The sequence below is a fragment of the Psittacula echo genome (assembly GCF_963264785.1).
Source record: "Psittacula echo genome assembly, chromosome: 5".
In the NCBI taxonomy this organism is placed as follows: Eukaryota; Metazoa; Chordata; class Aves; order Psittaciformes; family Psittacidae; genus Psittacula; species Psittacula echo.
Genome location: NC_137739.1, coordinates 25,603,205 through 25,747,383, shown reverse-complemented (window position 1 = coordinate 25,747,383; position 144,179 = coordinate 25,603,205). Strand labels below are relative to the sequence as shown.

At 40.0% G+C, this 144,179-nt stretch overlaps 1 protein-coding gene across 1 annotated transcript; it reads left to right on the top strand.

Annotated features, from left to right (window-relative positions):
- Window positions 1–39,159: 39,159 nt before the first annotated feature.
- On the top strand, window positions 39,160–141,781 carry MPPED2 (metallophosphoesterase domain containing 2; the record flags this gene model as incomplete). Its single annotated transcript, XM_080619304.1, has 6 exons — window positions 39,160–39,287; window positions 71,114–71,295; window positions 90,245–90,470; window positions 136,007–136,122; window positions 137,591–137,704; window positions 140,939–141,781. The coding sequence occupies 6 exons, from the start codon at window positions 39,160–39,162 to the stop codon at window positions 141,055–141,057; spliced, it is 885 nt and encodes a 294-aa protein (XP_080475430.1). The 3' UTR covers window positions 141,058–141,781.
- Window positions 141,782–144,179: the final 2,398 nt, after the last annotated feature.

Below are 144,179 nucleotides of genomic sequence, written 5' to 3'. Positions count from 1 at the left end.
GTAGCAGTCACAAATCACTGATGCTGATTCTGCCATTCGTACATGGCTTTCTAAAATAATATCCTGGTGTGTCTGCCTTACCAGTCTTCTATTCTGTTCATAAAGTCGAATAAATCAGGTAAAGTTACAAGTGTGCAGGAGGAATTTTCAGAGAAGTTATTACTGAATGATCAGAGTGGGTGTTCTGGGTTTGTGTAGGGTTTTTTTCAGCACATTTCGTTCTTATTATCAATTTTCTCTTGCTTGTTGATTGTTTTTCTTATTCTACATGCACACACCCCTTCTGAATGATTACAGTGAACTGCAAAAATGGGTTATTAACCATGGTACTGTGTTACACTGGTGTGACTATTCTGCTCCTCGTTCTGCAGGTAGCATGCTCAGCCCTGGCTTGTGGATCTGTGTATTCTGTACTACTCAGTATAGCATAAACACTTCCAGTCTTCCCAAGCTTCTGAAAGTATTCATTCCACAGAGGTTTATCACATTGCCAAGCTCATATAACCTCCTTATCACAGCTAGTCTCACACAAGTAACATCATGAGTTATCCTTATGCTGTCCTGGCCAATATTAATGTATTCATTCCAAATAAAACAGCTTCTAATTGCCTAAGCTGTGTGTGAACTATCATTCACATGGGTACTGCTGCTGCTATTGCAAGTATTTAATGGCTTTGTAATACCACAAGTATGAAAAAACTATGTAAAAGAAACTCTGATTTATTTTACATAATGTTTCAACAACTTGCTGCAACAGCACTGTCTGCAACAGTACTAGTTGGGATTCTGATGCAACTTTGATGCATTTGCTGATGGTGCATGTTTAGCTGCATTTTACTGGGAACTGTACTGCCAGAGAAAGTACCTAAAATCACACAAACTATGTGGAAATCTTTTCATTATATACTTGTTTCATATTATATAGAGTTTTTGGTCAAAGCTGTGTTAGCAGCTAACACTTATTCAGTACATGCAGATGGGTAGCAATGCTGTTCTGGATTGCATGAATACGTGAAACCAGAGTCTTCAATATGATATTTTGAAGCAAGTCCAGAGGAGGCCACTAAGATGCTTCAAGGGATGGAGCACCTCACCTATAAATACAGGACAAGATAGCTGAGGTGACTGAGCCCGGAGAAGGCTCCAGGGATAACTTGGAGCTGCTTCAAGTGCATGAAGAGGCCAACAAGAAAGCTGGAGAGGGCCTTTTGACAAGGGCCTGTAGTGACAGGACAAGGGGGAATGGCTTTAACCTGACAGAGGGGAGATTGAGGTGAGATCTTAGGCGGAAGTTCTTCCCTGTGAGGGTGGTGAGGCGCTGGTACAGGCTGCCCAGAGAAGCTGTGGCTGCCCCATCCCTGGCAAAGTTCAAGGCCAGGCTGGCCAGGGCTCGGAGCAACCTGGTCTAGTGGAAGGTGCCTCTGCCCACAGCAGGGGTTGAAACTAAATGGTCTTTATGGTCCTTTCCAACTCAAAACCATTCATGATTCTATGATTTAGATATCTCAAATTCTTTTGTATTTTGGTTACTTGCAGGGAGTAGCGTAACAAATGACACTTAATGTATTATTGTAGAGTGGAAGCAGTATTTCATCTGGAGAACACACTCTGGGAGCTTTCATGCACATTTTGAAGAACATATCCTTTTCTCTCTGTCTACAGGTTTTACTATGTTGCCTCCCCAGCTCCCAGGGTGGAATGTTTGCATTGCATTTGTTTGCCCAGTACAGGTATTCTTCTAAATGAAAAGCAGAAGTCCAGATTTTTGCTAAAACCTTCTCTTCTCAGTGCTCTCTCTCATTCCGACAAAACGTCAACTTTTGGAAAAAGGCTATTAACAGACAAATAAAAATGTCTTCCGATTTTCCTTAAAAAATTGTTCTTTAAAAACTATGCTGATATTATCCTTGCATAAATTGCAGTAACTCTCTTGGAGTCAAGCTTCTCAAGCTTTCAAACAGTTCTCAGATGAATAGTAGAAAATAAGGCAACATTAGTGCATGGCAGGGGGATTGGAACTAGATGGTCTTAAGGTCTTTTCCAACCTAACTCTTCTACGATTCTATGATTCAATGTTCATTAAAAAAAGTTGGCTGTCCTCAGTCAGTTTAGGTTTCTTTGTGCTGAATTTTTATATTTGCAAATATAGCCATTAAAGAGGGAGACTATTATACTTAAATTAAATATTCTAATATTATTTCATTGAAATAACTTGGAAAATATCTTATTTCAAGCTGTGGGGTTTATTTTATATGTACACTAAATATTTATTTCAGAAATTCATAGTTTTTCTGTTGAGAAGAATAAAAAGTTTGATATCCTTAAGTAAAATGGCCATGGAGTATAGAAACCAAACATATATGTGACAGGTAATTTCTCTGGAATGCAGTTTGTTCTCTGAGGCTTAGGATTCTCGAAGAGGACTCACATAGACGAATGTGTGAGACACCCAATTCCTTTGCATCTGTGACCTCTTATAAGCAAATTGAACATCTCTGCTTTACCAGTCATACTTTGGTGTTTGCAATATGATGCTGCTTTGTTGGAATACCATTGTCATAAAATGTGTCAGTATCCTAAAAATGACAGTGACAGGAACTGAAGATCAGACTAAAGTGAAATTTTTCTGAACTATAACAAAACCAGCAATATGTGCTCTACGTGGTAGTCCAAGTGATCTTCTGGCCAGTTAGCATGATGCAAAGAATTTTAGGGATGCAGTCCAGAACCTGATTCTTCCTGATGGAAAAATAATCCCTTATGCTGCCTGAGAAGGGAGAGGGCAGCAAAGCATTTTAATACAGTATTTTGGGGAGGCAGCAACTTTATTTCTTCAGCATATGTTATTTGCTACAGACTATCAGTGGCAGTTTCACTCTATAGCGTCTTGGTGCCATTTGAGACATGACATCAAATGCAGTTTGGAAGACTTGCAGTGGCTTACAGATGTGATATGTCTGCATGTATAATCACACTAAGTCAGTATTACAAGGGCTTTGGCTAATATTTCAGACCGTTTGGTGTTTGGGTTTTTATTTTCCTATTGTCAGGTGGTTTCTGCTCTCCAGCTGCATTTACATGTCCTGTGCTCTTATATGACCTACCAAGCAGCCTCTATTAATGGTCAGGATTGAGAGGATTTTTCATTGTAGTGCAGAGGGAATGGTTTTACACTCAGGGTATTGCCTTATGAATAAGGCTTAAAGCTGAGCAGAGCTTTATTATCCAGAGCTATATTCTTTCTGTATTACTTAATTTCATTTTTGGGCATCTAAATAATTTTTCATTTCTCTCTGCAGTTTCAAAGAATTCTTTGTAAAACAATTCCTCTTCTAAGCTGCTGTAAGTATGAGCAATGGGTGAAATTATATCTATATGTTTTTGAAAGTGTATATAGTAATCCAGACAGAAGGCTCTGTATGAAACCAGAAATTAGTATCTAAAATCAACCTTTGGAACAGTGCAGAATTTTTAATTACTTTTAAATTAATTATCATTTTAATTACTTGTCAAATGTTACCTTAATTTTTGTCAGATAGATTTTTTGATATAGTTTTGGGTCAGGCAGAAATATAGAGGTGTCAAAACAGAAAAAAACAGGAAGCTGGCTATGTCTCTTCCTATCCTTTTCATGGGTGTAGGTTTTGTAGATAAGGATGAACACCCATCACATGGCAGAACTGTAAACACTGCAGAATATTCTCTCTTAAACCTGGAGGTTTCAAATCTATTATTTTATTTGAGAAGTTAGATGCTAAGAGGACTATGTCTTTCTAATGAGACTTCCTTTTAACACCTTTACTCATCTCCAGAAACACTAGACCCAAAGTAGCAGACCTTTTTTTTTTAAATCCAGATGTAGAACAGCTTCCTGAAAGGCACATAGCCTGCAATTAGTTCTTTTTCTTTACTTGTATTTTTTTGTGGAAGAAGCAAACTTTCTAACATATTCTTGACAGCCTGAGTCATTTGATGGGGGCCTTCAAGGTAAAATCACAGAAAAAGAAGACTTCTTCAAAAACCCTAGACCTTAACCTTCACTATAACCGCACTTTTACTTCCCAAGAAGAAACACGATGCTTCAAAATGAAATATTTCTATCATATAGTAATAAACCACTGTCAAATAGAGAAGAGATACAAAATTGCTCGTCAATTCTGTTCTTTTTTTAAACTCTGCACTGCGAAAGATGATGAGTATAAAGCCCATAACAAACATAATTTGCTTTATTTTTCTGTATCCCTTTCTTTGGTCCAGTCTCTTCTTCCCCAATCAATGTTATGAGATACTACTTGGGACTTCTATTTAAGTAATAATATTTACTAATTATTTAGTAATTAGTAAATATTATTTACTAATAAGTAAATCAGTAATCAAGAAAATTTGCAAGGCTGAACTTAATAGTACAATTATTATGATCCACCAGATGCCAACTAAACTAATAATGAAGTGTTTGATGTGAAACATCAAACCTTGCAGTAGGTCTAATGCTTAACTCTACAACTGGTAGGAGTGAAAACTTGATCCTATGCCATGAGTTGCATTGCTGTCAATGCTCAGACTCTGAGCTAATTGTTATTGGCCATATTGTCTGCTTGCTTTTCAAGCATGAGAGTGACAATTATAGAAATTGTTTAATAAAAACAGAAATTATATCAAGAAAATCTCTGTGACAACTATGGCAGCTTACCTGAGTGCACTAATATAGATATAAAGAACTTGATAATTGTGTAAAATAGCTTATCCTTTACATGGAAACTCAGGAGATGAAAAGTATACTAATCTATCATTACGAGAAAATGAACCTTCAAAAGAATTTATGACAATTCCCCTAGCTCACTGTAGCCTTGTGTCACTTGTTACGAACATTAATCAGGACAGGCATAATGGTGGCGATAACAATAGTCAGATATGTGGCAGGGTAGTTGAGAGAATTGTCTAATCTGATTAGAAAACTGGCAGATACCATGAGGAACATCTGAAATGTTTATGGGCTAAGGAATGCCAACGACCTTGACAGTAAGATGAATAGACACACTCAGTGCAGACCGGACAGCAGACACTACAGAGGGTCTAAAAACAAGGTAGGTAAGCAGTGGTGTCTGAAACATTGTCTGTTGAAGGGTATGCTTCATTTAGAAAAGACAGAAGTTAAAGTGATTGATAGGTGATTTTCTGTGCTAATGAATCTTTAAAGTGATACAAAAGAATAGAAAGGCTAAACCAAGGGGTTTGGAACTAAAATGCTTCGGTTGTTGGTTGAACAGTGACCTAAACGAAAAGTATCAGCAAGCTAAGCTTTGTTTGTAAGTAAAGAACTTTGTTACATGGTTTGACAGAGCACTGTGAGAGTTGTGTTCTGGTGAAAAGGTTTAACATTCCACATAAAAATGGGTGAAAAACTGAGAAATGGGTGGTAGGGCCCAGTTTTAGTTGCATGAGAATGATGAGGTTTTTAATCAATTTGTTACAGAAGAAATAACAGGTGATACTATGGTAAGCAGTGAGTACATAATAAGAAGCTCTTCACAGAGAAAGGCCTTTGCTTGGTTCATCCTTTGATTAATTTCAAATTGAATAGAAATATATCTCAGATTGGTTTTGAAGAAATGTCTTAAAACAAAGCAAATAGCTATTCAGTGGACTGTAGAACTAAGGATCTGGAATTCCTCTCTACTTCTGGTTTAAAAAAATATTTGAAATTTGCACCTGAAGCAAGAGGGAATAAACTTGTATGGAAGGTTTTGAAGTCCATTTTTTAGTGACATTAAGGTGAGTAACCGTCTAAAAGATTATTAAGAGTAAAAATCTTTCTAGAAGGCAGGAAAGAAGCCAGTGAACAGAGGAAGAGATCTCTCATGGGTAAGAAAACTGTCTGCTAAGTATGAAATGACAAATGCCAAAGTCAAGATGTCTTAGACTTGGGAAAGAAATCGAATGTAAATCAATTATAAGCACTTCCTTTTCTCTATTTTTAAAGAAAAGAAGGTGGTGAGAGAATGTGGGACTTGCATTTCATGTAAATGAGATGTAGACTGAGGATAATCTTGTTTTGGCCAAACCAGTAGGAACTGGGGGGGGGGGGGGGGGGGCAGGGGGGCGGTGGTGTAAAAAGCAAGATACTTCCTAATGAGAATAGAAAGTATGAAAATATAATCTTAGTAAAGCCAAAATAAAATGAAAACTTGGAAAACATAACCTCAAATTTGGGAGGAAGAAAGAAGGAGAGAAAAAAACCCAATAACTGAATAACTCTTAAAGAAAAAAAAAAAAAGGTATGTGAGGCTATGGTTCCTGTGTTCCTTTTAATTTTTAAAAGATTAGTAAAATTGTATATGGTGCCAAAATCCAGGAGAATAAAGGTTGTCCGCATGGAATTGAGGATGGTCCTAGGTAACTGTCTGTTGTGCTAGCTTTAATAATAGGACTTTAGAGAAGAAGTTAAAAGAAGATATTCAGAATAAATAAACAAAAAGTTCTGGAGATTGATTTAAACTTAATTTACCAAAGATCAATTTTACCACATCTCTTTTTGATAAATTAAATTCTCCATGTAAAGGATTATTTTGTTTAATCCTGACTTCAGTAAACTGTTCTGTACGGGTCATGTGGGAAAAACCACATGGATGGGGTAGAGGGAAATAAGAGAAAATCCGTAAAGAAGCTGAATAATTCAATAAAAATCTGGTATAAAAGTAGAAAACTTTGATTTGAAGTAGATTAAACAGACGGGTTTTTTAAAGGCTACCTTTGAATAATTGTTATAACACTGGAACGAAAAGCAGGTACAGCATAATGAAATCACTGCAAAGCCCCAAATCATGAAGTCGTTGTTATTAAGAAATGAACTTCATAAAGGAAGCATTTGGTGACTGAGGATAATTGAAATGGGAAGGCATTTAATAGTACAAAGGGTGATGCGATGCTTTTAAAAACTAGTCATAAGGATTTTTTTCTGCAAGATCTGAGCTAATCAGTTGGAAATGACAACAAAAGAAGAATAGATTAGCAAATTACAGCATGAGGGTGGGCTACCACTGTCATGTGGGTTGTTGAAAAAAGCAATAGTTTGATGCCCCTGGAGAAGTATTCCCAAAAGGGACAGCACACTGCTACAGTCATACATGTGACAGTGCTACATGTCATTTAAATTATTGCATGCTGTTCTTGCCCTTGTTTCAGTAATGTAGTTCTAATTGAAAGAGGTCTAGGAAAAGGCCACAAGGATTACCAATGGAATGGAGAACCTTCTCTGCTGAGAGAAGACTCAAATAACTTGGTTTGTTTAGCCTAGCAAAGTAAAGCTGCAAAAAGCTTGCTTGCTTGCTCTTTACAAGTTAAAGAAGCAAATACCAGATAAAACAGCTGCTTAAGAAGAGGGAAAATATTGGCACAAGAACAAATTGTGCATCACCTGGTCTTAGATGCATATATTTGGGCTGGAAATGAGGAGATCTCTAAGGACTGGAGAGGGGAGATGCCAGAAATGCTGTCTGACAGTAGAAATAGGAGATGCCAAGGTACTGTTAAGATGAAGTATGATTAATTTATAAATCCGATTGTATGATAATGTGGCTTGTGATAGCAGGCAATTAATTTTGATTTAGAAGGTTCCCTCCTGCCCTGTGTCTGGGATTCATTAAATGGTCTTTCCACCTGCTTCAGAGTGCATGTTGACTGCGACAGCATGGCACTGGGGTAACACCAGTGATGTGTAGAGGGCTGTACCAGTTGAGTTTGTTAAAGATCCTGTGACTACTTCTTGAGTTCTTTCATACTGCATATGAGCGTGTCAGCTTACGGGTTTTATGCATACCTTCTGGCTCTTGCAGTTTTGCTGTGTCACTATGGGTCAGAATATTTTGCCAATTCTAGCCTTCCTTCTAGAGCACTGAAAGGCAAGGAAGAAATCAGACTTCCTCAGCCAAGGAGTAGCTTTAAATTCTCTGACTCTGTTCAGGTTATGGGGTTGCATCCTACAACTCCACTTCTGGCACTGCAGGAATGGATGTGGGAGTCAGAGAGCGATGACTACAGTGCTCTTGAGCTTCATCAGTCAACCAAAAGTGGGGCATCCCTTTTGGCAACCACAGATGGGCAGTTCTGTGGCTCCTTCTGAGACATTCTCAGACTCAAGCCTGGTCCCAGGATCAAAAAGCTGTTGTGCTGCCAATTTCTTTTCACAGTTTTCTTCTGGCAAGCCTTCCATTTTCTGCAATCATTGGGTAGTGGGACCCTGGATAAGCATTAATTCACTTTCTTGTTGTGCATCAGTAAGCAGCGGCTGCATCCCTTTCCTGAAATATATATGCCTTAATGAATGAAATTACATTTATACATAGACTGAAAAAAGTATGAGTGAATATATCTTACACAAGTAACAACTTTTTCATTGCATTTAGTAAATTGACAATGTGTATACTTTTGGTAGGGTATTAACACAGATGCTTCAGCCTCAAATACAAAATACCCATGCAGAAATGAGGTATGAAGGTTTGGGTATTTTGGGTTTTTTTAGGAGGTCAAATATTAATCATGAGAACTGGATCTATGCCAGAATTTGTGAGGTAGGGTAAGAGATACTGCCTGCAAAACCTCACGCAGCTGGATTGTGTACCAACGTATCTTTGTAAGAAATCTCCCAAATAAGGAACCTATCCACCAGAAAGTCTTTTCATGTTTCTTTCTCTGAAATTGTCATGAAGCTTTGTCTCTAGATAAGAGAATTGTAATGAAATAAAGGAAACATTGTTTAGTTGTCAAAACAAATTTGAAGTGTGACATGTGTGGGAAGAAAGAAACCACAGAAAATTGGATACTGGCTCCTTGAAATTTATGTATGTAATGTGATGACTATGGATTGTCTAAAGGAATCTAGCACTTCGTGGTTGGTGGAATCCACTATTTTATTGACCTTTCTGTCACATTTTAAAAAGGATTAATATTATTTACACATAAGCAAATACTGCAGAAAAGCTCAAGAAGTATTGATTTGTTATCAACTTGATATTCCCTGGTTCTGCTTTGTTCAAGTATTTTTATCATATTTGCTCAAACCTAGTAAGTGAAATAGTAGATTTGAACTGCATGTTGTGGACCTCCCATGAAACAAAACACTTCTTGCATCATAAACAAAATATCAGGTTTACTTACACGTTTAAAATTCTCTTTTACACAAATAAGAACCAGTCACAAGCCCTGCCTGTGAAACAAGTATCAAATATTTTGCTGTAAGAAAGACTAATACTATTTATCCTAATTACTGCCTAATAACCACCGAAAGGCTAAATATGCAATGTTCAAGTGTAAAGGAACATACAGAAATATATCCTCTCACATAGACAGATTTTTATATGAAAAGAGTCAAATGGTGAATGAGCACATTTTAAAATATAAATACAAATTTAAGACATTGTGCTTATCTTCTTTAAGCATTTGCATCATCAAGATCATATCAACTTCACAAAAAATTAATCATGTTCATATCAACTTCACAAGCAATATATGGAATCCTTACATCAGCTTTGACAGCTATAGCACAGGTAGCTACCCCAATCTTTGGGGTTTGATATGCATTTATAGCACATACTAGAGTATGCGATAATGATAGTGCAAATGAGCTCTGTAAGTTCTCTCTGAGAACTTGTTCTCTCAATAATATTGTTCAATTCTGTGTAAACCATTAGTAAATTTTAAGTTTCCTTTGAATTAGCTGAGGCCTTTTTAAAATGGTCCAGGAATATGCATATACGTTTATGTTGACAAGGTTAAGAATCTGAACTAAGGTGGTGAGGGTCTATGTTATCATAGCACAGGGACAAAGATGGCACTGTAAAGCCTAAGACAATATTAGCTGATGCTTGAGGTTTTGCCATTTTATGCTCAAAAATTACTCTTGAAAACTAGGAACAGCAGTACTTTCCTTCACAGACACTAGTCAGAAGTACAATTTCCCTTCTCCAACAGGGCTCAGGGGAAAAATTTACACATAGCCACTGATCAATACTGGGGGGGAAGAGCTGACTAGCTGGTGATAGGCAATGTGTCACTGGTTAGAAACTGCTGGAAGCTGGTGGCACCTGAAGTAGTTATTCTCTGACAGCTGTTTGATAGTTGTGTAAACCAAGTTCACGCTTCATTCAACTCATAGCTGACAAATACCTCGAATTTCAGAAACTAGTGTGGTTGTCACCAACTGCAGTGCCTTTTTCGGTAATTTTGCACTGAAATTCAAGAATGAAAGAATTAGAGACTTAGAAATTTCTTTGCTACTAAAGTTGTAGCTGCAACTCTTTACAAGTGAAATTATCCGTATGGATTTATAAAGATGCATGGAATTTGATCCTTAGCTCTATCACACTTACGGTAGAGTCTCTCCTTTTATGCTGCTTTCTGCAATTTTCTTTCTAGTATTTTCTTAACATGGGCTTTCTGGCCAAAAGGAGATGCTCCATGAGACTCCGTGTAGATGCAGGAGCAGCACCCAAGTGAGCTATGTGTCAGGCTGACAGAAGGCCCGAGGGAGAAAGATCTTTCCCTCATGAGGGAAAATAATCTGCTGCCTCCTTAGTAATTATAGGACCCACGACACACACACCTTCTTCCCATACTATTAGGTGGCTGAAATGTTGAGGAAAAGCTTCAACTCATTTCTTTCAACCATCCCTATGACGTATCAGTGTGAGGAAATGTGAAACTGTGGCTGTAATCCCCTCTCTCCAGATATGCATTCATATGAAATGAAATGATGCTATGCAAGTGCATGGCCTCCACAGGGGAAATGCAGGAAACCAACTAGACAGACAACCCAGGGCACTCAGAAATAGCAGAGAACTTGTACTAATCCTGTGTGAAATGTTTCAGCAGCAGCAACATTTATGTTTAAACAGCAGTTTACTAAGTCAGTTTAGCAAGTCAAAACTGTATTATTTTTTGTTGAATACATGATATTTTGAGACAATGCAAACAAATTCAGAACAGAACATGTTGTCAGTGAATGAGGCTTGTGTAAGTTGGAGTTAGCCTGTGGGGGTACTTCCCCACATGGTCTGTCATACTCCTCAGTTCTCTCTTCCCTTCCACTCCCTGTGCCTGGATGCAAGAAGTGATTGGAGCCCAGGCTGTAGCAGGCAGAGGCCCTGCTTCTGCTCCTTCTAAAAGCTAAAGTAGTTCCACATACTTTAATGTCGTCAATCCTGATTTACTGTGGCACAGCTGAGCTTGTGATCTGGCTTTAGAACAATAAATTGATGCACACTTGAGAGGAAAGAGATCTTATGTAGAATCAGGAAAATGATTTTGTTAAAGAAGGACTGTAAGATTTTTACTTTTTTGTTTCATTTTTTTAATCTCTGGTAAAAAAAAAAATCTTTTTTTTTTCTCAGATTTGTCACATCAGATTGAAATAAAGAGGTTGCATGGTAAATAATCTTTTGGGCTTTGTGGAACTAAATGTAAACAGTGTGTTGTTTGTCTCAGTGAAACGCCTGTTTTTTACATGTCAGGGCACTTCTGATCCTCTTCTGTTGGCATCCTCAGACTGTGGTAGGGGGAAGTCATTTATTTATTCCCTTTTGGCATCCATAGGATTTAGAGATGAGACATTGCCCTCTGGATACATAATGCAATTCTGATGCTTTAGGTTTTTTCCAGTAAAACATCGATAATTTGATATGTTTCTATTGTCTACAGCGGTTTTGTCTTAATGAAAGACATTTTAAGTGGGCAGTGTTTCAGAGCAAAATTTCTCTTATGTAGCTTGTCATTATGTGTATAACACGTAAGTAAATCTTATCTATTAAATTAATGAGAATGTGGGGAGAAGGAAATATTTTTGATCAGTGGTAACCAAACTCTGCGAATGGGGAGGAAGAAAGATGGGCAAAAAGCTTCAAAATACAGCACCGCATTGTTTGCAAAAAGCCTGCTGTTCCTTTATGTCTAACTGATCCGTGCCAGAAGCCCTCTTGAATTTCTACAAGAATAGAGCTTCAGATCATCTGCATTCAGTGCCAGAGTCATGGCCCTGGAACCGATAATTGCCTCTGACAGGATTTAATTACCTTCTCCAGGACCTTTTCTCTGTTTGATTGGAGACCACCCCCTGCCTCCGATCAAATCAGACAGTAATAACACGCCGCGGCGCCGGAGCCAATCCCGAGCGCGGCCGCCACGGTGACCTTGCCGAGCTGGAGCCCATTGGTGGTGTCGGCCTTGGCGGCGGTGGCAGCAGCCGTCAGCGCCCGGCCACCGGGAGATAAGAGAGCAGCACTCACGCTAATGGAGCCTGTCAGCACGCCGGGCCCCGCGTAGCAGTTGGGCAGGCACAAGGGCCCTGGTGCACAGACCCACGGCTGGGGTTCAGCATGCCCTCAGCGTGACACAAGTTGTCTTCAGGAGACAGTCTTCCTCCTCTCCCCTTCCGAAACGAGTCAGGGGTGAATTTCTTGTGATGACACTGACCGGTGTTTTGTTATGTAGATGGAGAGCATCACTACTTGGTATGCATCACACAGCCCCTGTTTTTAATATTAGCTTGACACGTGCAGTCACTATATTATTTATGGCAGTTCTAACATAAAGTCTAAATGTACCCTTGGCTTTAAGAAAGAAAACTGTATTTCCAACCTAAATGATGCTATGATTCTATTACCTTAGCAGTCAGTTTTGGAGAACTAATGCAGAATTTAGAGTGCAATGGGTTTAAGCAAATATTTTCTCAGAAATTAATTCCAAATTAATTAATTTCAAATAATTTCTCAGAAATTTAGCAAAATCTTTTGCCCACACCTCATTTAGCAGCTGGATGTCTTGACAGCGTTACGGCGTTAACTGGCCAGATTTCAGCCGTAAGGTGTGCGTAGCAGCCAAGAGGCAGCAGATATCCTTTTGTTTTTGTTCAAAGTTTTATTGATCTCGGTGCAAGTAGAGGGCTTGTCCCTGCTCCAGTGAAGCCAATGGCTGAGCTGCAGGTGGAGCAGGGGTAGGTCCAGGCTTATTTCATGCTGGATTATAGCTTTATCTGCGTTCACCTTGAAGGAAGATGTAAATGCCATGGAGTGAAATGGAGGGAGGGGGTGATTTGATGTCATGGTAACTTCTCCAACTATCTGGACAGCTGTACATAGAAACCCAGTGCTGCTGGAGGCAATGCGTCTAATAGCACCTCAGATAGCAGAGGGGGGGATGCAGATGTGAGTCTTTTCCTTGCAGTTCCACTGAGAAATGCAGCAGCTACCCTGGTGAATGCCTTGCATCATGGTATTTCCCCTTCCAATTTGAAAGGCCTCCCAGTGCAAACAAGGGAAAAGGATCACAACCAGTGCTTCAGGAGCAGCACTGCTCAGAGAAGCAAAAGCACAGAAGGGGGGGGGGGGGCTATGGGGGTGAGGAGTTTGTTCAGTTCTGCATTAGATAATCTAGCCCTTGGTACAAACGCCTTGTCTTCATTTTGCCTCTTGCCCTGTTTTTCCCTTTTCCTAAGTTGCCACATAACTGAGGATCCAAGATGTTTTCCTATGTTCTAAACAGGAGTTACAGCGACATACGACTCTCTTATTTCAAGGCTGAGAAGCTTCCTTCAGGAAGCATTGTTTGGTGAAAATAAGTTGTGTTCCTACGAGGCAGCAGATAACCATTTGTGACTGTGGCCTAACCAAAGACCAATTAACTTGAGAGTTATTTCTGTGGATGGTCTACCAACACATCTCTTCCAAGATGAAGAGATGTTAGAAAGGAGAAGGTGGAGGTGTGAATTTTCTCTTTTTCTTTCAAGCTCCTGCTAGCATATAGCAAAGCATGCAGACTGCTTGTATGGGCTGTGACACTGCACAGATGCTCTTCGCTGCAGTGCAAAAGCTCTTCCCTTTTCTCAAAGAAAGATCAAATAGACAGCAAACCGTTCTGAGAGCAGGTCCCTCCAGATACATGGAGGGAAAAATCCACTAACCCTGATTTGCTAAAGGTTTTAATTTCTAGAATGGACAAAACCCCAGATTTTTTTTCTTATGTCAAGTAGTAACAGGATATAACAGTGGGGGGGGGGGGGGGGGGGGGGAAGGCAGATGGAATCTGAGGCAAGTAGTAGTTTATTTATTTTTTCATTTGCCCAGACAGATTCCACTGTGAACGTGTCATGGTGTTCACTGAGGCACTGTGTTATTTTAAGGTGAATCTGCTGACTTCAGAATGCATAATCAGTTTCATGGTTGCAATAAATTATATCACAGGCAACTCTGGTGGGGAAAATGAAAGGAAATGCACAGGACAAGAGTGCTAGGACAGTTTGCTGGTTAGGATGCTTGCCTAGAACCTGTTTCTTTGTTGTTTGTTTAAGCAAATAGTTTAAAAAGGGTCTAGGTCAATTAAAAGTTCATTTTGAAAGCACTATAGCACTAAGAATCTAAGCGTCTCTGAAAGATATTTTTGAAAATGTTGCTGCAGTTCAGTTCCATAGCTGTAAATTTGGAATCGCAGCATTTCCTGCAAAGGTGACGTGTGAATAAATAGATTTGAAAGAAATTGGAACAAAACAGAAACTGTCTGAGGACCTTGGATAGACAGGCTACACAGCCTGTGGTACTGAGAGCATTTACTCCCTAGCAGTCACAGCTGAAGCAGCTCAGGCATCTATCCCCTCCCCTGGTGGGTTGTTCCCAACTCTTGCGTCTGCTGCCACAACTGTTTGCACAGCGGCACAGTGAACTTGATCAAGGAATAGATCCAGCTGGTGAAAGATAAAATATATGCTGACTACATGGCAACACAAATGTCTGTGCCAGCCAAAACACTGGTTGGCACGTGGGGCAGAACGCAGGCCAGGAGGAAGGAGAATGTGAGCTACTTAAGCAACCTGCTGCTGAATGCAAAATCAGTCCATTCTTATTTGCCAAGTACCTTAAATGTTAACCTAGAACAGAAAAGGTGTTGTTCTCATGTGCAAAAAGGACTGACCATGGTCTAATTGAGAAAACTTGGAAATTTTTGACACTGATTTCTATCCAAGCAAAACTGGCTCCCTGATTTATTTATTAAAAAATAGAAGTAAAATAAAGCTAATTTTGTTAACAATGGCAGTAGCCCATGAAAGAGATGACTTAGGAATCATATTGTCAAGTGTTATATTTTGATTTTTCTGAAGAATTTAATAGAAAACATACAAATAGAGCGCTACCTTTAAAAAAAAATCCAGCTATAATTTTATTTTTTTTTTTACTTTACTTTGAAGCTGTTGTATGTCTGCTACAGGATTACTTTTTTAATTACCAGTGCCTAACTGTGAGATAAATCATTGTTGCATTACCATTTTGTATTTGAGATACAAACACTCATACTTCAGGTTTGTCTTTCCAGGCTTCACTGGCGGTATACTAAAGATGAATTTCATCTATTCCATGTGACACAGGTTGTTTAACAGGAAAATGTTTTTATTAGAAGAGCTGGGTTAAGGGTCCATCTGGAACCAATTGAATTCTCTAATGGCCTAACCTTCTATTTCTAGAGGGGGAGAGGAGAAAAAGCAGGGAGGAAATGCAGGCTAACAGTGTAGTTCTGTAATGTGAATACAAGAACTCTCCCCTCTGCTCCCTCCAGCCTCTTGTTCCTGCTCTCTTGCTGTTATTTGCCACGTCCTCAGCTTTGTACATACAGCTACTTCTATAGCTTGGTCTACATTAGACTGTTCAAATAACTGCTGTTAAGAGTCGTCATCCAAAAAGGATGGAGGGAGTATTTAAATAGGACAAATAAGGGAAGAGTTGTGCTATGGGAAAGAAATGAGGGCGGGTCTATGAGGGGAAGACCTGGATCTCCTCAAGACCTCATCACTTGAGCTAGTCATCACTAAAGCCCATATGTCACATAATTACAGACTCAGTCATATGACTCCAATGGTCAGCAGCCCTCTTTAGATTACCAGAGTATTGCTGTGTACCTCCTAGGATTGCATGCGGAGGCTTTAGCAATAGATGAAGTACTATAAAAATGGAAGGCTACATATTGCAGCCTGATTCAAAATCTAGTGACAATCCCAGATGTCTTTTCACTATTCCAAGTGGCTTTGGACAGAACCTGTGTGTAGCACTTCCACATCAGATGGGAGGAATTCGGCCCATTATGTGCTACGAATCGGGCTGAACTAGAAAAAAAAGAGATTTGCAGTAGCATGTCTTTAAGGGACTTTTCCATATCAAAAAGACAGCACTTGTCTTGATATTGTGTTGTTTATAGACCTAGAACTTACTGAGCTCCCCATTTTGCAAACCTATTCTCGTATTCAGGCACAATGTTAAGCAATTTCTTTCCCAAATGCAGACAACAGCAAATGATTGCTATTTGTCCAGGACAAAAAGGGCTACAGTACATACATTAATCTATGTCATGAGATTCTGAACTTTTTTGATTGCATTGCTGGTTTAGTATCAAAGTGGAGTGTAATTATGGATATATCACTGTATTTATCTCTGCTGTTTCAGCAACGTAAAAAAAGGTCTCTGCCCCAACCACCTTAAAATTTTGTTAGGAAGCAATACATAAGAAAGTTCTCCAAAAAGAAAATGCTTTTCCTATTTGAAGTTGACTATTGAAAACATTTTATTTCTAAGACACGTTGTATTATTGAGTCATATCAGGGGCAAAGTGATAGCAAAATGTAGGAAAAGAATATCATGTTGTTAATAGAAATAAAGAGCTGTGGAGTCTGAAGTGGTGAATTTTGTGTAGCTTGTATTCCTTAGCACCACATCTCTGGCAGAAACTTTATAGGGTAGAGCATAGCCAGAGGAAATTAATGTAAACAGTGTTGATTGCAAAATAGTGGTGAATGTATTTGTGGATGTGGCCGGGGAGGAGGTAACTGTGCAGTTCTCTCCTAAACCATCTGCCTAAGTGCACTGCACAGTTATTTGAAAAACCTTACAACAAAGATAAAATCCTGAGTGCAAAGAGCCTAAAAATGCATCCATATTGAGAAACTGTAGCCAATAGATTATTCAGCTGGCAAAATGGAAATTTCAAGTTGCATAGACAGCTAATTGTGGCCTGCCTCTGGAATGACAGGTCTATAATTTTTAGTTTTGTGCACATTCAAAGCCAGTCACCTTGACACTTAACAGTCCATTATCTGCCGGCCACCGACCATATGATGATATTCAAAGAGTGACAGGTCTTTTCCATTACTGAATGATAAAATGCACTGTGCTTTATTTGTATAAAGCTGTCTTCACAGACAGAACAAACCAAGTGCTTATCTGATCCTTGCATGCAACAATGACATTGGGACACCTTTTACTCCACAGGGCTCACCTTTTTTCTTGTCGTCGTTGGTCTTTTGGGATCAAAATGAGAGAAATGAGTGAAATTGGTATCCCCAGTATTGTTTTCTAGAAGAACAGGTAAGCTGGCATACGTATCTATCATTTCTTTCAGTGTTAAGTAAGATAGATGGCAGGAAGCATTGGGACCCAGGTCATGCAACTACATGAGTCATAATCTAGGGAGCAATGTTTATTTTTTTTATAAAAAGATTGTTGTGTTTTCAGCATGAATGCAAAGCAAGGTCAGGAAACATGTCCCAGGATACTTGCTATCAAATAGTAGGAAAGAAAAAACTGCCACAAATCAGGCTAAGACCTAGCATTCAATTCAGACTTAAACAAGGGGCTGTATCCAGCCAGGGACTCTGCTGCACCTTCCCTGGCTGCGAGTAAGCATGTCTGTGGCTCTGTCCCTGACCTGCATCAAGAATGCAAGACTGGTGACCACCTCTCTTTATAGGAAAAGCATAGCTTAAACTGCAGCTGGTGCTTGGAGCTGGTTCTTTAGGTTAGGACATTCCCCGTCTGGGTGTCTCTTTGAGGTGTGGGGGGATAATCCAGAGTGGGCAGAGAAGCAGTGCTTCTGTAGCAAGAGTTTAAGCCACAGCAGGCAGGAGTCTCTTGTTTGTACCTTGCTGTGCAGGGAAAGCCATTACCTTCCAACACTACAAACAGTCTGAGTGCAGGAGCTTACAGTTTTCAGGAACCTAATAGGAAATGGGCCCACATGAAAGTCATAAGCTCTGTTTTGGCCTCAGCACTATTTTCTTTGCCAAACTGTTCTCAAATAATTTAATTTATTTATTTCTAAATGTCAGGTTTTCATTGGGAGTTCTGAATGCACCTTTAGAATAACTATTTTTAAACTGTTTCTGAAATTTTAACAAGAGTCACTATTGTTTTTCTTTGCCGGCAGGGCCTGTTTCATCTGCCAGTGACATTAGCGCAAAGACACCGATTCATTGTGTGCTGTGAGTAACCGTGCAGAACTTGGCAAGAGATAAGTTTTATCAACAGTTCCTTTTGAAATGATCTTAAACTGATAAAAACCTTGTGAATTACAGATTTACAAAGCAATTTTCTGGAGCATTTAGAGTTAGCAATAGTAACCTTTGCCTCTGGAAAAGATGATTTGTGGATTTTCCAAATGATACACAGATGTCATTTCCATATTGAATATTATTTGTTTAGCTCCTTGCTTATTGAGGAGTGATGATAAATCTACCATACTTTTGTGACTTTTTTTTCCTATTAAAAATATACTTCATATGCAGAGATTCAGTCTCCTGATGTCTGATATGTACAGTGTACGTAGTTATAGCTCTAGAGAAAAGGCTAATGAAGAGAGCATACTCTGAAGAGAACAGCTGTGAGACTTCATTTGTTCCCTACATGCTGCAATAATACTAATACACCTTTTACTGTACAGAATGGCTTGTACTTGGGGAATTGTGTTTCGTCCAATTTTCTTGCAAATAATGAACAAGTTCCCCCAGGTTTATTGGCACTATCTTGTGCACACGTTTTTGGTGTAAATTATTTATTCTACTAATTTAACAGCAAACAATCCTGGATAGTCAGCTTAGTGAGGCAATTTCATACATATTGGTTGTAGGTTAATTATTTAGGGATTGAGATATCTCTGGTAATGCCAAATAAGTACAGACCTAATCAGAGAAAGCAATTGAATGCGTCGAGGTTTTCCAAATCTCAGAACATGTAACCATTATTTGATGGTCATTAAGTTTGGTGGTATATTGCAAATGAACCCAAATGTTCTTCGAGGTAACCCACAAGTTAACCCTTAGAGTTCCTGTCCTTTCCCAGGCAATCGACTCTTCGATCACTATGAGCCAGCTAACCAGAATGTTCAGATGCACCTATTCTGTTGTTCTGGAAATAGAGATGGTTAAGCTTAATGGTTTGGAGGCTGTTGAAATATGAAAGCTAAAGAATCAACAGATAAATAATATTTAGGACTAAAATAAATATCTCCTGCTGCTTGGGGTTTTTTTTGTTTTATTTAAAAGATGGTGTGCAGCCACACAGAGGAGATAGCTTAACTGTCAGAATCATCACAGCTTTATTTTCACAGAGAGGTTTTGATGCTAATCATTTGAAAAGCACGAATCAACTCAAGTCTTATGTAGCATTGCTATCCAGGGTCTATTTAATGGGAATGGATATTGTGTATTTTTAAAAATTCAATGAGGAGAATATTATACTTAATTGGTATGAGTTTTTTTCAGGTGATGTAAAATAAGCTGGTCAATTAATTGGGGAAAAGCGTAAACTCTGATTAAAGCCTGGGAAGATGACGAATGAAAAGCAGTGTGATGAGAAATCTGTGAGCAGTGCTTGGTGTGGATAAAATGTTGATGTTAAGGCATGGTTTTTACCATTCTGTTACCTTTTTTTCTTCATCAGAATTACTGACTCAATGCAGTCCTTCAGAAGGGCGAGAAACTCTTTATCCTATGTCTATATTCTAGCATCTCTTCAGCAGCAGATGGGGGGGGGGGGGGTGTTTTATTTTTGAAGATCCCCAATGGAGTAATCTGCTCTGTAGGCTGGTTGGTTTTATTTTCTCTTTATTTTGGTTTGTTTGTTTGGGGTTTTTTTGAGTTTTGTTTTTTTTTTTTTGGGGGGGGGGGTTAGGGGGGAGGGTTGTTTGTGGCTTTTTGTTTGTTGGGGTTTGGTTTGGGCATTTTAAATACACATGTGGATTCCCTTTTAATGTTAAACTTAAAGCAAGTTCCTAACATATGCCTTGAAGTTGGAGCAGGTGGTGGGGAAGATTTGAGACAATCCCTTTTTTCCTAAGGCAGTTCATTCATTCATTCCACAGTTTTAGGTCAGCCTTCATGGAAGTGCTTGCTCTCTTCCAGATGAGCCCTACCTTCTTGCCTAGGAATCTGTTCTGCTGGAGAAGTGAGTAGTTCTTGCAAAGCTTTAGGATTCACAGGTTTTCCAGTGTAGAGAGGAGATGATATAATGGTGAAGGCATGATAGCTTGTATTGTCAAAGGGATGTACTGAAGTATTCTGCACTAATTGGATTTTCTTTAGCTTGAAAGACTTTGTTCCACATGTGTTGCACTGGTAAGAGAAATTAATAACTGCAGCCAGATCATTAACAAGCAGGATAGGATGTAGTCAGTGGCAGATTGAAGGAAGCCCCGCTCATTGCCACGTACCGGCATGCTGCTAGCAAAGATCTCAAAAGTTACAACGAAATATGTTTCCCATTTCACATTCAAGCTGATCTGAGATGCGTCCTAACAATATGGTATTTTCCTCTATTTTGCTATGTAAAAATATATACAGTTCTTCAAGGATGAAAAGCTCAGATGCATCATCTGTTGTCTGGTAGGAAGACACATTCATTGGCTAAATTCTCCAGTTGCTGTGGGATTTTTGCATTGCTATGGAGAGAGCTAATAAAACTCGCATTTGTGGAAGAAGTGAACCCTGGATAGTGCTTTAGTGATGGAGTGTTTCAGGGAAGCAAAGAGGAGACCTGCGGCTACTGTCTAATGGACAGCTTCTGAAAGGAGCCCAAAAAGATGGGTGTTAAGGTCTGTCCAAGGTTCTGTGTAGCTGTGGGGTGGAATAAAGTGATACTTCCAGCCATGAGCTAAGAGATCATTCAGCAACTTGTATTTTATGGAGCCATGGAAACAAAAAATTAAACACATGAAAGGAAGACTGTAGTAGTTGGCGGAGTATCTGAGGCATCTTGGCAAAAGTATGAAATAAAACATATACAGCTGTGTTAAGAAAAATTTTTAACTCTATTTTAAATGCTGTGAGTCATTAGGCTGCGTTAAAAGGCAAAAAGCAGAACAGTATGGCTTTCCAGCAAAAATAAAGAAGGAAAGCTGCATCTCACCTTACTGTAAAATGTTTTAATTACAGGAGTATGCTGCACCTCTACTTAGGTGCAGTCCCTGTGCTCTTAAATCCATCAGCTCAGAACTGTGCAATTACATGTGGAAATGGAAACACAGATAATCAAAGGCTTCAGAGTTACGCAAAGTGAATATAAGATCTGAATGGGTTACGTGGAGGCTTTGGAGCAACTGGACAAGAGTGCTAGCTCTTGTCATTTTAGAATCTTATTTTGTTAAGACAATGTGCCAATGACAAGCAAGAAAAATGCCTTTTTCATAATTTAAGAATTCTATGACCTTGTAGGCTGACAGAAAAGAAGGAATGTCTTCATATTTGGCTTCTGTGGACTATTCACGCAGAACTGAGGAACAGTGCATCTGATTTTGTGGTACTAGTCTGGCCCCTGAGAACAATAAATGAACGGCACAAATTCATAAGACAAATGATTTTCTGACTGGGATAAAACCACTTGTTCATACAGTGTGAGGAACAAAAATGAAGAGCTATGATGGCTCAGTCTTTGAAAGCCTCCTAGTTTGGGGAAAACTTTTAAATATTTATTTTACTAACTTAGATGGGAGCACTTTAGCTAGTCCAGTATTTAAAGTTATGCCTGTATTGTACATTTTAGAGTTCTGTAAAGAGCGACCTGAAAAAGAGGTAAATGAGTAAGCCAGGTACTGGAAACAATCTGTTTTCTAACAGTAAGGAATTCAACAAGCCCTAATTTATCTCGTTTAAGAAAACACTGCTCTTGAATCCCTTGTTTTTTCTTTCCTGCTTATACATTTTAAATCACCAGGTAGGATGCAGTGAAATGAATGGGTTATTAAGGTATAATTTTGTTGGTTGTGATGCTGCTCTGGGTGAGTGTTCAGTAAGAAACCCCTGGATCCCATTCTGCCAGCTTCTTGCTTCTGCTTTGCTGATCTGAGACACGCTTGCTGTAATATGACATGAGATTCAGCACTGTATTTCTAGTGATAAACTTCAAGTTCCCCCTGCTCTTGGTGGCATTGACTTGAATTTTGCAGAGAGGATATTGCAGACAGGCACAGCAGCAAGGATTTTTAATCCTTTTCATAACAAAACTCAATGAAAACCTTCAGAAACTCCACGTACCGTGTCTGCTGGGCTTTGTGCAGTAGTCGCTTTTTTATTTCTGCTGAGAAGCAGTTTTTAAACCAAGTGCAAACCAGTGGGAATGACTGTAGAAAAGATGTGATGCTTTCCATTGTATTACTTGAGCTGTTTCCCAGTTTACTTCTTGGTGTTTCTAGTGGCATGGAGACAAAGCACACAGCATATTTACATGAAAAGGAGGAAACAGGGCTGATTTGGATCCAGCCAAATGTATGAGGGAAACTGGAAACAAGAACACCTGACAGATTCAGGGGTTTCTGGGTGGAATGTAGCCTTTAAAAGTCTCAAGAGAATAACACATTGTCTTTCAGTGACATGTCTTTCAATGAGTCCTCTCATTTTCACATTGTTCTTTAGTATGAAATGTTAAGCGGAGATTCCACCTGCCTGTTTCACAAGTAGGTCACCATTTTATAACTGCATTAAAATTGGCGTTTCCTAAATCCTCTCTGTCACTGTAATCCTTCCTGTCCCTCTCAGTTTTCCTATGTTCTAAATGCTGCATTATGGAGAAAATGTTGGGTCTTTTTTCAGATTATTTCCAAACTTTCACTCACAATGGAGCTGTTTTGGTTTTGTCTTGGATCATGTTTCTTCCCCCAAAGCTTCTGAAGATAGACAGATACAATGCCACATGGGAAAGATGAAAGATTTTTTTATGCTGTGCACAATTCTGTGTCTTTATTATTCTGGGGGGAGCAAAAAAAAAAAAAAAAAAAAAATTAAACTGTTTTGGGTTTCTGAAAGTGTCTTAAAGAATATATTCGGAATATTTAAATATATTTGATAATTTAATTCGCAAGCCTAACATCCAGTTCATTTTCAATGTGGCCTATCACTTCTGGTGTGACATTGCTGAAAACCTGATTAAAGCCAGCTCTCCTATGCATACTTTACCTCTGTGACCTATGAGTAGCTTGAAACTATTTGAACTCTGTCTAAATTGGATCCCCCTGGTTGTAAGTGTTACTGCATGTCAGTTCTATGTCAGTTGGATGGAAATCTTGCTGCAGAGGATGAAAGTTCACAGCTCAGTATTAATCTGCTGGGCAAACTACATCTAATGCCTTCAGTTTTCTTGAAATACAGCTTCTGATGACCTCTGACAGGTGAAATACAACACAGGATTTTCTAGTATTCATTTTTAGTGTGGATATTTAAAGTATAGCAAGTATCACCCTTCTGTACCATATAAACGCTATGAGACACAAATTAAGAATAGTGACAAATGGGTTATTGGACATGGAGTTAATAACACATATCTAGGTCTACTACTGCACAATTGTCTTGTTTTCAAAACAGAAAATGCAAATCCTGTCTTCAGTAAGGGAGACTGTGCACTGATGAACTGCTGGCTGGGACTGCCTTCGTATCTGTTGGATGAGACTTCTTCAAACTGGCATGTGAAGAGGAGTTTAAAAAAATTAATTCCTGCACAGCTTCTGGAGTGGGCAGCATAAATCACTGGGTGCTGGTGGAGTCTGCCTTTAGCTCACAAATAAGAACTTCAGCACCCGCTTGCTGTTTGAAGGAGAATCCGTATAGAGCTGTGCAGCTTAGATGCCACCTTTATCAACATCCTCTGTTACAAAGTGACATCTTTGCTCTGTCAGTGTTAAACTGCAAGTAAATTACATTTGGGTTTCCTTTGAAGAGACCTATTTGTACATAAAATTCCAAGCTAAAAAAAAAAAAAAAAAAGGCTGACAGGTGCAGGTTTGTAAGTCTGCGGCGTCAACTCCCTTCTGCTTAACAGGAAAACACATACCTCTTTCAATAGGAGCAAGACTGACTTTGAAATATATAGTAAATGTCTGATGGGAAAATGATCCTGTGTTCCTTGCAAATCCCGCATTGGCTCTAGAAATAGTGGGATTTGGTAGAAGGAAAGAAATCTGAGATTAAGCTCTGGTTTGCGATGGGGTGATGCTGATGCTGGGAGGGATGCTTTTTAGGCACTAACAATTAATCAAATTCCTCTTTCTTGAAACCCTGCTCCTATCCTGCTGAGAACTGGAAAAGTGTGCTTGTGCTCGGCCTGCATGGAGCCTTTGGCTCCTTGAGAAGCCTGTCCTTCAGCCCTCTATTTAAAAGAGAAACTTTAGTCTGTAGAGGGTGTACGTAGTAGATAGTATCTTTTGAGCCCTTCCAACTCCTCTTGCTCTATAATGACAGACTGTAGTTATAAAACATTGTCATTTGATAAGTCAGATAAAATATCTCACCTGGTGACTCTCATCCTGCTGTTCCTCTTAGGGAAGTACAAAACAATAGTAATAAATCAGTATTGGTATGGCCAGAGGTATTTTGACAGTGGCTATTGGATAAGTTCTTGGACAGTTTAGGAGCATATTTTCCTGTTGTTTCCATTTTTAAACCCAGACTTCTAAAATCCTGAGAATCTCTTTTTCTTGTGAGTCAAACAACTAAAATAACGTTTTTGATTACAACATGTGCAGAGCTCAGAGTCCAAAACCATGGAGTTCTCTTCCATCAGAGGCTCTAACACCTGCTATCAAGAGATAGATATAAAAAGTCAGTGGACCTCCTTGTGAGTGCAGTATTTGGGTCACGCTGATCTCTGGGAGACCACAGCTCATTCAGCTTCAATGCCAAGGAATTCTTCTATCATACACATGCTGTACGTACATGTGTACATGTACGTATAACACATATTATATTATTATTATTTAATTATACACATACTAACATAAATGTAGAATAACAGCACAAGGTCTCTTACAGCGATGCAACAAGAACAAAGTATTGGGGGGAAAAGAAAAGGAAATTAAGCAGCTTGCAGACTATGGCAATTGTGTGGCTTGTGGGCTTTAATCATTGATTTTTGCTTTGTTAATTTGTCAGTATTGAACGCTGGTAACTGTAGCATTCTGATTCACAAATATGTGAAAAAGAACAGACTGATGAAAATCCATCAAGAGATAAGTGAACACTTCAAAGTAACATGAGTGTGCATAGTCAGATTCTGAACTGAAAAAATTAAAGCTGGACTGACAGCAGTGATTTCTTCCTTTACTGTTCATTGGCTCACATTTAAGAGACTCCCAGATATGAAGAAATAATTTAGCTTTTGTAGAACTCCCCTGTGTGGTAAATTTTGGTTTTAAGCTTAGGGTGCTTTATGATAGGCTAAACTTGAAAGAATAAAAAGAAATAAGCAACAGTTGATAAGATACTATTGATTCTTTTGTTTTTCATATGAAGTATATGAAATAGCTGGCTAAAAAACATATATTTTTTTTTTTAAAAAAGCTTGTATATCAACAGCTAATGTCTCATCTTAAATATAAGGTCTAAATATAACAGTCAAGGCGGGGCAGAACACCTCCTCTTTTCAATTTCATTAATTTAGCTAGAAGTGAAGCCAAGGATTTCAGTGGGATGATGGTGATTCTGTACCTTCTGCTCTTTGACCCAACAGAAAATACAGCCTTTAGTCTGAAGCTTGGGCAGAAGCTCAAATATACATTTGTCCAGGTTTATTTTAGATTGTGACCTTCTTAAGGTTAACAGCCTGTTCTACACAGGAAGGAGTCTTTGTCAGACTATTAGTTTATCTTGCATCTGGGTAGAGACATCAACTAATCTGGGGAAGCTTTGTGAATGGGGTTCGTTTCAGAAGCTATAGAGTTTTGTAGGCTTGGTCCCATCCTGGATATACCACGGAGTTTGTGGAAAGCTGGGATCTGAACCCCTAATTTTTCCTTTGTCTTTTGCATTGTCATTTTCATATTTTTAATTTTTTTCCCTTTCCACTTCTCCTTTCTAGAGGTGAAACATCTCAGTGAATGGGTCACTGTGAAAGTGAGGGTGCTGCAAACAGACGCTGTGACTCAGCTTCTTCCAGCTACTGTCAAAGGCTGTGCTGCATGAAGATGGGAACACACAGCAGGAACCCACCCTAGGCAGACAGAAAGGTACCCTAGTTAAATTTTAACTGAGATTTATAAATGGATTTTATAAACTGGTTTTCCTTTAGAAGGCATTTTTTTACAATAAGACCACAGTTTTGAATTCACAGTAATGACATCACGAAAGATAGAACTGTGCTCAACATGTCTAGGGGAGGAGAGGGGAAACTGACAGAAGGCTCCTCACATGCATAGTTTGGGTTAACAGTAACTGACAGAGAAAATGACTTTTTAACACATAGGTTTTGAGATCATCTCCTGGGAAAAGATGGTATCAAAACCCATGGAAATCGTGCCTAGATTAGTTTAGAAACTTGAATGTATTACCAGAAAATCCTTTCAAGATTCCACTTAGTTTCTACTAAGCCCTCTATATGTGTATATTCCCTAGTAGAAAGAAGTCTTCTAGATATTTGGTAGCACAACTTTTTAATTAGACGTATTGATAATTAATCTGGATAAATCCATGTGCAGAAACTTCTCACTACCATCCTTTTAAAGAATGATATAGGACCTTTGAGAGATGTTTGTTCATAGATATTTTCCCTATCATGCTTTCTGCTATGTGCATGTCATGGTGAGACTGTGGGTACAGTTTAGTTAAATTTCCGAATCAGACTACATGTTAGAGAAACCAATGCTTGGTATCCACTGCTTCATTTTGATGATTGCTTTTCGTACAGGAAAATGTTGATGTGACTGCAATAAATGTTCAGACAGAAACACTTTCATTTACAAGAGCACGCTTTCTGTCATTTCTGGGTCTCTTTGCTCTGTTGTTTGTTTGGGTTTTTTTTATTTTTGTTACTTCCCAGTTCTTGTTCAGCTCCACAAGCCCACTGCTAAGTGGCAGGAGGAGTAACTTATAGCTTGCAGTCCCTCATCTGCATTCCCTTTGCATTAGGTGTAACACTGGCATGAAAATCAGAGACCCTGCTCCAATTTTTCCAGCTGTCTCTGCCTCCCTGTGATCTTTTTGTACAAATTTTCTGGCAAGTCTTTGAATATGCAAGCTTATATCCCTTTCTTGAGCATACAAGCACATGTTGCTCTCAGAACATGGTGCAACTGAATAGAATCATTGTTCTTTTCAGTAATTTAAGTGTGTTTACTGATGTAGGCAAACCCTCAAAACATATAGTATCTTCTGCCTTTGTCCGCTTGCTTTCAGATTTCTGTGTAAGTTTGTTTTGTTTTCATTCAAAACGTATGAATAAAGCAGTATCACGATCTTTTCACTGCCATCTTCAGGTCGTATTTATAGAGTACTTTTACAGCTTCAGGAATTGTTAACTTTTAGGCAATAAATGTCATTTTACTTCTGAGGTTACATTTATTTTCCTTAGCAATATTATTGCTTTAAAACTGTAATATGTTTTCTATGTTGGTCTTTCTCTATTGCCCCAAGGGACTTGAGCTATAACTAGGATTTGCATGGGCCACAGTGCTCTTCTTATTCTGCATATGGTCACGGGTAGACAGGCGAGAGTGCCAGGGCCAAATGTGTGGTATTCTATTGGAAGAGCTTGTGCCAAGATTTTGGCTTGAACAGTTTGGAGGAGACATGATGTCACTGTCTCCGTCAAGTGAATTTGAACAGGGAAGTTGTACTGTATTTTGTGCATGTGTTTCAAAACTAACAATTAAAAGGATATCTTGTGTGCTTCCTTAATCTGTGTATTTACTCTCTGGCTTCACAGTTCTCGCCCTGCATTTCTCGTGCCCTAGTGGTATTTCTGTTTCATTATTTTTCAAGCAGAGTTTGATGACACTGATTTAGCAGTTTCTCACAGTTCACTGCTTCAGTTTTCATCAAATTATACTTCTAGTTATACTAGACACTTTCATCATCAATTTCCATATGCCTCAAAGACATGCAGGGACCAGTTTGCCAACACTGAACACAAATGCTAGGCAATAACTGGAATACATGATTTTCTTTCCTACGGTGCCTGAGACAAAGAGTATAGAATCTCTCAGGTTTTAGCAAGTGTTTTCAGCCTGAATGAATTAAAAATCTAGACAGTAACTGCTACGGAATATTGATTTTAAAACATTCAGTCAAGGGATAAAAATTATCATTAACCAGAGATATACCATAAGACCTTATCTAGTTCTTTCCAGAAGCCTGTCTTTTATCAGACAGCACTGAATGCGAATGCAAGCTTCGCTCTTTCATCACAGAATGGGAGGATTCATAAGCATCCCAAACTGTATTTTCTGTTCATCAGAGTCTGATAACTATGACAGTTAGCACATAATAAAGATTTTGGCTTCAGACTCTAGGTTTAACTGTTCCTTCAGATCAGCAGTGTTACTGGGGACATTCAAAGTGACTGCACTCCTGAGAATGACTGTGAAAATCTTTTCCTTCCTTTAGGGAGTCTTATTCTTAACTTCATGTCAGATTGGAAAAATCTCCATGTTGGAATGCCTGACCCCTTTAAAGGCTTTCCATTTTGTTCATCCTACAATTCCCAACAGTTTTCTATAAAGGGACCACACTCCTGACTCAAAGGTAATGTGGAGTCCATAAACTGGAACTAGATGTAGATGTGCTGGAGACCATGTCAGAAGTGTGAGGTTAGTTGTGCAAGGCATGAAGTGAAGCTTTATTTGTTTAGATGTAAAGAGGTTAACTCTGAGTAACTGTTGATGACAGTCACCCTCATCAGATGAATATGCCATTAAATCTGTAGTCTTAAAAGAAAAAAATCTTCAAGATAACATAGGAGTAATATTCTCTGTACACCACCATGTAAACTGCACTGTGAGCTAAGATCTATTTCAGTTTTGCAATTTGCTTTCCATATGGAATTTTTTCCGTGCAATAGGGATCTTCTCTTAGGACCAGTGAATATTTTTTCTGTCTGCAGGAATTTCAGTTCGTGGAGTCTGCCATTTGCAGAATGCACTCAATGTGATATAAACCCACTTCACTGAATAGTCTCTCTAAAGTTGGAAGGACATGGGTAGAGGGAGAGTGTAGACAGGAAGCTGTCTGATATCACTGTGACTGCTCAAAACTCACAGGGACACAGTTCATCTTACATCCAGGAACAGAACTGTAGTGTGGACAGTGTCTGCCACAGGGTGAGATAATCTATGTGATGAAGAGGAAAGGGAGCTGTTGAATAAGTTAAAGGTCAAGAGAGGTTTGTAATACTCTTTACTGTTTCAGTAAATGCCTGTTTCCTGACAGAACTTCAAGCTTTGGACTTATTTGGTGCAATGAGCTTCCAGTGCCTGAACTGCAGCTGAATTACACTGAAGGTTTTCTCATGCACTGGCTTTGACTCGATGCAGCGTAAGCCACTTAAGTGATACAACGATCACTTGAGGAAAAAAGGCATCCACCTTCTCCTACACAGGTAAATTGATATGCAATAAATAGGATGTTTGAACTCCTCACACTACTCCCACAGGTGTGTATTCCCTGCCAGAGCTCACTGACCAGAAGGTGACCACCTTTCCTTGTAGTGTGCCCTGGCCTTCAGTATGCAGGAGGTCCTGCAGTAATGCTTTTGCAATAACCGCTGTGCACCAAACAGTACTTGCATCTTTATGTACATACAAAACTGAAGTCACTCTGTTATGAAGCAATAACATGACCCTTACATCCTTCTCAATTTTGAAAAAAGAATGTTTGATGGAATGTTCAAACCAAAACTAAATAATAGGAATGGTTTATTCTCTAGGTACCTTGACTAGCAGTTACACTGGGAAGTTTTAGAAGGACAAATGATTCACCTACAGCTTTTTTGCATCACTTTTTTATTCTTACAGAGGGCAAGTAGGAAAGTTCCAATCAAATATTTAATTTAGTTTAATAGGGGAAAGGCAGCAGACAACCATTATCCTGTGACAATGTTCTGGTCCATCGAATATAAAAAGACTGCCCAGAGGGCAACTAGTGATATTCCTTTCAGTAGTCCTATCTGATGCTCCATCAGCATTATAATGAGGTGTTCCTCTCTGTCTGCAGATTCTGGCAGAAGGCTCGTGTTCCTTTTGAGAACTGTCATTTTTCTCCAAAAGCTGGGGCACTTCCATGGAGAGGCCATGGGTTCTACTTGAAGATGGAGTGTTTCCTGGAGTGCTGAACAGGTTAGTGTATGGGCCCAGGTTTGAGAGAAGTCAGATGAAAATTCCTAATGGTAGAGATTACAAAAATCAAAAGCCAAGAGGCAGTATTTTATCCTTTTAATTCAGTTTTTAGGATTTAATAAGCTGCTAGTTCTGGTTGTAATTTTCTTAAGGGAAAGAAGCTCCAAGAGCTAAAAAATCAGTGTGTATTTTCAAAATTGGAATCCTGGTTTTCTTTTCAGTTTGTTCTTTATAGCTAATACTATGTTTTCCTGTGGTTTCTCCGTTGTTGGCCAGCATGCACACTACATGCTCTATGACTTATGGGCTACAAATTGGGGAAGAGAGCAATAGAGAACCTTTAATCTATCCAACTATATTCTGCAAATTTGGAATGTAGTATCTGCTCAGTGGGGCACGAAGCCTAAACCAGTTTTCTCCTGTTGTCTTCTGCTCCACAGTTACTGAAGAATTTCTGCTTGGATGAGGGGAATAAGCCCATTAAGATACAGTTTCTGGCAGAATCACAATGGTCTATACTGAAATATGGTGAGTCCAGTGACTTTCAGTGTGGAGTGCTACTGCCCGCTGGGTCAAACTCTACTTTCTTAAAATGTTAACAAATCAAAACAGGTATTGCCTGTACCAGCATGCCCCAGTCTCTGCAGGCTGAAATGCTGCATCCAAACTAAAAGACAGTGTGAAACACTGGCCTCGCTTTCTCTGAAATTGCTGGTCCTGGTCCCATGCTGCAGGCTGTGGCACTCACTGCTATGCCAGCATAAGCATTCAAGAGCAGACTGGGGAAGTGATATGCCTTCAAACCCTTTTTTTGCCTTTTTGGAAGGAGACTGCTTCAAAACCCTAATTTGTTCTTCCTGTGGTTTGTATCCCTGAAGTATGGAAGCAGAAGTAAGTGGCAGAGGAGTGGGGCTGGTGTGGAAACACCCTTGAAGTAGCACTGTTGATCATCTTATACAGTGAGACATGGCCTTGTAATCAGGTCTTCCCTCCTTTGGTCAGGCAATAGAATATGCTTGAGCTTATTCTGAGAGTACTCTCAACAAGCAACATGCAGCAAATTGTGGAGCACAATCATGTGCTGCATGACATGGTACATCCTGACCAGACAGGATCTGCATCAGGGCAGTACTATGACCACAGACCAATGTCATGATACACAGTTTGAAAGGGGTTTAGAGATTATTATTTTTTTAATCCCTTTTTGTGTGAAAGATCACTCAAGACCCCCCTTATTTTTTAAGGAATAAGTTCTCAGAGTGGAATTTAAATAATACTTTCTTGTATTGCTTCACAGATACTTAGGGAGACTTTTCCAAAAGTAAAGAGCAAAGCGAGATGGGTGTCCATGATCCATTCAGGACTCCCCTGCATGTGTCTCAGAAGTTGTTAGCTCTGCCTTGTGCTGGGAAGTATATTAGAGATGGTATAACAGATTGTGAAGAATCTGTATGCTTTCCATGATACTGTAGCGCTTTATAATTTTTAATGTGCATCTGCCGTGTCTGTATCTTTGATGATACTTACTTTGGATTTGTAAAAGTGAAAAAAAACCCCACAAAACCCAGCACAAACTCTGAACATGACTCAGGTTTCATGTATAACCTGCATTTTAACAGTAAGAATAGGAAGCATTAAAGTAAACAAAAGCTGCTTGTTCACTGCTTTGAATTTTGCCCAACTAGAAAAATCAGTCCTGTGACACTCACCATAAACAGCTTGTTTACTTTTTAGTTTTCAAATTTATCCCTGAGATCCTCTTGTTAAGTGTGTATTAATAAATACACATTCCAGCCAAAATAAAGACCTTTTCTCTTCCTGTACTTAGACTCGCACTTTGATGCTGCTCTTGTGAATTAGAGAAGAAGGGTAACACAATGCAACTCTCTTCCAGAGAAAAGTCTCTAATCAATTTAAGGAAAATATTTTTCCTTCTTTTATCAACCTCAGGGCTAGCACATTTCTAAAGTGGGTACGTCTTTGGAAAGCATACTGTTATGGGGGAAAAGGAAAACAAGTAGTTTGTAAAAAGGAAGAGTTTTGTTCTGTGCTCTTGGCAGAAAATGCTTCAGAGTTTGTCAAGTTATATATTAAAACCAGTGCTCCCAAATGCTGTATTACAGCTTGGTGTTGCTGCTGGACATTTAGTATTGTGACAAAGATGTGATCTGAGAATCAAGTCCAACTCTGGGTTCATATAAGCAAACACCAGGTACCCCTAACTTTCAGGCCACATACTTCACTTTATATAGGGACTAGTGAATTAGGTAAATACTTATTTCAGTACCAGGGCACCGGGACACTGGGAGTGTCTGATTTGTGTGTCACCACACAAGGTATTGGACAGAAGGTCTTTGAGCTTTCTAATTCCCAGTCCAGTCACCCATCCAGGCTTCTACCCTGCTCCTCCCTCTGTGCTAGCAGCTCGTTTTTGTAGTGCTGGGGGTTCTAGACGCGTAAGGACACCAGTAGAGGAGGCGTTCTTCCTGACCACACCAGGCTGCTTTTCCCCAGCGCTCACTGGGTCAGTTTCCCCAGTGGGGTTCCCTGTTCTCACACAAGGGCTGAATGCTGGGTTGCTTGTTTTACAGCTGTGTCAGAGTAAGTCCGCTAAACCTATTTGTGAAATTACAGCCTCAGGCTTCATTCCAGGCAAAGATTTCCCTGGAAATATTGCTTTGATTTGGTGCGGAGGACATCTCATCTGTGAGCCCTTTTGTTGAAACAGGAATTTTCCTTTGGTGGTTCACAGTGCTTGCTTCTATTGAAAGGGAAAATGGCAACAGTAAATAAAAAAAGAAACCAAAACCGGTCATGAAAGGTCTAATACCAAATTTGGAAAAACTTAAACCATTTAGTCTTTTTTGAGGTTGATTTTTCTTAGTTTGCCATGCTTCTAAATAGGACAGTCCATCCTAGTGGGTTTCTCCCTGGCAATACTGGGGATCCTTATTGTTTTCAGCAACAAAGAAAAACCTGTCTAGTTGCCATGCATAGCCTAAGGTTGGCCTGAGTCAAAATTGCTTATTTAAAATATCTGGGACACTACTACTCTTACGGGCCTCTTAGAAGCTTTTATTTTCCATCAGCCTGAGTGAATTATTTGGATTTTTTTTCCCTTTTTATTTTTTTTTCCCTCTCCATTGTGTGACTGTGGAAGTCTCCCTTCAGTTTGCTGTTTTGAAAGTAAAAGAACAAACACCCCTCATCTTTACTCTGCTACTGTTGTGGCTGTTGACACAATGATTGTGAAACAAAAACGACAAAAAGAAGTAGACACCAGCAACCTCCCCGCTTCTTCCTTTCCATATATAAAGCCCTAATTGCCCTAAGACAACGCTCAGCCTCAAAGGCTAACCTCGACAGTAGCGTTTCTTCACGTTTTTTTCTGGTTGCTGAGGTGAGGTTATCCACATAAGGAGCAGAGCACTGCGTTAGTACCTAACGGTGAAAGGTGCGGGAGACGTGAAAACCTGTTTGGAGAGTTTATTTTTCTAAATAGCTGTATTTTATTTAGTGTATTGTGTATTTTGGCAGAGAAGAGCCGAGCAGCGCTGCGCGGCGCGGAGCCGGCCGTGGGTACCGGGTGCGAGCTCGGGGATGGAGGGAGGAAGACAAGGAGGAGAAGAGGTCTCGGCCCGGCCCTCCCCGCGGCCTCGGGGCTGTGGCAGCCGGTTCCCCGCCCTGACCCCGGTTGGGCTCCCGCCGGCCTCTCCACTGAGGCTGTGCCGCACTTGGGAAATGCAGCAGCGATTCCTCCCTCCCTGCCCGGGGGGGTGAAGTGCGAGGCGGCGGGAGGAGCTGTGTGTGGTGTGCGTGTGTGTGTGAGCAGCGCTCCGTAGCCGCCGCGTTTCCTGGTGCCTGCTCCCTGACCCCAGTGGCAGCCCCGCTCACTGCACCGCGCCCGCCCTCGCCGCCGCCCCGCACCCAGACCCGGCCCCGGCCCCGCACCCAGGCCGCCGCCGGGCACCGCCGCGGGGTCGGGCTCAGGCTCTGCCCCGGCAGCCCCATGGAGCGGCCCCGCCGCCCGCGCTGAAGGCATCCCCGACCCGCCCGCCGGCGGAGGGAAGGTGAGCGGCCGAGGGTCGGTGTGGGTGAGCCGGAGGGGATCGGCGGGGGCAGCGGCGCACAAAGCGGCGGGTTAGAGGTGCCGTGTCATGGGCGAGAGCGGGGAAGGGGAGAGGCGGGCAGGAGCTCCGGCGGCGGGGCTAGCCTTCTGCAAACAATAATAAGGATAAAGCCGGCCGCCCGCTCTCCGTGACCGCCCCGAGCCTGCTGGGTCGGGTCGGGTCGGTGCGGCGGTGTCGGCGGCGCTTCCCCCCAGCCGAGGCGGCGATGTCGGCGGCGCTGAGCCTTGCCCTGCCCTCCTCCCCCCGGCCGTGCCCCGCTGCCCTCCGCCGCTGTCTCCTCGCTCCTGGGCCGGGTGGAGCGGGGGGGTTGCGGCGCTGGAAGCGTGCCGGGGGCAGGCGGTGGTGTGCGGCGGCTGGCCGGGGGTCGGGGCCAGCAGGGTAGGCCGGGCAGCTTTGTGCTGGCTGGGGCCGGCGGGCGGTCTCTGCGCCGAGCAGCCGACGGGGGACCGGGCTCCCGGCCGGGGGGACGGGGGGGTGGGGGGGAGGACGACACGCTGCCAAAGTACGGAGGTGCTGTTCCGCGGCGGAGTTCCCCCCCTCCTTCTCCTTTTCGCCGGCGGGAGGACCCGCTTTGAAACCGTGATCCCTGAGGCCTCAAGACTTGGAGACCTTCCGGGGGTTGGGGCGAGGTGCGGCGCACGGCGCGGCTGGCACCGCCGGAATAAACCCCTGCCCCGATTCCCAACCGCAGAGTTTATTGCTTCCCTCCCCCGAGCATCACACCCCCCTCCCCACCTCCCCATACCATATCGGTTGTGTAGCGATGGGGGGCTGCTATATGAAGTTTGTTCGCCGCGGCACGTACGGCATAAACCCGCCGCGCTGCCCCCGGGGGCGGGGGGGCCCGGGCCGGTTCGGGGGCTGCGGCGGAGCCATTGGCCACCCAGAGCCATCAGTCACCGGGGGGGGGGGCGAGCCCGGCGCCCCGCGGGGCCGGACTGAGCACAGGTATTGTGGGGGGGGGAGGGGGAATCGAGGTTTGCCCGCAAACTGCAGCGCGGTACGGATGGAGGACCGCGGGGTGACACGCTGTGAGACACCGGGGTGCGGGATGCGGGGGGGCTGCGGCGGGGTAGGGGGATGCGACCGGGCCGGGAAAGGGGATGTGTGCCCGGAATTAATCCTTCCCGCCAGCCTGCAGCTCCACATCCCCTTCCACAGCCCGAAGGCCAGTGTTAAATTCAGGGGAAGACGGCGATATATTGTTGGGGGGAAGAGGGGAGAAACGCTTTTTTCGCGGTTCCGTGTGTCCGTGCACACGCGTGTGTAGCGCTGGTGTGCGTAGCGCTCTGTGGAATGTGATGCCACGTTGTACAATTACTTCTCGGCGCCCGTTTTAGTGTATTTTTTTTTCGTGGCAGTGGTGCGCTGTTTTTAAATGGGCTGCGCCCAAGTTGGTGCCAGCCCTTTGGTGGAGAACACGGGTTGTACCTGTGGAACGGAGCAGTTGCGGACAGATGTGCCCTGCCTGTCTCACCGGCCGTACGCATCCACGCCGGGAAAGGTTCTCTGCTCCCAGGATAACAGCTGCGTTTGGGAATACGCAGCATGTTACAGAAATAAAAATAATCTTCGTTTAGCTTATTAATATACTCGTAATGGCTTAAAATTGCCACATAAGGCGCAGAAGATACGAAGATACTTGTGTCTGTCTTGACAGATCTGAAAAATAGTGCAACTTTTATTCTTTTGTGCTCATCTCCTGTACATAATCTTCAAAGTGTGGTTGCAGCTGGAGAAAGAACGGTAGAGATTCGAACTGTCTTTTACTTATTTTTTGAACCTTAGGCCTAAATTAAATTTGGTTTTAAAATTTTGAAGCGTTCAGTGCCTTTTTGATATCTTTCTACTGAGAAGTTCACAATAAAGCAGGTAATAATGAGGTACTTCTGGCAGGTGAGCTGTAGTACTGAGCACTAAATGGGAAATCAGAGTATTGGCACAGAAGCCAGGTTAAATTTAACTTTTTTTATTCCCCCCCGTCCCACATTTGTTGTTTAATTTCACTTTGAAAGGATGCTTTGTTGGGCTTTGTCTTAATTTAAGTAGAGATTTATTTTTAAGATTAAAGATTGGAACAATGGGAAGTAATAGCAATATAATCTTACTGAAAGTCAACTTTAAAGTACTCAATACAGCTATTCAAGTAGCCTTTTATCGTTTGGTTTATGCCAGTTGTAATTTCTTTCTGTAACATGGATTGTTATAAACCTTAAAAAATATGCTTATTATCTTTATGTATAATTCACTCTCATGAACAAATTGGATTTTTCTTCCATGAGTGAACTATAATATCAAATTTAATGTTCTGACCTTTCTTATGCTAGATTAGTGAAAATAACGTGGTTTAGCTTTTCTAAAAGCCCAAGCCTATTTTTGTTGTTTGTTTAATGTGTGATTTTATATTGTGGCTTTTAATTGCAAAAGAGAAAAGACTATAAAGTTAGACATGTAATTTTCGTACTACTTTTTAATATACGCAGATGCTGAAGTTCTTGCTGTGTAAAAGAAAAACTTAGGGCTTTTTCCCTGAGAGGTTCCATGGCTAGCATTCTGGTTAATGACAGTAATTTCTCTAACAGGAAGATGTTTTCATTTGTATTTACTTTTCAGTGCAGGGCGATTATGCTGCTCTGTGTTGCACACTCTTGGTAGTTTCTGTTTCAGAAGAATTACAGTCCTTGGAACCGGACTGCAGTTTGAAGCAGGTGTTGGGTTTTATGTTATGCAAAATAACACTAAAATATAATTGTAAGGGAAATCAAGGGAACAGCTGCAAACTTGGTATGGGAACCACTGTGTTATGATTCGTGAGCAGTTGTTGCACGCATTTTACATCAGACAGCAAAGATCTGGTTTAGTAAAGCTCACCTTGCGTAATTTTACTCCTGAAACTATTTGTGCTTATTCTTTTGAGACAGGGTTAGCATAGCACAAAGAGGAGACCACAACCTTAGTTATGGACAAGTACTGTCTCACAAGTGACTCAGTTTTTAAATGGCTTCATCTTATTTTTTTCTCCCCCAATGCTAAAGAAGATGAAGGATAGAACCCGATTACTGGAATGAAGGTTGCAAAATGTCTTAACCCTACTAACATATGGAAGCCTTCGTAGGCCTGAGGTTGTAAAATAGTAAAATAAATGGCCTATAGCAGGCCATCTGCCATTTGCAGGGCATTTTGATTGTGCTTCGTGCCAAACTGGAAATTAGTCTTTGCATTAAAAATATATTTTGAATACAAATCAAAGATTCCGAATGTTTAACATTACACATGGCAAACACATTTCTATCTGGGAGCTAAGAGAAGTCCAGGAAAATCATGCTGGAAAAATACTGCTTAGTTTGATGCTCAGGGCTCAGGTCGTTCTCTTCTCTGTCCTATCTCTCTGTCTTCCCTGCTAGCACTGCTTTACTTCTGTAAATCAGACACCAGATAGGAAATATCCACTATTGCGTGTGGCAACTGAAGGCGGGGGGGGGAGGATCAACTGATGCAAAGTGCCATGATTTCATGCAAGTTCTTGCAGCTGGGATAGCATGCCCCAGCTGAGGATCTGCCTCCTAAACTGGGCTTTTAAAGAGTTGCTTATCTTGAAAGTATTGTTCGAACATCAGCTGATCAGTTCCCATAAAGTCCCTCTGAAAGGAAGGCGGCTGAGGTATCCTCAGTTTATTGATTGAAGAAATGAAAGCTTGGATTCTGTGAAAGGAACTCAACAGAGATCAGCTTTGGGAAGTGTCTGGCTGTTGGGCTCACGCTTGTATTATAGAATACTTCCAGTCTTAATGCAAAATGTGTTTAAGAGCATTTTGAAGAAGTGAAAGAGGGCTGTATCGAGAGGGAAGAGCATATTTCTTTCATCTTCTGCAGAAATATTTATGTGTAAAATTGCACTTAATTCTATCAGATAAATCATTACTGCTTGGTGGTGAATCCAAATCAGTTGCATTGCCAGTGCACCGTAGATATTTTTTTAACATTGCCTAGATGCTAGCCTTGCGCTGGCCACAGAAATAACTTTGATTCAGAGGTGTTTGGGTGTACCTGTTGCCACTGTAAAATGTTATGCTTTGCATCAGCTTTTTTTAAGGCTTTCAGATGTAACTTATTTTGTAAAGCTGAAACAGGGCCTTGAAAACAAACTGTGCATTTGCGGAAAGCCATTTGTCCTTCAGGAAACTGGGTCCACTTGTTAACGCTCATGGTTGCAATTAGATGTTTAGAATAAAGAGTAGTAGCTTTGAACATAGATTCTATCTCCCCCTGCTCCCCTCCCCTGCTACTTCTTCTCCCCCAAGATAAAGCCTTACTTTAAGCATTCATCCTTTGGGTGCATTTAATGGTGATGGAGTTAAATGATGTAATTGGAAAAAATGAATAGTAATGCTTAGGGAGTTGGGTGATGGGTACATCAAAAATACAGAAAAAGATCTTTGAACGGAAATTGGGAAAGGATAAAGTGATATGTCTGTGTACATTTACACCTCCTTAGAGTTCATAGCAGTGTGTGCCATCTTTCCTGGCAGAGGTCTGTGGAGTTGATGAGCTGCTGGGAGTCAGGATCTGCCTGGAACACGATGCCCTACCCTGCTCCTGGCCTTGGGAAGTTGTGAGCTGCTCATGTCCATAAGGAGGAAGGATGGCTCATGGAATTCCTTCACAAGGGAAAGTTACCATAACGGTGGATGAATACAGCTCCAACCCAACGCAGGCGTTCACACACTACAACATCAACCAGAGCAGGTTCCAGCCGCCGCATGTGCATATGTGAGTATTTGTTGGTGGCATTGCCTTGGTGTGTGTGTGTCTGTGTGTGTGTCTGGGTGGAACACACTGCTGAAGGAGCAGGCTGAGAACTGGGAAAATTGGTTATCATTACATTAGCCAATAGGCGAAATGGTTATCGTATTTCTCCTGTGGCGTAATTGAGGAGCACCACTCCATCATCTCCTGGAGATAACTTACCCAACTGTGACTGGTAGGGCACATTCCCTGAAACTTGGACCTGATGTCACTTCAACTTGCCTGAGGGACCCATTGCTTGAAAATTTAAGCTCCCTTCCCCCAGCCCTTACACTCAGCTGCGAAATAGGCCTAATTGGGACTAATTGTCGTCCCCCCCCCCATCACAGAATCCTTTGTCCTCCTGGCTGCCAGTGGAACGTGTGCCGCATGCTGCATTCCACCCAATGCACCCGGCAGCACAAAGCAGTCTTTCCTCCCAAGAAATACAAATAACCTCCTTAAAACAAGGTCCCTGGCCCCAGCTTGCACGAACAAAAGCATGGGAACTGGGGGGCTGAGGGCTTCTTAGCTCACCTTGTTATTCCTGGGGATTGTGGGATCACTCTGCTGCACAGTCCATAGGCACAATGGTTTGTGTTAAGGGCTAAGTACCAGTTTTAACTCTGAATTTCCTTCCCATTGTTCAGTCAGGGTTGATCTTTATCGGTTATTTCTGTGAATGTTCTTTTTTTTTTAGCGTTAATAGAGTGAAAAGCACATGGAACTAAAACAAAGACATCTCTTGACCTCCTGCGTGCCATTGTTAGTCAGAATTGCGAAGGATGTCACTCTATTGAATTTCATAAGGATTTTGCACAATAAGGGGAGGAAAGTAGCATGGTACTTGGTTGCATTCTTGTTATGTGGAAGCCGTGCTGAAGAGTCACAATGTGGGAGTTCAGCACCTTCTAATAGGATTTCATGTGGTTGCAATCTCCCTAAAGGCAACTTTGGGAGGGATGCTGGAGAGGGCTGCCGTGCATGTGGCTTTTCAAGGTGGAAAAAGTTTTCTAATTGCATTTGATTTATTAGTAAAACGATGGTGTAACTCTTCTAGAAACATTTCAGTTTCTTGATTCACTTTCCAGAATTTCTATTTCTCGATTCACTTTTCAGACCTTTTGTCAGCTAATCTCTGTTGCACGTTTTGCGCTCCAGACTGACAATAAGTACAAATGTTTTGTAGACAATGAATTCAGAACAAACAAAAGAAATGGAGAAAGCAGCTTTAAAGAACCCCTTGTTATTGGCATTGATTTGAGTGGGAGCTGATTTTAGGACCAGCTAAGTGTGGTGCTCAACATTGTAAAAATATCTCATGCTTGTTTTCAAAACCTCACAAACATTCAGCTATTTCTGTAGCAATTTGTGTACCTCTTAAATGCAACTGACTTAACATGTCTTAAAAGATATTTTACTTGTTTGGAGAAGCTGTGTAATGCTGGTAAGTACTGAAACTATGAAGTACAGTATAGCGACAGTATTTTAATGAATTTTTAACTGAAATACTGCAGCTTTCTTAAAATCAGCCATTTGGTTTCACAGAATGATACGGTATACTAGAAAGAAGATAAAAATTTAGAAAAATCGTGAAGAGGTTAGTCTCAGATTTGCAATGGAAGCAAAGAAAAAGATGTTGCAGTGCAGGAGGTGAGTTCAGGTGTAGGTCTGGGTAGCAGATGATAGGGTTTAGAAAGCCTGTTGAGGAGAAAGTGCTGGGATCCTACCAGGTATTAAGAGTTGCGCGTAGAAGAAAGCAAGGGAATGAAGATACATCAGTGGCTGTGGGTTTGTGTGATGGTGAGAACATAGAGTTATTTCTGGGGAAGAGAGACTAGATGGTGTGGTAGCTTCAGAAAGGGACCTTATTTGTTTTCTCAATACTTTGTAAGAGAAGCATTGTGCATGTTTCTGAAGGAGGGTGCCATCAAGCTAGAAACCTCAACAGAAAATAAGTAAAAGCAGTATTAACACAGAAACCATCATCTTTTTTTACCCTGTTGTATCTTTACTAGTACCGCATTGCTGCAGCTGCTAGGATTGTTTAATTTGATTTGTTTTACAGTCAGCTATTCTTTTTTGTTATCTTAAAGTAAGGCATCTATTTACTTATTTATTGTTTGTTTGTGGATGTTTCATTCTTTTTTTAGTAAAAAACTTACTTTAAATTATATGGGATGATGGGAAATGAATAAAGCAACGCAGGAACTGAGTGTGGTGACATGTATGTAACTAGCAGGGCAATATGTTGTTACTGGGTCCTGCTGCATACCATAAATCAGTAGCTGGGTGCAGCTCAAGGACAATGTTCTTTCCTGAAGGAAATAATTTTTTCAAAAGTAATTTCCTTATGGATATGCATCTTCATGTGCAAGGGTGAGAACGGAATTCTTGGCATATACTGAGCCATTTCTGGTTCTAGCACAGCAGTTTTGTTAGTTCCTTAAGCTTTGGTATAGTATGATTTTTATATTAGTTTGTCCAATCTTGTATTTTATTTCTCTACTAGTTAATGTTTGAGCAGGTGTTCTAAAGGCAGATTTTACTGTACAATTTCTTTGGATAAAGGGATATAGTGTTAAATATTTTGTCATCTTGAAGCAGTGCTCCCACCCACAGGTTTCACTTACTTCCTGAAGATGTTACCGCATGTTTGTATTCGAATGCTTTGTACAAGTCATGTTTACGTTCAGTTTTAATTAACTGCTTCACCTCAGTTCCCTGCTTTAAAGGGCAGCTGCAAAATAATAACAATTATAATATGCCTCCCTTTGCTTCTTGATGATCATTATTCTCATACCAGTCTTTGTGCTTTCCCATTTCTTGTCAGGATTTGTGACTTCAAGAGGCAAATGCTTCTTGCCCCTTCAGTGTAGTGCTGCCAAATATTATGTTTACTCATTTACTTATTTATTAAAAGAAGGGAAAGAAAAATATTTTCAGCCTGTTCAGACCCTTGAGATGTTCTTTATGAGGTCAGTGGTGCCACCAATGCCAGTGAGCAGCAGTAGGATGCAGCTTCAGCATCCTACCACAGTGGGTCTTTAAGCCATTTTAATTAACATGAATTATTAAAGCTCTGTTTTGTGGAACCTTCTCCTCTCACCCATTTTTGTCCTCAGATCAATGGAAAAGAGCTGAGATAAAAATGTGACAAATCCAATACTTAGGTTTTAACCAGAGGGAAAAATCTTCCTGTTTGGGTACAAAACCCTGTTTACTTTTGGGGGCCGTGGGGAAAGGAAGGTTAGAGTGAAATAAACTTTGTATATCTGTCATGGAAAATGCCTATTTGGACATGCCCAGCTGATGAGGATGAGGGAGTTTTGTGGAGATGAAATAGCTGCTGCAGGCTGAGCCTTGAAGGGGAGTTCGTTAGCTTTCTTCTGATCTCACCAGAATGGCTTGGTCCTTTGTTCTTAGGATACTTGGAGTACACGTTCAAATGCTGGTATGGTTTAAATTCAGTAGCAGGGGAGTAAGAAAGATAAAGAGGTTTCTGTGCCAGGCAAAAGGCTTCTAAATGATTTTATTCATACATGGAGATACACTGAACAATCTATAACTATATAATTTTACTGCCTTTTCTGTTCTGGAGTAATTCCCCGTGTGAATATTCTTATTTTAAAACAAAGAGTATAAACAGAATTTTATATTAGTAGAAATGCCTGTGTATTGTTGAATAAAGTATTTAAATATATGAGTGTGTGTAAATGTGTATAATAATGACAGTAATATAAAAATATAGCTTTATAATCACAGAAGAAAAAACTTTCAACTGTGGCAAAGCCTTAAATTGATAAAACCCAGAGATCTTATTGTACTACTAATCTTGAGAAATAGGATCTTGCGTGTCTTTTTTTTGAGGGGAGAAACCATCCTGCATTTCATGGGCTTTATAAACTCCCACTGATATTAGCAGGAAGTCATGCATTTGATTTGTAATACTCTCAACTTTTGTTTCATATAAGGTGTGTTTGATATTTAGGAAGGAGGGGGAAAGAACTGGCATTCATAAAATATGGACTTGCTTGACATTTGCTTTCCCTCACCAGTCTGTCAGTGGCATGGGTGGCTGCTGAAGCCCAGCAGTTTACAACCCGGTGTAAAACCTAGTTACTCATTTTGCAAAAAAAAAAAATAAATCTAAGCATAAGGTGTAAACATAAATTTTACATGTAAAATGAGAGTAAAAATTTCATGAGGGTACTCTTACATTTAAAGCCTTTTGAGATGCTGGAGTGGAGAGTGCTGAAAGTGAAGTGTTCATACAGTGGGGTTATAATGGTTAGGAATCACAGTTTTGTAATTAAACCTCAGATTTAGTCGCCTTGTATTGTGCTTATGTGGCATAGTCACACTATGCTAAACTCACTTGAAAAATTCAAGCTTCTGACCTCTCTTTTTTTATCATGGTGAAAAAGAATAATACCAACCCACCTTTAAAAACGTGTTGTGATGTCCCTGGGAGGTTGATGCTGTAAAAATGGAAAGTGTCTCTATATTATTATTATTATTATTAATAATTATTATTATTATTTGTTACTATTAACAACAACAACGTAGGATGGGTTTAAACCAACTTTTTGTAACCATTACCCTATTAGTTACTGTATTTCCACATTGTCTTAAGAGGGAAGTGAGGTCTGGTTTAACTTGGTGATAAAACCCTGTATCTCTAGTGTTCTTGGGAAGAGGCTGCCAGAAATTTTCATTACATAATTTCATTCTTTCTATAAGAGCAAGTAATGATAGAACAAGGGGCAATGGCTTTAAACTGAAAGAAGGGAGATTTAGGTTAGATACTGGGGAGGAATTCTTCCCTGTGAGGGCTCTGAGGCACTGGCACAGGTTGCCCAGAGAAGCTGTGGATGCCCCATCCCTGGCAGTGTTCAAGGCCAGGTTGGACAGGGCTTGGGGCAACCCAGTCTAGTGGAAGGTGTCCCTGCCTGTGGCAGGGGGTTGAAGCTGGATGAGCTTTAAGGTCCCTTCCAAACCATTCTGTGATGCCATATTAATACCATTGCTTTGTAGTTCATTAGTGGTCAGTCATACTGAGTGACAGCTGACTTAGGGTTTCATGTCTTGGTACAATATACACCGCGTTCTTATGGGAGATGTGTGATGGGATCTGACGAAGGAACGCTTTTTGCAGCCCTGGTCCCTACTACAGTACCTTGTGCCGGAGCAAGATTGCTCACCAAGGCAGTTCTTTGCTGTGAAGTAGTTAGACTAGAAAAATGAATAAACCTTACAATCAGGTTGTTGTATTGTCACTGTAAGCTTGCAATTTCTTCATTTAAAATGCCAGGGCACTAGGGATATTGCTGTGGAAGCAGCAGACTCTTCTTGCTTTTAATGCTTGAAGCGTGAGAGTGCAGTCTGTCCTGTGAAACAACTTGTACAGCATACATTTCCAAGCAGGGAGTTAATACTTTACAAAATTTGCAGGCCCTACACTACAAATCCCATCATAGAGTTTTTGTCTCCCGGTTTTCTCCTTGTGGCAGAATGAAGCTGGTTTTCCCTGCTAGCAGTGATACCTGTGACCCATGGCTATTCCAAGGCCAAGGAAAGTGCTGCACCTTCCTACCACATATCTTGTTACTTTATTTTACACATCCTTGTTTGAATATACTGTTGGACAAATAGGCAAAAGGAAAACCCCATAAACTGTGGATTTAGATGTCTGTTGTATGTTAAAATTACTATATTCAGCTTACTTATGTTTGAATCAGGGCTATTTCAGAAGTGTTTGAGTGTTGGTGGTGATTTTCGTACTCGGTGTTTGCACAGTGACTTTGAGTTGACGTTTCGGAGGTGGTTTATTACCGAGTTGGTTGCCTCACATGGGTATCTATGGAAAAATTCAGAAATGGAAAGCCAGTGTGTTTCCTTCCCAGAAGAACACTCGAAGAGTTTTGGGTTTGAATTCTGTAAAATGTCATGGCATAACTTGAGAAAATAAACATGCTTATGCATAACAAATGCAGTGTGGCAGGGAGATTACTTTCAAACATGCATCTCTTAACAGTGAGACGTAACTTGTAAAGCTACTTTTTTGAAGATAAAGTCATTTCAGAAGGTACAAAGAGCTTGTTTGGTGGGATTTGGGAATTCAGGTCTTGCCCATTTGCTTTCAGTTTTGATGTAGGCCACTAGGATTGCAATTTTTAGGTGTTATATTGTAAAGGGCAAGTTTTGTGATACTGTGTGTGGTTTTAATTATGAGAAAACTGTAGCCAAAACATAGAGTTAGAGAATTGTTTAATTTGGAAAAGACATATGAGATTGAGTCCAACTGTTAACCCAGCACTGCCAAGTCCACCACAATATAGGCAAATACATGAACTGCAAAAAAAGAAAAATCAAATCTGCAGACTAAGATGACATAAAACAAAACTGCTAATGTGTGTGTTTAAAAACACTGAAGTCAAACCAGTTCTAGTCTGTAGTAAATGTGACTATTCTTCCTTTAACAATTTTCATTTTGATGCCTTTTTCGAATAAAAAGACAGCATATGATAATTTGGTACCCAGTAACATGCACAGTGGCTGGTAGTGTGTCCGGAGCAGTACCAAGTGGTTGGAGCAGTACACTGAAAGTCTGGATTCCAAGCAATAAACTTTAGGTACCTGGAGTTGAGTCATTTTATTTATCTCCTGAAGAGTTGACCATAAAGTTTGGTCTTAACCTCCATAAACTTGGAAATTCTCCCAGCATACCAGCTGTATGCGTCCTGCAGGATCTGCTGCGTGAAAGGCTGGCTGAGGCAAAGTGCTGGTGGATGAGCATTGCTGCTGCATGCTGCTGCTGCTGAGCTTTCAGGGGGGATGCAGAGAGGATGGCTGGAGAACAAGTTAACACATAATCCCCAAATACAGTTGTCCTCTTCATCACTCTGATGGATCAAGCCCATGTTATTACTTGTAGATCTCAATGCTGCCAAGAGTTCACCTGTGTACTCCCCACTGTTTTATAATATGCATATCTTCTGGATTTAAATCATGATGTTGAGGGGAGATGCAAATAAGAAAATCCCAACTCCCCTGTTTTTACCAAAAGATTATTTAAATGATTGTGCTGTGTGCAAGATTTGTTTTTGTGACATTAAAGATTCCCAGACCCTCTCTTCCTTGCGTGCTGCTTGACATTAGGGCTGCAGAGATTCCACTGCATGTTGACAAGGGAAAAACAGTACTGGAGGCTTCCTCGGAGCAGAGTCCCCACTTACTGTACTGAGCATTAACTTATATCCAGCACATAAGACTTAAAAGCACACAGCCATTAAGTGTAGCACTCCCTTCCCAGGAGGGCAGCAGATGGAGAGGGAATGGGGGAGGGAAGGAGAAAGGAGTATGATAGAGGGACTTCATCTGGGTGTATTTGTAAGCCAGGAAACTGGCTATTTACCACGTTTACAATTTCTCTGGTATAAGGAATTGAGTGTAGTGACTGGGAGCATCAAGGTCAGCACATTACTCCTCAATGTTTAGCTATTGTATCAGTTTATGGGAAGGAAAAGGTGCTAGTCCAGTATATCTTTCCCCATGCTCCTTTTATAAAGAGAGCACAAAGAAAAAAGTCATTACTTTTTAATTACTCCAGGCTTCTTTGTTTCTTAAAGCACATTCACTTTTGGCCAGCAGTGAGAATTACCAAAGGGTTATTTTCTTTCCTGTGAATGGTAAAATCGCAGTTTCGGGGAAAATAATTGTTCAGAATGAAAATTTAATGGGGCCCAGCATATTTAATAAATAGGAGCCATGTCCTATACTTGTTAAATACAGTGATTAGTGACTCTCTTATTGCTTCCAGTGGGACAGGACCAGTCACTCAGAGATGCCTCCTGAAGTGGTTCCCTTAATTTTAGGCTATGATTCTTTCAGGGACATCTTTTCTCTGGCTGTTAACAAGGTACATATAAAGATAATGATAATTAACATGTATTAAGAGGGAAAATTCATCTTTATGGTTTATTGATTTTGTAAATTTCAAGTCAGCCAGGCATTCACTTTTCCTCCTGGTAAAAAGGAGTGAATAAGTGAAAACTAAATAAATATATAATTATACATGAAAAAAAATTAAATCAAAGCCTCAGGTGTAATCTTTGAAATGTCTTGATATTTTTTAAATAAATTGTTTTCATTTTGATTATCTTTCTTTTGACATTAGTTTGATTTTCCCTCACTTTTGTTTGTTAAACAGGGATGTTTGCAGCTCTGCAAGGAAGGCATGTTTGCAAAAGACAGATTTTTTCTGCTAACGTTACTCTGTACCTTTAAAGTTTTCACTTAGGACACCCTGTTTGGGTTACTGAGGGAGAGTTATAACTCATTGCACCTTCTTAGGTATTTTGAGGGTATTTTGACTGTTCGCAAAAGTCCTTAAGGCAGTTTTTCTGGTAGAAACGTCAGTATAATGAGGCTGTACAGGTCAAATACTGTAATATGAGTTTCAGGCACTCTCTGAGAATTAAATGATGATGATGATGATGATAATCCTCTACAGTTGGTATATGGGTTTCTTTTCCTCTTTTTTTGTATTTCATTGTGACCTTTGATGGTCTGCTTGGCTACTTTGCATGGCTGCTCTGTGAGAGTGCTGCTGTGTTAATGGAGGATCACACATACTGTTCTTCTCAAACCTGATACATCCTCTCAGCAACAAAATTAAGGCCTTTGACTCTTGAAGTTTTTTATAATTTGTTGTTAGTTATCCATTACCATAAATACTATGCCTTCAAGAAAACAAATTGTTTTTTAAATGTATTTGAGTAGAGCCTTTATTTTCTCAGAGGCAGAGGAGAAGGGAAATCTTTGGTATTGGTTTCAAGGAATTCAAATGGTCTGTGTTTAGTAGGATTTTGTTTTCAGGCTCATTCATCTTAGGTATCATTAATATATAGAGCACATTTTCCTGAAAAGAACCCTTGCATTCAGTCTATATCCTCAAGAGGAATATGAATTTAAGTTGAAAATTATCTTTGGATCATGTGGCTTCCTTGATAGTCTGTTCATACCATCATTTAATACTGTGATATGCAAGAGTCACTGTTTTCAGTCAGTATTTCTCTTAGAAAGTTTTAAACGCATCGTTCTACTGAAAGACCTTTTATGAATCATTTTATTCAGTGCAGAATTAAAAGCTATAATCTGAAACACATAGCCCAGAAAGTTGGTAGAGGTTTTTTTTTAATCAATTAGTTAAATTAAATAAGGGTCTAAAGAAGATTTGGTACAAGAAGTAGCAGTTTTCTGGATATTTATTTATAAAGAGGCAGTGCAATTTCATTAGGGTCCAGACGCTTGTCAAATAAAATGCAAGAGGAATGGGCTAGAGGTGACTAATACAGAGTAAATGGAAGATGAGAAGTGGATAAATAATCTCAAATAGCTAGAGAGAAGATGTTGGCCTAAAGTACTTTTCTTAGCACACCTTGCACGTGCAGCTGTATTTCATTTGTTAGGATTTTACTGTCTGCATATGTGTTTAAAGGCAATCTTGCTCTAACACGAAGCGTAGCAGTAATATATAACCCATTACTGGTGCAGCCATAGTATTGGAGTCTGTCTTTCAGGTTTGTATGTGTTTTATTATTTTCCTAACAAAAGCTATTTTAGATTTTGAGCTTCCAGACTTAATGCCTTGTAGCTGTTCACAAGGGAATCCGGCAATGCTGACCAAGAGGTTGTACATTCACATACTGAGGCAAGGTCATTTGAACCTTTTAGTGCTGTGCCCAGAACCTGGCAGCCTTAAAGGCACGCTTTTTTTTTAAACTTTTTTTTAATATATATTCTTTACAATTTTTCCTCTGTTGGGCTTAGTGTGCTTGTGAGCAGTGTCAGTGCACTGGGAACACATTCTCTTTCTCCACATATGCACACAGAGCTATTGTAGTTACTGTTAGAACTTCCCTCATAAGTTTCTTACAAATGACTATCGTCTCTTACCTGTAGGGATTCACGTGGAACCAGGAGGGCAGATTAGTCTCTGCCTCTATTCAAACTAGAGTTTCTTACCAGTTGCTGTGGAGGGCTTTGTTACATGAATGTCTTTATAGGAAATAAAGCACAGTCCTTTGTGTTGGTTTTTTTTAAGGCACCAAACAGCTGTCAGGGGGTAGAATTTCTATTTGTTTAGGGTCAGATTAGACAACGAGCTCTAAATGAAAAATCAGGTATCCTGCTATCTATCCCCAGAGTCATCTAATCTTAAACAATATACTGTGCATTCATGGGGCACCACCAGTGCTGACAAGTATGTTCAAAGAGTGCATGGATTTCGTTGTCCGCTCTAGTTTCCGAGCAGAAAAAGGCAAAAAGCTAAGAATTAAAACGTTTCCCTGATGGTAAAACTTAAGTATATTATGTATCAGCTCCATGGGTGGCTGCTGGGGTTGCTATAGCCAGTGTTCTGATTTTAGTATCCTCCTGAAGGCTGTTACCCTGCAGAAGGAACAGTTGGATGGAGCATGAAAAAGTTTCCTGAACAGCCTTAATTTGTGCTTGAGTGTATTACTATAAATGAAAATCAGCTTTATTTTACTTGAATACTTCGACTGGAAACAGTGATAATCAAGAACCATGGTATAAGAGTGGCTGTATCTGGGGGAGGTACGGAAGACAGTAAAACCTAGGCTGTCCTTATTTAATTTGTTGACAAGCACGGGTCAATAGGCTAGCTTTGAGAGAGCAATGACACTTGTTAGCAGCAGTGCTCCAAGGACTCTCATGGAAAAGTTACATTAGGCAGCATTTAAACAAATGTTTTTTAGATGTTTATCTAACTTTTGCGGTGATTTTTGGTGCAGTACTATAGAAGGGCTGTGTTACTATATATATAGTTATATATAACTGTTCTCTGAGTGTGGCGGAGTTGAGGTCTGTTCTGCATGAACATTACATGTTTTCACCCACTGCCAATTTTTAGTGGTCGTACCATAATATCTCCTAGTTGTAGGAGGTGGCATGGCTATTGCATTAGTTGCGACATGAGGTTTTAGTGATGCTGGTTCAGTGGTTCTTGCAGATCTCGTAACCGAAAGCTTTTAAGAACAGGTGGATATAGTATTAAAGCAGTGATTACATAGGGCATAGTGAAAAATGTTTTCTATTTGTCTGATGCTGCTGCTTGTGTTCTTGAAAGAAAGTGTTCAGATCCATTGCACAGCTACACTTCAGTTTGCTCTGAGGAGCCTTACGACTGTATTTTGGACATGTCTTCTGCAGTGTGTGATTACAGATGCCGGTGACCTGGCAGCTTAATCAAGTTAGGAGTTCATCTGTACAAAGGAAAAAGAACCCTTATTCATTAACCCCCATGTATCTTTGGGTAATCAGTAAAGATGGTAGAGTAGTTACAAAAAAGACTTGAAGGTAAATTGAGACGTTTTAGGAGGTATTTTCCCCACTGTGAGAATCTGATTTTGCGACGGCATGGGGGGACACCAGTCCACATGTGCAATTTCAGTAGGTCTGGATCCTGCATTATAAATATGCACCGGATGCAGGGGAGAAAACCAGCACAGTCTCTCAGGATGCTGTTAGGGCCAGGCAGAATCTCATTAGGGACAACTTCAAAGATCAGTTCCTCATGTCCATAAAAACAAGTGTAAATTATCTTCTGTGAGCCTGCTGTTAGCAGTTGCACTGATACATTATGCATGATTCTAGACTGCACATGGTATGAGCAAACTGTGCTATGTTTCACTAGTGTGCTTCATTTTTATGTTAAGCCTGCCGACTTCTCTGTTTATTGGTGTTGTTTTGGTTAATGTGATACTTGACTTAAAATTTCCCGTTATATTAGCTATTAGTAGTGACACAATATTTGAAAAGGACTGCTAAGGTTCTACAATGCTTAATGTTTTTACAGAGGAATAGTATATAGACAATTGCCTATATTGACAGCTTTACTTGCTTATTCTTCTGCTTCCTGCGCTTAGTAAGAAGGTGGCTGCTTCTGACTCTCTTGGAATGGATCTTAAAGTTTTCTGTGATGCTGATCTGCAGCACTTGACCTAAATGTTGGTCAAAATAATAGAGAGGGTAGAACTTCAATAATTGTGCTTTTACTGAGATACATACCCCATCATATACATTTGGAAGGATAGTTTGTAATTGCTTCTGGGGAAATGGTTTGAAGTACAACCTCTGTGCATGGCAGTTTTGCCACAAGTTTCAGTGGAATCAAAATTTTTTAGGTCTTCATTATCCTTGCAGAAACAGATGCAGTAGAATGTTTTGCTAAACTAACTACATTGCTAAAAAGGGCAATGTATGTGTTATTTTTTTTTTTCCATTGTGGTATTTCTGGCTTATTTATATGGCTTAATATATGATGAAACCAAACTAGGACAGCATTCATTTGCACACTCAGTCAAGGCTCACCACTGTCTTCAGATGTTATATTAAACTCCTCAACAGGTCAGCAATCTGGTTTGCTCTGTGGTTTCACAAAGACCTGCAACCTGAAGCTCCTTTAAGCTGCTCAAACTAACGTCACTTGTAATATCCACTGTGGTTTGAGAGCTGGTTCAAGCCACTGCTTGTTAAATTCATGATGGCAGTGAGTGTGTGAAGCCATGGTTTTGTGAGGGCTGTTTTTTTTGGGGGGGATAGTGGTACTACCAACTTGAATAGCCCTCACTCCTTTGCGCCACTGCTCTGTTCTCTCGTGTGTCTGTGTTGGATGTGTAACATAACTGGGGTGAGAGGATGAGATTACTCCAGGGTAACATAATCTTTTGGAGTGAGAGGGTGGGAAAGTCAGGGGAGCAGTTCTGCTCACCATCTGTGACAGTTGTACTGGCACAACAGGAGCCTGCAGAAGCAGGAACCAGCCATAGCAAGGCGGGATTGGTGGCAGCAGAGGCTGGCACTGCTGCTGAAAGGCAAGGTTATCAGTCTGCATACCTGCACGGATGAGTAGGAGCCTTGTGTTCAGTGGATGGCTGACTTTGTAGTTTGTTTGCAAAAGCACTTCATGTGGCATAGCTGTGAAATTGTTGGTTTATGTGTCTTGTGGTATTGGATGGCTTAAAGTTCACTGTGTAGAACAAGGTGCATGGCACATCTGTTTGGTGCCAGGATTCCAAAGAAGGACCCCATTTTGAGCAGTAGGATAGCACCTCTGACCTTCCCTGGTACAGCTGTGTCTGGGGACCTGCAGGAAGTCAGCATCATCCCTCTTAAAATTGTGTGGATGGGATGAGTAAAGAATGAATGGTCTTCATCACATGGAGTCCTGGACAGGATGTTCTTTCCTTGAAAATCCTTAATCCCCATTTACAGCTTCTACCTGAGGCCCCCTAAAAGAAGGGGCAGTTAGTCTGAGCAGAGGCCAAATCTATTTTGGTGAGGTTTGGTAGTATAGTTCTAATGTTAATCGTGTTAACAGATCCACCTAATGAGGACACAAGACTATGCTTACACTCTTCACAGCAAGCAGCTAGATGGAGGAAAAGCTATGGAAGCAAAAGTCTTGCTCCTTCCTGGGTTTAGTCTTTTTATTTTGTTTCATATAGATCAAATCTTTTACTGTTATAAAAACACTGCAAAAATAGTTTTCTCTAACTGACATCACCTTCTAGTGCAGAGCTGTCTGAATTTTAATGAAATTAAAAAACTCTTAGTTCTTTACTCTGGAAAACACCAGCCACTTCAGCTGCGTTTTAAAGTCTAATGAGCCAAAAAAGCCTCCTTTAGTTTTTATTTTCCTGCTCACCAGATGTAATAGAGGAGAATTTGACTGAGCTTTATTTTCTCTTATTTTTTTTCCTGTGATTAAAAGAAAGACTAAAAAAAAACCACACCACATGGTGTGTATTTGTTTCCATGTGTGTGTATGTACGTTCAAGGCCAGGCTGGGCAGGGCTTAGAGCAACCTGGCCTAGTGAAAGGTGTCCCTGCCCATGGCAGTGGTTTGGAACTAGGTGGGCTTTAAGGTCCCTTCCAACCCAAACCATTCTATGATTCCACGTACATGTGCATGTAGTTGATGCTTACCTGTTGCCCAGAGAATGTTCACATATAGTAATAGCTTTGCCATCCTCTGGAAGCTTGCTTTCGTTCGACATTCTCTTGATTTGGATTTTAAAGCCTGAACCCCCCCCAGCGTAGTTTGTTATCTTGCTAAGGAGTGATAAGTTTCATTAGAAGTTCAAGACTGCTCTGGGAGGAAGTCTTCATTTAACGTCATTGTTTAGGTCTGGCTCTTTGTCTGACCATAGCAGACAGTGTTTGAAATGGTGATAAGATAAGAAGTGGCAGTGATAGCCATGCTGCAGGGTTACTGGAAGGCCATGAAACAGTGTTTGGCCATTGGACTTCAGTGGTCTGATTCTTAGTTGTAATGAGTGATTGAAATGTTATTCTCATGGAGTTGGCAGTTAATGTGGCATTCACATCAGTGTGTCCCTCAGGAAAAAAAATGAAATGGTTGTAGGAAAATAAATAAAGAAAAAAGCAAAGTCTGTGAAACTGAGCAGACCGTAACTCTGTTTTTCATATGCAGCATGGTCAGTTCAAAATAAATACCTAGGACCATGTAAAGAAAGTTTTGTTCAAGGAAAATACAAAAAGATGGAGTAAAAAAACCCCCCAAACCAACAACATCCGTGGATGGTTAGGACTGAGGTGTTGGGAAAGCAAGGTGTGAAGATGGTGAAATACAGTCCCTTGGCATAATAAAGAAACTCCAGTCAGGGCTCTTGTTATCTCAGTATGTTCAAGTTAATTGCTTTGCTGGTGGCTTTTTTTTTTTTAATTCATTCATTTTATTTGTTTGCTTTTAATTTGTCTGTTTAGGAAGTCTGTTTCATGTCCATGCCTCATTGTCTGTAACAAAAGGATTCACCTAGAAGTTGAACATATGATGCAAGATCAAACTGTGTCTGGATATGGAGAAAGCTCTCATTAGACCAAGGAGGTTCTTATTTTTGTCTTGGTAGGAAGGAAAAAACCCGCTTAACATTTAGGAAAATTGCTGTCGATTCATCATGCAGCTTCTGCTGAAAGGAGCAGCTCACTGCCTCTACTGCTGTGCTCCAGTGCTCTTGTTGCTTCACTGCGGGCTCGTACTCACCTGCCCATCCAAGTCAGCAGCAGTGCCGTGAGAAGTGACAAGGTGGGCACTGGAGAACAGCTAGATCTAGGTCTAGGTCTGCATGGCTGTCCTGTGAGTAATCCCTTCTATGCTGTGATGCCTAAAGTCTTGACTTGTTGGCTCAAGACAGTTGTTAGTGCAGCTGCACAGTGAATGGGGTTGGGAAGAGGTTTGACTGAACATATGCCTGGAAACTAGGAGTGGTTGGAAGGATGCAACCTGTCTCTAGGCTAGGTTCTGGGTTAGTGGAAAAGGAAGAAGGCCTTTTTTTCCTTTTTCCTGTCAAGTACCTACCACAGGGTTCATGACAAACCTTTTTACACTGACTTTTGAGGAAGAATAAGTCTGTGCTTGTGTATTTTACTTAGTCTTGCAAATAGTGGCCATTACCAGATCTTTGAATGGCTTGGATAGTAAAGGCAATTAGCTTCCTAATACAAGTTGTTATCTCCTATGAGTCAGAGGTTGGTGGAGCACTCTTGAAATAAAGAATCAGAGGCTGGGAACCATCAGGGAAAATCCAGGAGACAGCAGGTCTGCACAGTTAACACTTTCCTCTCTTCTGCTTATTGGTGTGAAAAATTCCATCACAGTTTATGCAGTCAACAGCATTTCCCCGCACTTACTTCAAAACATAAAGTCATAGAATTGCAGAACAGTTTGGGTGCAAAGGACCTTAAAGCAGTTCCAGACCCCTGCCATGTGCAGGGACACCTTCCACAAGACCAGGTTGCTCCGAGTGCTGTCCAACCTGGCTTTGAACACTGCCAGGGATGGGGCAGCCACAGCTTCTCTGGGCAACCTGTGCCAGGGCCTCAGCACCCTCACAGGGAAGAACTTCCGCCTAAGATCTCATCTCAGTCTCCCCTCTGTCAGGTTAAAGCCCTTCCCCCTTTTCCTGTCCCAACAGGCCCTTGCCCAAAAGCCAGATTTCTTGTCAGCCCCTTTAGGCACTGAAAGCAGCATTAAGGTGTCCCTGGAGCCTTCTCTTCTCCAGGCTGAACAAGCCCATCTCTCTCAGCCTGCCTCCATTGCAGAAGTGCTCCTTTTGATGCAGCCCAGGACACAGTTGGTTTCTGTGCTGCGGATGCACACTGCTGGGTCCTGGTGAGCCTCTCGTCTCATAAAGTGGTTGCACACTGGATTCTCAGTGTGCAGCTCTGACACCTAGTTAAACTGGTGGCAGGCAGTGCTTAATGTCCTGGGGCTGAATTCCCTTTGTGCCATACTGCAGTTGTCCTTCCACATACAAGCATGTTCACATCACTCTTGGACTGGAATTGCATTTTTGCCATCAGGCTGGGAACTGAAAAGTGAGTGGCACATGCCACGAGTCGGAGACCTTGTTAAATTCCTGAGAGGTTAGATTCCCTTCAGATAGTTGGCTTGTCTGAGTCGAGCGCAGCTAGGCATAGCCGTGCTCATTAATGTCTTGGGGATGATGGTATGGACACTTGGCAGGTCACCTCAGCCTGAGAGATAGTTCAGTGGCAAGTCTGTAATTCAGGCTATTCTCTGGGCATGGTTATTTAGCAAAGGTCAAGGGCAGAGTGGCTTACTGGATCATGGAGGTGTTCCTGCCTGTGGTGGGGGCTTTTGGAACCAGATGATCTTTAAAGGTCCCTTCCAACCCAAACCATTCTATGATTCTGTGTTTCGGGGAGGGGAGAACAGTGTATTAAGGAAGGTGACACAGTGAATGTCATCAATCAACGTGGTCGTGAATGTCAGCCACATTAATTAGCTGTTCTACAGAAAATACACACCTGTGCTTGTTGAACTAAGTTGTACTTGCTGCTATCCTGGTGACACACTGTAAAGGCTATACAGGTATCGGATCATAGCAACAGCAATGTATTTCTTCAGTGAGAAATGGTCTTCGGAGAGATTGTGATGTTTCAGAGAAGAAAATGTCATTTGTGTGGGTGAGACAAGCATAGCTCTTTGAAACTGCGTGATACTCTCTTCATCAGTTAAAGATGATAATTATTTAAAATAAAAAATCTAACATGTTACTTGACAAGGAGAGAAATAGATGTGATCCTTGTTGCTATAGGTAATACCAGTGGAAAAAAGCAAGTGATGGAGGTGGTTTCTTAATGCACAAGTAGCTGCTGCTGGAAAGCCTCTGTGCATGTTAAGGTTTGATTTCTACAGCAGCCTGCAGACAAAGCCGGTCTTGAGGAAAAGCTTGGAGCAGACAGTTTTCCAGAAGCAGATTGACCAGAGCCTCTTAATTCCAGAAGGAGACAGTTTTGCCCTTTAAGGGATATGGTTCATCTCAAGTCCTCACAGTCTGCAGAAGATGAAGGAACTCAAGATTTTATAGGCCAAAGTAAGCCTGTAGAGTAAAACTAGATGAAATAATCAATTCCAGAAGGGGTTTCTGGAACAGACTGAAGTCTCTTGCCAGTTTTGCCCTTAAGGGCAGTATTCATTATGAAACAGTTTGTTCTTGATTGCCAAAAAGTTTGGAGGGAGGAAGAAGGAAAAATGTTGCAGGAAATTAGTCACTTCAGTCAAAGAACTAACAATCTTAACTGCTAATTTTGTTTAATACATATGCCCGTTAAAGTATTTATGTGAACAAAATAGTGCAACAAACAATAACAAGCTAAATAGTTGTGCAACTTACTGAATTAGCTTGTTTCCTTGCTCTGAAAATACCCTAATAGTTATAAGCCTGTCAAAGATGCTGGGAAGTTTTAGTTAATATCTTTTACAGAATGTTTAGTAATGATTTGGTTTTTTTCCGTGAAAACTCATAGAAACATACATGTTTTAAAAATTTGCAATTCCCCACAGCCTTGCAGAGCTGTTGTGGAATTCTCTTTTTGTCTGTCCCTGGAAGGTATCTTTTCCTGCTCCATAATGATAGGGAAAGAACTGGCATTTCATTTGCATGCTGAGGAAAATTACTGTGGATGGGTAGGTGGGTGCAATTTTAGACATATTCTTAGGCAAAGCAAAAATGGTTTTGATTGTTTGAAAATAAAAGAAGCCACCCAAGTTAATATAGCTGATGGTGAGTGCACCCTGATAATTCCATATGTTTATGTATTTTGGTTTTGCCAGTTTGCCTGTTTTACTGTGAATTTATAAGTAGCTGAAGCTTTCCGTAAGTTTTTATCATTTGAATACATATTAAAACCATTTAAGTTTCTTTTCCTTTTCAGCACTGAGTATGAAAATGAAAACCAAGACTGAAGTATGTTATCCATACAGGGAAACTGATTCTGGATAGCTCTTACAGAAGAGGCTGTTTGCAGCTGGTACTCTCAAATTCCTCTTGGTGTAGACATTCATATTGTCTAGGAAAAGTGCTTTAAGCTAAATCAGAAAACAGGACTATGCCTAATAAATAGGCTCCCTGGAGAGTCATACAGGAAAAGCTATGGTACTTCTAGTTCACACAGCCTGTCTTATTTCAGAGAAGCCTCCTTGTATTCTCAAGCTTCAAGAAACCAGCAGATAAATAAATAAAAAATAAAATTAAAAAAAAAAAGAAAAAAGAAAAGAAAAAGATTCGTTTGCATTTTAAAAAAAAAGCATGGGGTTGGTGTTTTGTTCGGTTGGGTTTTATTTTTACTTTATTGGGATTTTGATTTCGTTTAGGCTTATTAAGGCAAGTTTGGTGGAATTAATCTCTGTGAATGAGACCTTCAGTTTATGCCTTCCCAGCAACCACCACAGGAGGATGAATTTCACCCACCTTGGTTGTTCCCATCTAAATGTGAAATGATGGTTTCTATTTGTTCTGCTGCAGCTAGGATGTTTCATAATTTCTACACATCTAATGCATTGGTTGAAGTAATGAAATTCCCCCTTTTGTTTGGAAGTGTAATCAGTGGGATTGCATTTGCATCACTTATAACTGAACTATGTAAGTGAAATTACATGGCCCACATCTCATTTTGTATCGTAAAATGTTACGTTGTGCAGCTTGTTTCCCTCCTTCCTGGACCTTTTTGTGGTGATATCCTTTTCTCTAAATTTCCAACTATGAAGTATTTGCTTTTTGTATTTGGCATAGAAATTACTTTTGACAGTTGTAATTTCGACAGTTGTAATAAAGAACCGAAATGTTGATAGTGTGCAATGTATGGATGGGAAAACAGCTGGTTTTCAAAGCTTTCAGGGTCTTGCTTTCTGTTGCATATTAACTGATTACTAAGTAGGTTTATACAATTGGCAACAACCTCTGAGTCACTCGTGGTAATACCTTACTACTCTGAACATAGAGAAGCTGCATATTGAGCGGTTTCAGCTTCTTTGGCTTTGGAATTGAGTTGTAGATAATACTGAAGTCAAAATGATTCTGTTTTTCTTCCCTCTCTTCCCCTGCCTTTGTTACTGGCATAGAAGCAAAAGTAAATGCATTTTTAAATTGAGTTTTCCAAAAGTATCCCTCAGGTAGATTTCAGTCTTGACTCTAATTCATTTTTGGATTTATTTGATTTTGGGGCATCCATCTTTGGAAATAAATGGTTTAATCCAGAATAATTGCTAACTGCAAAAGTCAGTAACAATTCTGATAAATATGAATGCCCCACATATTCCCACTGAGGACTCTTTAAGTCATTAATTTTTATGATCGAAATGTAAGCGAAACAAAAATGTTCTTAGATAACCTGTAACACTGTGGTTGCCCACAAACTCTCTGCCTATTTAACTACATTATTGATAAAACCTCCCGATCATATATGCAGCAGTGCTTCTCATAATATTGTCTTAACGTGATGCCTGTCAAATAAATGCCATGGATAAATTATAGTTATGGTGCAACAAAAATACTCAGTGCTGGGGTTTATCCATAAGATTTTTTACTTATTTTCTAGAAGAAGGTGTTGAGTTCAGCAGCCTCTATCACATAAGTAACTCATTGCTTAGGAGAAAGTGTATGAGAACACCAAATAATGAGTGAGATTTGTAAAAGAACATAAAGGGGGAAAGAAAATGAGTCAGAATGAACTGTGCATTTCTAAGGGGTATCTCCAGCTGAAGCTACATTTGTGCAGTGTTTCTGCTAGTGCAGACATGAGATTTTATTTCTACACACACACACTCTATAGCTTTATCTTTCAAGCTTTTTCTCCCTCTAACTAATGTTTGTATCTTGAAATATTGTGGAATGTGTTCTATTTGACCTGCAGTTTCCCTGTCGTAAGTTGTTTAATACTGGAGAGAAAGAGAAAAGACGGAGAAAGCTATCTGGTGTAATCTTTTTAGCTGGGAATGTATTTGGCACAATCTTTTACAAATAAAAGAACTGGCATTTAGTATCTACAGTGCAGGACGCTACAGCCCTCTCCGGTCAAGTAACCAAGGATTTGCAGCATTTGTTGATTGAATCCAGTTCAGCTGGGTTTCGTGTCAGACATGTATGTCAGGGAGATGATGCTAGCTGTAATGAAGACAATTGCACTAGAAAGATAAAGAGTAGAAAGATAAATGTGAAAAATTCTCTCCACTAGAATTTACATTTTCTGTGTCTCTAATGAAGTTACTGTGAAGGACTGAGAGTATATAGAAGAGCAGAACTTGATTCTGGTATTTCACAGAAAATGATACAAAGTAAATTCATATTTTTTCTGTAGACCCTGAGACTGATTGAGATCTCTCACCAATCTAAATCTAGAATTCAAACTGAGTTTAAGATGACTGGTATAAAAATTTGTGTTCATCGAGTTACTAGGAGTATGGCAATATGAGGCCAACTGTGTGACTGTATGTGAAAGCTGACATGATGTCAGTGAACTGTTTTAACGTAGTACTGAGCTTTTTGGTAACCTGAATGCTGAGTAAGAGCCTGTATTTTGGTGTTGGTAGAAGCTAGTTAATAATCTCCTCTTTTTCTATTAAAAACAAGGACTTAACTTTTGAAGGAGAGCTAAATCGCTGTCTCTATTTTATTATCTTCCCTGCAGAAAGCTTCTTAAACCTTAAGAGGAGCTAGAGGCTGAAACCTCTGACAAGGGCTGAGATAATTCATATACATGAGACTGAGTGGCAAAAGGCCTTTTAAGATAGCAGGACTATTATGAAGGGTTTTATTTAGTAGAAAAATAGTGTTAGATGCCTGGATTGTGATGGAAAGCATTTTATTATTAATATCTTCAAAAATTTTAATGGAGCTTGGAGAGAATGTGGGAGAGAATGTACTTTCTAACAGAGACAGATTTTTGTCCTGGTTCAGATCCATGAATTATTTTTGTAGCTAACATACAGTGTCTGCCAAATTACTTCTTTAAAATAGTATCTCCTGCTGCATGAATACTAGGAAATTTCTTTGAGTTACATGTTCCGCTCTGTTTGTTCACCAATATCCTACTAACATCAGTGACAATTTCATAGGATTCTGATGGAACTCTATGCCCTTAGTAACTTAAAAATGGGAACCAGTGGTGTTTGCTCAGCATGAATTGTCTTTCCTTTGAGCAGAATTTTGGGCCCAGTTCCATCACCCCTGTGGAAGTCAAATCATAAGGCAGCACGGCAGAGAGAGTCATATTTATTAGCACTCTCATTCAGGAGAGAAGTAGCACTTTGCTTGCATGGAGATGGAATTGCATCTCATCCCTGGAGAGAGTGATACCTCCAGGTCAGAACGTAAAATGATTGAGAAGGCTAAGTGCAGAGGTTCTTGCTTGCACTGTATATTTGGATTAAAAGACCACCACTTGTATTTCTCACGCTGAAAGTCAATGAAATTTCTAGTAGAAATAAGACTATATACTGGGGGCAGGGGAAATCAGAAGCAACCTCAGGTGGTTTTGTGCAAACACTAGGCTTAATCCTGTGTGTGTCTAAACACTATTTGTCTCTGAAACATAAAGATAAGGTTTTAGATTTGGTAGCAAATTCTAAAATGATAATCAGTTTTCCTCAAAACTCCTTCAAGTCCAGTTATTTTATTACATAAGAGTTATTGTCTATTTGCTGAATTTATCATCTCCAAGAAAACAGTATTGAGTTATATTTATGAATTCTGTATGGTTTAGGAAACTCCAGATTTCCTTCTTAACAAAATGGGCATCAAAAATGGAGTATATGCTGCAATACATGCTTATATAATTGTTTTTTGTCAGAACTGTATGATTATAACTCATCTGTTTTCTGTGTTTGTCCCCGAGACCAAAATTGTCCTAATTGCCAAGAAAGATGGCATTTTTGATCTGTCAGGTTAGAGTAAAAATAAATTGAATCTGTCCTGGAGGTCTGCTTTTATTTGTTTTGGGATGGGTTTTTTTTTGCATTACAATTTGAAAAATTGTTATACTGTTGAAGCAAGAGCTGTAAAGCCTTCATTGTAGTTTTCACCCTAGAAATAAGTCCACCTCATTTTCTGACTTGTGCAATTGAACTGATTGGAGGGAAACCACACATTAATTTAGCGTCATTCTTACTGAGATAGAAAAGTGTGTATTTTTCAGAAACCATTTTCCTTAAATTAAAATTTGATCTCTTTGGGGTTTGGTATGCCAAATTATACTTTCTGAGTATATTTAAAATATATGTATTACATAATATAATATATTTTAATATACATTTTATATACTTTCTGAGTCAGTTTTGTAGAGCTTAAAGTAGGGAAATAGAAATCTGTTTCTGGTGTAGAGAGCTTACTGACATACTTTCCTAGTAGGTGCATTCTCATCAGCAAATGAGTTCTTTTGGGGTGAGGGGAAGGCATAATTTATAGCAGTTCCTCAACAACCACAACAAAAGAATGTGGGAAAAGTGTTTCTTAATGACTTTTAATTGAAACCATACCAGCATAAAACCTGCAATTTACTGTTTTATTTAAAGGAAACATTTACCTGGGCCTTAGGGTGATGCTGATACTGGTGTTGATACTGTTTCAGTTCTGTTTTGCTTCTCTAATTTTTGGAAAGCCACTTACAAATTTTAGGAAGTATTTCATTGAGTAAAAGAAATTTCATCTGCAATGGGATGATTAATAGGATTTTCAAATGCACTCAAGCAATTCCCATTAATGTCAAGGGAGGTTAGGTACTTCCGAAGACCAGCTGACTACTTGCCCCCAAAGAACACCATAGAAAAACTGGTTTTATAACTGACGAGAATCTGGGATTAACAGAGTTTGTACTCCTTATTAGTTGAGGTTTATTTTGAGCTGAGAAGATGTATTATTATAAATTCCTTATAAAGGCGGGTTTTCTTAAGTTTGTCCAAATGGTGACAGTGGATAATATAGGTCTTTTCTGTTTAATCTCATAAATCTCACTGGAAGTAAACCAGCTCCAAAACCTGTAATAAAAAGATCCATCATTTCCCTGCAACTATAATTGTTGGAAACGCTAGCAGTGAGCTGCTGAGTGGTGCACTGAATCCTCCTGTGGGTTTGTAAATGTAATTTATTTTTTTTTCTTTCCATATTGCACCAAGGCACAATTAATGCCATTTCTGAAATAAATCTCAGACCTCTGGTTTACAGTTTCCAGAGCTCTCTCTAAGCTTTTGATGGGTGACACATACATGGAGGTTTCCAGAGGAGGCGTGGCTTTCTTAGATACATATGCTTGTACAAATAAGATCTACCAATGAGTGTGTTGAGAGGTATTTGAATCCCTTTCTTTTTAGTCAAGAGCAGACACCAGATGTTTTCCTGGTGTTTGACCATACTGGAAGATAGAGTCAAGTTAACAAAAGCACTAATATCTATGATTTGAACAATTAATGGCTGACAGTGGCCAGCTAAATCAATGCTATATTTTGACATTCATTGTGTTTGCTGAGAGGAAATGAGTATTTGGCTTTGTGTCGTTCAGCATGTGTTGTATCACTCAATCAGCTCTGTGGTTGTGCATGTATATATTTTCGGTGTGGATATCTCTACGATGGGCTGAATTTATGCTGTAAGAATTTGTGGACTGTCCACTTTTCACTGGATGGTACAATGTGATGGGATAATCTGCCTTTCCCATTCACCACAGTTTTTGTAGTTTCCCTTTTAAAAACGGGAGGTCAGGTATAAATACTGAGAAGTTAATCTGTTTGCCAAACCATTTTATAAAAATCACTACAGCTTCAGAAATACTTGTGAAAGGCCTGTTTTGTTTGGAATTTTAAAATACAAGTTATGGATTGACAGTAACTCTTGACCGAATGCAGTGAATTTTCAGGACCAGAGATCTTTATGCAGTGAGTCTGGATGGATGCCTCCTGTGGGACAGCCAGGAGTGACAGATGCTTGCTGAGCTTTCTGGTTTCCTGCATTAGCTGTGGATGGGCAACCAGTGAGTTCTCTAATGCAAGGTGGCTGTGGGAAAGGAGCTCCTGGAAGGGGAGGCAGAGGTGCAGGGTGGCCCTGGTGAGGTGACTTGCAGACATTTTCTTACCTGGTGTGTTGGCTTCTGTATCACCTCTGATGGTTAAGCTGAAGCTACCAGTGCTGCCTCTGTGGTGTGCTGTTACTGTTCACTCTGATGGGTTTCCTGCCAGACCTTTTTCTCCAGTTTGTTTGCTCCCCTGTTGGCTGAGGAAAGCTGTAGGAACCTGTGGTAGCTGTCATCACCCAGGGCACAAGGGTCTTAAGCACGAAAATTAAAGTGGTTATTGTCAGCTGGATGTGATGTTCTCCTTCTCGTTTTCCAGGCATGGACTATTTTACTGCTTTTAATCAGTTCCTATGACTAGGCCCTCATTATACAGAGTCTCATTGAGGGCTGGGGTCCAAAGCTGTGCCTGGGAAACCAGCATCTGCCCTGGTAGTCATGGTAGTGTGACTCGAGGAAATGAATCATAGAATGGTTTGGGTTGGAAGGGACCTTCAAAGCTCATTCAGTCCAACCCCCCGGCAATGAGCAGGGTCATCTTCAACTAGATCAGGTTGCTCAGAACTGCATCCTGCCTGTCCTTGAATGTCTCCAGGGATGGTGCATCCACCACCTCTCTGGGCAACCTGTGCCAGTGTTTTACTACCCTTGTTGTAAAGAATTTTTTCCTCACCTCCAGCCTGAATCTCCACTCTTTTAGTTTAAAACCATCACCCCTCATCCTATCGCAACAGGCCCTGCTAAATAGTCTCTCCCCATCTTTCTTATAGGACCCTTTTAAGTATTGGAAGGACACACTAAGGTCTCCCCAGAGTCGCCATGCCAACAGTCTAATAGCCTCTCTTAGCACAGTTTGACTTTTTCTGGATTTTTGTCACCTAAGAGGTTTGGTCTTGACCTGTTGGCTCTGGTGTATGCCCAGCGGTGGCCCTCTCACTGGTGTTTCCATTGTGGTGGGCAAGGGGCTGCCCTTGTCCTGCCTGCCTGGCTATGGGGTGTTGCAGATGGGCAGCACGTGTGTGTGTGGAGTGTAAGAGTGCTTCAGTAGAGGAAAAAGTAAAATACCTGGATCTTCCAAGATGCCTTACAAATTTGGGGAACCACATCCAGAGCAGCAGCCTTCCAGTATCTGAAGGGGGCTTATAAGTTTGCTGGAGAGGGGCTCTTCATCAGGGACTGTAATGGTAGGACAATGGAGAATGGGTTTAAACTTAAACAGGGGAGGTTTAGGTTGGATATTAGGAGAAAGTTCTTCCCTGTGAGGATGGTGAGGCGCTGGCACAGGTTGCCCAGAGAAGCTGTGGATGCCCCATCCCTGGCAGTGTTCAAGGCCGGGTTGGACAGGGCTTGGAGCAACCTGGTCTAGTGGAAGGTGTCCCTGCCCATGGCAGGGGGTTAGAACTGGATGATCTTTAAGATCCCTTCTAACCCAAACCAGTCTGGGATTCTATGCAACTGCAGAGCAACCCAGGCACAGAAAGCTTGCTTGCTTGTAGCTTTGGGAGAGTGAAGCAGCTCAAAAGATTTTGAGTAAGTTCTAATGAAGAACACGGGCACTGTGTCTGCTCCACACTTGATGCTGGAGTTTTTGTTTTTTAATCTGATAGTGTGTAAAATCTTTAGTAATATGTTAATGTTTGTATCAGCTTGATCAACTTACACTAAATGACATTCCATTTTAAGACTCATGTTAGTGTTGTGAGATGAAGATTTTAAGTCAAGATACTAAAGTTTTTGTTTAAAAATGTAGACACAATTACAGTTTGATTTTGATATAGTCCTTCTGGTATGTGGCATTAAAAACTGGTTCTAAAATAATGAACTTGGCCTGGTAGTCGTCCTCAGATCTTTCTATAAATAAGAACAATTACACATCTTTTATTTTCTTTCCATTTCTTGACCTTCTGGAGGGCATACGAATGCATTTCATGCTTTTACTTCAGCTGACAGACTTACTGACATATCTTAGCGAAAATAATTTAGTCACAGGTCTCACATCATCATCCAATTCCAGGACTTGGGACTAGCTCTAACAAAGATCACAATATAACAAAGCTGTGAGATGTGGCTACTGGGAGTACATTGCAAGGAGTTTTCACAGAAATTCTCCTGAACTTCCCATGCCAGAGGGAGCATGTGTCGAGACAGAGGTATGAATTCAAAGAAAGAAAAAGCTGAAGATGTAGAAAATATATTGCTTTTGTTGTCCAGTTTCAACAAAATTAACTTTTGTTGCCCTAGCTGAAGGAGGATGAACTAACAGCACTTAGAAACAGGCTTTTAAGAGTGGTTTTGCAGCAAATGTTTGTATTTTAATCCTAAACTAAATATACCAATCTAACTGGCTGTTTGAAAAAGTATTGGGTTTACTAATTTTGAAAATAGGTGTAGCAGGAAGAGTAAAAGATTTTGCAAGAGAAAGCTGAACTGTAAATAAATAAACCTGACTATTCATAGCAAGTATGAGTAGGAGGTTTTTAAAAGCTAATATGATACGGTTTTAATATAGAAAAGCTAGATAGATTGGGTTTTAATATAGGATAGTTACTAGATAGCATGTTGCCAAATGACTCCCAAACCAGTAGAGTAAGTGCAAAACCACACAGATTTTATGTAGTACACAGGCCTGAAGTCTGTGCTTTAAGTGAGTCTATAATGAATACTGATTTAGATGTCATAAAAATCCAAACCCACAAGTTCAGGCATAGGTACAATCCAATGGAGAAATGAAAAAGAGATGAAGAGTCAGCATATGATGTGGCACAGCCAAGGGAGGGTGTGGGCCTGTGTGTCATGGGGAATATTCGTGCATCTGGTGAGCCTGGGAAAGATTAAAATCACAGAATCATGGAACCCCTTCCAACCCAATCCGTTTGGATTGGAAGGGACCTTAAAGCTCATCCAGTTCCAACCCCCTGTTATGGGCAGGGAGACACCTTCCACTAGGCCACGTTGCTGCAAGCCCCATCCAACCTGGCCTTGGACACTGCCAGGGATGGGGCATGGCAGGTAAACTAAGTGTTAGATATCTGGGTCTAGGCTGGTCAGCATCTGCTACTTCTAGTCTGTGGCTGTGTAATTTTCTGAGGATTCCTGTTGAATCTGCTGCAAACCAGACAAAAATACAGCATTATGAGCTGCGCTGGTTTTGGCTGGGATACAGTTGATTTTAAATTATGTGGTTTTCTGCATCAACTGGTAACTTGTTCACCTGTAGCAAAGCCAACAGAACCAACTTACAGGTAGTGGGCTGTAAGCAGCAGCGTAGGGTTTGGAGTAGTGAGGAGGGTTTTTCAGCATCTGTGAATGTTTTGTCTGGCATAGGGCTGCATTTATCCAAGTGATTTATTCAGCGTAAGGAGCTGGAAATTCTTCCTGGCTTAATGTTTAAGATTTTTATTCCATCTTCACAGATGAATTGGTTTCTTGGGAATTGTTGTGTAAGAGGGGATTTGGGGTTTGCATATCTCAAAACCCAAGAGAGCAGGGAAGTGAGGGGGTTCAGCTCTCTAAACACAGGCATTCCTGAGGACCAGCTAACCCAGCCAGAGCTCTGTATTTTCAGCATTCATACTCAACCATGCAGAATTATCCTTTGCAACCTAAACTTTCTAATCCTTTCAGAAAAATGCTGTTTGTGTCTTACCTAATTTTTCTGGTGCATAGTGTGACATCCTTCTATGTTGTTCATTGTTGCTTATTTTACTTCATCTCTGCTTTTAAAGCATAAAGCCACGACAAAGTTTGCTATCCGATGAATGAGGACAGTGTACAAGTCCAAAGCCGTGTGTTCCCTAGGAGCAGTATTCCCTGGGAGCAGCTGTAAACTGTAAATGTGAGGTTTGTACCTGAGAGACTCTCTCTCTCTAAATGAGAACAACTGGTGGTAAGGGCAGTTTAGTAAAGCCAAGTAATTACCTGACAAACAAAGCCCTTATGGAAGTGTGCAATGATTATATAGTCCCTTCTGATACCTAAACCCTTACCATAAATGCATTAAATGTGGCAGATCTTTGTTGCTGTCATGATCTTATGAAGCAGTCATTGCACAACTGCCTTCCGGGTTTTCATTTGGGCCTTATATAAACTTCTGAAAAAACGCCCAAGTGCCTGGTTTTCTAAGGTGCAAGAGATCTTAGGATAGATGAGTACCCATTAGCAGCTGTCTGTACAGGAAGTTAGGCGCCAAAAATCATTTACTAACTTAAGGAAAAAGTTCATTCATTTTATACATGGCTGTTTTCTCAGGTTGTTTTCCATTTCCTGATTTTCTGTATTAATCCCAATGTATGAACATTTAAATTATTCAGGAGTAGCATTTACTGCATCTTTTCATGAGCATGCTTTTCCAAATGCAGTCATCAAGTCATCTGTAAAGTGTTTTGATCTGATCTGTAAAGTGTTTTGGTCTGGTGGCTTAAGAAGACTGAAAAAATGAAGTATTTGTGGTGATGGAGAGTGTCAGAATTAGCTGGATGCACTGTGTTTGAGCAAATGTGAAATAATATGTTGAATTTCCTGGGTATGTGCTCTGATTCAGCAGACTGGTGGAGGGCAAGGCTGAAATAATTATTTTCTCTCCTTTGTCTCCAAAAACTGTGACAAAAACTGTGGGGAAGAAAAGAAAGCTGTGCCTGCTGCAGTTGAGTCCAGTCCTCTCGTGATGTAGTGAAACAGAAAATCTTGTATTACTGTTTGCCATACTGTAGCTGTGGATGAAAAGAAAACTTGAGCCTTTACGACTGGCAATAACACCACTTTTATTAAGTTTTTATTGAAGGACTATTTTGAGTAAGATAAATTGATGGGCTGAGCACAATAACGTTCAGTATCTCACTTTCAAATACGTAGTGTGCAAAAGCTACTGAATAAGAGAAAAAATTGAGCTAAGAAGTAGGAAAAAGGTTACTTGGCAACATCATAGTGTTTGTAAAGAGGAGAAAAAAGGGTCAGGAACTTAATGAATTTTGATTATAGAATTTTCTGTAAGACAGTCATTGGATGAATAGAAAACTCCTAAACCAGATCTTGGTGTTACAGTGTAGTAGGGATTGCCTAAAGCAAAACAGGGTTTGTCTGGAAACAAACTGCAGAGAATAGCAAAAGCATAGCTGCTGCGTACAAACAAAATTGGGCTCCCCAGAGGCAAGCAGTGCTGCTCCCAGCTGAGGCAGAGACGAGCTGAACAAGGCATGTGATGAGAGTTGGTGCTCATTTTTTGTATTATCTGGAGTAAATGTACTTGAAAGTGTGGAAATGATTGGGAGAGACCCCCATGTTTACTCTGTTTCAGCTTACCGGCAGTATCTGGGAGGAAGACACCAAATAGAAAAGCACTGTGGCCTATAATTACAGTTCTGCTCAGCTTGCCAGCATGATTTCAATGGGGGAATGAATTTTCCTCTGTAATAATAACTTACTAATTTCTGACCCTTGCAGAAAAGAATCCATTGATTGTCAGAGTTGTAGTGGCAACCAGTTGTATGGCTCAACTAATTGTACCTGGTGCTTTGGGTGGAATAGGAGGTACAATGCCAAAACAAGTTACCTACCAAACTCCCCCTTCCCATCCAGTCCAGCCTGCAGTAAAATGATCTTGTAGAGCCTTAATTTTGTAAATTAATTCATTGAATCATGGCAACCAAATGTGGTACATTTATGGTAAATACACTTTCATTGGAAATACTAATTATGGTACCTAGAAGAATGCAGTCTGGCAAATAACATCTTTTCCCCCCTGCCCCCATGCTAAAATTTTAGCTCTTAGTAATCATTCTACCAAATATAAAAGGCTCAGTAAAATCTTATTCAGTGCATTCATATGGGTGGTTTTTTTCCACTGAAGACCAGTACATATCCATATGGAGTTTGAATTTTTGAACCACTAAAAAACTGCTGAGTGTATAAGCTGAATTGCTCCCTGGAGGATGTTTTGGTTTTTCTCACCTAAGGGAGGGGGCTTAAGTTAAAGATGCTGTTGGAAGTTTTCACACAGTTCAGTGTGTAGTAAACACTAAATACTAATTTAGTTTACTAAAAATAGTAAATACTGTTCAAGTAAATAACAGAATACTTCAACATCTCATTACAAATACGGGGATTTAAGAAAAACATTTGCGTTGATGTGTGCTAGTTACTTGGTTTCTCTTTTCAGTGTGGAGAGTAAAACTAATAAAACGTGTTTCATATTTTCACTTTCAAGCACCAATTTTTTAATATCTGTTATGCCAGTTTGTCCCAGTAACTCTTAGAAGAACATTATTTTAGGTGTTTTAAAGCACTTAGAGCTTGGTTCCACTGCTGTCCTGATTTGAGATGTAGGTGGACTATTATTCTGACCCTAAATACCTCAAAATTTCTAGCTGAAGCTAAGCTCTAACCATGATCAAAGTGTCACATCAACGGAATGGATTGAAGTTTTGTGGAGCTGGGATGAGGTTTTCTGTGGTGTTAATCCAGATGCTGTGCTATTCAGGTGACGGTAACTCTGCAGAGAAATAATTGCTATTCCAAAGTAGGCAGTGGGTTGGCTTTTGTATTTTAAGTTATTCTGTTAAAAATTACAATGTCTAACCACTAAGTATGCATAAAGCTCTTCTCTTTTATTGTTCTCTATACTCCTTATATTTAAAAAAAACCCAGAACCAGAATACCTCAAAAGAAAACTTCTGTGATGGGTCATGTATAGTTGATAAAATCAAATTAACTACTGTAGCTTGGAAATTACCAGTGGAAATAAATTTTTAACATCATTTGGTTTAGGGGAAAAAAAAAGTTTAATCTGTGACTGCTTAGTCTCTACCACATCAGTTCCTGACTTTATAGATTTTGGAAATACGAACTCGGAATTTTGTATGAGAGTAAGAAGTTGTCGTTAGACTCAGTTCCACAATTTCTGGTCTTCATCAAATCACTCCTGAATATACCTGATTTTGTGTAAATCAGTATTCCTGCTGGAATCTGTAGGAGTGCCTGTACTGTTGAACAAAATCAGGTGATAAAGCTGATCACCTCAAGTGACAGCCTGTTGCTGGCTCACCTGTGAGACCTGTTATTTCATGGCCCATGCTTGTTCATAAGGCAAGTGATGGAAAAATATAGCTGAATTAGAAGTCTCTTGAATCCACTTTTATTCCAGTGCTTAAGTTAACTTTAGTATCAGAAACTGGCCATATCTTGTGGGTTTTTTTAATCTTCCTGTTTTACCAGGTGAGTATTTAAGGAGCACTGTGGTCCTTCTGGATTTTTGGCAGTGTTGCATTACAGTCATTTCCTTCAGCATGGTGTGTGTAAATGGATGTGTGTCTATGTGCGTGCACGCTTATGTAGAGATGAAATAATAGATGCTAGGGTTTTAACCTTGTAACCGTTATGAGATCTTTATGTGTCTGCTTTAGGGTCGACCCTATTCCATATGACACTCCAAAACCAGCGGGCCACACGCGATTTGTCTGCGTCTCAGACACACACTCCAGAACAGATGGCATCCAGATGCCTTATGGGGACATCCTTCTCCACACGGGCGATTTCACCGAGCTGGGACTACCCTCAGAGGTTAAGAAGTTTAATGACTGGTTAGGTAAGGAATTACTGTCTTTTGGTGACCCCAATTAACCTCTCCTGTCCAAGTGTCAGTCACTGCCTCCTAATTGAATTAGAGCACTTGAAAATCCACCCACCCACCCTTGCTCCACTTGTCCTCCTGTGATGTGCTGTTTCTAGGCTCAGTATGATTCTGTTAATTAAGACAAATTTAGAGACTTTGCTGTATTTCTGCATTATCTTGAGAGAAAAGATTCTGTCATTCAACAGCAAGGACTGTGTAGCCTTATGTTGCTGAGGGGGTGGTGGCATTGTAGATGAATGCATACAGTGTCCCATGAGTTGATGCTGTGGGGTTTTATAGCCACAGCTGAAACTATTGCTCACTGTGTTTTGGGTTTACTGTAATTTAAAGCAGTGCTGATTTATTTGGAAAGGATGAAAATCCTTCTTCCCACAATATAAGATGGCAAAATCAGTAATACTGTTTGGAAGAAGAGATAAGTTTTTGGGGGTGGTATACACATGGTTGCCCCTTGAGTTAGAATACTGACATGTGATCTTTGAATGCAGGCGCCCAATGCCTCTTTGGTAGAATGCCTTTCATATTCTGCTGTATTTGATAGCAGTGCCTTGATACTATATTACTACAATTGAGGCCGATTAAGTTGCAACAGCAGAAGACCAAGATGAAGGAGGGGAACTTGTGCAAGGATGCTCCTGTTACAAATGCTGCTGCTGGGCTGGCTGTGTACTGCCATGTCACCACTTGCACTAGAAATACCCAGAGGTGAAGGTGACTTGATCAGCTGATCTTCAAGAAATTTTAGAATGAATTTACGGCATTATAGAAAAACTTCTGAAAGCATAGCTTTGTCATCAGACTTTACCTCCATCAGCACAGTCTGTCTTGCCTACTCTGTGATGGCCGCATCTCTGCATGCCTTTAATAGCATCATTATATTTCACTGGAGTTCGTTGGCTGACCCTTCAACAAATAAGTAAAGAGCATTTGGATTTACAAAAGGAATTTTTAAATAGAAGAGCTTCCATATTCTCTGTCTTTTCACCCTTCTTTGCATTTTCTCCGTACTATTCTTTTTATTATCCTGACCTCCTCATATTTCCACAGCCCAATTGGTTTTCCTTCTTTTTATTGCTATTGGGATTGGGGCTTCCAGATACTGCCATCTTAGTGTAATTTAGTTGTATCATTCTTATTTTTGGAAGGCAGAACTAGATGTTACGAGCCCAAAACTATGCTTTTTCTAGGAATCTAATAGCAGGACTGCGAAGTAAGAAGTGGTAGGAGAAGCAGGTGAGTATGTACATGAGCTGAGGGAAGAGTAGGAATCATCTTCCTCAACTTTTGTCTTTTTACATGCACAGTGTCCACTTGCATTTTTGTATGTGTGACAATAGCAGTTATTAGGTTTCTGGCATAAGGTGAGGCAGCAAATTGATTCTCCTGTGAAATTGTGTTATGTTGGTCAATACTTGCTCCAGTGCTGTCCTCTGCTTATCTGGAATCAAACCGCTATGAAGGCAGGCATGTACATTTGCCTTTCAGGAGTTTATTTCAGGCTCCTATCTGCAAAATGGGAGTAATCGTGTTTTCCTTTTTACTGCGTACATTGTGAAGATTGATACCTTCAAGGTTGTGAGGTCATGACATGTAATAGTCAAAAAAATACTTACCAGTGGCAGGCAGAAACAGGCAGGATTCATTTTTCTTCTGCTCTGTAGTGGGAAGTGTGATTTTTCATCATATTTGGTAGGAACCTTATTCCAAAGCAGTGCACTGAGAACTCCCATAAAATGTAACATTGTCATTATAGAAAGAGGTTTTCATATCTTCTCTGTGCATGATTTTCTCCACTGGCAGTCTTGTTATAAAGCACTAATGAAGAAAAGGCATCTGTATAATTTATACCATGAGGAAAAGAAGTCAGATCAAAGTTAGGCTTCATTCTACAGCTTATTTTACCTACTCCGTGGCAAAAAAACAGGGCCTCATGTCCACTAGGATTATATAAAAGGATAACTAAGACACAAAACCTGCCCATTATTTTCTTGGCAGTAAAGTCAAAGGAAAAGTTAAAAGATTATTCTGCACCCTTGCCTCTCTTGTACTTCAGTGGATGTTACAAGTTTACACAGGACTGAGAGCACTTGTCAACCCTGAAACAATACATCGTGGGTCTTCTATCCCTTTGCAACTCTGGGTATCTCACCTGAGCAAGATGTTGAGCATCTTGTCCACCCATTTCATTAACATTCATCCTTCTTCCTTGTCTCCACCACTGAATCACGGAACATGCTTTCCATGCCCTCTTTCACACTCCTAGCTCTCAGCCCTTCCTGCCGCTTCTACTGGTTCTTTTGCCTTTTCTCTTTGGCTGATAAATTTTCATTATTGGTTTTGCATGAAAGTCATCTGGGCTTCTACACTGAATAACCTCTGTGGTCACTTAGTGATTAAACACACTAGCTGAGGTAATTTATTCACTTTGTTTTGGTGGGAACGTGTCCCTTGGGTCTTGTAACTGCTGTGATCACTTGACCTTAGTGACTGTTAAATGCTTTAAACACAGTTATTCTAAATTTATAATTGTTTTCATTAAAAATCTCTTATAGTAACTTAACTGACCTTGCAGTAAACACAGCTTTACAGGCTGAGGAAGAATTAAATGTTATTCTATGCCCAATATATTTCTTACTGAATGTTTCAAAATACTATTATTATCACTGTTCATATTTTCCCCATCCATTTTCATTCAGTCATATACGTGAAATGAAATACAGGAATATCTAATTATAGCTCTGTCTTCATAGTGCAATATTTCCTTTCCCTGTGATGGGAAGTGATTGAATAACTCATAAGAACTGAAGATAAAGCAAAGATAAATTCAGGCAGATAGACCTTTAATGAGTGACAATATGTTTATTGTGCTCAATTAGCATGGGCCTGATTGTGCATATCCTTACTTGTGTGAATAATTTGCATCTGGTTTAGTCATTTTCTCAAATAGCCAGTTTTGTTCTTTTTTCATCCAGTGGTTATCTCTCACTGTGTTCATTTTTTTCCCCCTTCTCATGCAAAATTTCTAATATTGCTGCATGAGAAAGAATTCTGCAGTGGAAGATGCAAATAAATCCAGTAAGTGAAATTGCTGCTGGTTTATGTCTGGAACTGAGAGTAGAATTTGGCTTTTTTTTTTTTTTTCCCCCTCAGTTTAGCTGGTGTGGGATTTAGCACTTTGTCTGTTTCATGTTTTCCCTTTCATGTCTTGCTTTTGTTTGGAATGAATGTTTCTTTTCATTTCTATGGGATAGTGACTTGAGGAACTTTGTGAAAGGTTTAGTGAGTTTGTACTGGAACAAAGACTTCTTTACCTGTAATATGTGTTTGCCTTTAGTATCAGCATTGTTGATAGAGCTAAAGTAAAAATTTGATCACTTTTCCTTTTTTTTCCCCTTTTTCTTTTTTCCTTTGGTGTAGTTCCTCCATCCTGTTAAAGTGAGAAGAATGGTTATACTGTTTTAATGTGGGGGCTTTCTTGTTACACTCTGCAGATATGGATGTGGTCCTTAGCAACATCTTGTCAGTTGTTTTAAAGTTCATTTTTATGTGAATGTTTAGTTACTGAAAATAGCGGCTCCAGCTTGGAATTTCTGGCTGTTACATGGAACAGATTGACAAAATGGGAAGAGCACTGGAAATGTGGTGGTGCTTTCGGAAGCGTGGACAGACACTTGGTTCCAGTCTATGCTTAGATTTTTTCATTAGTGCTGTAGAAACTTGAAATGCTATTCAAAACTGTAAGCCAGACACCTGCCAAAATAGTGTTTGATCTTAAAGTTAGTATAATTTAATCTGAAAAAAAATGAGCTGTAACAAAAAAGTGTAATGTTAAGATCAAGCTCTTGTCTTATCACTGTTTAAAAATTCAGGGTCACATTCCTTTTGTATCCTTTCTCAGTCTCTCTGGTCTGGCTCAGTTATTCCCTCATTTTATCTATGCTTATCGCCCCTCCATACATATTTCATTTAGGGTTTTGTGTGAGTGTATTCCTCTTGCTAATATACACTGAAAAATGTTTCATTGTGACGAAATATTTACTCTGGGGGACTTTCCCTCTGTAAAAGTGTATTTCTGATGTGAATTATTTTAGCATCTGACATGACAATTTCTTATGAAACAAACCAGTAAGCTCTAAATTTCTCCATATTCAGAGGGATATTAGCTCAAAGTATTCTGAACTAATTTAGAACCAGAAGAAAGCTGATGAATAATTTAAAGTAAAATCATGGCTTTTATGATTTTTTTTTTAAGAAAAAAAATAATCTTCCTATTTTTATAAATGGATTTATTTCTGATTTGTGTTTTTACCATCTGGAGCGTATTTTGAACCCTGTATTGCTCTGCTTGTTATAGCCAGAATGAATAATTGACTAAACATAAAATACCATTTGATGAACAAAGAACCTCTTAGCACTTGCAAAAAAAAATTGCATTCATTGCAAGTGAAAGAAAATGCTGAGGTAGCTTTAATCCTTTAAGTATGTATGAGTTTTGCACAGCTGTTCTGGGAGAGAGGGAAGCAACTCCCTGGAAAATCTATTAGTCTAATTTTGAAACCAGCTACGTCTTCTGTGAGTGGCTCTGGCAGGGAGCTTCTTTAGGCTTCAGACACTGGAATAGGATATGCGTATTTTAATAAGAAGTTTGCTGGCTGCTGAAGACAGTTGACCCTTCTGGTGGTGTTTGGCATTCTGCTGTCCCTCTGATCCCATTGGGAGTTTCGTGTGATTTGCAGCATCCAGACCACGCTGACTGCCTATCTCAGAGATGCTCTCAACTGGAGAATTATGGAGACCTGGAGGTGTCCTTGCAAGCCTGTACAGACAGTTTTATTGTATCTACCTACTTATTAATTCTAGATGCTGAATATTACAAGTTTGGAATGCAGGTTCGTTTAAAAAGCCCAAACAGATTTATAAGGTGAAATCTAGAACCTTCAAGTTTTTGTCATGTGGTGGGTGTTTTTTACTTACTTAGTTCTCTGGCTTCTGTATCTCACTCTGTCTTTATGGTAAAGTTTTTAAAAGTTTTTCCAGGTTTACTTAGGTTTTATTGCAGTATCATGGCTTTGGTTTTGTTCTAACTTGAACTGTGTTTAACATCGTATTTAATGGTTTAATTCGCGTTTGTACTTAGTTTTACATTCCCATGTGGCTCAACTAAATTATCATGAGTGCTTGGCTTTTATTTGCATAAAATGGTTTTAGATATATATTAATCATTTTGGTTTTTTCTTCTCAGAGGAATACAAAAAAAATTTGAATGATACTTTTTATTGTATTTTATGAAATAGTGGGGAAATACAGCCATGTGGATTTTTGGTCATCAGCTGATTAATGTTTTGCTGATGTAGCAATCTAAAGTGAAATGTGAAAGCAAAAGTGGTAAAATGTGCAAAATTACACTTTTGTGCTCTGGTGATAGTGGCTGCTGTTTCATATTTATCCTCTGCTCTGAGCCAGATACTAGATGCTTTGTGGAAAACAGAACCCTAGAAGTATAACTTACAAGGTATAATAGAAGAAGTTGTATAGAAGTGAAACAAGATAGTAAATTTCCCACTGACTAAAGTGGAATTTGTGCATGAGGAATATCGTAAGTTTATTCACATCTGACCGGTTGTTTTGTTTTGCTTGTGTTATTCCTGGCAACTTTCTTTCTATAAAGGCATTTCACTAGAAACTGTTTTATTGTTAGTGGCATACAAAGTTTGATTCTTTTTAAACTGCAATCACTAACTTACTAGATACAGTGTAAAAACCCCTATAATAAAGTTGTGTACTACCTGCCATGGTGGGTCAGTCAGACCAAATATTAAGGTGTTACTTGACAGCTATTAGAAAACTTGGCTAGGGTGAAATGTACTTTCAAAGAGAATAATGTTTTCATTGAGTGGCTCTGTGTATGTTTGAACTTAGCATATTCATTTGGTAATTTCAATGAAAGAAGCCAGTGAGCAGTGGAAAGTATTGCAAAATTTTTGGATGAACTTTCAATCACAATAATTGCTCAGTCATTTCTTGGATCTGTGTCCCTGGACTGCTGTTGTCTTAATAGGGGTGGAGGGAAGGGTTCAGATTTCAAATAAGAAACCATAACCAAAACAGATTTATAAAATAACCAAAATAATTCTTCCTTTCAATTCTCCTTTTCCCACAAATCCACTTTAAAACAGGACAGAGATCTATGGTTGTTGTATTGACCGGGCATGAACCAAGCAGTTCCACCCAAATAGGAAGTTTTATAGGCACTGTCATCAGATTCTTCCTCCAGCGTTGCTACTGCAGCCACATATCATAATATGCGAATGATTTCAAAGGAAAGCAGACAAAGTATGTATTCTTTGTGCACCATCAATTTATTCTGTCACTTACAAATTTAATGTTGCATGAAAAATACAAAGTGCAGAAATACCTCTGTCCTAAATGTTCCCATCATGCACACCATATTAACAATATCTAATTAAAATAAGAAGTCTTTCTGTTAGTAGAGCATCACATTCCTGCTTAGAAAGAACAATGGGGTCAGGGTGGAGGAGTTGCTTTGAGCAGAGAGAGGTTGGGGCTGGGGGAAGAAAGCACTGCAGATTTTAGTGTAATCTGTAGTGTTCAAAGAAATTTTATTCCATCGTAAAGATTAGCAGGCTGTGTAATTTAATTTAAAGCTGGTTGGCAGTGTCCTGTCTGTTATAAAGTCTTTTTTTGTTTGTTTTAATAGCTACTGTTTTTTTATGTTGTATGTGGCTACAGAACCTAACAGACAGCAGGAATGATCTTTGGGTTTTGTGCTTCCCACCCTCCTTCCTCTTTTCAGTCCTGCATGTTAGGAAACGTGTGAGATTACCTTAAACAGAGCTACAAAACAGTGTGTCAGTGAAATGCCAACCTGCATTTTTTTGGCTTATATAAAATGATTTTTTTGTGGCCAAACAGCCACCAAGAGTGGAATCTGCTAAAAACGTTAGATTGGGGAGACTTGAATCAAGCTTAAAACTCAAATGTTAGCATTTATTCACACTGTTGTGGACATTACTGTGCTGTAGAAAAGCAATATGCAGCAATTTATATTAATGCAAGACTGACAGACCTTTATCTTACAGTAATTGCGTAATACTAGGGGGTTAATAAATGTTCCAAGAATTACTGACTTCTTTTTTTTTTTTTTTTCTTTTTTGTTACAGAAAAATAGATTGCTGCTTCTTGCTGGCTGTAACCAGCCTGAGTGGCTTGTTAATTAACCCTCTTGTTGCAGTGAGCCGAAGCTGAGTGTTTCAGTTTGGACAAATTCTGCATGCATTTTCTGTATTGGGAACGATGTGTCTTGGCACCAAAGGGCTGCAAAAGAAAGACCTGTGCAGCTCCACCTCTCCATCCACCCCATTGTGCCTATTATAAGAGCTTGAAATCTTTATTGACTGTATTTAGGGGCATATATTGATTTCAGAGGCTGGGTGTTATATTCATGGGCATACTGGTACCACTGGTTGGGGAAGAAAAGGAGAAGGCAATCCCTTCTTCCAGAGCTACAGGAATTTGTGTTTTCTTTGTCCTGCTTTGTGTCCTGCATGACGGTGTGAATAATGGTGCTTGCTCCATGCAATGGTTACAAGACCCACAGGCAGCATCTTCTCATGGCCAGCCCCAGTGCAGGGCTGGGAGGACCTGCTCCATGTCCTGTGGTGCCGTACAGGTCTTAGCATGTGGTTCATGTGTGGGCTGGTTCATGATGGCCCTTCCACAGCATTGGAGACTGAGTTTCTCAGGACTTGAGAGTGCCTTGAGGCTCAGGTCCCTTCAGCACCTCACTTCACTGAGCTCTTCTGGTCTCTTTTCTCATCCTGCACTTTGGCTATGAGGTGAGGGTTACCAAACCTTCACTTGTTATTGATGGTACATTTAGTAGAGGAGGAGCATAGCAGTACAAATAGCATCAATCTAGAGGAGAGATGGAGGCTCTCACAAGGGAGAGCACAAAGATGAAAAGTGGCGGAGATTCACCTGGTTTTCCCAGAGCTTTATCTCTTTCCAAGTTAATAAAATTAAGAAATGAAAGCTCAGGCACAATCTGTGCTTTGAATTTCCTGGAACTGTTGGTAAGTGAACCTTAAAGACCTCAGAATTGTGTGCATCTTTTCGAATGAATCAGAAGCTTCAATATTACAGGCCGGGCTGGGTATCAGAGTGCAATAACTCCTTTTCTCCTGAATGTTGCCATTGATTGATTGGTTTGGGTTTTTTTTGTGTGTGTAACCAGCAAATGCAGAGAGTTTTAGTTTAAAACAGAGCTGCAGATGATAAAATTATCTATACTTCTTGAATTTTACCTGAGCTGCTCTCCCTCAGATGTTACTCTTAAAGCTTCCCACTCCCTCCCTAAGCAGCATTTGCCATTTGCCTTCACTACTGAGAAATGAGCAGAAAGCTGCAAAGCAGCGAAGTTTCCTGTGTTTTTGTGCAGGAGATGTCTTCTAAGCATTGTGGGGAAGGAGTTTGTTCCTTTTGCTCTCCTCTGTCCCTGCTGCGAGACCTGGTGGTTGCTGGAAATGGAATGTTGTAGCCATACTTGTGGTCCTGTGAGTAAAGGTCCCAGACTAATGTCCTCTCATAAAGCCCCATGTAGAGTAATTCTCAGACTAGCACTGTAGGGAAAGCCATGCACCATTTGCAGTCTCCTGGCTATAAATTATAATACCGAGCCATTAGCTGGAGCATGAAAGGTGGGGAGGGATTGCCTAAACAAGGATGGCCAAGGAGATGTCCTGCTGCGGCAGTTACCCTGGGGCTGGAAGGAGGGGAGAGACGGATCTGGTCATGGATCTTGTGCTGGGCAGCTCTGGGTACCCGTGTTAAAATGGGTCTTGGCATCTGAGTGAGTTACTAGGGAGTGTGTACAGTTCTAGTGGAAGCAATATAGCCATTCCTAAACAAATGCTTCCAGGAAGCCAGCTGGAAAAACACTGATGCTTGCCTTTGAGGTTAAAGGGCGAAAGCTTAGCTGAAAGGAGCAGGAATAAGAAATAAATTGTTACCTTTGTGTAAGTGACTGAAATAGCTGTTCTTTTAGTGCTTTATCTTAATGGCCAGCTCTGATTAACTACAGTTGTCGCTTTATTCAGCAAAACGTAAGGTCTGCAGAGCATGCCTTTTTGCAGCAGGCTTTTAATTCCATTTTTTTTTTAAAGTCTAGAAATGATGGCTAAAGTGGGCAAGTCAAGAGAGACCCCATTCTGCAGAAAGCACACTAAATGAAATACTGCAAATGCTGCATGCCCCAACAGCTAATGATAGTTTTTAATTACAGAAGAATTGAGAGAATATTATTTTAGAAAAGAATTCAATAGAGAAGTATTTATTCGTGTACCGCAATCCTTGGTGTGCTTCTGAACACAAAAAGAAAGTACAGATGCTGTGTCATGCAGATTTTGCAGCACCTTGTAAAAATATTACCGTAAATTCAAATGCGCAGGTAGATGTACTGTAAGTCTCACATATCCATTTAACTTGATTTAAAAACATTTTACTACCTTAGTAGGTTAGGTGCTTACTCTTAAGGAGATATGCCTTATTAAGGTGCCTTATTAAGGAAACGAGACAGCTGCGCAAACAGCCTATGTACTTGTACAGGGATAGAAAAGATGGGAGTTTCACCTGAATACTGTCACAAATAAATCACACACATTCTATTTTGAAGAATGGAATTTACGTTACATATACTATTTTTCATTCATCTATTTTGTCCTTTCTTCTTTGGAAGGACAATTAGGAGGTATTTCATATTGAAAGCTGAAGCAGGTGCGGTTCCTTGGATGTTTAGGAAACTTCAGTCTGAACTGTCTATCTTGAGGTCTTGGGATGCTGTAACATAAATAATATAGTAATTGAAATTCTGCAAAGCCAGGAGGAGAGAAGAGGTGTCAAGAAATAGTAGCAGGGGTGAGATTTGGAACTCCATAGTTATCGCTCTAGACTTTATCAGGCTTAAGGTTTCCTTCTCTCGCTCTTTTCTTTTAGTGTTTGGGGTTACTATATATGCTTAAACTGACAATGAAGGTATTTGAGGCTATGTGCCATTCTGCTCAAGCAATTCTAGATGGCTAGGGAGAAAAAAAACCAAAACAAACAACCCTTCATAAGAGGAATTCAGTTCCTTGTAATAACATGATGATAACAGCTGGGGTGATTTGGTTGTCTCTTAGTAGCTAAGAAACGTCTCTGTGGACTGGGTTATTAAAAGGAATTTCCTTACAAGGCTCAGGAGATTCCTGGTATCCAAGTTCATCTTGAAAGACCATAATGGAATGTTTAGGTTTATTTAGAATAATAAATTAAAATGTGAGATTCAGAAAACAATGCTGGAGGTTCATAAAGACCTGCCTGAGTATTTTTAATTGACTGTAATTTCTGTTTGCATTTGCTGTTTTTCTCTTTGGTCTTTATTCTCTGTAAAACTTTCAGGAAAGGACCGTGGGCTGAAATACAGCACATAGTGCTGTCAAATGGACATTGAGCTGATTTTAGTTGAGGTTTGAGATTTCTCCTCTTCTGTCTAGGAAAAGGAAGAAATGATTCCCAACAAACATCAGCACCGTCATCCAAAATTACGTTTAAAAATGCCTTTGAAAATCAAACTTGCTTCATATATTCTTATAGGTACAAAACATGATTGCAAAGAAAAATTTCCAAAGCAGCTAATTGCTTTAGCACACTGGAGAATGTTACATTCTCAGTTATTAAAAAGCTGTTGTCCTGCTTTAGACAGCAGTCCATGCTTTCAAAACCTGTGGGAATATTTAAAAAATATATTGTCTCATTTCTTCTTTTTCCTTTCAGTTTATTTTTCTTGTGATTATTCTTGCTGTCCCTGCTTATTGTTTTTACTCTTACAATTACGTGAATTAGTTTACCAACAGTGTACTCTAAAATAATGGTTTTGAAAGGAAGGATTTCAGTTCCATGTATAAAAATGGAGAAGTTGCATAAAATATACAGTATGATAGAAATAAATTATGTATTTGAGATTTTTCTTCTCATAAGAAATGCTCTGACCACCTTACTGGGAGGTATTTGGAGGGATTTTTTTGAAGTACTGACGAGTCTTTACCAGGCTGCAAGGTGGAGGGAGGTGTGTGCCTACTGGTTTGTGCATTTGTAAGCCTCAAACGCTTTCATGTAAAAATGAGGAAACAAATAATTGGAACAGGTTCAGAGTGGAAAAAAACAGGAGAATGTTTTTGGTGACTATATGTACTTCCTGATTGTTTTAAATATTTGTTTTGAATTAAGATAGGTCCTTAGCATTCACTGGCCTTTTGCAGTGTGAAAATATATGTACATGAAAATACCAAGACATTGTCTGTGATAATTATGATCGGCTTAATTACTTTCTGTATAATTGTTTCTCAAGATGACCTCCTTTTTGATGGCTTTTATTCATTTGTTTTAGGAAAAAAAAAAAAAGACTTAATTGGAATTGTAAGTTGCAGAGACAAAGGGTAAATTATGGGAAATAGGTCCAGATCTGTTTGTGTCAGACAGAGACTGTTGGGTTTTGTGTTCTTAAGATTCATGGAGAAAAATCATTTAAATTGATGCAATAAGTGCGTGCACAAGGCAATATCAACAGCCTATATATTATTTCAAAATCTGGTGAGTTTCTTTATAGAGGATTAGGTTATATAGTGTGGGGGGACTCCAAAAAGAAAATAGAATTGTGTATTGATGCCTTTAGAAATACTATTTGAGAGCAATAAAATGTTCCCTGAAATTCCCTCCTGAGTGGAGAAAATGGAGTTTGTTTGCAGTAATTGCATTTTCTAGTATTTGCTTTCGCACTTTCCAATATGAGTTAAGCCAATTGGAACCTGTGATTTCGTTTTGCTTATTGTCAAAAGTACCATGTAAATTGATCTGTGATGCATTTATAGAGAATGCTTTGAAAATTTTGAAATAGAGATGGCTTTTCTTATTAGATTTAGATAGTATTACGGTTCATTTTTATATTTTAGCTTAATGTAATAGTAACCAAAAATGTTCCTTTTCAATTTAGTCTTAATCAGGTTCAAGGAGAACATTTCTACTTAGCCCCACTAGCAGAGTTTATGTTCCCTATCCAAGCCAGTTGAAACGACACCAAACTGAAATTGGTGTAAAACTTGTCAGCCCGGGTACATTAAGATCTTGATCGCAAGAGAAAATGTAAAGTTATGTTGGACAAAATATATTTCTATGTATATGGCAGTACACAAGCCTTATAGACCTTAAACTGTAGGGGGTTAGATGCAAATCTCATTATTAAGTGTAAATATGGGTAATTCTGTTTAGAGGAACACCCTTCAGCTCTGCCAGATAAAAGATGTTTCTGCCTGAAAACCTTATCTGTTTTCCTAAGTGGACACTGTTTCACTTAAAGGATCTCTTTGGAAGTGTGCACTTGGCACCAGTGCAGTTGTGGTGGTCCTTCAGATACTGCTTTGGCTATGGGAAAGGGAAGAGTAGCAGGAACTATTATTTCTGCAAGAAGCATTTTTAAGAATGAAGGGGAAAAGTCAGTCTATTGCAGTGTTCAGAGAGGGTGGTGTGTTCAGAATGTGCTAAATTTAAAGGGAAACTTCATAGCTGTCAGCTTTTTTGACGATTTTTTTTTTTTTAGGTGATTTGTTTTTTCTTTTAGGTGTTCAGGTGTTTGTTTTTTCTCTTAAAAGCCTAATTTCTTAGGTTACAGAATTACAAGCCTGAAAAGAAAAGCCTTTCCAGGGACTAGCAAGCAATCTGTGCTGCTTCTGTTTCAGATTTCATCATTTTAAAGTCAGTTTGGGGGACTTTTTACACCTAAAGTTGGCAGTGTTGTGAGCTGCAAAATCTGTAGGCTTTTTTTGGTTTTGAGGTTAGACTAAACAAAAAACTTTGGATTCGGTTTGTTTCAAAACATGTAACTATACTGTATTAAGTGATAAAACTTCGGTGAAGCTTTCCCTTTTTCAAGAAAAAACATTTCAATAATAGTAGCCCTATGAAATTCAAAACAAATTTGAGATCAAAATCCAGCTCATGACAGAATAATGCTAAGGAAGCTGTGGAACACTTGAGGTGAAGCAAAAGATTGTTACTTACCTTTTTTCTGCATTTTTTCTTTTAACAGAGAGGAGAAGGGTATTAATCACAAACAGTTACATTAGAATAATGTTGTGGTTGAGACATAAATACGTAAAAGCAAGGAATTGTTACCAGTGTCAGAGCATCGTTCAATCAGACCTACAGATCATTAGGTTGTGCAGTGTGTACAGCCCTGCGTCAAGGTTCATGCTGCATTTGGCTATGCTACAGCCCAGTGTTGTGCAAAATTACCTATGGGAGTGAGAATGAGTGGAATCACTTGGTTTTAAGTATGCAGGCTCTGCGGTGGCTTAGAGAGGACCATATTTGCTGCAGGAGGTTGGCACTGCGTAGCCAAGGTAGAGGCACTGACGCAAGATTCACTCAGTACTTCCTTGCTTTCATGGGTTTATGACTCAACCGTGGCATTATTGTAACGTAGTTTTTTGTGTTTAATGTTTCTTAGACTTGGTTTTCCATTGCCAGCATGGAAGAAATCCTAATGCATGAGTTTCAGAGGAGAAGGTAGCAGTCTGAACCTGCTGTGTGGCTCGATCCGCAAGTGTGAGTATTAACGCTAGAGCTGTCAGGCCTTGTGGAAATTAATGAAGCCTGACGGTTACAGAGTGAAAGGTCAGAGGCAGAGCTTGCACTTACCTAACATTTCTGTTTTGTTGTGTCTAACAGCGTTTTCAACAAAGGGGAGCTTTAATGTACAAGCTTTAGATTTATCACAGGAATTCAAGGGTCTCAGCCTGTGCTTCTCCCTGTGCTGTGGCCTGATGTTTTCTTTGCATAAAGGCAAAACAGTTAAACTTCCATTCATCTGCTCCTCTTGCTTTGTTGCCTGTGTGTGTTTTGCCTTTATTTTTTCTTCTCCAAAATTTTCTTTTGGAGGAAAAAAAAAAAACCAAAAAGAGGCATTTGAACTGATGGTAGTTTAAAAATTAGCTGGTGGAATACTTTCCATTAAGAAAATCTTGAGAGATCTTGTACTTCAGTTCTTTGTATTTCTTTAGAAGCATGTTCTGGGTTTTGTGCATGTTCTGTCTTCTATTTGCCTGGTTTTAATTGTTTTGTTCTGTAGATTTCTACAGAAGCTGAGGTAAAATGTATAGAAATTCATGGGTTATATTTTCAGCCAGTATGTCGGTTGATGTCAATTTTAGCTATTCCAGTGAGGACTTTTTGTGAAGGCTGTTTGAGTAAAATAGTCAAAATATTTTCACAGTCAGTGGGTCAGTCTCATTGTGGAAAAGATATTTGTTTTTCCTACCCATTTTTGGATCTCAGTACCTGCAGCTGATTGCTGGTGAGAGAAGTCTCACCAAAAGCTTGAGTCTATGTAGCTGTACTTCTACAGTATAACTGACTTGCTGCGGACAAAGGAGAAATCAGAGCCTTTGAGACACTCTTTTAAAAAGCTGGAAGGGGCCTATGTTTGTTGCAGTTGTACTTGTAAATGCTGGGAAGAGAGAGTAACTGTGCCCGTGAGATGCAGTGGGCTTTCCATGACAAACCTGCATGAAGAGTTACAGAGCTGCTGAGCAGTAGCAGGTTCTGCTGATTGCCCTTGCCTGCTGCCCAGGACTGGAAGGAATGACACAAGATCTGCTCCTTCAGTGTTCACCTCTGGATGTGTGTGTGATTGGTTATAGGTGAATGCTCCACGACCAGTTTCACACTTCTGAAGCATATATGATACACCATAAATTTAAGGTGATTCACTTGCATAGGCATCTCTCCCTTTTTCTGAAGGGATTAAAATTTGTACTTCAAGGTTTCTCAACCCATTTCTCAACATATGGCCAAAGGGTCTGTGAGGCTCTGAAATGAGCATGGAAATGCTTCGGATTTCATGGAAGTGCTGTGGGGTTTGAATAGTTGATGCATGCTTATGTGTATTCAGAACTTCACATCAAAAGTACTTGCATAGCATTTGTGTCTAAATAGAGGTTCCTACCACTACATAGACAGCTATATCCCATTATTTCTTTTACTTCCTTGTGGGTTTTTTAGTTAACACTATTTTAAAAATAATGTGATTTTCTATCTTTATAGGCACTCAGCAGTTAACATTCATTGCAAGCCAGGCTCCTTTTCATGTCTGGCAGATCTACAGAACTTGGGCTGTGTGACTAAATTGCACTCATGAAGTACATATGTAGCATGCTATTAAAATGGGAGTGGTTGTTCAACAGATTAAGGATTCCTAGGAACTTAAAGAATCCCATTGGAACACCTACATATGTAGGTTGCAAAAACCCCCAACAACCCTTCTCCCCCCCCCCCCCCCATCTTCTAGAATATTTTCTTGATTGATGCCTGCATCTTGCTTGTACTGTTGAGGACAGGTGTTGTAAAACATCTTAGCCAAAATATAAATATATATTGAAGATACACACCTGCACACACACACGCCCCCCCCCCCCCCGTGTATTCACATACATTAATATTTAGGATTTCAAATAGTCCAGTATAAGTGACTCCACAGACTTGGTGTCCTAATCGTTTTTAGTAGCTTTAATTTTAGCCTCTTGGTCTCACCTGTTAAGCATTTTAACTATTTTGAATTTGAACTAAGTTATAACCCTGGGAGTTTGTAATTGGGGTTGTGAATTACTTGTGCTACCAAACAGTCCAAACTCTTTTCCTACAGTTCTGTTTTCTAGATTCACAGTAAAAATTAGAATTAATATTACTGGTGTATGATGGAAAATTTAAAAGTTAAGAAATCAGACTAACAAAGACCAAATGTAGCTCACGAAAGTTTAGTGACAGAAAATGAGGAAATGTCTTTCAGCCTGGGTACTGTGCAACTGCATCTCTTTGTACAGACAACAGAGAGGAATATGTGCAGAGATTAATCTGGTCAAAATGAAACTAAAATACCATGGAGTAAGAGATTTTTGTGTGCGACTGTTCATGCTTCCATATTAAACACAGAAGGTCAGCAGATTATAGACAAAGGGCAGGGCTGCCAAAAGAAAACACTCAAAAATATTTCATAAATTGTATCTGAGACAATAAATGTTGTGCACTGCCACAGGGCCTTTCAGGAAGGGAAAACCTGAATGCAATGAATAAATAGCTAACGTGATTGCAGGTAATTTGTTACTGTGATTAGTACTATATAACGCTTCCTCAGGGAAGGGGAAAGGAATGGATTCAACTTCCTCTTGCTGCTCCCCTTTGCTTGGGCCTGTCTTTTGCTGTATTTGTGTTTTGATGAGCGGTGTTGCTCATTGCCAGCAAAATGTGATTGGTTATGGAGTCAGGGAGCTAGGTAGGGAGCTGAGTCAGACCTTGGTGCCCATCCAGTGGTCATACGGAGTGAGGCATGTCTCGTCTCGTTGCTGGATGGGGGAACTGGGGCTGTAGCCATTGCATCTGCAGCCAGCGCTGGTTACTCTCCAGCTCACAGGCTGTGAGCACAGATGTGCTGAGCTAGAGCTTGCGTGCAGATGTTGATGAACTTCGGTCCCCGTGGGGTCTCTCCTTCTGGACATGTTTTGCCTTATTCCTCAGTGTTGATGGATGCTGAAGTTTCATTGGTGGGGCCGTGTCCCCTCTTCTCTCCCAGGTCTCCCCATCCTGGCTCTCAAGAGGTGACCAAGTGGAGCCTCTAATTGCAATAAATACTATTTGGTTTTCCCTGTGGATTTCAGGTGCTTATTTAAGATGCGTAATATCATATGTATATATGTTCTAATAATCACTAATGCCACCATTGTTTTGTCTGTTCATGTCCTCTGTCTCTTCAAGGCAAGCCCTCTTTTTCAAGGTGTCAAGATAAAAAAAAACAACATTGACTTCAAGCAAAAATGTTCCAGACTTAATTTATCAAAATGAATGGGAGAAAGTGTCAAACTTGGACGTTTATCTAGTGAGATGAGACGTTTTCTCTGCTAAGACTGGCAAATGCTGACAGCTTGGCAGAAACCTGAATTTAACTTCTCCATCCTACTTCTCTGAGAATTTTATCACATCTAGCTTGTTTTGGGGGATTGATAGTTATGACAAGTGTATCAAATTTCATGCCGGTGGTATCTTTTATGGTTCCTGAGAGAGGAGAAAATAGCAATTTTACCTTGTGCCCAGGAGTCACAGAGAGAAGGGATTGTAGGTACCTACCACATCAAGTTTTTAAATAAAAATGAATTGCAGAACAGCCTGTAGCAGAGTGGAAGGGAAAGGAAGAGAGAAAGGAGTGAAGCATAAACCGCAGAGGAGCATGTTGCATCTCCCCCACCTTTCATTCTAATGCAGCACTGCAAAGTTATGAATATGTATGATCTGCATTTTGTTCATATGTGAGGTGCCTGTGAAGATTTCTGCTTGGAAGTTTGTTGTTTGGTTTCGTTTTTTTTTTTTTTTACCCAGGGAATTGGTAGGGTTTTGTTTTTTCTATCTGAAATTACCTAATTTTGCAAAGATGGTGTTTGTATACATATCTTGTTTAATTCCTGTTTCCATGCTGTAAATATTGAAAACCAGTGGGTTTTGACTGGTTCCCTGTAAGTCTTATTTAGGGGTAAGTTAATCTTATCGTAAATACTTGCATCTTTGCTTTAAAACTTACTTAAAAAACCCCAACAAAAACCCAACACAAACCCAAACAGTTTTGAAAGTTGAAAGACAAGATTTAAATTAGCAAAGCTACATCTATTTAGGAGAACTGTGTTCATGAGAAATACGTAGCATCTGTGTTCCTCAGGGCACCTGTTGGGAGTACCAGAACTAGAAGGGTGTTCCACAGAGACATTTCCACGTATATTTTGCTGCCTTTATAAAAAAAAAAAAAACCCAAACCAAGCAAAACACCAGAACCATCCCTTTCTAAATGATAATTAGGATTAAACACCAAAATAAATTATTTGCTGTAAGACTAGGAAATCAGGCTGTGGTGAAGGCAGTAGAAATTAGCTTTGAAGCAAACTTAGGTGTGATTTTTGGCAAGTCACAGTGAGCCAGGTTTTGTAAAAGAACCAAACCTCTGAAGACACCACAGTATGTGACCATGTTTTTGAGGGAGTTCAGCACCCAGTATGTTTATTTGGAAGATTTGACACTGACTGTTGGTAACAAGTTCTTGAAAATCTGTCTCTGAACTCCAGAAATCCGGCTCCATGAGCTTGATCTGTGCCTCTTTCCTTCCAAACAACAGGAATAGTTGCTCTGAATTGGGGTGGTCAAGCCTGCATTCTTATTTCTGACCATCACGGTAAATTAATTAACCACATTTTCTTTTTCCCACCTTAGTCTCACTTAGATGTCTGAGTTTATTGGTTTCTTCTACATGTGTTCTTCTTACAGAAATGAGATACTACTATAAACTGAATAATAGTAATGAAGTGGAAGTCCATTGCAAGGGAATTGAAGCTTTGGAAAACAGGCTAGGTTTGGAATAAATGCCATCTGAACACGAATCAAAATAAAAGCATCATTTAAAAAACAGCAGCACTAGCTGCCTAATCTTAGGCTAACCTAAATCGGCATGTCCTCAGCTGAAAGCAAGGAAGCAGTGGTGGTTTGTGCCACCTTTGAAGCTGGTGTGGTGCCTATCAGCTTGATTTGTTTAGCAGTACATGCTTTTTATTATGGCATTGCTTTGTGTGATATTACTTTACATTTTAACACAGTTTCATTCAACTGAAGAAGAGCAGCATTAATAACTTCTGCTCGGCATGGAGATGCACGTAGACCTGGGATATTTCATTCTGTCACTGCTAGCTGTCTACTTATTGTGCCAGCAATGCTGAAGTGGGAGGAAAATGTGCTAATTAAGTCCTCTTTTTTGTTATTTCAGGAAACCTACCATATGAATATAAAATAGTGATTGCTGGGAATCATGAACTGACATTTGATAAGGAATTCATGGCAGACCTTGTTAAACAAGATTACTACCGCTTTCCCTCTGTGTCCAAATTGAAACCAGAGGACTTTGACAATGTTCAGTCACTCCTGACAAATAGTATTTACTTACAAGATTCAGAAGTAACAGTTAAAGGATTCCGAATATATGGTGCCCCGTGGTAAGTCTCAGTTTAAACTTTCTTTGCCATTTATTACTTGACCCACATCAGCAATCATTCCTGTCGAAAATGCATGAAGCTGCTTTGTTGCATTGCCCTGCAGATCAGTATCGAACTTAAGCTATAAACTACCCTAAAACAATTGCCCCTTTTTTTTTCTTTTTTGGTGTATAAATAGGCTCTATTTAGCCATGTGTGTGAAATAAGATGAAAGGAATTGCAATTATTTCTATTCTGGCTGCTGAATACCCTTAAAAAATTGTTGACTCAGTATCCACACTGTGTTTGTGGATTAACTGCACCTTAGTAGTATATATTAGGGAAGCCGCATTATATTGATTGTGCACTGTTTAGGTATTTATGTCTACTGTGCTAATAGATCAGTATGGCAGCATTTAACACCCACACAGCACAAGGTACAAGGCAGCAGGTGAGTTAAGCATTATTTCTGATCAGTTCTAGGCATTGTTTTCTTTTGCTTGTAAAGTTGTGATAAGCAAAATTCAAGCCAGTTTTGATCTCATTCCACCCCTGTGCCAAGCATGCGCTGACCAGTTTTGTACTAAGGAGACTCTTCCTTATTTTTCCTATGTGTTCTTTAATTGTGGTGCCTGATATCTCTGTGTGGAATCTTGGGTAACACTTGTTTTAAATTCTCACACTAAAAACAGCTACAGTCCTTTCAGGCTCTACCAGAAACCTGAACTTCATTGGTGGTGATGGTCATTACGCTACTCAGCATTCTGAATTGTCAGCTGAAGTACTTAGGTGCTAATTTATGCACGTCTATAAGAAGGGTTTGTTGTAAGCTTATAACTCACATTTTTGACATCAGGCTTGCTTTAAAGGTGAAGGTAGGAAAGGAAGCGAGAATGGCAGGGGTTTAACCAAAGGATGGAGCAAACCTATACAGATATTAGAAATTTTCCCCTTCATCTTTATTGACTGTTTTCTTGGCCTGCAGGCCTTGGTGATGCATACACCACCACACACACTGATGCTTCTGACAATGCTTTTTTTGGGTCATATTTTGTACATTAGTACTGGCTAGAAAACTGTGATCTAGCTTTCTATCTCACATGTGTGTTACTTAAGCTACTAATTCTTTAAATTTAAGTCATAGCCTTTAGCTAGTAATTTAACAGCCTGACATTGCTAAGTTAAAAAAACGACAAAAAAATCCCCCCAAAACCCCAAACCAACCTCTAAAACCTGCAGTATCAGCTAGTTGGGAAAGATTATCTTAATTCAGGTTAGGAATCATCTCTTAGAAGACATTTCAAATGATTTTTTTTTAGTAATAGCTATAGGCAGTCTGTTATCCCTTTGCCTCTGCTGCATTTGGAAGTTTCATTTTGCAGCTATGTGTGTGGATTTAGAATGTTCTGAAATATTATGGGATGCCACATCAAGGGACTGAGTTGTTTTAACCATAACAAGTGGATGGCATGTGTATTCTGACCTAGTCATGGAAGACTATTCCTCCCTATAATCCATTAATAACTGGATTTTTCCAAGTAGCAATCAATGGGAAATGAAGCTTGATTGCTAGAAAGGCATGCTGAGCTCCAACCAGGTACAGGCTTCTCCCTCTTGAAGAATGTTTTGTTTGGGTTTACCTGTGAAACTGTTATCAAAGCATGTCTTGAGCAACCATTGATATAGATTTGAGGCTATCATTTTGAATATAGCTTCTTAGATCAGCTAGTCTGTGTTTGGAGCATAGAGATGCAGTCTCTTTTCTCTCTTTCTCCCCCCAAACCATGTCATTTCCTGTAAAATATGAAAATTCAGACAGTTTCTGCATTTTAGTTGGTCTTTGAGAGAGAGAGAGGAAGGAGAAGTCACATCAGATCCTAGAAAAATCTGTTTCAAATCTGTTCTGTGCCTGGAAACTGAGACAGAATGATCAGAGAAGCCTGTTAGCACTTCTTAGATTTTTTTTTTTCTCCTTCCCCTCCCATCACATCTCACTCTACTACTATAAATCTTAAGATTACCCCAGAGAAAAGAAGTGACGGGGGGGGTGTGGGTGGGTGTGTATTTATGGCCTCCTTACCCCAATTAGTTCTGTCACAGAAGTGGAACCCTGGTCATTAACCCAGAAGATGCACCAACCCTAAAAATGAGATAACTTGGCATATTCAATTTATGTGCATTTTTGTAAGTATTTCCAGAGGGAAAAAAATCTCATTTGCTGATAAAGCTACTGGTTTTAATTTAAAAAAGAGGGATCAAACCAAGAATAACAGCTGTGATTCTGGAGGTTTCAGCCTGTCAGGGGTTTCTAAGAAGTAATTGCCAGAATAGTGGGAAAACTGGCTATAAGTCATCTGTCTATTTAGAAAATGTAAATTGCCAACTCAGTGTAACTACAGAAAAGAAATATCAGTCCATATTCATTACGTGTGATTACTCATGGTGCCTCTGAAAGCTTTCCAAAGACCCAAGAGAATTCAAGTAGTGCCTCCTAACTTGCAATTTGCTAGAATTTGTATGTGGAAAATAACTTACAATACACGGGAGCATTCATGTGTATTTGCAATTGGAATGTGTGGTGGTGCATATCAACAGCCTCTGAGGAGCAGAAAATTTGAATTTAGCCTGATGGTTCTGATAGTATTAAATGGCATTAGCTGGAGGGAAGTTGAAAACAAGAGTATCAGCCCCTAAAACAGAAAAGAGCAAGGGTGGGACATGAATCACATTGGGAGCTCAGCTCATTTTCAGAGCTGGAGAATGTAACTTGACATTTTCTCACCTTAAATAGGAGATTTTTGATGTACCTCGAAGGAGCAAAATGGCTGAAGGTTTTCCATTCGGTCTCTAGATAACAATCTGCAAAAACATTTCCCTCCTTCCTTCTAACTTTGTCCTCTGAATCTGGCTTGTTTGGTGGGGAAATAATTGATAGTTTATGCAGTCAAATCTCTTTTAGATTCCAGTGGAAACATTTTCTACTTTGGAAATTTGAGATTGAGGCTACCTACTGAACAGGACAAAAAATACAGACAGTAATGGATATATGAATTTTTAAATCTCAGTACTCCCTTTGTGAAGTATCCATAAGCATAACTCATACTGATGTGTCTGTAAAAGGGTAAGGAGAGACAGTCTGTTTTTACTGCAGCTTCGGGTGCTGAATATTTATAAGTTTTATTTAAATTCAAATGTTATTTTAAAATACGTGTGTTTTTTTAAATTATATTTGGAATTTTCATCCATGCTAAGGACTGAATTTACTCAAGTATGCTATAGACGTTTGAATACAAATATTCTAGCAATGCCTGTTTTCTAATGAAGCTTTAAAAGTGTTCAAACCACCAGAGAACTGCAGTTAAATGGAGCCAGAATTTGTTTAAACCACGTTTTGACAGAAACAATTGTTCAGGGAGAATAATTTTTCCCTGTTTTGTTTTGTTCTGCTGTTCAGCTCTACAGGTAACTTTTTTTTGGTTGGTTTGAAAGACAGAAATAGTTAAAATGAAAAAGTATTCTGATAATTTCATGAATATTGAGGCAATAGGCTTATTTATAGAATTTAAATCCTGTTCTCCATAAAAATGCCACAAAAAGACACAAGCCATAAGCAAAAAATAATCCAATAAAGCAATCATTTACATTATTTTTAGGTATTAATAAATGGGCAAATTCCACCCATAGCAAGCAGAATGAAAAGTAAAACTGAAGGTCCAAGCTTTCAGCATATATATTTGTTTAGATAGCTATAGATAGAGGAATCTTTTTGAGGGAAGAAAATGTTTAATATGAAATCTAATTCAATATAAATCAATACATTTTAATGGTTAATGGAATCAACATTATGGCAATAACTGAAAAGCACAAATGTAAAAGTTTAAAGTAGACTATTTAAATAATGACTGAAATCTGTGATTTGCATCATTGTGATGAAAATCAATTCATCCTGAATGAGGAATAAAGCTCTTCCCTTCGGACAGGAACAGCAGCATTGTTGAGCAATATCCTGCACGTTTGTCAGGTTGTAGCTTGTTCAGGCTCAAGAACAGAAGCACAAAGCTGGCCTCCCAGTTGCTTTTAATGAATACTAGCCGGTTTTTCCTATGTCCAGGAATTTGATCTGTAGGGTGATACAGAGGTCAAGAATAAACGGCTCGCTGTCGCTGACCTCTGCGAAGCCAAGGCTTTCATTTGCTTTTTTTAGTAACTCCAGAGGAAGTGCCCCAACTGTTTTTCAGAAGCAAAATTTTAATTGGCATAGATAATGCAGCCTTAAGAAAGTAAGGACAGGTTCAGCCGTCTCCTTTAAGGACACTGTTTGGTGCAGGTTTTCCTATTCCCTTTTTAGCCCCCTGTAAATTCTGGGGGTTTGCATCAGTTTGAAATTATTTCTAACACTCTTTCCTTCTCTGTTTCATTTGCAATGATATTTTAACATGTAACTCCAAGTTAGTAGCTCTCCCTTGCGCCGATCTGTGTTTTCCGACTTCATGTTTATCCTGTCAGAAAAGCGTGATTTTTTTGCTTTCCAAGTATAAGTTATAATGCATCATGGATTTTGCTGACAGTCTTCAAGTTCTTGAAATAGCAAGCAAATTAACAGCAGATATTGAGCGTGAGGACTGGAAAACCAATTGGCAACTCACAAGATGGGATTCAGATATACTGATGGGTTGGAATGGATCTAATTTATTTTCATAGTCTTAGTTGGCAATTAGCTTGTGCTTGAAAAAGGGAGGAATAGAAATTGGACTACTCAGCAATAAAGTTCTTCATTGCTATTTAGTAGTGAGGAAACCAGGGGGAGGCTGAACAAGATTGTTGGTGTTGTACCAGTTTTTCAGCAGTTCTGGCATTTATGCAGTAGACGTCGGCAGCTGAGAAAAGAATTGGCAAAGGCTGAAGTCTTCTGTCTGTGTGTTAAACAAACACACCACCACTGTAGCATGATTGTGTTTAAAGGTGCAGGCTTCTGTTTCATTTTTCTTGGCACTATTCCTTGAGGTCTCTCATTTTAGGATCGAAGAATGTATTCCCCCTGGTCTAGAATTGCAGTGGTTTATTTACATTTTTGCCTTGTTGGGAATGTCACTGATTTTTTTTCAGTCTCCTTGATATCAGATTCAGTTCTAAGTAAAAAAAAAATAAAATAAAATCCTGTTAACTTTTAAAAGCTTTCTTTTTCTCTTTTTCTCTCCCCCCTTTTTTTTTTTTTTTTTAATCAGTAGTGGGATGCTGTAATTTTAAATGTAATATCTCATAAGTAATTTTTAATACTATGATGCTAACCTGTTCTAGCTAATTCTTTGGAAAGCTCTGCATCCAAGCACTGAGGCAGATCATGAAGCCTCTTCAGAGTATTCATTACTAGTGTAGCACACAGACTGTGTTTATGTCTATTTGTGGGTGGAAGTCTAGCCAGTTAAAACAGACATAAAACAGTGGCTCTCCTAACTCTTTTGAATCTCTCCTAGTGTGGAAACAGGGATTTGAATTCCGTCAGAGCAGAGCCAAAGAGATGATGGTGGGAATCTGCTTGGCGTCTTTAATTCCTGCTCCATTTTCCTAGAATTCAGCGAAAACTCCAATAGGCAGAATAATCATGAGCTGTCCTGTTAAGGGGCTAACTGTTTATGGTGGTCTCCTGTTGAAGTGTGGTTTGCTCAGCAGCAAGGTCATTTTGATATACAAGTTGGCGCATAAAAAACCTCGCCAGTTGTGCTTGTATTGGTAGTTGTGCTTTGCTTTTGTGTTTTTCACTTGCTAGCTGTCCAGAAACAAGAAGTTTGATTTCCTTGTGCAGAGCACTGGAATAACAGAGTGCTTAGAATTAGGAAAAGTGGGGATTAACTAGAATACTACAAAACTCCTGGAAAATTTAGCTCTGCTGCTGCAGACTTCATCTTGGGATAAGGTCTGAGCCTCCTGAAAAAATGGGAGTTGAGGAAAGAGGAGGGATAGTGAGAGTTAACGCAAATGTGGAGATATGCTGTTCCTTACAGGATTTGGCTCAGTGTTGTGTGTTGATGCTTGCTTGATTAAATCCTTCTGTGCAGCTTCCACAGTTCAGGACTCCTACTTTTCCATTTTCTTCTATCTGTATGTGCACCATACCTCTTTGTGGTCATCTAGTGCAGAAGGGAAGAAAACACAAAACTGAAAATACCATGCTGTTAAGGTTAGCTGAAAATTACTTCACTTGAGGACAGCCACCTTCGCAATAGGGGAATGGAGCAGTAAGAGAGGGGTTTGAGCTTTGACAAGCTGATACCAGAAGGGAGTCTGTATTGGTGCTTTTCAAGCCCCATTACTTTTTTTCCTTTGTTGCCTATATATCCTAAGCAAGAATTAGGGAGCAGCTGGGTGCTCCCTTAGGACCTCAGCAAGGAACTAAATGGGAGACCAAGACTTTGCTGTAGGGGTAGATGGACTATGTGTATCACTAGAAGAACAAGGCCCATCCAGCCCAATGTGTATGAATATGTGTATGTTTCTAGTGGGATATCTAGATCTAAACAACACATCAGTGCATTTGCTGCGGAGTCATCAGCTGTGCTGGTGGTTTAAAAGCACTGGATGTGTGGATAATTTCTTAAGTCAGGAGTTGTGACCCAGAATGAGAAGAGACTATGTGCACTTACCAACCACCCACTTCAACAAGGTACCTAAATGTCATGTTTGAGACATGGTAGTTTCAATGACTCAGTAATAAGCTTTAATTAAATATATAATTACCAGCTACATCCAATTAAGTTGTAATTAGAAAAATAGGGATACTTTCAAGTTTCTTTACAAGCATTGGTGGAATGAATGAGAGATTCAGGGGGAAGATGGGAGAAGGTAGGTCTCGCTCTGTGTAGTGTCAGGTGTGTGGAATAGGTGTAGTCTGTAAGTGGCTTGCTTCATAATGCATCTATTCAGGACAAACAGGAAAGAAATTGGAAGAATTTATGTTGCTTCAGGTAGAGCTAATGATAAAGCTCATATGATGTGGTGGTAATAGAGACAGAAATGGAAGAGAAATTATGGTTGAAAAACTATTTTTAATGCAAAAAGTCAGGTAGCAAGTGACTAGATTTTGTTAGATCCCTGTGAAGGATTACTGTCTTCAAGATGATTTGGGTCATATTTATCTAATACTTATTGATCAGAGCGCTAACTTTACCCTGACGTGTGTAAAATACTTAAAGTAATTCACAGAGGCTACGAAATAAAGCAGAAATTGCACAAGCACTTCAACACTGATCGTGAATCTCAGCATAGACATAAAGGTCAGGAGTGACAGCTACATTCGTCAGGTTTTCATGAGAATCCGTTCAGTAGAATAGATCTGGCACCTTATTTCAGAAGTGGTCAATGCTTACGGATTCAGTTGGAAAATCAATGAGACCTCTGGGTGTTTATAACCACCTCTAAAATGTTTAGATGCTAATCTGTATTATGGTTTGTGTGCATCTGAAGTATGAGTTGCTCACATAGAATGCTGGCTCTACTAGTTAAATATCAAAATTTTAATATGGCTGACAGCTATGTCTGTGTATGTGCACGCAGAGAGACGGCTTAAGCAGTGGTTTACAAGCAGAAAGATACCAACAACTTATCATTGTTGCCTTCGTAGATGTGGCTGAGTTGCATAAACCTTTGAATAAGTACAGAAGGCCTCACAAGCTGCAATGCCTTGCTACCTCCTCAGTTAATTTTGCACAGACAGGGTCATCATTCTGTAGCCTGCATGTGCAGTGTACCTGAGAGTAGATAATGGGAGTTATTACCTAGTTAACTGGTCTGTGTTTCTCCTCTGTGGTGTTTTAGATAAACACTAAGTACAGTATCCTTTAATATATGTGCTTAGCTGTTTGCCCTACCTACTGACATGCATGTCATGCGTGGAAACCCTGTGCCTATGGACACTTTGACAAAAGAAATAATACTTCCTAGAAAATGAGCTCATGATGATTTGAAATAATCTAATAAACATGTTGCTGTGTTTATTTTATGAGTAATTTAGTGAGTACTGGAGTTTTGTACCTGCAGATCTACCAACCTGTCTGTCCTCTGCTTCTGGAGATCTCTTGCCTTCCGTTTTCATGCTTCAGCAGCATTTGCTGGATGGGTAGGACTGACGAAGTTGCGTGGTCTGGTTCTTCAAACAACCAGTTTATTTGTGTACAAATGTGAATCATTATGCGTTATGACAAAAGCTGATGTTTGGAGCTGCTGACTGTATTGCTTTCTTGATTAAGGTTAATGGGTTTGTACCCTGGAAATAGGCTTAGGGATTGTGTATTGCCTCAATCTTTATGTAAGAAAGTTTTATGTAAGAAGGAAGAGTGAATCTTTTGGTCTCCCTTTCCTGGCACAGATTTTAACCCATCTAGTTTCCAAAACTGAGAATGTAATAAAAAGAAACTGTTAGAAAGGTGTTCTCTTTAACACCTCTCTTGGTGTTCCATCTGGGCTGTTTGGGACATTTCCATGTCCTGCATCACAGGAAAATGGGAGAAGAAAAGCAAACTGAGTGCTAATCTGAAAGCTGTAGTCCTAACATGTTCCTGGTTTTAATATGGGATGCCCCAATACACTTTCGTCTCCAGGGTTATGAGTACCTGAAATTGTTTTTCAGTTTTTAGTAAGTTTCTGTCCCTCTTCTGTTTGTGAATACAAATCAGGTTTGTTATTTGTTGAGAAACCTAGAAAGTACCATTTTAAGGAAGAATGTCTTCCATTGCTTAACCTGAAGATCCTTGTTTATATATTCCTAGATTTATAAAGTTCAAGATTGACATTGCTTATGATCTTGTGTGTATGGCAGAGGAAGAGAGACAGCTTTTGGGGAAGCTTAGAAAATGTGAAAATAAGTCAAGTAGAAATCACTCTGAAAATACTGTTTACTCTCTCTGTAGCTGAAGAGGTACCAAAATTGACCCTTCCTGAAGTTAGAAGGACTTTATTAGTTCATTCAGGATTTTGGATAGCAGATAGCATGTGTTTTAAGGGAGCACTTGCTACAAGTGGTACCTGCAGTTGTTGAACTCTGAAGCAGGCACAGATGAAGCATTCCATGTTGCCATTATCTTCACTACATTTTGTTGTAGCCACTCATACTAAGTGTTTTCAAAAGCAGGGAAGTAGTTTTCCTCAGAGCCATGAAAAAGTTCCATAATTTTCCATATGGTTTTTATGTAGACACTGCACATAGGTCATGCATAACTTCTAATTGTTGTTGATCTTTAGCAAAATTACAGGTAGTGAAAAAAATGTTCTTTATCTTGCAGTTTGTTTCAAAGGCATTTATTTCTGGGACTTTTACCTGGCTGAGTACCTTTTCCTCATACAGTGGAATCCTACCAGGGCCAGCAAAATCCTCTGGTCAGGTTGGCACAGCAGGAGCAGCACACCTCCTCACAGGTTCAGATGAGATATTTGGGATCTCTGCTGGGTCTTGGCATCTGCTACCATATTACAGTGGCAAGAATGTTTTGAGTTACAGTCATTCATTATATGTCAATACTGTTTTTGTTGATCCATATATATATAGCTGAAAAGTCTATTTCCTGCAAATTTTGTAATTCTTTAATATCAGCAGAAATTTAAGTTGTATACTTAAAGTGTGAGATGAAAGTGTGCTTTTTTTCAGAGAAGGATTTTGGGTTTGTTTCATAAATCTTGGAGGTAAAATACAAATAAAATATTCAGAGATGCAGAGGCTGATTGTCCATCTGGAAGTGTGAGCTGCTTTAGCACAAAGCAGTGAGACCTCACTGTAAGGATGTGCCTGTAGCTGATAATTACTAGCAGTCAAACTACCTAGAGTGTACACCTTCTCTTATTTATATTCCAGTCCTGTAACCTTCCCTATTCTCTTGTGTCTTTGTTCTATTAATCTACAAAACAGTGCTCGACTTGTGATTAGTCCTTGGAGGTTGTTTCTATTAATCAGGCTGCAAAACAGGTCTACTTGGATGTTCTGTTGCAAGTGCTTAATGTGCTTTCCTCATCAGTCCATGGCACAGAGCTTGCTAGGGTTGTCTTAAATGGCAATGAAATCAGTGATGTGTCTGCTGCACTTTCGTGGTGTTTATGTCTTGATTGTGTTGCTGTAAGATAGGGAAAATAAAAAGGAAAATAATTGCAGTCCGATAGAAAATGGCTTAAGTTAGTGATGTTTGTGGCTGCACATTGATGAGAGAGCAAACTGGAGATGCAGGATGGATCCTGTCACAGCAGAACCAGTTGCTAGGTGTGTCTTGGATGAGAAGAACCTGTCCCACCTTTAAATGCATGCAGTAAAACTCGATGTTTGATCACAGGGGGCTGTTTTAAACTACTTTATATAAAGTTCTAAAGATAAATCTATCCCCATAATTTTTGAAGGGTCAGTTAAGATAAGAGTATATTTTTCTGCAGTAGATAAAAAGCCAGGCAGATTTCTGCTGATGTATGTGTAAAAAAATAAGAGTTGGTGGAATATAGACAAAAAAACCCAAACTATAACACTTCTATTATTAGAACTTACCATAAAATTTGAACAATAAACAACATATGTAGTGAGAATCTAATGTAGCTTCATTGTAGAAGATATTACTTACTATAAAAGCGTAATGATTTATGCTTCTAATTAAATACGGAATTTCCTCCCTGTAGGAGGAAAGTATCTATTTTTAAAATGTATCAGAAGAAACAAACCAGATCCCTAGTTATTTTTTCTATACAGTTCCTTTGTTTTTATTTCATTTTTGTTAAGTTTTCGTTATGTTGATTATGTATTTCTTTGCCAGCTCACTGAAGTCTGTCACTGAACTAAAGAACTTAGGCTTCTCACTGTGTTCGTGCCTTGTTTTTTCTGTATTCCCACAGCACACGCTTCAGTTTCTTCAGTGCACAATCTTAAATTCCCAGCCTTGGCAAAACTAGCCTAGTGTTGACTTCCAGTGAAGTCCTCACCTGAGTTCTTGTTAGCTACACTGAGAACTGATCCCTGTCTGCCGTCATTTAGCCACTCATACGAAAGGCTTTGTGCTTAAGGAAGAGGGCTTCCCAAACTCATTGTGCCTGCTCTTTGCTGTGTGGCTTGAGGAGAAGATGGGATGCTGGGTTGCCACCTTTTTCCTGCAGCAAACCTGGGCTGTTCCAGAGGGCTAACCATATGAAGGTGCAGTATAGTAAAGCCATTTTTCAGAGGTTTGCAGACTAGTAATAACAGCCACTTAAATTAGTATTAGTTTGCACTGTCCAAGGTGATTTTCTTTCCAATTCTAGCCATCTTCAGATAGTGCTGTTTCAAAGCCACCATGGTGAAGTTTTACATATAATCTTCATGTTAGCAATTCAGAAGAATTAGGCCCTCAAGTGGTTTTCTCTAGTCCTCTTTTGGTAATTTTATTTTCACGAGATAGTTCTACTGGGTTTTTTTTTCTTCTTCCTTTGTATTGTTTCCTCCTTCCTTAGCATTTCCCCAGTTATCAGAGAGATCACTCTTCTTGCATTGATTCATTTCGACCAGAGTCTGGAAGGCACAGAGAATCAAATTAACTAATATTTTACTTTTGCATGTGATTAATGCTAATGCTTACAAAGAAGAAAATACTTCACTGTGATTTAATTTTCAATCTCCAGTTGATTCTTGGTGATTTAATTTTGCAGAAGATTGTCTCTGCTTATTGTCTCTTATGGAATCATTGAAGTTAGAGATGGAAAAGACCTATTAAGTCATTCTGCTATTGTAGGATTGTCTCCTATGCTGTATTTTTGTCTGTTCTGCCCAGTTTTAATGAATGAATGAGCTTTAGTTAATTCTTTTCAAGATGGTTTGGTAGTGTAGTAGGTATTAGTAATGGTAACTAATATTCTGTGTATATTTTTCCTGTGTTCAATTTTTTAAAAATCGAAATTGTACCATGTTTGACGAGATGGGCCTGAAGGTTTCTTGTACTTTTTGTGACATTTATGTTCTTGTACTTTTCAGGTCCTGTGTCAATTACAGTATATATTCGGTGTTTGTAATCCCCTCAGATTTTTCTTTGCTATTTCTTATTTCTGGTGAGGTTTTTCTGTGTTCCCGGGTATTGGGTTTGGCTGGTTGATTGCCTAGTTTTGGGTTTGTTTGGTTTGGTTTGGGTTTGGTTGTTTTATTTTTTATAGAGGCTCAAACCAAACCCCACTATTCTGCATGGATGTCACTAACATCCTGTATGTTGAGTGGATATTGGCTAGTTGAAATAGTGATATAGTTTGGCAACCATGTATTTCATGGCTTCTGCAGAGAGTCCAGTCATGTGTTGTGCTGTGTTTTGATGTCTTGCAATACATCCATGTTTGGAGCCTATATAGTTTCCTCCTTTTTCCCATTCATGTTGCAAACTCATACATAATTTGCTGTCAGCTGCTTTCCCTGGGTCTTTTGTATTAGCCTAACGGGCCTTGGGTTTCTTCCTCTCACTGATTATTTACGTGTTTTAATTCTCCTCAGATATATTAGCCTGTATTTTTTCAGAAGGAATGCTGTTTTATTCTCTCAGTGTTTCTAACCTCCTTTTGCATAATTTCTTTCCCCACTGTCATGTTTATAACACCTCTCACTATATTGAAATCTGTGAATGTAATTAAAGTACTGTTTACCCGTTCTTCCAGATCATTAATAAAGATGTTAAACAAAACTGATCCTCATACCAATCCCTGTGGCAATCACTAGCACCTCCCTTGTGCTGCTGCACTCTGTTTATAGCCTTTTAACCACTATTCATTTATGCAATATTCCTCACAGGCAAGCCAATTTTAAATTTTTGGAAAGGGATTGTATCACATTTTGCTGAAGTCTGGTCTGATACTGTCTACTATATTATTTTAATCTACTGACATGACTGAGTTTAATATATTTACAAAAATTAAATGTGATGAAATAGAGCTGTGATTTTTGAGCACTTTGAAATCTTAGCAGCTGAGTAGCTGTAATTCTCCTTTCTTAGAGCAATTACACCTCTTCCACCCCCACCCCAATTACACTGTAATTTTATTCTGTGCTGAATTTAGACTTACTAGGAGATAATTCTCAGTATCATTCCTTAATTCAGGGTGTGCAGATCAGCACCACATTTCTTACTGTTCTCCAGGATCTGGTTTTAAAAACAAAAGCACTCCAAATAGAATTCCTTTCTTAATATTTCAAGCTTTGAATTGTTTGTTGCTTATTTGTCAGCAGTGATCATGGGCAGAGCTTTGTTATTTTGTAATTTTATATTTATATATAAGTATGTTTATTTGAAATGTCATTCACCTGTTTGAAAAAGCAACAGTAAACTCTTGCCTTGATTTTAAGTACATACTTTCACCCTTGTGAAATTTGTAAGATTTGTGTGTCTGCTTAAATTCAGCCTGGGTTTAAGTGCTTTCTTGCTGTGTAGCTCGGGGGTATGCATCATTTGGTTAGTAGCATGCTGAATTTATATTTCATTCTGTCCTGGGTTCAGCAGCAGCAGTCAGTTTTTCTCCTTCTTAGTAGCTGGTGCAGTGCTGTGGTTTTGACTTTCGGCCTGGGAATAATACTGATAAAGCCGATGTTTTCAGTTGCTGGTCAGAATGTTTACTCTGACCAAGGACTTTGTGAGTCTCATGCTCTGCCAGGGAGGAGGGGAAGCTGGGAGGAAGCAGGGACAGGACACCTGACGCAAACTAGCCAAAGAGGTATTCCATACCACAGCACGTCATGCCGGGGGATGTAACTGGGAGTTACCCGGAAGGGCACGCTGTCTCTGCTCTGTCGGGCTCGTTTTCGGCGAGTGGTATCGTATTCTCTTCCCTTGTTATTTCCTTTATCATTATTATTGGTGGTAGCAGTAGTGATTTGTGTTATACCTTAATTACTGAACTGCTCTTATCTCAACCCATGGGAGTTACATTTTTTCGATTCTCTTCCTCGTCCCTCCGGGGGGATGCGGGGGGAAGTAGAAACTGCGTGGCTGACTTGCCAACAGGGCTTAAACCACGACAGTTCTTTTTGGCGCTCAACGTGGGGCATGAAGGGTTGAGATAACGACACGGAGTGTGTCTAATCATATTTGTGATAAGCATTCAGTGTTTTGGATTAATAGTCACTCATCACGATGCTGATTTATTGGCTCTCAAAGTTGTTGGTTTTGATCTCACGGTTTCACTATGTCGTAGCTTACTTAGAGCCAGTATTTGCGTGTTAGTGTTTTTCAAGTGTGGGGTTTGGGCTAAGGTTATTGTCTCATTGTACTTTATGATAATGATTTGTAACACAATAGAATCATTAATCATGAAACTGGTTTGGCTTATGTTCCCAGTGTGGTCACCACCTTCATACTTTGGGAAGTATATAATACAAGTGCTTAGCAATTACACATCTTTTTTCTCCTTCTTGGGTGGTCAACCTGTGAAGGAGACATTCTCTTACCCTCCCAGCACCCCCCCCCCCCCGACTGTTTACAGCATTGTTTGAGAGTTTTGAAGTTTTTGAATGGCCTTTTAATACTGTTGAGACCTGTTTGCTGATTGTGATGGGGGTCACCATGTTGGCACGCATACGGAGTGTGTTTTGTCCACAACCATTACGTCTGATCTCAAGAGTTAAGCAGAGTCAGGTTTGGGTCTTGTTTGGGGTTAGACGATGATATAGGGGGACTGAGAGATTTTCCCCGAGGCTGGACAGCCATGAGTGGCAGGGTGTGTGGGATAGTATGGGCAAGTATCTAGGTCAGTGGGCCCCTCCAGTGTTTTGGAACTTCACCACCGAACAAGTGCAAAATCCAGAAGAATTAGTAAAACACTTAAATGAGGTGTGTTGTCATCCTGGTCATACCAGAGAGGGACAAATCATGCCAACGTGCAGGGGCTTGGCCTATGCTTACAGGGCCGTGTTCAACACCATCCAGCACCTTCAAAAGGAAAAAAATGTCCCTGGATCTGAGGGCAAAGCAACAGACAGCGCAGCTACTCCAGCTCCGAGCACAGCAGCTACACCACCCCCAGTGACAAGTACAGCAGCTACACCACCCCCAGCGACAAGTACAGCAGCTACACCAGCCTCAGCAGCGACAAGTACAGTAGCTACTCAGACTTTGACTGCAACAGACAGCGCAGCTACCCCAGCTCCAAGCACAGCAGCTACACCACCCCCAGCGGCAAGTACTGTTGCTACTCAAACCACAGTGGTAATGACTGCAGCTAAACCAGAGGACCAATTCGTACCAGTATCGGCTGCCCCTGTACGCAAGAGAAAAAGCAAAAAAGAGGCAAGAAGGGTGAAGCAAGATGAAGAAACAATGTATTCACCACCCGGGCTACCATCTGATCAGGAGTCATCATCACATGACGAAGAAGAAGAGGTGACTTCTCGACCTCGGACCTCAACCGAGCTACGGAATATGCGAAAAGATTTTACCCCTCAACCAGGGGAGCACATCATCACCTGGTTGCTCTGATGCTGGGATAGTGGGGCCGATGATCACGAGCTAGAAGGTACAGAAGCCAAGCAGCTGGGATCACTTGCTAGAGAAGGGGGAATTGACAAAGCAATTGCAAGAGAGAAAAAGTCCCTCAGTCTTTGGAGGCAGCTTTTGGCAGCTGTGGAAGACAGGTTTCCATACAAGGACGATGTTACGAGTCGTCCAGCCAAGTGGACTACTTTAGACAAAGGCATCCAGTCTTTGAGGGAATCAGCCATCGTACAGATGATCTATCACATCAAGCCGAATAACGGGGATATACCCATAGACCCAGATGAAGTCAAATTTACACAACCCATGTGGCGAAAACTTACACGGAATGCACCGTCATCATATGCCCATTCATTGGCAACAGTAACCTGGAATGACATAGTACCACCAACAGTGGATGAAATGATTCATAAACTCCAAGAGTTCGAAGACAGTCTCACCCCTTCCATCATCTCAGCTGTAGAAAAACTGTTCCAGGATGTCAAACAATTGAGGGACGATCTATCTGATTTATCCAGCTCCTCATGTGTACCAACACACTTCTCGGCTATTAACAGAAGACATCCTATTGTTCAAGAGAGAAGATATAGAAGGTATACGCCACAGGCCACGCTATGGTCTTACCTGTGGGATCACAAAGAAGACATGACGAAGTGGGATGGAAAAGCTACTTCAGCTTTGGAGGAATGGGTGCATGAATTGAAAATAGGAACACGGGTCAAGGCTGATCATCCCATGAGAGCTGCTGCTTCAGTCTCTGGTGAGCAGGGTCCCAGATGGAGCAGAAGAGCTGATTTTACTCCAGCTCCTGTGGTAACGAAGAATAATCCCTTTCAATACGACTTAGGTGTCCAACATTGTGATGACTGTTAGAGGGGCCCTGCCTCCAGCCAGGTGGAGGTAGGGGACAATCGAATTTACTGGACTGTGTGGGTCAGATGGCCTGGCACATCAGTCCCACAGAAGTATAAAGTTCTCGTAGATACCGGTGCACAGTGTACCTTGATGCCGTCAAGCTGTCAAGGGGTGGAACCCATCTATATTTCTGGAGTGACAGGAGGATCCCAAGAGTTGACTGTACTGGAGGCTGAGATCAGCCTGACTGGGAAGAAATGGCAAAAGCATCCCATTGTGACTGGTCCAGAGGCTCCATGCATCCTTGGCATAGATTACCTCAGGAGAGGGTACTTCAAAGACCCAAAAGGGTACCGATGGGCTTTTGGTATTGCTGCTTTGGAGACTGAGGAAATTGAGCAGCTGTCCACCTTGCCTGGTCTCTCAGAGGATCCTTCTGCTGTGGGGTTGCTGAAGGTTGAAGAACAACAAGTGCCAATAGCGACCACAACAGTGCACTGGCGGCAATATCGCACCAACCAAGACTCCCTGATTCCTATCCATAAGCTGATGTGTAGACTGGAGAGTCAGGGAGTGATCAGCAAGGCCCGCTCACCCTTTAATAGCCCCATATGACCAGTGTGAAAGTCTAACAGAGAGTGGAGACTAACAGTAGACTATTGTGGCCTGAATGAAGTCACACCACCATTGACATGTTGGACCTCAGTATGAATTAAGAGTCAAAGGCAGCCAAGTGGTATGCCATGATTGATATTGCCAATGCATTCTTCTCAGTTCCTTTGGCAGCAGAATGCAGGCCACAGTTTGCTTTTACTTGGAGGGGCGTCCAGTACACTTGGAACCGACTGCCCCAGGGGTGGAAACACAGCCCTACCATCTGCCATGGACTGATCCAGACTGCACTGGAACAGGGGCAAGCTCCAGAACACCTGCAATACATTGATGACATTATTGTGTGGGGTGATACAGCGGAAGAAGTCTTTGAGAAAGGGAGGAAAATAATCCAAGTCCTGCTGAAAGCCGGTTTTGCCATAAAACGGAGTAAGGTCAAGGGACCTGCACAGGAGATTCAATTTTTGGGAATAAAATGGTAAGATGGATGTCGCCAGATCCCCACAGATGTGATCAACAAGATAACAGCAATGTCTCCACCAACTAATAAGAAAGAAACACAAGGTTTCTTGGGTGCCGTGGGGTTCTGGAGAATGCACATCCCAAATTAAAGTTTGATTGTAAGCCCTCTCTATCATGTGACCCGGAAGAAGAATGATTTTAAATGGGGCCCTGAGCAACAACAAGCCTTTGAGCAAATTAAAACTTGAGATAGTTCATGCAGTGGCCCTTGGACCAGTCCGGACTGGGCCAGATGTAAAAAATGTACTGTACACCGCAGCTGGGGAGAATGGTCCTACCTGGAGCCTCTGGCAGAAAGCTCCAGGGGAGACTCGAGGTCAACCCCTCGGCTTTTGGAGTCGGGGATACAAAGGATCTGAGGCCAGCTATACCCCAACTGAGGAAGAGATACTGGCAGCCTATGAAGGGGTTCGAGCCGCTTCGGAAGTGATTGGCACTGAAGCACAGCTCCTCCTGGCACCCCGGTTGCCCGTGCTGGGCTGGATGTTCAAAGGCAGGGTCTCCTCTACACATCATGCAACCGATGCTACATGGAGTAAGTGGGCTGCACTAATTACACAACGAGCTCGAATAGGAAATCCCAGTCGTCCAGGCATTCTAGAAGTCATCATGGACTGGCCAGAGGGCAAAGATTTTGGAATGTCACCAGAGGAGGAGGTGATGCGTGCTGAAGAGGCCCCACCATATAATAAACTATCAGAAAGTGAAAAGCAGTATGCGTTGTTTACTGATGGGTCCTGCCGTATCGTGGGAAAGCATCGGAGATGGAAGGCACCTGTATGGAGTCCTCGATGACAAGTTGCAGAAACTGCTGAAGGGGAGGGTGAATCAAGTCAGTTTGCCGAGGTGAAAGCTATCCAGCTGGCCCTGGACATTGCTGAACGAGAAAAGTGGCCAGTACTTTATCTCTATACTGACTCATGGATGGTGGCAAATGCCCTGTGGGGGTGGTTGCAGCAATGGAAGCAGAGCAACTGGCAACGCAGAGGTAAACCCATCTGGGCTGCTGCACTGTGGCAAGATATCGCTGCCCGGGTGCAGAACCTGGTGGTGAAGGTACGCCATGTAGACGCCCATGTACCCAAGAGTCGGGCCACTGAGGAATGCCAGAACAACCAACAAGTGGATAAAGCTGCTAAGATTGAAGTGGCTCAGATGGACTTAGATTGGCAACATAAAGGTGAATTATTTTTGGCCCGGTGGGCCCATGACACTTCAGGTCATCAGGGCAGAGATGCAACATACAGATGGGCCCGTGATCGAGGGGTGGACTTAACAATGGACACTATTGCCCAGGTTATTCATGAGTATGAAACACGTGCTGCAATTAAACAAGCCAAACGCTTAAAGCCTCTTTGGTATGGAGGACGATGGCTGAAGTACAAATATGGGGAGGCCTGGCAGATTGATTATATCACACTCCCGCCAACCCGCCACGGCAAGCGCCATGTGCTTACCATGGTGGAAGCAACCACCGGATGGCTGGAAACATATGCTGTGCCCCACGCCACTGCCCAGAACACTATCCTGGGCCTTGAGAAACAGATTTTGTGGCTACACAGCACCCAGAGAGAATTGAGTCAGATAATGGGACTCATTTCCGGAATAACCTTATAGGCACTTGGGCCAAAGAGCATGGCATTGAGTGGGTCTATCACATCCCCTACCATGCACCAGCCTCTGGGAAAATCGAACGGTACAATGGGCTGTTAAAAACTACACTGAGAGCAATGGGTGGGGGAACTTTCAAGCATTGGGATACACACTTACCAAAGGCCACCTGGTTGGTCAACACCAGAGGATCTGCCAACAGGGCTGGCCCAGCCCAGTCAGAACTTTTACATATTGTAGAGGGGGACAAAGTTCCTGTGGTGCACATGAAGAATTTGCTGGGGAAGACAGTCTGGGTTATTCCTGCTTCAGGTAAAGGCAAACCCACTCGTGGGATTGCTTTTGCTCAGGGACCCAGATATACTTGGTGGTTAATGCGGCAAGATGGAGAAGTCCGATGTATACCTCAAGGGGGTTTTATTTTAGGGGAAAACAGCCAATGAACTCAATTGTATGCTGTTGCCTGCTATGTAATACTTTTATAGCCCATCAACTAGAAGTCTGCAGGGCACCAGCGACTGGCCCTGACTTCCCTCTGACCATCATCCCAACAGAGAATGAACTTTGATAGAACCAGACGAGTTCTGCGGTAAAGGAATGATCAGCATCAGCAGGCAACGATCCAACACTGCACATGGCCTCTCCTGCCCTGAAAGACTGTTACAAGAGATGGAGCCCAAAATCATGGACCGGATGGACTCAGCAGCTTTATAGGGATTGGTCCATGCACTAAGATAACAGTGCACTGAGATGAGAGTGAGGGTATATGGAAAATGTGGGATCTGAGCATGATGTGAATGGTGTGGAATAAGGGGTGGATACTGTCCTGGGTTCAGCAGCAGCAGTCAGTTTTTCTCCCTCTTAGTAGCTGGTGCAGTGCTGTGGTTTTGACTTTCGGCCTGGGAATAATACTGATAAAGCCGATGTTTTCAGTTGCTGGTCAGAATGTTTACCCTGACCAAGGACTTTGTGAGTCTCATGCTCTGCCAGGGAGGAGGAGAAGCCAGGAGGAAGCAGGGACAGGACACCTGACCCAAACTAGCCAAGGAGGTATTCCATACCACAGCACGTCATGCCGGGGGATGTAACTGGGAGTTACCCGGAAGGGCACGCTGTCTCTGCGCTGTCGGGCTCGTTTTCGGCGGGTGGTATTGTATTCTCTTCCCTTGTTATTTCCCTTGTCATTATTATTATTGGTGGTAGCAGTAGTGATTTGTGTTATACCTTAGTTACTGAACTATTTTTATTTCAACCCGTGGGAGTTACATTTTTTCAATTCTCCTCCACATCCCTCCGGGGGGGTTGGGGAGTAGAAACTGTGTGGCTGACTTGCCGACAGGGCTTAAACCACGACACATTCAAATTCAAAGATACTTTAAATTGCAAGGGGAAAAAATCATGTGCATCTATATGAATAGAATAGAATAACAAGCTGTGTGTCAGCAGTTGAATAAAGACATTCTTGGGATATTTCAGTTTCTTTTAGGTACGTTTGGCTTGATTTTACAAGCTCTATGCAAAAATCAATTTTTACATTATAAAACATAGTGTGGAGAGTTTATTTCTCATAGCTTGGTTGGAATGGCTGTTCAAATCACAACTGAATCATAACAGTGAGAAGAAAAAATATTAATATATGGGTCACAGCCCTGATGTACACCTGTGCTGATCCAGAGCTATAGTACCATAAAACCAAAGGACTTGTTGGTTGGTTGGTTGGTTGGTCTTTTGGTTGGTTAGGGCTGGGGAGTGCTGAGGCCTGAATGAAGAAATCACTTGTGTGTGGTGCTCATGCGTCGCTGACTGCTCTTAGCTGGGATTTCTTGCTTCTCCTTGCTGAAGAGGGCAACTTCCCCAATGATGTAAAGCACTGAGATGCTGTACTAAATGACTTTTAAACACAGTGATTTGGATGTCACCCTGCAAGCATTTAAATCCCACTGAAACTGGGGAAGAGCAGAGCAGCTGCGAGATAGCTTAGTTTCAGTTCCACAATACCGGGTCTGAGCTCTGCTATATTGCCTGTTCACACAGACTTTCTCCAAGTCAGCTGGCTTTCTGGTTCATTTCCTGGAGCATAAAACAGCGAGTGTGTGCTGCCTGCAGGAGGGTCTGGGTTACTCCTGCGCTTGTGCTCCAGATTTTGAACTGATCAAATTGATAGTGGGTAGATGCTTTGTATTTTCTTGATGCTGTGCTTTGGTTTGGGGGTTGGAGCAAGTTTTGTTCTAGTGCTAGGTAACTGAAGTGGGATTTACTGCCTGTTGAATGACAACTTCAGAACAGAATTAGTAAGCTCTGCTAATAATAAATAGTGAGAGATGGAGCGACAGGCTTAGTATGCATCCTTGTGCTTGTGTAAACATAAGGGTGTCCCATTTGAACTTAAAGTGCTTTCTCTATGAAGCAGGTAATGGAAAGTGGCCATGTTAGGGTTTCAAACAGTGTTACTAAGCTGGTGTTATCTTCTTGGTGTGCTGAGCTCTCGAGGAGAACTCCATTAAGTTGCTGCACCCTCTCATCACAAAGCTATGTGATTTGGGGTTATGCATGTACGTAAAAGGCAATTGCACGTAAGTGACTGCTGTGAAATAATCTTAGTTCAGCTATATTTTGGAAAGAGAAGTGGGTAAGAGGAAGATACAGTGCATGCATTGGTTTCTTCAGGAGGGGAACTTTTGGCTCGTGGGTTCTTGGTGTAGAGGAGAGTGAGTGCTCTAGAAAGGTGTCTAGTTCATGAGAGCTGGTTGCATATGTGTCAGAAATGCCTTCAAAATTAAGAGAAAGTTACTATGCAAGTAAAAGTATATGTGTCTTCAAGAAGACCTGTTCCTTCTGCTTCCTGAATGATACAATGCTGGAATGTATCACAGTTGAATTTTAGGACTTTTTAATTATAGTATTTGATCTGCATTAATTGCTGCAGACTGTAGAACTGAGTTTTTAAAGTTTGCAGACCTGCAGACTGCTAGGCAGCTGCTGCATATGCTGACTGTGCTTCCAGTTAGAGAGCCACCTGGATGCCAGAAGGATGGAGCATATGGGTGAGGAAACAAGGAAGGGGAGTTCCGGCTCTGACACTGTCTCAATGTACAGGGAGCAGGAAGTAACTGGTTTCTTTGCCTTAATTCCTTCACCTGTAAAATGAGGCTGGTAGTATGCTTTCTTCACTGCTTGCCGTGTGGACAGTAGTTTCATCCGTGAAGCACTGTGAAAGTGTCAAGTATTACCGTGAATTTATTTTTAGCAAGATGATCCAGCCCAAAGTAGTGAGCAGATGCAGACTTACTTTCCTGAGTGATTTCACAGGAGCCAGCGGAACTGTTTGCCTGTTTGGAAGTTTGTGTGCTTAAGTACTTTGCTGGATCACTGCACTGGAAAGCTAAGTAGGTGTCTTATTTTCTGCAGGATAAGAAGGGGCGTATTTGAGATACTGTTGAAGTGGAATAGATAGCTGTGTTACTTGAAGTGAGAGCTGATAATGTGTGATTTCAGGACACTTGAATCCCTCTTCTCCAAAAAGAGGAAGGTTAATAAAAATTGCGCTGAGTTTATTCCCTGAAATTCCCGTAAATGCATCACTCATTAGTAATTACTTTATTGAGAAGGATTAAAAGAATGCAGTCAGGCTTCAGTCTGTATTGCAGGACAATGGAGTCATGGAAAACCATCTGAAATGATTTGCTGCAAATACTGTGTTCTCTTGCTGCTATCCAAGCCCAGCAATGGGCTGGCTAAATGTGCCTTTACTCTTGAAACCACTACATAAAGACTTAAATCTGTACCCAAATGCCAGTTGAGAACAAGTTCTCCTAAGGAAGTGATGAGCTGTCAAAGACCTGGGCAATCCCAGCCCTCCTGTCCCCACCCCAAACTCCAAGTCCAGCCCCTTTGTTTTCCGCAGAGCTGTTAGGATGCTGCTTATTTTTCCAGTAGAACCACCTTGGTGCTGAATATTTGTGGGGAAGATATTTGGACTTCAGAGGACTTCAGACCCTCGTTTGAGCTTGGGGGTGGGCCATACATAAGCACCTGTGGGAATAAATGCACCTTTGTCCATCTTAAAATAATACTAATATTCATTCTTACCTGTTATTAACCACCTCCTGTTCTTTATTTAAAAAGACTACAAGTAGAAGATACAATCTTCAATCAAGGGCACTTCCCAGGTATTTGAGAAAAGAGTCCTGCAGTCCAGGAGGTGAAAACCAACACTACTTCTTGCCTTCTATCAAAAGCGGTGTTGAAATGTAGGTCCTGTTATTGTGTATTTATTCAGGCATCAATCACAATCAAGCCTCCTGCTAGTTCATCTGTAAGGGCATTGTAATCCTATTTTTATCAGTTCCTTCCTGTACAACAGACAGTTAAAATAGCAGGAGCAGGGGGCAGAAATATCTTAATGGGTTCGGTTCCCAGAGATATCGGTGACCAGAGGAAGACTTTTGCCCAAATTTCTTCCTGAGCTGATAAGATAGATAAACAGGGGCAAGGTGCAGGGCAAGGGCATGCTGTGGGAAGGAGAGCATTGGGTGGCAACATAAAGGAGTTGCAGAAAGATGAGGTAGACAGTATTACTTATGGAAAAACCTCAGGAGCAGATGGAACGTAAATGTTACCCATTTGCCAACTTACCTATTTTTAAAAGAAAGTGTTTGATTTTTTTTGCAGGTTGGGCTGATTTTTATAATCAGCTCTGCTCTTGTTTTTGCTATTATACTGCTTAAAAAGCTACAGAAGCTACAAGTAATTACTTATTTGAAGGAAGCTGATTGTGACTGTTCGGCAGTGTTCTTGTTATCTTTGGAAGTTATGCTGCTGTCTCCTATTTAATAGCAGCACAGCTTACTATACATCAGAGTAATTACATTTTAATTTTACATTTTTACACTTTGTGTACATTTAATTTTTTTCTGGTTATAAAGTAATGAATTGTGCTTTTTATACTTTTTTTGTCATTACTTCATTTGGATGCAAATTGTTAGAATTAATTTATGAATGAACAGAGTACTGTTTAAGATTTGTTCTCTTAAAAGAATAAAATTTAGCAGAATAAAACTACCTTAGAACTTCCAAATATATAAAGAAAAAATAAGTGTGTTACAGCAAATTTTTTCATATGAGACAAAGCATTACCTTTGTCTCAGTTTTTCAACTGATCTATTGTTCCTGGTCAAGCCAGTCTTTCAAGATTGCAGAGATAATAGGCCGAGTCTTTCAAACTTAGTTTTTATTCATAAATCGCGGGTGGTATATTTGATTTTCTGATTCCCAGCTTATTTCTTTTTTATTTATTTTAATCAAACATTAAAATGAACTACTTCTATGGGCTGAAATTGAAAATATGGTATCTTCTCCAGAAGCTGAAATTAATCCTATAAAAATCTTTTTCAGCAGACTGTGATTCTCAGAGCTTATTTGGGGACTTCTGCCAGTTCAATGGCTTGAACTTTAACTGTAGGAGCAATTAAACATTGCTTATTTTTTAGGACAGTAATAATTTTCATTGGGTAATTACAGATTGGTGGGTAGTTACAGATTGACGGTAAATGTTAAAATTAATGGGCTGTCCAAAACAGTAATAATGTACTTGATATAAACTAGAATTTATTATATAAAAACACAAAATAAAAATCTGTTAATTAAATGAGAAATACAAGTTTGTTCCCCCCACCACCATTTGTTGTTTGAATTTCAGTAATTTCTGCTGTAAGTCTATGCTAAACTTCCTGAAGAGAACAGAGAAGCCACATGTTAAGCTACTTTTCTACTTGGTAGAGTCTCTCCTCCTCTGTTGTGCTAGGGGTTGGTTGCAGCTGCTTCTGACACTTAGTTTTATGTTTAGTTACACCATATGAGAAGGTTATGCCAACAATGTCCTGCAGATTTTTGAATGGCATTCCACCATGTTTTTATTTTAATAATTTTAGTTGTTAATTGTTCTGATTGTGTATTCCAAAATATCCTTTCCCATGGAAACTTATTATAAAATATAAAATAAAATAAATTGCACAAGAAAGCAACCAATCAGTAAAGCCAAAACTATTTTTGGAGACTGAATGCCTTTTGCAAGCAATAAAAGACTGAAGCTGTCAGCATGCTTTCATTGTGAATAGTGAAAACTATTATGTACAAACAGATAATAAGCCATCCAGTCACTGCAAACTAAAACTGTATATCTAGTAAACTAATTAGTAAGCTAAACTTCAGTATTTCCCTCCTTCTGGAGTTGTGTAATGCTTTCTGCAGCACACCTGATGTGCACTGTTGCAATAATCTAGGTCTTTCTTTTGTTGCTGTTCTTAACTGTACTTTCAAGAATAATTAATCATTTTTTGGAGGCGTGGTATGTAAGTTAATTTAAAAGTTGATCTCGGGTGTTTTTATTTGCTCTTCAGATGACTGTGAGATAGATGTTGGTGTGAGCAAAAGACGTTACTCTACTTGGAATAAATACTGGGGGTGGAGGGGGTTGTGACTTTCATAGCACAACTTTTCACACTTCTGATTATAATTATATCCACATTCCTCTCACCCTAGTCTGGTGGTTATAGAATCATAGAATAGTTTGGATTGGAAGGGACCTTCAAAGCTCATCCAGTCCCACCTCCCTGCAGTGAGCAGGGGCATCTTCAACTAGATCAGGTTGCCCAGAAACCACATCCAGTCTGTCCTTGAATATCTCCAGGGATGGTGCATCCACCACCTCTCCGAGCAACCTGTGCCAGTGTTTTATCACCCTTGTTGTAAAGAATGTTTTTCTCACCTCCAGCCTGAATCTCCCCTCTTTTAGTTTAAAACCATCACCCCATATCCTATCACTGCTAAATAGTCTCTCCCCATCTTTCTTATAAACCACTTTGAAGTACTGAAAGGCCACAATAAGGTCTCCCCAGAGTCTTCTCTATTTGCTAGCTCTAAAAAAGATGGTGCTTTGTAAGCAAGGTATGATCCAGAGCTCACTTCATCTTTCCATTAACTTCAGTGAGCATTTGGTCTGGTCCTTCTGATTCCCCCTTCAAGGATTTCCAATGTTTTAGTACCATTATTAATGAAAAATGTTTTGCAATATCTGTGCAGGAAATGTCTTGCCAATAGTCACCTGGAACTAAATCTTGTTATAGTTTAAATCAATGGGCAAGTGTTTTATTTTAGTGGGCGATGAGTTTTCCTGACTGTCAAATCTGGCATGTAAAGACAGGAGACAGTTGTTCCCCCCAGTACAGACAGGGACTCACTCTGTTTTTTATTTTTTGCAGTCAAGCAGAAGTTATTGTATAAACCTTGCATTGTATGCTTAATATTCTCCAGCTAAAATAAGATGTTGTGCTTGTAGAGGCTTTGGTAAACATATGTTTAAAGGTTAAATGGTAGATTATAAAACATTAAAATGGCAAATCCTATTTACCTATGGGCATACATAGCTCTTGTGAGACCGCAGACTGACCTGGGTGCCTTCAGGCAAGGAAATTTATTGCAGTTGCTGTGCGATATTGATACAGTGAAGAGAAGTGTGTCTGGATTTTAACAGCACTGGAGTAACAGGTTGCAGTGATTTGCAGTGTGTTGGTGCTGAAGGAGGCTTTTTGGCTATGAAGTGCTATCTGATTTTGGTACCATGTTATAAAACATGGCACTTATAAGTAAACGTATACTGTGGTCATTTTAATGAACTATCAAATAATTATCTCTGATAGTTACCCTCTGTGAACTTTTTCATAATTTAATACCTTGAAATATGCTAAAAAAGTATCTGTTTCCATGAATAGACTGAGCAAAAGGCCCCCTGATAATTAAGTAATTTTCTCTTTGGGAAGAACAGAATTACCATCTAAAATATTTATAGGAAATATCTCAGTGACCATATAATGTATCAAGTCCAGTTTGAAATCACCATTTCCTATAGCTTGAGTTCAACAGAAGTTAAAATATCTTTGCATAATACAAGTAGAAGTTAAAAGTGTTATTAGTCTCTGTTTTATCATGGAGGTCTATTGTCAAAGATAAAATTCTCAAGGGTACAAAACAGAGAGGGGGCAGAATGAGAGGCAGAAAGGAGAGCAAAAAAAAAGACACCAGATTTCCAAAGAAGGAAAGAACGAAGAAAATCTCTGATAAGTACAGTTCAGGATAGGAATGTAGAAGAGTTGAGAGAAAAACTAAGATAGTCTTGATGCTAAGCTAGCAAAATTGGCATAGTTCAACTGAGAATCTGTTTGCTTTCAAAATCCATGCGGACAGCAGTCTTTCATAATAGTGTCTTCAGCATCTGCAGAAAGGCTGCATCAGGTTCTTTTGAAAACTCACTAGCTGCATTTTTAGGCCCTAGCTAAAGCTTTCTGACTGTGGTCCTCTGAGTTTGATCCAAAGTGTATTGAAGCCAGTAGGACTTTTTCCACTGATCTCAGTAGGTTTTAAATTACATGCTTGATCCTGGAGTTCTCAGACAAGCAGATGAGAAAAATTTAAATACTGCTCTTGGAATTCCGCCTGATTAAGGACTGCAGATTTGCATTATGAAATACAGCATACAAGCTCAACTGCATCTCCATCTTGATGCCAACTTTGGCATCTAAATAGCTTAGAAAAATACACTGAAGTCTCCAGGCCTGTAAGAATTTGAAAATGGTTTTTGCTTTATGTTTGTCTGCAAAGAGTCCTGCATTGCACCTATAGTCTGAAAAGTTATGTAGGTGCTGTGTTTACCACAACAGCATAGAAGTTTTCCAGTATTTCAGTGTATTATTTTAAGAACTTCCTTATGTTAAGCAGGTATCACGTCATTATGCAGATAAAAATAAAAGGTATGGAATGAAAGCCAGCTCCACCTGAAATCAGTAGCCTTGGCTCCTCAGTTCTGGATTTAATTTCAGAAGTTACTTCAGGAGACATAAGCCTTCCCAATGAAAGGCATGGTCAAAATAGTTTCATACTAGAGGACTAAATAAATAGAGGACCCTTATGATTCCAGCAGCTTCTCAGCTGTACTGTTACTTGCTGGAGATGTAAACATAATTATTTGAAACAGTAAATGAAATTCTTTAAAAACTATTGAAAGTTTCTTGAAATAATCTTGATTCTAAAAAGAAATGGTTTTCAGTTTTTTGTTTGTGTTTGTGATGCAGTCCAGTATTATCACACTTTAGAAAGGCAGATGGAAAGGATAAAGGAAAGCATCTAATCCACACACCACCTTTATAATAACCCTACTTATAATGTGGGCTGAGCACGAAGAGCTTTTTAAGTTAAATTGTGTGGACTTGAAAGCATCAATGCTGAATATTTTATGTGAAGCTTGTCAAGGGCCCTTACTAAAATAGCTTAAAAGCAATATCACAGTTGCCTTCATATAAGCATTGCACACTTTCAAAGAAGAAACAGGCTGGAGGGTTTTCAGTATTGCCAGAAGTTGGTATATATATTTTTTAGGTGTCAGATTTTATATGCTGTATATATACATGCTCGCTCATGTGAACAAACACCTTTCTCACCACATTTTTGTGGAAGCTTTATTTTATATAATGCATGATGTTCCTTAAGGTAAAGTAAATTTGTTGTTGTTTTTTGGCTTTGGAGGTTTGGTAGGGTTGTATTGATTTTTTTTTTTTTTTGTTTAAAAGCTGAGAGTTGAAGCTAAGCAAGAGTTCTTCAGCTCCTTTTCTTTGTTAAGGGGGGGTAGAAAGCAGCCGCAGTGCATCCCAGCTGCTTTAAACATCAGTCTGAGAACAAGTTGTACCCTTTGCAAGGACATGCCTCCCCACTGCCTATAAGGGAACCCAGCAAATGAGCTTGTACCAAACATTTGAGTTTTGAACAGCTAAATTTAACTGACAAGGACTCTAGTACTAGTAGACTTGAATTCATTGTACCTAATAATAACAGGTCATATTTGTTCCTGATGCATTGCAAGAAATAAAGCTACAACATGGGTAAACTTACTTCCCTATGGATAGTGTGACAGTGATTTAGGCACTGAGAAGTGTTCATCACTGTGGAGAACTCACTCCTGATGACAGCCAGCAATAGCTTGTATTTTGAACACTTGTTAATTCATCTATCTGAATACAAGTTGCAGTTAAGCAATTAGATACTGAAACAGAAAGTCAAATACTGCTCTCCCTTTTAAAAATTCATATTTACAGGTAGAAGTTGAGCTGCTGTAACATTTGCTGAACCAAGTTTGATACAGACTTGTATGTTTTGATATGCAACTATGTCAAACTACCTTAACATGCCCAATCATGTTCATTTCCTCTGCACTTTTTTACTTGATTATAATTGTGTAGGATGTGATGCAGCATGTCTTGTTCATATGTATGTATGTGTGTGTGTGAGAGAAAATACATATGGAATATCGTACACATATGTATGTTTGTGTGTGCATGATCAGAATTACTGGCCTTGCCTGTAGGGGATGGTGAGGCTGTTCCTCTAGTTTTTTGTTTGGTTTTGAAACACTGTTTAATTCATGTCTCCTGAATGAGGAGGACTTTCTGAGGAAGTGAGCTACCGGTCTCCTGGGGGCAGGTAATCTCCTGCATCCCTGAAAGAGGAAAGTTTCAGATGTATCCCACTACTGAGCGCTGAAAATATATCCCAAATATGTGGTATATCTCAGTCATGGAAGATTCTGATCATTTGGGGTGTCAATTGTGTACTGTTGAAGAAAGGAGTTGTATAGATCTACATCTTCAGGGGAAACTAGCCAAAATGTGGTGCAGAACCCTATTTTTACCCTACCTCTACTACTCAAAAGTTAGTTTCTAATGCTAGTAAGAGAGGCTATGATGACCTCTGGGGTTTTTTACACAGAAGGTATTGTGGTAGTCAGAATGATTTCTTAGGAGGATAAAGTCAGGTGAAGGCTGAGTATCAGCTTGTGTCAGGGAATGAATGACAGCAGGCCTTATAAAGAGGGTAAAATGTGAAGTTTTAAAGTGGATGTTACTAATAGAAATGCACCTTTTCATTTCTTCTGTGCTCTCAGAAGCAAAGCAATAGCAAAGAGCAGAGCAATGAGAGATGACTTATTGAAAAATAAATCGTGGGTGAAATTTTGAACATTGACTTCAATGAGCCCAGCATTTCACCCATATTGGTACAGGCGCTGGATATTTCTAGATGGAGGTTGCTGCATACAAATGCTTACTACTCAGTCTTCAGCGTTGCTCAGAAAAAGTCACTGCTGTGAGTGGTGAGTCTTGCTGTCTCAATGAGGTGAACGGTAATGTTATTCAGAGTGAGCAGTTACTCAAAGGGAAGAGAGTAAGCAATATTTAGGGGTTAATTGGTACACAAACCCATCTATTTTATTTCTAGCAGTTACTAGCTCTGTGACATGAGCAAGCCTATATAACAAAGTTGCCTTTAAAAGACAGATTATTATTTCATTACAGCAAGAAGAAGAGAATTATAAAAGAAAAATCCAAGTTCAGAGTTTGATCTTGAAGTTGTCCTTAGAACAATTTGTTGCAGTGCATAGAAATACTCACACCTGTTAGGGTAATGATAAATGTTACCATGGTCTTTTCGCGCTCTAACTGGAAGGAAGTCATTGCAGATATTGAAATCCTGGTGAACAAGAGGCATCATCTCTTAAGCAAAAGTTTTCTGAAGGATGTTGCCTTTATTTTATCAATACTGTCCAAGCCTCCGTCTGTTAATCCACACATTGTTTTGGCAAACAATGATAGGACAAGGGGTAATGGATACAAACTGGAACACAAGAGGTTCCACTTAAACTTGAGAAGAAACTTCTTCTCAGTGAGGGTGATGGAACACTGGAACAGGCTGCCCAGGGGGGTTGTGGAGTCTCCTTCTCTGGAGACATTCAAAACCCGCCTGGACACATTCCTGTGTAACCTCATCTAGGTGTTCCTGCTCCGGCAGGGGGATTGGACTAGATGATCTTTTGAGGTCCCTTCCAATCTCTAGCATACTGTGATACAAAATATGTATTATTGCCATATGGCTCCATCTTCTGTATTGCATGTTTTTCTTACTGCTGTCAGTCTCTCATTGGGGTGGGAAAGTAAAAAGTACTTGCAAGATCTCACCCTTATTGGTGATGTTTTAATAATTTGTGTATTTATATACATACATACATACATATGCACATAAGTTTTCTTAACCTGTGCTCTGTATTTCAGCCTGCACCAAGTCACATTGCAGAGTTTACCTCTGTTATCATTAATACCTGGGAGTGCACCAGCAGCCAGGAGCAAAAGTAAATTTTCACATTTGCCAGGCATGGTTCCTTGGAGAAACCAGATCCATTGCTTTCTTGTGCCCTTGCTCATCTGTCGTCGTGGCAATACATAGTGACATTTCAAACTGCTAGCATGGAAATAAGATAAAAAGTGTTTGGGACAACTGGGAAATTTCATTTAGACAGAATGTCAGGCCCTAGTCTCTGGTGAATATACTGTAGGTTTACCATGTCCAGCTTTGTGATACTGTTTGATCTGAAATTAAATCAGAGGCTGGCCATGAACAACAGGAAAGCAGTTGCGCCTGCTCAGTTTTAGTTTGTCATACAGCTTAGTACTCCTGCTCTCTGTTCCTTGCAAGAGTAAGTTACAGCGGCTAAGTGTTTATAAAGATGTTTCGAAGGCATGATTCAGACAGAAATGTCTTTTAAGTCCTTGCATTACCTTGAAGTTTGAAAAGTTTAAGTCCTTAAAAATGTTGTTCTGGCCCTCATTGTTCTTGTGGATCAAGTTCATGCTGCCTCACAGTTATTTTGCTTTGCACAGTAACCTAACACTGATATTTCAGGACAAATAGGCACCAGTGTGGCTCCTGAATGGGTGAGTTACATGTATTCATAAGCCATTCCATTCATTTCTCTGACATGGAAAAAAGGGTAGGGCTGCTTTCATCCTGCTGCCAAGCCTTTTATCTCGAAAGAATTAAATTTCAGGAAACCTTTCTGCCTAGGTCAAAATTTCAAAGGGAGTCCTGTAATATTTAAAAAGTTTAGCATCTTGATTCTCATAATTTTAAGGGGAATGGTTTCTTTGCCCACCAAGAAGACAAAACAAAGCAGCCCCCCAAAACAAAACAGAAACCAGTGAAAAAAACCTAAAGCAGACCACTGGTTTGGAAATGTGGGGGTTAGTAAAAGTGTGTTTAGTGTTACTTCATTTCCTACTATTCAGGACAGCACATTGTTAATACTTACATAGTGTTTATACACACTGTGGTTATGGCTATAGTCAGGGCTGAAGAATGTTATACAGACATTTGTCATAGTATGACAGTAAACCCATTGTAAAAATGTCCTAGTACTAAAATGAGGCTTAGATTTAATGATGTTGTAAGAAAGGACCATGTTTTTTAATCATACGGTAAATAAGGTTCCGATAGCGATGTCATTGGGATTAACGTGCAGATTTTCTTTTGTTTCAAAGTGAAAGCAGTGTCTCTATGAGGTATAGCAGGCAATTTGAGGAATACACTTCTGCGAAGACTTTGAAGAAATAGTTGCTTGGTCATACTCTGATTACAGAGTGATAGTAAATGAAGGTGTGACATTATAAAAAATTCAAATGTCCCCCTCCTCAATAAACTAGTAGTACAATTTAGGTAATAAAATCCTAACACTAATAAAATATTATGCTAATGGCTAAGTAACACGTCAATGGCAGAAAAACCCTCTTCAGTACTTTACGAAAGATACTTAACATTGTTACAAATTTTTGTGCTACTTCACATGCTAATGGTGGACTGACTTTAATACATGCTTTCATCACTGCTGCCACTGGCAAATGTGGAAATGCGGCTCATAACCATTAGGATTTTACCCACCAACATTTTTCTTGTAGCTGTGAAAACAGCCATCTAAAGCTCCAAAAAGTAGTCATTTGGACCACATTTTAACTTTCTGGTTTCAATCTGATGTATTTCCAGTGAGGTATAGTGGGAGAGCTTTATGTTTAAATTACAATATATGAATCTGTAGGGGAAAATAAATGCAGTTTTAACTATTCAAAAGGACACTGTCAACAGCAGAAGATTAGAAAGGGAAGAGTGGCTTAATTATTCTTCATGTGTCTTTTATGGTATGGGTGCATTGTTATCTTTAAAGCTGTAGTTTGATGGTAAAGCTTTAAGTGAGTTTTGCCATCAGAGGAGCAGTTCCTGCCCTGAATAGCCAGTCTTGGTAATATTGCTGGCTTTAAGAGGACAATGGGATATTCTCAAGGAAATAAAAAAAAAGATCATTCAGGATGGGGATATTTGGATCCATGGCAGCAGTCATAAACACAGCAGCTTTCCTCTTCCACCAAGAAAAATTACGATTTAGGTGGGGACATACATGCCCCATCAGTGTCCCACGTTCCCTTTTGGCAACATTTCCTTTCAGCTGCTACATTATTTGCTTAAACCTTTCCAGAGGCACTGCTAGGGGCATGATTTTGAGTGCTTTATCCTGCAAGAGTAGAGTCCTGCAGCTCTCTATTTAGAAGGCTATTTAATGTTCGCTCTCTATACATTTGGAAATAATGGTGTTAAGGGAAAAAAATTAATTAAAATGGCTTCAGAAAGTAGTTAATTATAAAGTCTACCATGGCCTGAAGTGTAAAATACATTGCAGACTGAGAAATCACATAGGGGTGCATTACTAAAATAATTAATTTAAAATTTTACATATATCACCCACACAGCAAATGCCGTGGCTGCTGCTAAAATGAGTCCAGTGCCCTTCAAAAACTGTGAGCATCTCATTTCTCCCACTCACTCCCTTTTAGATGCGCTTGTTTTCTTTTTTTACTATGGGTATGCACTTCGTGTTAAAAACATTGATTTTATGGAAAGGCTTTGGGTAAGAAATGAAATCTTCACTGCATTTATTTTAGCATTATCATGGTGTTTTGTGGGGCTGGGGTTTAATTCACGGAGGGCTCAATCTAATACAGGTGAGAGGTGCCCAGACCTAACTGCTACCTGTGCCATGCTTCCTTCATCCAGTGTGGCTTTTGTGTTGGTTTGCATCAGTTAGTGCCAGCTGGTAAACTAGGCTTAGACCATTTACAATCCTGCCACTTCTCTCACAGGGTAACAGATATGTAGGGTCGCACCGATGTGCTGGCCTTATACCACCATGGGATCTCATCAAGGCACTCCTTCAATTTCAGCACTGTTGTACCAGATTCAGAGCTTTTCTGTGTTTAATTGCACCCTGTTTGCCTATATATGCCAAAGAGTAAAGTATTGCAAAGCCTCACCTTTAAGTGTGGAGAAAATAGCTGGAGCATTTGGGTATTTGGGTTTGGGGGATGGTTTGGTTTGGTTTGGTTTTTTGGGGTTTTTTTTTTGCTTGACTATTGAAGAAACAAGAAGGTGTCCTGTGCAGGTTCTGGTTTTGTGATCACATCCAAACCATACCTCTTCTCTGGGAGCTACTGATACACTGAGATTCCTGCGTCTCGTCAGTCTAATTTCTAGTTGGTGCAGGTTCTTGACATGCAGCGCTTTATCGAACATAGGCTGCTTGGCACCTATTACCTCTGATCTCAGCATTGCTAATAAACAGCAACATCAAGGCCATATTTTCTGGTTCCTGTCAGACCGCTGCTTTCCTGGGTGAAATAAAAGCCCTATTAACATGCTGCTCCTCATTGGCTCTGACAGTTTGATTAATTAGGCCCCCTCTTCAGGTGACCTCTGCACTGACATGACAAGGAGGTGAATATAAAATGAATAGTTTGCCCACATAATGGCATACTGCAAGTTTCAGATTTTCGGCAGATCAGACTGAAGTCCAGAGCCTGTGTTAAAACCTACAGTGTGGAGCAATATACGGCTGTGGCTTATCAACCGCAGGCTTTACAACATAGTTAAAGAATTAAAACCAAACCGCCATTCTGATATATTGACTTCTCCTCGAAGGATTAATCTTTTCTTTATTCTCTTGACCATACAATACAAATCTAATTCATTTACATTATCAAATAAAATGACCTTTTGTTTTCAAAGGATTTTTTATTGCCAGAAAATACAGTATGTTACCTCTGTGGTTATTCGGCCTCCCATAAAATACTAATGTAAAGCTATTATTCTGGTGCCACTCTATTTAAATGTCAGTCTGCCTTTCTATTATAAATGCCCAGTTCCGGGCTTTGTAACTCATCAGTGAAAAATGTACTTCAGGTGAGAACTTGTAATACAAGCTCACAACTTTCAAAGGAAGGTGTAATTTTTTAAAATATGAATGTGTATGATCCCAAGGGATGAATATGCAATTATGAACCTATAGCATGGCATTTGCAGCACCAGAAACGTCAGATCATTCTGGCGTTTTACCCACTCGATGGTGCCTCTGACTGGAGCTGATGCTTTGTGGTTCCAGGAATAGTTTGGTCAGCTACAGTCCTAGGAGGCAACTCAGGCTTATCATAAAGCCTGGAGTTTTGACTGGTGGTCAGTGAGAAAGACATCTTTCCTGGTTCTTTTTTTCCTGCTGCTTGCTTGCACTTAATTATGTGCCATTAACACTCTCTTGAGAGGAATTAGGTGTTGAATGTGGCCTTGGAGAGATGTGGGGGTCAAAATCCACTCTCCGTCAAGGTGAGAACAGGAAAGGGCATGAGTAGTGTTTTGTTGATCAGTTGGAGTCACTGGTGCTGAGGTAAAAATTCTACTATGCTGGTTTGTAACTAAAGTTTTCAGGTTAGGATTTTGGGGTTTTTTTCACCAGAAGAGTCAAATTAACTCTCATTCAGTCTGTGGCAATCTGCATCTCCCACAGACAGACCTCTTTGAAGGAGCAACATGAAGGTGGGTAAGCCTAAAATTAAATGTTATGTAAATTGACCCACATGTAATCTGAGCTCCTTGTTTAATGATCTTGAAGCCAACAAAAGCGAGTGACCCATGCTTAAACAGATCCTGTTCAATTACAATAATGCTCCTTTTACCTCTGTGATGCCAAATGCTTCTGTTTCTGCTATGACCTGAATATGTTTTCCTTCTCTCAGTCTCTTCTGTCATTTTTTCCGCTTTGAGTTCATCTGTTGATCAAGTATCTGCATTACTTTAATTGATTTGCTAAATTGGCTCATACATAAGACAGCTCCTCCAGGTAATAACCTGAAAATGTTATGCTTATCTTACTGGGGTCATGCTTGAGCACTACAGCAGTTGGAGTTTTCATTGGCTTGGACGTGGATTGTGCCATTTCTTCAAGTTATTTGTTGGACTCCTTGCCACGGGCAGAGGAACAGGAGATAAATGTATTTTTATGCATATATATACATGTGCATGTTGTATGCATGTAATATCAGGTTTAGGGTTTTTATAGATGTGAACTTTGCTTGCATACATGTCTCCTGAGGTTTCCTGAGCTGGGAAAGAGGTGTGACAAGCATTTGATGATCCATAATCACTCCTTCTCCCAGATGACTTGTTCTTTTTAGTTTCTTTGTTGGCAGAATTTGACAAATAGCTAGCAACGTTTTTTGATGGAGATTGAACAGGGGTTACTAACTTTCCCTTCCTGCAGACTCCAAAGTAGGATCATGGTTTTCAGTGAAGGCAACATTTTGAGTAGGTCAGATGTTATATTTCTGCACAAAGCAGAGACTGTAGTAAATGAAGCAAATTGAATAAATCTGCATGTCACTTTAAATAAATGACATTTTGTAAAACTTTTAATTAAATTGTAAACCAGTATTATTGCTTAAAGTCCAGACATGATATTTTATACTGTACCTTAATTCCAAATAAGCATGTATTGTAACACTGGAAGCTCTCTGATTGCTTTGGCTGTTTTCATCTGGTTAGCGAGGGTAAGCAACTTTACATCCAGCTTCAAGAATAAGCTGAAACGGAAGGTAGCACAGACTTCAAACAAATGCTGGGAGTATCCTGTGGCCTGTTTATAGCTAACTGCTTCCATTCTTTTCTGTACATTTTCAGAAGATTATGTTACGAGTTCCTACAATTAAATATTGTGGGCTGTGTGGTGTGCATGGAAGACGAATGCATGTGAACCTTGCTTAGTTTTCCTTCCAGGCATTCTGGCAAGTTTCAGTTTCTTCTTGAAGAATGCCAAGCAGCATTTTGAGCAAAACATAAATTAAAATAGTGAGGGTGTTTATAAGTAAACAGCACTGGCAATAAGCAGTCTCAGTGTCTGCTTTTAAATCATTGGAGTAGGTAAGAATAATCGACTAATTGTTGTAAGTGAAAATCATGGAGGGCGCATTCAGTGTATGCCCTCTGGTTCACTTTAAGCAAGTTATTTAGGCATATACTCTAGCAAATTTATTCTTGGTGTAGTCAGCCTAGTTCTACACAGTACTTCTATAAACAGTGCTCTACCTAGGCTGTTCTAAGATGAATTAATTATTACCTGTAAAGTACTTGAAAAGAGATTTTGGAATTGTGCTTTAGGTTTGTGCTTTATTTCTCATAAAAAACAAACTGGCTTGTTACTCTGGAAATTAGATCAGGACCAGCAAGGGCAACCCAGACATCCAGAACATAAGTGCACAAAGACCGAAATCTTGTCTTCAAGAGCAGTACAGGGTGCAGATGTAAAGTTATGTAAAGGTGCTGAAACACTACATAAAAATACATCTGGAATTCCTCTGGTTTGTAGCTTCAGCATCTGTTAATGAATAAGCATCATGTTGTTTCTCTGACCAATTTAGGCTTTTGGAGGAACTACAGACTCTCTAGCTATGCTAAAGAACTCTGTTTAAGGTAGCATTCAAAAAGATGAAGTTTCTAGAGGCTGTTCCTTAGGAACAGGAACCAAATTCATCAGTAGAGTAGGCAGGCATAACTTCTGCCAAGTGCTTTCTTTGTTATACTGACTTTTACAGGTTATTTTCCAAATGCTGTTTTTATACATGTATGAAATATTCAACAAAAGCTACTGGATGTCATTACACCTGTACAGATTTTGCTTCTTTACACGTGAAACACACACACTACTCCAGTGGAATGAAAATACATACAAATCAGTATGTGTTGGGGGAGAGGCCTTCACTTCCCTTTTGCTTTTGCTCTACTTTAATTTGTGTTGTCATTGCACAAACAGGGTTGCTAGTCAAATCCTCTTACAGATCTACCTGGGGTGGAAGCTTTGTCAATTTACATTTCCTGTGTGGATCTTAAGAGGCATGTAGGAAATCAATTTAAGATGTAACACAACTAGGCTGTTATGATCATGTTTACTAGAAGAAACCAAGCATTCAAGCATCATTCGGCATGCACAGGTGTTGAGCAAAACTGAATCAAGATTTCAACCAGCCTCTCTTGTTTTGGTTTGGTTTTTTAATCCTTTCGTTTCCTCTTCCCGCAGCCTGTCCCTCAGAATGGACATTCTGTTTGTGTTGTGGTGAGCTTCAGCACCAGAGTGCTCTTCCTCTAGATAGATATCCTGTGATTCTCTCTCTTTCTACAAAGACCACAAATCTCTACCATAACAAATTGAGGCATTCGTTCTCTTTTCAATACTGCGGCATCCTTTGACACTTCAAGGGTGCATATACCCTACACAGGAATGCAGTATGGGAATGAAGGGGAGAATGTGCCCACTCTGGAATGAGAAGTGGTTCTGCAAATCAGTCCAGCATGGTACTTTGCAGGCCTGAGTTGCTGTCACAGTGCTCCAATCACCACGCAGGGAAACTCATGTAGTGTATGGACCCTGCTGAAGCTGGTGCTAACTTAGACCAGGTCTATCCTTCAAACCATCCTTAACTATACACAGCACAGAAATATGCAAGGGCTGATACTTTGTTCTCGTAGTAAGCTTTTGTAATTCTCTTCTTTTATAAAAGTAGAATGAAATTAGCCCTTGAGTCAAGTTTGAATTATTTTCATATTTTTTGGATATTAAAATATCTCCCAGATCTCATTAAGTAAAGCCCTAAATAAAATTATTGCAATACAGTTAGGGATTGGAAAACCTCAGAAGGTTTGGAGGAAATTTCCTCTTTGATGAGCAGTTCAGATACTCAAGCAAAGGTTGCCACAGTCATAAACTTGAGAACTTCAACTCCCTTCCTCTCCTTCCCAACATCTAGCAGCTTCATGGTACTGTCCTCTCCTCTGCTTCTCTGAGTATTCTTTACTCCTGTTCTCAGGGAGCCCTATGCTCTGCATCCTGCTGTCCTCCGTGCCTTGTTATTCTCCATGACATTACCAGCATTTTATAATCTTCTGCCTGTCTGCTCCTTTGCACACGTTTCTTTATCCCTGACGTATTTTTATGTGTTTCTTCACTCAACTTCTTCTGTTTTCTTAAAAAAAAAAACCAAACAAAACAAAACCAAATGTCCTCCCCAGAGACTGGTGGTCTTAAATACTGTCTTTGGTGTTTTGGTATTATTGTTAGCATAAAACATGTGAACTGAATGGGCATTCCTCTGCCAAAATGCATCACTAAGCCTTCAAGGCACAGGGTAGAAGATGCCAGTGGTTGGTACAGGCCATCAGAGAAACCAGGTACTGAAAGGTATCTGTCAGGGTAGTAGGCTTTAGACCAGAGCTCAGTAACTTGTCAATAACAGCTGGGGCAGCCTGGAGGCAGCAAAGCAGAGATGTGCAGAGGCTGAGAGAACTTCAAGATGGAGGAGACAGTTCTTACCACATACCATTTTCTAGCCATATGGTTGGCTAAAGCTCTGCTTACCTCTGTATCTCTCCGTGGTTTAGGTGACCATCTGGTCCAGATCAGCACATCCATGGAACGTGCTGAATGGCAGCTTTTTCTTTTGTACCTCTCACGGATCCAAGCATGGATGTCTATCTGACAGGAGCTTAAATAAAACCTCCACTGATGAGTTTGTACAATCTGAGGTAGAAATTGAGAACAGCTTGGTGCAAGGATCATACCAGCTCACGCATGACTCGTGGAGGCGAGGTGGTTGCTGCAGCTTTTCATTGTGGAGGACTGCTTCATAGTGAAAACACACTCTTGTGGGCTCTGCCTACGTGGGATGGGAGGGAATTGTGTTTCTCAACGAAGTTCTTTCATTTAGACAACCAGCAAGTGTTTAGAGGTCGTAGTATGTAAGTTGAAAGAGAGAGAGAAAACCTGGGGAAGGGGGAGAAACAACCCAAAAAAACCCCAACATTCCCCCCACCCCCCCCCAAAAAAAAAAGGCAAAACAAAAACAACAAAACACCAAAACCAAACCAAATCTAGCAGCTGCTGAGTCTTCAGGTTTTGTTAACATTGTAAAAGTAGCAGAAATATGTTTTAGAGACTTGCTGACTTCTTTGCAGGTCAGTAATAAGGAGATATATGCAGTAACACTGCTAAAATAATGACAGTAGTGGTAACCCACTTTCGTGAGAGCTTCAGCTGTTTAAAGATGCAGGGTAAGCAAAATCCCAAGGAACCAGACCCTGTGACTCTTCTTTTGGCTGTGTATTATTGTCCTCACTTTCTAAATGGGACAGTGAGGCACAGCGGGTAAATGCTAGTGGGAATGAAAGCTCAAGTCACCAGACTCTCTCTGCCTTTTACTGATATCACAACATGATATATAATGAGCAGTTAGGAAATCACTTAGCCTTTAAAATGTCCTGGTTGTTACATCATGAACAGCATTTGAATATTTACTGTGAGAAAGAGCTTAAAAAAATACTAGCCAAAAAAGCTTTTTTGTACCACTGAAGCCAAGTTTCAGAAACTTTATAGAAGCTCTTACCTTCTAAAATGTTCTTCCCTAGTACGTGGTACACTTGACCTATTCAGCCTTTTGTTTCCAGGCTTACACACACTCTCCTCCTTCCCCTTCTCTCTGGCCCCATGCCGCAGTCCCTTGTTGTGTATTCCCAGGAGGCACACTCTGCCCATTGACTGCACAGTGACAGGCACGTGTGCGCTGCTCTGCTCGGACAAACACCGGTGTCGAGCAAAGAGAGGAGGATTGAAAGGCTTTGCTTTTCTGGGCACAAAGGTCACTTCTTTGTTTTCCCCCCTCCCTTTGTGGTTTGTTCTCTGCTAGTCCTGCTGCAGCTTTCCTGGGGCTAGAACAAATACTTTGGGGATATGCTTGTGAGCTCATCCTGTAACTGAGCAAGTCTAGGGGTCCCCCATTTTTTGTTCTGCTAATGGAACTTTTTCCCTCCTGAGCCAGGTCTGTGTGTTCAGTTTGAATGCTGAGGAAAATAAAGAGCATTTCATTATTGTTATTAGTTGTGTAGAAGTGCGCCCTGCTGCGATGCCTTTGAGACACTCCCTCCCTTGGCTGTTACCCTGTGGAAGGAAACAGGCAGGTTTTTGCTTCCTGCCCACTTTACTCATTGGATTAAGGATAAAATTAAAGCTTTCCTAAAAGACTGGGTAGCCTTAAAAACGAATGAACACATGGGATTAAAAACCCATGAGATAATTTATTTCTTCTAATCCTGTTTAGAAGCAACTATTGAAGTAAATGGATTTACTGGTGGAGGTAAAAGGAAAACCTGAACCTAATTGTACATTTACCTTTTGAGTTGCTGAACTCTGAGGATCAGGTAATTAAATTCATGAGCCAGAGCAGAGATGAAAGTAGGTAGTAGGAGGTGCCATCCTTTAAAAATGTTAAGGTTCAGAAGGAGTTGTAATTTCTGTATTACTCGGATGAACTTTGCCAGGGCTTTGCATCTCCTGTTTGCCCACGTGTTGGTGTTGCTTCTGATGTGTACACAGCAAGGAGTGGTAGTAATTTTGTGTCATAGAATAATGCTCTTTTCCCCCCCTTAATGTAATAGTAAAATAGTAAGCCCATACAGAGTTACCTGGGAGAAGGGAGATCTGATCACCTGCTAAAGAGGCATCTGTCTGCTGCTAAAAGCAGATGGATTTGTGTGTTCTCCCAAAGCACCTGCACAAGGAGAGTGAGTTTTGTCGCGAAGCTGAAGTTCCCCTCCTTCTTGGTATTCTGTCAAGTGATGTCTATGTCTCTTGCAGCACAAGGTGTGAAGGTAGCACACAGTTTACGGCGTAAGCATTCTTTTAATTGCAGAAAACATGCCTTCCAAAACACCAGGTGGAGGGGGTTCTGTGGGAATTCCTGCCTAGAAATGAAGAACAGAAGAGAATAAGGATGGGCCAGGTGTCTGCCTTTCATAAGGATATTCCCTGTGTCACATCTGGTGCCAGCATAACTGCTATCCCTAAGTGATGAGGAAGCTTTGCAGTCAGGGGAGGGCTGAGCTGTCAGGTGAGCTGGTGATCAAGTGTTATTGTGAGGGTTTGATAGCACATGAGGGATGTTGTGACGTCGTGCCGAGCATCAGGTATGAGGATGTGTTCTGGTCCATCAAACGTACAATGACAAAGACATATGTAATCTCACATTACTAATCCCTGTGATTTTTACATCTTCACATCCCTTGTGGCATTACTCAACAGCTGATAGCTTTCTTTTCTTACCAGCTACTTAAAAATGAAGTGTTCATGTAAAAATGAATGGTTTTAGGAGTTAACTGAAGTCTTCCTGCAAGCTTCATAGGAAAGCGAAATAGGTCAGATCATAAATATGGTTGCTAATGACTAAGTAGCCTTTACCAATTATTTGCACCTGATTTCAGCTTATCATGGGTGGGTGCAGCCAAAGTTCATTATAAATATTTCTTCCTAGGTAGGAAGTAGTTTTCTTAGTAAGTAATCAGCATGAGAATATGTTGTGGAAGGCTCAGAACTACACGCACAATTCTTCCCCCTCTGAATCATTTAGAAGTTGAGAGTGACTAACTCCTAGTTACTCAGAAAAAGGGGCACTAATAGGAGTGAAATACATCTGATACCCCTTGATAGGATGCTACCTGCTTACAGTGCAGGCTTTGTCTTTCCTGCCCACATTTGCAGTTGGTGAACAGCTATTCTGTTGTGCACTCATGGGATTCACAGTACATCAGCTCCGTTTCGTCTGCACTGCAATATGGCATGGTGCAAACATCAGGTGACCTTCTTTGTTATCTCATCTAAACCCGAATCCATGCTATAAAGGTGTTCTTCATCTTGGTAATGTTCTGAACATGTCCTCTGTCCTTTTGGTTTTCTGGCCTGTGCAATGCAGAGCCATGTGTTAAGTGTCTGAAACCTAATCTGTAATCCAGGTGTTCTTCCAGTCATGCCTGTTCTTCTCCTTAATTTATTGATTTTGTATGAAAATGTTTAGTATATTAAAGAAGTACTTGATCATCTTTTTCTGTGCACATGCTGCATAATGGGGAAGGTTTCTTGGAAGTTTTCTTACAAATGGATTCCCATGTGGTGCCTGTTAGTCACAGCTAATTACAGAGGCTGGTGAATGAAGAATATTGGAGCTCAGGTTCCCGTTCCCCATCTCCTCCTCCTCCTCCTCCTCCTCTGCCAGTGCTTCAGGACAAAATAAACTAAAAAACCTGCAGACAAATCCAGGTTTTTCTGTGGTTGTAGTCTCCAAAGAGCTCCAGCGAGATCACAGATGTGGTTTCATGTTTCAGGTTTAACTATGGTGTAGTAACTACAGTATTATTTGCAGCAGAAATGCAAGTGGAGAAAGAATCATTAATTGACAGTGAAAAGTTCAACCTATGTGCTGTGTGTTTGTTTTTTTAAGCAGCTGAAAGTTTAGCCAAACCATATTTTAACTTTAAACTGCAGCCCTGAAGGTTATAATAATCTCAATACGGTAAAACCTAGGAACATTACAGGAAAAGACATTCAGATGCATGTTCAGAAAGGTCAATCATAGAAAAGCAGAAACACTTGTGATTTAGTTAAAGATAAGACACATGCTTCAGTTTCAATTAAGTTGCATGCAAACCTCCTGTGAGGTACACTGGCCTTATTTACAACATAGGAAGTTTTATAGGTGAAGTGAGGGGATGAAGTTCCATTGCTATCCACATGAGGAACTCATAGCAAATGTGAAATGCTTAACTAACATCCAGTTTTTCCCATCTTTTCTTAGCATTTATCAAGCATCCAGGGAGTCCGCTAGCTTAAACAAGTTCCTGTGTGGGTGTAGTTATTAGTAGGACTATATGAGATATGTCTATTAGTTGTGACCTTCCTGCACATATATCAGCAGGACCTGCTGTTTTCCCGTACTGCTGATTGTCAGGGATTCAGACTGTTCATATAAGTGGGTATAATCTTCATTGGTTAAATTATTGTCTCTGGAAAACAAAATACTTTAATTACAAAAAAAATGAAAATTAGAGATGTAATCTCACCAGGAATTTTCCATTTAAATGCATATTTGAGGCTGGAAAAAAATGCATCATTAAGAGGGTACTGGAGGCAGAAATGATAATTAATAAAGGTAATGAAATGATGTAAGACTCTTAATGACCTCTCTCTTCTTAACAAGTATGCTTTTTTTTTTAATGTTGGTTTCTGGTTGGGTTTTCCCTGCAAGTTTTGTTGCCCGCAGATAACTAGGGCTAGGACAGGAGTGTTCTGCCTAGAAAATGAAGTTTAAATCTGTTGCCTGAGCTCTAGGAAAACACAGTCATGGATAAACTCTTGAAATCAGTACAATACTAATAGGCTATAGAAAGTTGTTAGTAATGGATATAAATATTACCATATCTCTTCAGAACAATTGCTCTGTGTACCTACCTGATAAGGACAGGTTTTGTTATAACGCAGCTGCATCAAAATTATTCAACTTGGCTGTTACACCTTGAAAAGGTACTTGTAGCAGGTCTGCTTGTCATCACTACATGCTTAGGTTGATGGATATTAGGTGCTAGCTAAATCATATGGTCTAGTGGAAGGTGTCCCTGCCTATGGCAGGGGGTTTGAACTAGATGAGCTTTAAGGTCCCTTCCAACCCAAACCAGTCTGGGATTCTGTGATATGTCTCGGGACAATGCTATGCTATAGCGGAGGAGACTGATGATCTCAGTTTTCCTTAAGAAATACTAAATTAATTTTAAATGATGAGATCTCTTAAAAAGGTTGTTGTAAGGCTAAACATGGTGTGGTTGAAGACCTCTAGGAGGCACAGGAGTGCAAAGCCAAGTTATGTGAGTGTTCTAACATTGAAAGTGCTAAAAGGAGCAGGTTTTAATTTAGTGGAACACTGCAGTACAAATGGTGCTTGTACCCACTGCATCATACAGGCTTCCTGTATACAGGGAAATGCTGCCCAGCCCTGTGCAGTGAGAAACTGAGTCTTGCCTCCAAAAACTGAGGTTTTTTGCCTTTTTTTTTTTTTTGTTAGGTACCATAAGGAAATAATTCTTACGTATGAACATCCCCAAACTTTGAAGAAAGGCTTTAGATTTAGACTGTTATATTTTTCCCTTTCTACCTAGTGAGTAAACACCCCCAGGGCTGAATACTCCTGACATATAAAAAGAGTGTAGAATATTAATCTAAATTCAAACATACAGATTAGTGTACATGCGTATTTGAACCAGTTTGTATTAAAGGCATCCCCTTTGAAAAGGCTGTCTGCAAGTAATCTCTGAATTGTTTTAATGCAGAAAAATGGGAGAAGGGAAGAATTTTTGATTTTATACTGATGCAGTTCATCTTATTTTCCCCCAAAGGACACCATGGTTTAATGGATGGGGCTTTAACCTACCCAGAGGTCAGTCTTTGCTAGACAAGTGGAACCTTATTCCTGAGGGAATTGATCTACTAATGACACATGGACCTCCCCTTGGTAAGTGAAACAAAGGCTGTGTGTGATTTCTTTGCATAGGATTTTTACTTTCAAAATAAGCAAAATTAATAATACTGTAAGCTGTACTGCAATCACTCATGCCTCAGAACTGTGAATTAAAAAGCTTTTCTGGTAGAAGAGTAAAGTGTTGATAAGGTTTAGCAGATCTGTTGAGCTTCCAGGTGTTTTCTTAATAAAACCTAATTTTTTTGTTAAACTCAAGCTAGGGAAGGTCAAAAATCTGACTCCATAACCATTAGTTTGACATTTTATTTAATAATAATATCTTGCCAATATTATCATGCTGGCTGAGACCTTGACCCCATCCTTTTAGGCACTGTACTAATGCCTAATCTGTGTCTGTAGGTAAAGTACAGTGGCCAGCCTTTTCAAATTGAAGTTCATAATCTCCATCAAAACCAAAATTTAAGTGCACTTATTCAATTAAAGCACTCATTAGTGTCTGCAGCATCACAGCATTTCTGTATGAAACCAATTCAGAGCAGAGATGAGCAACCCATTTAAAATAGCACCCATGAAACTACTATCATTTCTTATCCTGATAAGCCATATTTATAAAAGGCAAAAGCTCAGTTGTTGCAAAACCAACTGAAATATTTATTACTTAAATATAAATATTAAAGGAGGCAGAACTGCAACTGGACTTTTTGCTCATCCCAAAATTCAGTCAAGTTGATGCCACAACATGTTTTTACTGCCTGTTTTAAAATTGGCACAGGGTGTAATTACTCTAAAGTCAGTAGAATGGTGCTGTAGTTGGATATGGCTCCTGATTTCCCTTTTACTCCTCCTCATTCATCTTGCCCTGTTGATCCTTACCAGTGCTAGCCCAGGCAGCACACTTCTGTAATAGCTGATGTCAAGTTTTGTGCATTTTTCCGTATTACCGGTAGGATTAATGGACAACATAGTCACTTATTAGCTTGTTGGAAGCTATTTTGCTACATTGCTCCTTGTTGGTGACTGGTTCTCAGAAGTAACCTGACAACTTGCAGACTGGGGTCCTCTGGAAGTTGTGGGAGAGCGTATTTTAAATCTTTGCTGTGTTAGAGGTATGGGGATGTAGATCTTCCTGAGGTGTTTCATTTCTGGAGTAACCATGTAGCTGGCTTGAAAAGCTGACTGCTGTAAGGGGAAAGGGAAGAAAAATCTGTAGCAGTGCCGGGAATAAATGTCCCAGGGTTTCAAGGTGAAAGATGAGTTTAAACCCATAGTTTAAAAAAAAAAATTCACATCCAGAAAAATATTAATGCGGATGCAGAGAGGAAATCTTAAGGAAGACAAAGTGACAGTGAAGCACGTCTTAAAAGCCATTGTGTGCTTTAATGGAGAGGTTATGACTACAGATAATGTAATAAACCTTCTGTGAATTACGACTTCCTGAAAGACTACATGAAACCTCACCTGAATAGATAAAATTAATAGTATTGATTGCATTTGCCATCAGGTTTTCGAGACTGGGTTCCAAAAGAACTGCAGAGAGTGGGTTGTGTGGAGCTGCTGAACACGGTGCAGAGGCGAGTGAGGCCCAAACTCCATGTCTTTGGTGGGATTCATGAAGGTAAGGAGCAGCTCTACTCCCCTCTTCCATCTCAGGCTGAGTTCAAAGCAGCACATTTTGATGGTGTACTGCAAAGGATGGAGCTTTGGGTGACATGGTTTAGTGTGAGGCGTCCCTGCCCATGGTAGGTGGGTTGGAACTAGGTGATCTTAAGGTTTTTTCCAACCCTAACTATTCTGTGGTTCTGTGATTCTATGATAATGGCATACTGGGCTAAAGTAGGGAGGGAATAGAGGGATATGATGGCAACCACAGCACTTTGTAAATTTGTGCTAGAATTAAAGCAGACTGTTTCAGGAACTTGTGCTGCATTTAGCCACCTACATCTTTTACTGTGCAAAGGTTGTTCTCTACAGGTTATTTGAAAGCAATTCAAATTTTGACAAACTTGGTTAGAGAAACAGATGAAATTCCCCACACTTGCAAGCCAAAATGAAAATTATCCCAATTATTCCAAGTACAGGAGCCAAGAAAGGTGCTAGGTTAAAAAAAAAAAAAATTGAAACAACTTAGTGTCTCAGCTCACCTCCTTCTATGTATAAGGAAAAGCAAAAAGGAGGTCATCTTGAGTCAGACATCAGGAGGGGACATTGCCAGAACTCGCTTTGCATACATTTCTGAAAGCATCCTGTAATACAGTTTGTACTGTGTAAGTTACTTTCCGGCAGTCTCATTTTAGAAGAGCTATTTCCCCACTGTCAGTACCAGATCAGGCAGAGTGTGAAGCTTCAGAAACTGAGCTCAGTTTGTGGCAGTGGAAGAGACTAAGATAGTAAATACATTTAGGAGATAATTAAATATTTAATACAATTTTGTAGCTTTCATGTGGCTGAGAGACAAATACTAGGAATTCTGCCTGGGAGAGTGTGTAAGACTTTGTGACCCTAGAATTCAAAATTACACATTAAATGCTTTATATTGTTCCCCCTGGAGGTTTCTCCATTGACTCTAACTAGGTTCTCCATAGGCTTAAAGACTTGGAGGACTTAAAAATAAAAAAGGGCAATTTCTCAACTACTGGTGTTGTTTTTTCTGAAGCCCTTGTGACTTGATACAATGAATTTCATAACTGGTATATGTAAATAAAGAGTTTGTAATGACCTTAAGTATAGTGGCATGAGTAGCAGTCTTTTAATTCACCCAGAAAAAGACCAGATATTTTGTATAAATATTATTGCTTGCATATAAGAATAAACCAGTACAGCAAGACTTGCAGCTAAAACATGCAAGTTGTCTACAGCCTTCACAGGCAAATTGGACAATTAAACTTGTAGTTGTAACAGTGTTAAGTAATGGGAGAGTAAGGTATTTTAATGTACAAGATCATTATCATGAGGAAACACTAAGGAACCAGGTAGCACTGTAATTTAAATCTCGTAGTAAAGGTGGCAGTACATATTAAAAGTGAACATTCATATAAATTCTTACGAGAATGCGAACAAAAAAGTTTAAATTCCACTTGGTGCTTACACAGAAGACATAAGAATGGCTTGTTTCAGTACAGAAAGACAAAGCCAAGTGATAAAAGCATTATCTTACAGTGCAGTTAATTCTCCTCCAACTCCAGCTGAGATGAACATGCGCCACATTCCATTAGATCAATCAGAGACTATCCACACATTTTGGTGATGCAGGCTTTTTTCTTGGTTGATAAGCAGGAACAACCATGAGCAAGATTTTTCCCTCCATGAGACGATCTAAATCAAAATTGCCAGTCTAAATAAGTAAAGTAATACAGGCAGATAGTGCAGAAATTCTGAAGTGATTATTCTTTCTGATAGACACTGTGGGTAGCTGTATTTATCTTAGCTTTCAGGCAGCAGTGATCTGTACTGTATCATAATGGTTTAAAAGAAAAACATTTTCCCCCTTTGGGTTTGTGATGGAAAGTTCTCTTCCTACGTAAAGCTGGTTTTATTATTTACATTTATTTATATTTTTAAGTACATTTGGTACCAAATTCTCCCTAGATTTTTTCCTATCTTTGTTGGCTTTTTGTGGATGTCAGTTGAAAACAGTGGCAAAGCTTTGCTCACCTTTTACACTGGTGGAATGGGAATCCCTATCTCCTTATCCATGAGTGAATCTCTGTAAGAGAATTGCTTCTGCCATCTCAGTATGTTTGTACTTCTCTTAACTCGTTTTCTCACATCACATTTGCTGAATGAAGGCTCAGGTGTAACTCAGTTTGTGGCTCACTATAGTTTTCTCTACTTGCCCAAAATTACTATACTGCACAACCCTCTGTTATATCCTATTTGTGTGCAGCAAGTGGGAGACAAGATAGAGGCCAGCAGAGAACGAGCATTGCTGCTGGTTCGTCAGACACATGCAACAAGGACATTGCTGGCCAGATATTCAGAAGGTTGAGAGCAGTCTTTACCCTCCTAAAACTGATGCCATGGTGTTACTGAGGAATCAAGCCCTTGGCATGCTGAAAAACCTGTGATTAATATTTACTTCTTGCCTTTTTTTTTGTTTGGGAATGAATTAGCAAGATCCCTTCCTAATAAAAAGCAGTCATCTGTTTAACCTTCACCTCAATTTTCTGCTCAAACTAGGGGTCATCCATTGACCTCTCGTGCTCTGTTGTATTTATAGCAGCAGATTCCTTAGTCATGAATTTCACTGGTAGATAACATATATATACGTGTGTGTCTAAAGAACCATATATATATGTGTAGTATATGTATAGTAAATATGTATGCGTGTATATTTTTAACCTGCTAATGAATTTCTGAGATTTCACAAGCCAACATGATCACCAGCTTGGCAATCCTGTGATGAGGAGCTGGATGATAAGGACTAGCATGGGGTTCCTTGCACAGAGAGGGGTTTTTGTAGGCAAAACCAGAGTTCCTCCTAAAGCTTTTGCTCCTGATGGATCTTTTTCTTATACATGCATTACAAGCATGCAGACTCCAGCTCACTAATTAAGTAATTAGAAAAAGTACATGTGTGGTTTTGCCTTTGTTTCTGATCCAGTTGCAACAGAGGATTTTCCACTGGGGAAAGAAGTTTGTACATAAACCAAAAGCATCAGCTCTTATTTCAAATACAGTACATTGTGGCTTTTATTTTTTTTCAATCAAGCCTTTGTGGCAGCTTTCATTTTGAAGGGATTAATTTAATTTTATTCCAGAGCATTGATCCCACAACAAGCTCTCAGTGCAGCTGCCCACGGGCAGTATCACTTGTTTATATTGCAGTAAGTGTGACACGTTCTCCCTACAGGTTATGGCATTATGACAGACGGTTACACAACGTACATCAATGCTTCAACGTGTACAGTCAGCTTTCAACCAACCAACCCCCCAATTATATTTGACCTTCCAACCCCTCAAGGATCATGAAGCACTACTGCACATTTGGAACTGGGAAGGTCTATAAACTGCCATTTTCTAATTATAAAACTTACATTCTGTTACATGCTTATTTCAAAATTGGGGGGAGGAGAATTTGGGGGAACGGTGGGGTTTTTGTTTTGGGGTGGGTTTGGGGGTTTTTTGTTTTATCTCTGTTTTTTGTAAATTGCTGGTACAAAAAAACCAAGAAAAGTTAGAGGTTGTGCTTTTTGGAAATGCAGCATTCATTTTGAATTGATGAGGCATTGTGAATTTGTAAAATCAATTTTGGTTGTTTTTTTTTTTCACTAAATTTGCCATTGTAAATTGTTATAGTGTTCTCAAAAGGACAGCCAAGCTTTCTTTTAAGAAGTGAGAGACCTTATTTTAATATTATATTATAAGCTAAAAAATAGGCAGCATTTAAAAACACCCAAATTTGCACAACTTATGTTATTGTCGGGGTTTTTTTAAGTGTCTTCTTTTTTTCCCTAGGTCTAAATGTTAGCTTTTCATCTCCATTTATATCAGTTTTTTTAGTGGCACAAACAGTATTTTGGGGTCCATTTACCTCTTGATACGTCTGCATTTACTGAAACTTGTTTCTGTTAACAGTAGAATGCCGCAAGGGGTAAATAGACTTCTCAGTTGTTTGTTTCTACCTGCTTTATATGTTAAAGACTGACATAGATAGCCACAGCCTGTATGTGATATCTACCTTTTATTGTTTGTTTTTAAATTATTTTAGCTTTAAAAGACTGGGGGTGAAAGCTGCAAAGAGCAGGTATTTCATGCAGTAAAAAAAATAATGTAAATGCGGACTCCTTTTAAATATGAATTTATATATATATGTATTTTTTGTGCATTATAACTAAGCTAGGATTTAATATTGCCAGTATAGCATCTACAAAATTATGCTGTACAGCACATCTAAATTATGAAGGATGTGACACATTTTCCAAGTGCTCAAGGCCTTCAAGAGCCCGAGTTAAATCTTTGTCGTAGTTCAGGCATGTATAGAGTCAAATGGATACAATCAAGCCTAACTAAAATAAGGCTTAGTTGTCCTTTATATTTAAATATTCTTCTTGTCTTTTTATTTCCTTTTTCTTATTTTGCACTGTGTGTAAATGCAATCTCGCTAGCACAAAATATTGTTGCAGATAGGTATTTCTGTTCTACCACTGTAAATGCTATTGAGCTTTGTTCTGTTTTATGTCACCTTGTTAATGGAATTTAGAAAAGCAGTTGTTTCTTTAAATTTATTGTGACATTATATCTAGCGGCCTTTATATGCAAATAAAATTGCAAGATTTTTAAATACGTGGGTTAAGGGAATTCTGCATTTTTCTGTGGCATTAACAGCTGGGGGGGCAGTAATAAGGGTAAGTAAGAACTTTTCTATTTCTCAATAAATTTTTATTGCTTACCATTCATAGGATGTCAGTTGGGGTGATAAAGCACTCAGACTTTTCCTTCCGTTTCTCTGCCATCCATCTTTCCATTCCTTTTAGACAGAAGAGATTTTTGTCTTCAGATGTTGTAATTCAGTGCAACCAAGTTTGCGCAGTTAAGCCTTGTAGGATGCTATTCCAGATGACATGAGGAAAAATTGATTACGCAGTAACCTTTGTACTTCCTCACTTGGTCATTAGTACCGAGCTGCAGGTGCCTTGTGCTCATCCACTATGGATTAAGAAATGAATAGTCATAGATTAAATCTATCACTTTTTATCTGGATCTGTTGTCAGTTTTGTAGCTACAGCAGGATCCACCACCAGTGAGAGAATGGCAGGGAAGCAGTCTATGCCAGTAGAATGACAAACACAACAGGACCTGCTGTTATTGATGCAGTACAGTTAAGTACATACCAACAGAATCTTGTTCTAAAGTAAAAGTTATGGCTGTGAAAGTCCTGATTCAAACATGAGAAGATGAGGCGCTGTTTTGATCTGTAGTAACCTGAAACAAGACCTGGAGAGCCACAGAGTGTTCCCATTTATCTTAGCAGGTTATTAACTTTTGACATTATTTTGATACAAAGGCTGTAAAGAAATTCTAGGCTTTGACATAAGAGCGCTGCATAGAGGACTGCTGCTTGTGTATTTTGATGCAGTGTGCATTAAACGTAACTATGGAGTTAAGCTGAAATTTTCAGATGGATAAGCCTGCTATACCAAAAGTCTTTTCTGGGAAAGATGCTCCTGTACCTCTTAAATCTAGTTCTTGATTTGTAGGTGGACTTGTCATATGGAGTACTCAGGATATCCACCCTGCTTTGCTTGCAGTGCTGGTTATTTTATCAATTGAGCTAAAGGGAAAAAAAGTCACCAAATACCAGTCCTTCTTTTTAGATGTAGGTGCAGGATCTGTCTTTTTGGATTTTTCAGCCAACAATGGAAAGACTAGGGAATTGGTTTTGGCAACAACAGCTGTTTACTGGCAAAGAACATAGGTACATTTTAGATGTCTGTCCTTCCACAGATAAAGCATTTTCTTAGAGCACATAGAAATCACGTATATAGCTCACCTTAGATCATTCTCTTCCACTTATCTGTTGTTTGTTGTCACTGCATAAGCAGGAATTATCCATTGCCTGGGATGCTTTGTAATGCCAAGACAAGCAGAGAACAGCCACTGCATCTGGATTGCTCTTCAGCCTTCTGAAGGACCTGGTTCCTCTTCATTAGCTAGGACAGGTACAGTCCATGGCACCAGCCTGTTATTCTCCACTTCAGGTGTCTGCCTGTAGTGAGAACTGGGTCATTCCTCAAGCAAAAATTTTAAGCCAGCAGCTTTGTTCCAGGATCTGAGCAGCCTGAAGCCTTCTGGCAGTAGACAAAGCCCAATGAGTAAAGGCTATCCTGAGTTCAGCCAGGAGTCTGCCTTGGGTAAGACTGGTAGTGAGAAAATAACCACAAGCAATGCCTTGCAGAAGCAGAAGTTTGTACCAGACTCTGCAGTAAGCCATAAACTGGTACACATAGCTGTAGGTGTGCTAGCAGGTTGTTCTGCACCGGGATATGAGGCCTCAGGTGTGGAACAGTGGGCTAACACTCTCTACTTCCAGTTAGACAAGCATCAAGGATAGTCACTGTTTCGTCAGCAGTTGATGCTAGTGCTGAATACAG